We start from the raw sequence: 103,547 nt of genomic DNA, 5'->3' as shown, positions 1-103,547 counted from the left end.
AACTATTATAATATTACTGTTTTTAGACTAAGGAACATTCTCCAAAAATATGATTTTGCACACACTTTTGATTGCCTACCCAAAAGCCATTTCTCTCTCTCTTTCCTTCTGGCAGAGCCTGCTTCCCATAAGAAGGGCTAAAAATGCCAGACACTCTCTTTCAACCTCCTTTGCATATAGGACTGGCCACATGACCCATCTGGTCAAATTAACCTTTCAGCCACACTCTTCTGAAAGGCTTTTAGAAAGATTTTTCATGGTAATGAAAACAAGAGATATTCAAGGAGAGCTTTTTTTCCCCACCTCTTCCTTCCTGACATTTCATAGGCATTTCATTTCATGGGAGCTATGGAAGCTATATTGCAGCCATTAAGCAGTAGACAAAGCAAACGTGCTGAGGATGTCAACAAACAGGGATGGAAAGAACCTGGATCACTGACAACGACACTGTTTAGCTTGGGACCATCCCCTTCTGTATTAGTCAGGGTTCTCTAGAGGGAGAGAACTAATAGGATGGATAGATAGATAGATAGATAGATACATAGATAGATAGATAGATAGATAGATAGATAGATAGATAGATAGATAGATAGAGATATATATAGATATATACACACACATATATGGGAGTTTATTAAGTGTTAACTCACGCAATCAAGAGGTCCCATAATAGGCAGTCTGCAATCTGAGGAGCAAGGAGAGCCAGTCTGAGTCCCAAAACTGAAGAACTTGGAGTCCAATGTTTGAGGGCAGGAAGCATCCAACACCGGAGAAGGATGTAGGCTGGGAGGCTAGGCAAGTCTAGTCTTTTCACATTTTTCTGCCTGCTTTACATTCTACCCATGCTGGCAGCTGATTAGATGGTGCCCACCCAGATGAAGGGTGGATCTGCCTTTCCCAGTCCACTGACTCAAATGTTAATCTCCTTTGGCAACACCCTCACAGACACACTCAGGATCAATACTTGGCATCCTTCAATTCAATCAAGTTGACACTCAGTATTAACCATCACACTTTCTAAACATCTTATTAGGTAAAATGATACAACTTCCTGTTAGATATGTGACTTTCTTCGAAACAGGGTCTCACTGTGTTGCCCAGGCTACAGTGCAATGGCGTGATCACGGCTCACTGCAGCGTCAAACTCCCGGGCTCAAAGTGATCCTCCCACGTCAGCCTCCTGAGTAGCTGGGACCACAGATGTGTGTGTGTGTGTGTGTGTGTGTTTTTTTTTTTAAGAGAGACAGGGTCTTGCTATGTTGCCCAGACTGGTCTCGAACTCCTGGGCTCAAGTGATCCTCCTGCCTCAGCCTCCCAAACTCCTGGGATTATAGGTGTGAGCCATTGTGCCTGGCCAGATGTAACACTTTTAGCTGGATATTGTTATTCACAACTGAAAGCTTCTTAACTTGTTCAATGCGATTTTAAATACAGTCCAGGAGGAACCTATTTTACACCAAATATTGACTAACTTTCTCTCAGATATTGGAAGGGCATGTTCCTAAGCATAAGCATATGAGAAAATCCTTGTAATGATGATATAAAGGGAGTTTGCCAGTTTAAACACCTGCGGGTTGCCCTGGTAAATGTCAGGTATCACAGGGTCAGAAAGATTAGTTCATAATGTACTAGGAAAAACATCCTGCAATATGTATGAAAATATACATTGTAAAAAATATTATTAGGCCGGGCGCGGTGGCTCAAGCCTGTAATCCCAGCACTTTGGGAGGCCGAGACAGGCGGATCACGAGGTCAGGAGATCGAGACCACCCTGGCTAACACGGTGAAACCCCGTCTCTACTAAAAAATACAAAAAACTAGCTGGGCGAGGTGGCGGGCGCCTGTAGTCCCAGCTACTCGGGAGGCTGAGGCAGGAGAATGGCGTAAACCCGGGAGGCGGAGCTTGCAGTGAGCTGAGATCCGGCCACTGCACTCCAGCCCGGGCGACAGAGCAAGACTCCGTCTCAAAAAAAAAAAATATATATATATATATATATATATATATATATATATATATATTTTTTTTTTTTTTTTGGCTAAGTGTATTGGCACAATTATTAGAATACAATCTAGAAACATTTACTTTAAATTTTAAGAGCAATGACAAGACTGCTGATCTTAATTAGTCAAAGTTTTTCTTAAGGATTTCAATTCAAATGTGTCCTTTATTCTGATTGTGATGGGACTTTTGAGTTGTCCTATTTGAAATGCCAAGTAAATTTTCCAGATGGAAAGAATTCACAAAGTAGCTTTGAAATAGTTTCTGTGATGCCTTAGAAAACCCAGACATCTGACCTTATATTTTACCTGATAAATAGAAAAAGCCACTTGCTGATAAAATTTTGTTATTCACAGGTGATTACATGAGTGAATTCATTTTTCTACCTGCTATTTTGCTAGAAAACTATCTTCATTAAAATTTTAGATTCCTATAATTTATATGGAGCTCACACATTCGATTTACAGATTTGGAATACTTATCAATTGATGTCCATTTTATTTTTTCTTTTAGTTGCTGAGATGAGACATCCATTTTTCTCAAAATGTATCAGGTCAAGCTAAAAAAAGAAGTGAAATTAATATGAAAATATCTGTTAAAGGACATCAGTGTCCAAGCTCACCATCCTTTCTATCTGTCATTCATCTGCACATAGTCAGGGCTTATACAATAGAATTAAATATACCATCCCAGAGGACACCTGGCAGTGTCTGGAGACATTTTTGGTTGTCACAACACGGGGACATGGTGCCACTGGCATCCTTGGTAGAGGACAAGGATGCTGCCACACATCCCACAGGGCAATCCCCACAGCAAAGAATGCTCCAGCCCAAAATGTCAATAGTGCCAGGGTTGAGAAACCCTGTTCTACACCAAGCACCTTGACGTCTAAAATACAACACAAACTGGTTCTTTGTTCATTAGAATTCCTACAGAGGAAAGAATAGATTGCTATCATTTTACAGTCATCTCAACAATTGAAGTCAGGAGAAGCCTTGATTCTTATAAACCGTAAAACGTTAGTTTGAAGTCTAGTTTGTGGGTATCATTTGTTTTCTATGAGAAATTCCTTCTTTTGATGTTATATTTTCTTTCACACAAAGACAGGACTTACATGAGCCTTCCTTTCTGCTATTCCTTTTCTTAAAAAAAAATTGTTTTATGGCTGGGCGCAGGGGCTTATGCCTGTAATCCCAGCACTTTGGGAGGCCAAGGCAGGCGGATCCTGAGGTCAGGAGCTCGAGACCAGCCTGCCCAACATGGTGAAACCCTGTCTCTACTAAAAATACAAAAATTAGCTGGATGCAGTGGCAGGTGCCTGTTATCCCAGCTACTCAGGAGGCTGAGGCAAGAGAATCGCTTGAACCCAGGAGGCAGAGGTTGCGGTGAGCCGAGATCACGCCATTGCACTCCAGCCTGGGTGACAAGAGTGAAACTCCATCTCAAAAAAATAAATAAATAAATAGTTTTATATCTAGTGTGTCTTGAAGTGAACCTGAACCTCACTAACATTGCCAAGAGTCTTCCCCAAGACGTGGACCATAGATGTGAGTTCAATATAAATTATATGGCTATAGGAAAGTCACTTAGAGAAACTTTCATTGTGCCTCAGTATCTCCCTGAGATCCCTGCTTTGCTTGTAGACATAATGTGAAAACATTTCACTTGGAAATAAAGTCACCATCCAAATCTAAGATCTGATATAAAACAGATGATAAAGAACACTAAGTTCACATTACCCTTCCTGGTATTTTAAATGTCTTTTCTATCTTTGAAAAGCTGACCTGGAACACAGAGAAGGGAATTTTTTTTTTTTTTTCCTTTTAAAGATCCCTATGGAGGATTGTTCTGGAATCCATCAGAATGTTCTAATATCTAACCTCTAATTTGTCATGATAAGACATGACACATTGCAATGTAGATTGATAAAACTACTTTGGAAAGCAATTTATCAACACTCATCAACCTCAAAAAGGTTCATGCCCAATGCCTGTAATCCCAGCTACTTGGAAGCCTGAGGCAGGAGGATTGCTTGAGCCCAGGAGATTGAGGCTGCAGTGAGCCGTGATTGTGCCACTGCACTCCAGCCTGGGTGACAGAACAAGATCCCATCTCTTAAAAAAAAGAAAAAAAAAAAATTAAAGAGTCCACGCCCTTTGAGGCAGTAATTCTTTTTCTGGAAATTTATTCTACAGTTCTAAAGTAATACTCCTAAATATATACTAGGCTTTCTACAAAGAGATGTTCCTAAAAGTGTGATTTACCACAGTGAATAACTGTAAACTACCTAACCGTCCGAGAACCAAAACAGTTGAATTGATACATTAAATTCACTAACTTAACTCAGCTTTATGTCTACATAAACATAGTAAAAATTATTTTTATAGAACATATGTGATAACATGGGGAAATATTTTTATTAAAAGATAAAACAGGATATGAAACTATACTCACTACATGATTATAATATCATAAGAAATCAAGCAAAATCCTATAAATTGGTGTAATCAAAGCTGTTTACCCAGAAATTCCACATCTAAGATCCTTAATCCTAGGGAAATGATTGGCTACAGGAATTTTTTTTTTTTTTCCTGAGACAGGATCTTACTCTGTCACCCAAGCTAGAGTGCAGTGGCATGATCATAGCTCACTGCAGCCTCGACCTCCCAGTCTCAAGCAATCCTCCTGCCTCAGCCTCCCAAGTAGCTGGGACCACAGGCAGGCACTACCACGCCTGGCTAATTTTTTGTATTTTTCATAGAAATGGGGTCTCCATATGTTGCCCAGGCTGGCCTTGAACTCCTGTGTTCAAGTGATCCTCCTGTCTCAGTCTCCTGAGTAGCTGGGACCATAGGCATGTGCCACCATGCCTGGCTTTTTTTTTTTTTTTAATAGAGATGGGGGTCTCCCTATGTTGCCCAGGCTGGCCTTGAACTCCTGGGCTCAAGTGATCCTCCTCAGTCTTTCAAAGTTCTGGGATTACAGGGGTGAGCCACCACGCCAAGCCTGTTACAGGGAAATTAATCACCGTGCAAAAAAGTAGAAACAATTTTAATTTTTTTTTAGTAAAAAAGTGGAAACAACTCAAATGTCCAACAACTCAAATAATAAAAGATTCATAAAAATCAATTACGGTACAACAATACAGTGGAAAGATGAGCGACCAATACAATGATATTGAAACATGTTTCTTAACAAGACAACATGTTCATAATATATTAAGTGAAAATTCAGGTTTAAAAGGGTAGACACATTAAAAATCCCTTAAAAGAGTAGGAAGAGGTAAGAATGTGTATGTTTAGTATATAACTATAAGTCCAAAAGAATATTTTCTGCAAAAATAGTTGGTTGTCTTTGAGTGGTAAAAGTATAAGGAGATTTTTTTTTCAGTTTCCTTGTATGTATTTTTCCATATTTCTATAGTAAGCATGAACGATCTGCATAAAAAAAGAAATACATCAAATGTTAGCAATGCCTACAGAATAGAACTATGGATCTTTCCTTATTACATTTTGTATCCTGTATTTTCCTAATGGTCTTTACTTTTAGAAGAAAGCACTATCCGGTGTCTTCCTTAGGAGAAATATCTTGGTTCAGTCACTTTACTTCTTTAAAATACCTGTCTCAGATGGGATAGGGTAGGTTATGCTGTTGTAACAAACAAGCCCAAACAACAAAGATGTATTTCCCACTCATGCTACATGTCCAGCACAGGTTGTCTGGCAGCGCTGACTGCCACAGTGACTCAGAACCTTAGTCTGTGGATCAGCTACCATGTCAAACTGTGCCAGCTGCCACACTAGAGCAAAAAAGAGCTCTGGAAAGTCACACATCAGCAACAAGTTGCCCCAGCCTGAAAGTTACTCTTATTACACAGTGGCCACAATGAGTCACATGGCCCTATCCAATTCATAGGAGGCCAGGACATGGGTAGAACAGATTATGTTTGGTGAACGGCACCTAATTCACCAGCTCAGAACACTGTAAGCAAATGTTGAAAGAACTATAAGGAGACATCAACAAATTTGTAATCACAGTGGTCATATTCCTGGCACCTGCTACTTTAGTCTGTGGCCAACTTTATCTTGTTAGATGCAAGCATTGTAGAAAGCACACCAATGTGTCAGATGGAGACCAGATACCACAAGCAAAACAGGACATGCTTTTTGTGAAATCAAAAACTAACAATGCATTTGTTGATTGTGTGGCAAAAAGAGGATAAAGGAGCATGCAATACATACCTAGGTGACAGCGTTTCACATTTACTAGGTATATACTCAGCTGGGCAAAGAAAAGTGTAGCTTTCATCACTTCTCGGCCTTTTGGCTAAGATCAAGTGAAAATTGTAGCTTTCTTCTTTCTCTCTGACTGCTCTGATTTACCTTACAAGCCCCCACCCTCTAGGTAGAAGTAGGGAGGGGAAACAAGATTGAACTCAATTTATTAACCTCAATTCAATCCCTAACTTAAAATGTCTTTGTAGGCAAATAGTCCCTATTTGGATGACTCAGTTAAGTGCTCAACTGGTAAGAGTTCCACCCCTTCCTCTACTCCTCTCCAGGATGGCATCCGGTGTGTGAGGGAGGGGCGTAGCTTTCGAGACCTCTTAATGGCAGAGGGCAGATGTTAATCCTCCCAAAGGAAAGTAAGATCCAGACCTCCCCATTTGCAGTCCTCTGCCTTCTGAGCAACCTAGCTAACATACTTCCTACCCTAGGACTTAACCTAGAAGGAGGCGATCAGAACAATCGTGTCTTGTGACCTGCCCCGCAAACTGGGAAGTGGGAAGGGGTTAGGGAGTGGGGAGTGGGGAGTGTTTTCCTCTCTACTCTTTACAGCCTGACCAGGCCTCCCTTCTATCCTGCACACAGGCCTGTGTATTGAAAAGGAAGCTTTGTGATTTAGAAATCCCTTTCTTTCTCCAAAAAGCCTGGGTTTTATATATATTATTTTACTCAAAAGAGGTCAAGAAAATCAGCTTTGAAATTCAAAACTGATGAATGGACTCTGTTCTAGATAGCACCTGTTCATCCTTTCTTTCCTGGGACAATAACCTTAATGACTCTATCAAAAGGCTAGCAGGAAATGGGATTTAAAGGGGAAAATCAAAATGCATTGGTTTAATTATTATAAAAGGTGTTCCTCAGAGGCGAGATTGGAAGAACTGAAGTAATGAAGTATCTATTTTCTTGGGTGTCTTGTGAGATTTATCTCTTTTCTTCACAGAGACAAAGTAAAATTTTCAAAAATATGACCCTAATGAAAATACAGAATGAACACCTCACTGGTTTTATGCATTAATGAGGGAACCAGTAGGATGGTAAATCTGGCACAAAGGAGAATTCAAAAGATACGTTTAAAAAGAAAAAGCATACCGAAATAAGCTTGCTAAGTTAGAGGCAAAACAAGGCAATAAAACCATAACCTTTGAGGTCACCTCTTCTACTGCAAAGAAATCATTTGCCTCTCTACCGGACAAAAACCTCCAAGTTAACGTGCCTGGGCTTTAATCAAGCAATAGTGCATTCTCATAGAGAACTGAATAATCCTTGGGTGGGCCCATTAAATGGAGGCCTTTTAATAAAGCTTCAGTCTGGAAATTGAAAAGACAAGCAGTCATTCTGTCTCCTTGTTTCCAAGTGTTAGGTAATTTTTCTTAACATACTCAAACATTGCCTACATCCCACCCACCTTAACACACACAAAACCGATCTGCTGAGAGCTGATGGAAGAAAGAGTTATGAATGGATTAAAGAACCTATAGGAATAAAAGATGGGGATTTAAAGCAAGCACAGGTTTTTGCTTCAGAGACACAAGTGAATGGGTATCTTTAAAAGCCTAAATATGTGATTTTGTTCTAAACCTACATATTTTAAAGATGTTTAAATTACGCTTTCCTTTTAAAATTACCTTTTCCTTTTCAAAATCTAGATAGACTTAACTAGGCCTGAATGAGTCCATTACCAAAGCAGATTAATCTGGTTAAATGAAACCATAGGGGCATGTGATAATTATTTTTCAGTTGTCACAGGTTACATAGGTTACCACAGTCCATTAATGTATGCTAGCCCATTAAGTTACTGAAATGACAAACATTATTGCATCGATAAGGCATATTCAGTTCAGTTGAGATAGAAACCATTCTCCAAATGATAGTAGTTTCCAAAATAAACCTATTTTTAAAAATCTCATAACAGCTCATTTGTAATACAGCTTGCTGCTCAGATGGTTTCTGAAAAGTATCTTCTTAGAGAGAAATCAAAACATCTCATGTACTCCATAAATATACACACCTATTATGTATGCATAAAAATTAAAATTTTAAATTTAAAAATTTTTAAAAACAAAACAGACCAAAAAAGTAAACAAATATTATAATAGGACAAAGCCTACTCTGAATAGCAGGTTCCCCATGGAATTTTGTTTTCTGAGTAGAGAGCAAGATCATCTGATTAAAAGGCTCAAATTCTCTGAAACTTTCTATTGAAGGCTATGATGTGTAACATGAGCACATTTCCGTATTAAGGTTATTCAGCTGTGGGAAACACCAGAACCCACACAAAGCTCTTCCTTTAAAAGCTGAATAAAATCTAAGACAGTGCATGTTGGTGCAGAAATGAGAAATCTAAGTTGTTGTTCGCTGACTGCTTGGCTGTGTTTTTTTGTTTTTCCTGCAAGAAAGCAGAGACACACATTTGAGAAAGCGTTGTAACTCAAAAGCGTGACCACAACTAAGAAATTTAAGTAACCATGTCACAGAAACACAGGAACATAGATTCTGTTGGCTAATCCGAATAGATAATTAATCATGTTCCTGGCAGTGTGGAATGCAGATTTGCATGCTATTCACAGAGACTTTGGCAGGCAGGCTGAGAGCTTTCTGGAATATCAGATCTGGAGTGTCTTGAGGAACTATTAAGTCAGTCATTCTGAGATCTACAGATTTCTTGGATCAGTAACATTTAAAAATAATGTTGAAGACCAACATGGTATTAACAACTTCTTATTTTGGCAAATAATAATATTGTAAAAAATACTTACTATTTATAATTGCCATTACTTCATAAAATATATGGTTTCACAGACTCTATATTTTTAGGCTAGTTTGTAATTGGATTCGCTGTTGGATTTGGGGGTCAAGATATCTTTAAGTAATTTAACTTATTTCTCAAACCTTTCATTAGTGACTGAAAGGCATATTGAAGTACCTGCCATGTCCAGTCAAAATGAATGTTACTTCCGAGACAGGTGAATGTGACAGAACTAGACTGGTTCTAGATAGGAGCTTGGTTCTTCAGAGCTCTTCTGTGGGATCAGCTTGTCTTAAGGAGGGTTTTTTCAAATGGTGGGGAGATAGGAGATTGAAACATTGACCAAATTCCAACTGTGGCATGTTTTCAGCTTTCCTCTGCCCTCCCTGACCTGTAAATAAGAATTAAATCAAGTAATACTCCCCAAATGCCTATTACAAAGAGTGCAGGGTTAAGCTTTGGGGCAAAATTTCTCAAACTTAAGTCTTCATAAGAATAGTCTGAGAACCTATCAAAAGGCAGATTCCTGGGTCTTAGTGCCATGGGTTCTGAAGTCTGAGATGGCAACCATGGAATCTCAATTTTTAACAAGCATAACGTGATTTTGGTGGAAATGGTCCATGCGTCCCATCTTTAGAAACATCAGCCTAGGAGCAAAAAAAAAAAAAAAAAAAAAACCCGCTTCCAATTGCTGTAATGACATACTAGGTCACTCAGACCAACTTTTCTGCTGAACATAATATATTAAACATCTTCTTAAAAGCATCAAAAAGCTAACAAAATAGTGATAAATTACTAGGATGTGATTCAGGAAAGAATGGAAATCCACAGAAGTGAGCCTGATATTCTGAACCATTTTTGCCTTCCCATTATTAGCAGATCCTGAAGAGACAACTGAGAGGGTGAGCTGTTTTCTTAGCAAGCTCATGGGAATAGGGATGCAAAAGTCAGAGATCAGGACCTGCCAAGGGTGGACACATGGTAAACCAGTCCTCATCCCATACACATGCACACACAGGTTAGGAGGAAGGATGAACTGGAAGTGGCTTGCTCAGAGAATCTCACATCTTGAATTTGGACTAGGGTGATCAACTTGGGCCTCAAATTACTCTGTCAAATAATTTTTCTGATATAGTGCCCAGCACACAATCAAAGATAACCAAGACTAATTGGGACAGAAAACCTTGAGCAAGAACCACTAGGAAAAATGAACAACAAAATAGATTTAGAATGACTCCAGATGCTGAGTAAATCTAAATGAGTATTAACTATGTGAAACAATTAGTATTCCCCTGTGGAAATACATAGATGATGATAGATAGATAGATAGATAGATAGATAGATAGATAATTTATTTTAAATGCATGACAATCATAGTATAAAGTCTTGAGAGAAAAATAAATGGAGATAAAAATGTTCTAAATTCTTAACATTATCCAAAAGGAAAGGAAAGGTGTCAATTAAACTTAGATATTTGGCTGGGTGTGGTGGCTCATGCTTGTAATCCCAGCACTTTGGGAGGCCAAGGCAGGAGAATTGCTTAAACTCGGAAGTTTGAGACCAGCATAGACAACATAGTGGGACTCTGTCTCTACAAGAAATAAAGAAGTTAGCTGATCTTGGTGATGGGCGCCTATAGTCCCAGCTACTCAGGAGGCTGAAGCAGGAGAATCGCTTGAGCCCAGGAGGTCGAAGCTGCAGTGAGCTATGATTGTACCACTGCACTGCAGCCTCGGTGACAGCAAGAGACCTTGCCTCAAAAAAATAAGATATTTAGGCCAGTCACGGTGGCTCATGCCTGTAATCCCAGCACTTTGGGAGGCCGAGGTGGGCAGATCACCTGAGGTCAGGAGTTCGAGACCAGCCTGGTCAACATGGTGAAACACCATCTCTACTAAAAGTATAAAAATTAACTGGGCGTGGTGGCAAGCGCCTATAATCTCAGCTACTCAGGAGGCTGAGGCAGGAGAATCGCTTGAACCCAGGAGGCGGAGGTTGCAGTGAGCTGAGATTGCGCCACTGTACTCCAGCCTGGGCGACAAGAATGAGACTCCATCTCAAAAAAAAAAAAAAAAAAAGATATTTATAAGTGAAACATACATGCTGTAATTCTAGGGTAACCACCAAAAGAATAAAAGAAGAGTATGTGATATAGAAACTGAAAGAAATTTTTAAAAATTGAATGTAAAAGTCATCAATCCAAAAGAGGGTAAGGACAGAAAGAAAAAGGAACACAAAACACACAAGAAAAGAAAAAGTACATAATAATAAGATTTTAACACAAATATATCACAATTACATTGAATATAAATGGACTACATTTTCCAGTGAGAAAACAAAGGTTATAAAATAGAAAATAGACAAACAAGCAGTACTACTATGTGTTGTTTAAAGAGACGCATTTAAAACATAAAAATAAAGAAGGGCAGAAAGTAAATAAATAACAATAATTTACTCCACAATTGGTAACTAAAAGCAAGTTGATATAGCTATATTAATATCACACAAAATAGACTTCAAGCAAAAAGAGTTCTTAGAAATAAAGCAAGTCACTTCTTAAGAAAAGTTCAATTCACTAGGAAGAGAGAACAATTTTAAATTTGTGCATAACTAATAACCTGGCCTGAAAATATATAAAATAAAAATTGAGGCCGGGCATGGTGGCTCACACCTGTAATCCCAGCACTTTGGGAGGCTAAGGTGGGTGGATCACCTGAGGTCAGGAGTTTGAGACCAGCCTGGCCAACATGGAGAAACCCTGTCTGTACTAAAAATACAAAAATAAGATGGAAGTGGTGGTGCATGCCTGTAGCCCCAGCTACTAGGGAGGCTTAAGCAGGAGGATCACTTGAATGCAGGAGCTGGAGGTTGCAGTGAGCCGAGATCATGACACTGCACTCCAGCCTGGGCAACAGAGTGAGACTACATCTCAAAAAAAAAAAAAAAAAAAGAAAAGAAAAGAAAAAAAGAAAGAAAGAAAAAAAAATTGAGGCTCATACCTGTAATCCTAGCACTTTGGGCAATGGAGAAGTGAGAATCAATTGAGTACAGGAATTTGAGACCAGCCTGGGCAATATAGCAAAACCTTGTTTCTACAAAAAAAATTTTTTACATAGCTGGATGTAGTGGCATATGCCTTTAGTCTCAGCTACTCAGAAGGCTGAGGTGGGAGGATCACTTGAGCCTGGCAGCTAGAGGCTGCAGTGAGCTATAATGGTGCACGGCACTCCAGACTGTGTGACAGAGTGAGACCCTGTTTCTAAATAAATAAATAAAAATAAATAAAAAATAAAAATTGATAAAAATAAAAATTGATAAAATCAAAATTAAAAGTACATCAAAGAGAACGAAGAAAACCCCCAGTCATTGTGAGTGACATTAATACAACTTCCTTAGTTACTGGTAGAACCAATAAACAAACAAACAAACAAAAATCAAAACACATAGGTGTACTCTACACAGCCACTACAGGTATGACCGTGTAAAACAATAGACAAGGCCAAAGTCCCGGGAGGATCATGTATAAGGGAATTCCTCCCAGAGGGCAGGACCAAGGTCTGACAGGAGAACTTCCTTCACTACTAGGGAGTCTTTGCACATCTTGCCAAACATGATTTCATCCCTTCTATGCACCAGTGACTGATGAGTGCTTTCCATTCTACATTTTCCCAAATAGGAGTTTTCTCTGTGTCTATCCTGTTCTTGCTCTATATGATGTGCCAAATGTTGAGTAGTGCTGGGGAAGTAATGTTCTATTATTATATAGATCTCTGGATCCTGAGACAGTAGATCTAGACCTGACAGAAAAGACTGCACGTTACACAGAGGTGTCAGACTTTGTTTTGTACTCAGGAAATGGATTGTACTTTGAGGGATGAGTGTATTCTGTGTGCATGAATATTAGATGCCCAGGGTTTGGAAGTGTCAGAGTTTGCTAATTGTTCCCTGTGTCCATTTTGCCTTTCTACTTTTTGGTAACAGAGCCCACCTGCATGTGAGCTCTTCACATGGCTGCCCAGCAAGACACTACATTTTCCAGTCTCCATGAGGATAGATGTGGTCACGTGACTGAGTCTGGGCCAATGGGATGTGTGTAGCTGTGATGTATATTCATCTCCATAAAGATGAAGCTGCTTACCCTGAATATTCTGTCCATTAGTTGGGAAGTGGCAATGAATGGAACAATGCCTTGGGCCCCAAGAGGGATCCTGAGTATGGCAGAGCTGCCCACCAGCCTAGGTTCCTATATGTCATCATGTGACAGAGCTGCCCTGCAGACCCTGGACTGTTATATTAATATAAAAAAGAAATAAACTTCTATCCTATATAAGCTATTGTGCTTTAGGATTCCTTTGCTACAGTAACATTGCCTGTACCCTAACTAATACATATATGTGTTATGGAGTGACAAAGGTCAGTTGGGAAGGTGAGGGTGAAGAGGAAACACTTGTTGTTAGCCTAATAGTAAGCTCAGGAGTCAAGACTTGACAGGCTTGGTAATGGTGATGGGGTAACTGATGAAATGTCTTCAGCTACCTTTTGTGTGATGTTTATAATTCCATATCTCTGGGCAATTCTCTCCAGAATATCACGTCCGTATCTCTCTTGAAAACAAATAGGCTCCTCAAACTCAACATTTCAAAGCTTAGCTTTCTTCCCCGCAAAGCCTTTCCTTCTTCCTGTATTTTCTATACAGGTTGATGACTGTACCTTTCAATATCACCCTGCACCCACTTGTCAGTAGAAACTAGAATCACCCTTGATTCTTCCTTCATCACCACACAATTTCTCATAAAGGCCATCTACTTCTGTTCTTTTTCCTCTATTCTCATCGCCAGTGCGTTAATTCAAGTCTTCATTATCTCTTACTTCAAATGTTGCAGTAATCTTTCTTTTTTTCTATTTCTTTTTCTTCTTTTTTTCAGCATTCTTCTTTCTAGCTGATCTCTCTGATTTCAATCTCCCCCATGCCTCATACTGCTCTCTCTTTTTCCAAATAACAAATTTGACCATGTCACTTAACCCTGTTTAGACATCTTCTTCAATTTCTCAGTTTTCTTTTTTTGAGATGGAGGAGTCTCATTCTGTCACCCAGGCTAGAATGCAGTGGCGCCATCTCGACTTACTGCAGCCTTGACTTCCCAGGCTCAAGTGATCTTCCCACTTCAGCCTCCCTAGTAGCTGGGACCACAGGCACATGCCACCATGCCAACTAATTTTTTGTATTTTTGATAGAGATGGGGTTTTGCCATGTTGCCCAGGCTGGTCTCAAACTCCTGAGCTCAGGCGATCCGCCCGCCTCAGCCTCCCAAAGTGCTGAGATTACAGGCGTGAACCATCGCACCTGGCCATCTTCTCCAATTTATTTTAAGCTAAGGAGCCTGGACTGGTCCCCTTTGAACCCTTATCAAGCCCCTCAGTACACTGTGGGCCCTGGGCACAATGAGCCTTTATAGACAATGTTCTCTCTGCCTGGAACACTTTTATCCTGTCTTCATTTAACAGACTCCTACTCTGCCTTCAAAACCCAGTTTAAACATGATTCAGTGAAATATCTTCTCAGGCCAGGCACGGTGGCACACTCCTGTGATCCCAGTACTTTGGTAGGCCAAGGCAGAAGGATACTTAAGCCCAGGAGTTTGAGACCATCCTGGGCAACATAGTGGGACCCCATCTCTACAAAAAATTTAAAAATTAGCCAAGCATGGGGGTGCATGCCTGTAGTCCCAGCTACTGGTGAGGCTGAGGCAGGAGGATCACTTGAGCCCAGGAGATCAAAGCCGAGGGGAGCTGTGAGCATGCCACTGTACTCCAGCCTGGGAGACAGAATAAGACTCTGTCTCAAAAAGAAAGAAAAAAAGAAAGATAAGAAAGAAAGAAAGAAAGAAAGAAAGAAAGAAAGAAAGAAAGAAAGAAAGAAAGAGAAGAAGAAGAAGAAGAAGAAGAAGAAGAAGAAGAAGAAGAAAGAAGAAAGAAGAAAGAAAGAAAGAAAGAAAGAAAGAAAGAAAGAAAGAAAGAAAGAAAGAAGGAAAGAAGGAAAGAAGGAAAGAAGGAAAGAAAGAAAGAAAGAAAGAAAGAAAGAAAGAAAGAAAGAAAGAAAGAAAGAAAGAGAGAAAGAGAAAGAAAGAAAAGAAGGAAGGAAGGAAGGAAGGAAGGAAGGAAGGAAGGAAGGAAGGAAGGAAGGAAGGGGAAGGAAAGATCTTCCCAGAATCCCCTGGTTTAGTTGTTTAGCTATTCCCACCTCAATATTTGATACATGAATGAATGAATTAAAGATACAACATTAAGAACCAAATCCCAAAGAACACATCCGGCAGAAAGAAAAAAAATGTAAAAAGTATAGAAATTTACCACTGGAAAGGGAGCTTACAGATTGTAAAGATCATCTAATTGTGTTTACAGATGAGGTTCAGAGATATTACGTGACTATCTCAGGATCAGACAGGGTCTGACTATGCTGCCCAGGCTGAAATGCAGTGGCTATTCACAGGCACACAGCACACTACAGCCTCAAGCTCTTGGGCTCAAGCAATGCTTCTGAGTTGCTGGCACTGCAGGTGCACATCATTGTGCCTGGCTCTTCTTGTACTATTTTTTTCTGTATTTTGCTGTGAATGCATTAGAGAATAATTTTAATAGAAGGATTTATTTGAAAAGTTGAATTTAAAGGTTCAATGATTCAGCTTGCCAACAAAGTTTCACTTCAAATCAAATATGAAAGGATCAAAATGTCAGCGTGATCTTGTCACAAAGATAATTATCTAAGTTACAAGCCATTCTCCCAGAGAGACTAATAGAAACCCTGTGTACACACCAATGTAGACATTGAAAACAAGAGATGATCCAGTTCAAGGATTCTAAACACTTTTTTTTTTTTTTTTTTTTTTTATTACCTAGGAGCCCTTTGGCAGGCTGGCTTCTCAGAATAATGCTTTTGAATGCATAAAACATCACACATAGGAATACAAAGGAAATCAGTTATATTGAAAATATGCCTATCAAAATAGTAAATACTATGAATGTGTGATATAGCATTATATATGTTTCTTCATTTAATCTATTAATTAACAACATCTATCAGGAGTCTAATTTTGAAGTGGTAATAAGTATAAATGATATTTCAAGATATATGCAACAATTGTCATGTGATACAAAAATATTTCTGATTTCTATTAATGACAAATCACAGGTTCTGCTAGCATGACTATGGTTTAATGCTTGTATTTGCAGTTAAATAAAACACATGCTTTTGTTAGAGATTACTGAAAATAAAAAGGAAATGATTTTCTCTTTCAAGTTCACTGATACACTAAACCCCAAGTTAAGAATCCCTGGGTTAGTTCAATCCCTCATTTTAAAAGTAAGGGATCTTTTGTCTGAGATATGTAAAAGTAGGCCAAATAAAAATAATTCAGAGAAAACCATTGATGGGTCTATGAAGTTGGCCTTTTTCAACTCAGCACAGTTCCCTTAAGGAGCTTGGGTTTAAAAACAAACAAAAATTCTTGAAAAGGGAGGTTGTTTTTATATAATTTCTGCTTTCTGCTCAGTGTTCCTGGTCCCTAAGTCCTGCTTGGTACAAAGGCCCTTGAACTAGGGGAAAGGACATGTAAGAACTAAACTGAAATTAGTATCTCAACATATTATCCTGCCACCGTACTAACAACAAGAAAGATGACACAATTAATTTTTGAAGAAATGTCAACAATAAGAAGTGTCCAAAAATGCCCTGTTAAAGAACAGAATGACCAGCCTGGAAATGAACTAATACTGTACAGGGATTTGGGGCAGCTGGATCTTTCAAACCTTTGTGATTGTAGCTCACAGTAAAAAATAGACTTTTCATTGAGACCCATCACTCGCATGCATGTATATACATACATGTGATTCAAACAAAAGTTTCCCCAAACAGACTTGCCTTAATAAGTGATGAGACCCACTGATAGTTTTTGTTTTATTCCTTTCCATTTCATTCAAAAAATGCTAGTCAGTGACTCACTATTCGGGAGCAAGGATTGGGTTACAACCCATAGTTGCATAAATATTGGACTGGATGAACTTCAAGGACTCTCAAATTCTAAGATTCTATGATGTGTGAGTGGATCATATAAATGAGTACAGTATTGCAAGGGGTGGTAAATGTTTTTAAGAAATGCTATTCTTACTTTATTTTTTATTTCCAACTCTTCATTTTGAAACATTTCAAAACTACAGGAAAATCAGAAGCATGGCAAAATAAATGCCCTATCTAGTTCACCAAGATTGACATGTATTTTATTACATTAGCTTTTTCTCTCTCACTGAACACACACACATAGGTATTTAAATATATATATTTATTTATTTATTTATTTATTTATTTTTTTTTTTTTTTTTTTGAGACAGAGTCTCGCTCTGTAACCCAGGCTGCAGTGCAGTGGCACGATCTCGGCTCACTGCAACCTCCACTTCCAGGTTCAAGCGATTCTCCTGCCTCAGCCTCCCGAGTACCTGGGATTACAGCATGCGCCGCCACACCCGGTTAATTTTTGTATTTTTAGTAGAGACAGGGTTTTACTATGTTGGTCAGGCTGGTATCGAACTCCTGACCTCAAGTGATCCACCAGCCTCGGCCTCACAAAGTACTGGGATTACAGGCGTGAGCCACTGTGCCCAGCTGGTATTTAAGTCTATTCTTATTATTTTTGTTAAACCATTTGAAAATAAGTTGCAACATTGTGATACTGAATCTTGAAGTATAATACTTTAGTCTTTACTTCTTGAGAACGGGGATATTTTTCTGCAAAGCCACAATATTATTGTCATATCCAAGAAATTTAGCATTAATGCAACAATATTATCTAGTATACAGATCACATTCACATTTTCCCAATTGCTCCAAATGTCCTTTATAACTGTTTTTCTATCCAATCAAGAACTATGCAGTACACTTGTTATTTCTCATTAGTATCCTTTCATCTTAGTTCTTCATGACACTGAGTTTTTTTTTTTTTTTTTTAATAGGCTTTTGGGGAACAGGTGGTGTTTGGTTAAATGCATAAGTTCTTTAGTGGTGAGTTCTGAGATTTTGGTGCACCCAGCAGTGTACACTGTATGGAATGTGTAATCTTTTATCCCTCACCTCCCTCCCACTTTCCCCCTCCGAGTCCCCAGAGTCCATTGTATCATTCTTACTCCTTTGTGTCCTGGTAACTTACCTCCCATTTATAAGTGAGAGCATGCCATGTTTGCTTTTCCATTCCTGAGTTACTTCACTCAGAATAACACTCTCCAATTCCATCCAGGTTGCTGTGAATGCCATTATTTCATTCCTTTTTATGGCTGAGTAGTATTGCATTATATATATATAAAATATATATAGGTAATATATAATATATATTATATATACATATGTATGTTATAGATATGTTATATATATGATAACATATTATATTATACATATGTTAACATATGATATGATATCATATATGTATATCACATTTTCTTTATCCACCTGTTGGTTCGTGGGCATTTTGGACTGGTTCCATATTTTTGCAATTGCAAATTGTGCTGCCATAAACATGCGTGTGCAAGTATCTTTTTCGTATAATGACTTTCTTTCATCTGGGTAGATACCCAGTAGTGGGATTTCTGGATCAAATGGTAGATCTACTTTTAGTTCTTTAAGGAGTCTCCACACTGTTTTCCATAGTGGTTGTACTAGTTTACATTCCCATCAGCAGTGTAGAAGTGTTCCCTTTTCACCACATCCGTGCCAAAATCTATAATTTTTTGATTTTTGATTATGGCCATTCTTGCAGGAGTAAGGTGGTATCTCATTGTGGTTTTGATTTGCATTTCCCTGATCATTAGAGATGTTGAGCATTTTTTCATATGTTTGTTGGCCATTTGTATATCTTCTTTTGGGAATTGTCTATTCACGTCCTTAGCCCACTTTTTGATGGAATTGTTTGGTTTTTTTCTTGCCGATTTGTTTGAGTTCTTTTAGATTCTGGATATTAGTCCATTATCAGATGTATAGGTTGTAAAGATTTTCTCCCACTCTGTGGGTTGTCTGTTTACTCTGCTGATTATTTCTTTTGCTGTGCAGAAGCTTTTTAGTTTAATTAAGTCTCATCTATTTATCTTTGTTTTTGTTGCATTTGCTTTTGGGTTATTGGTCATGAAGTCTTTGCCTAAACCAATGTCCAGAGTTTTTTTTCCGATGTTGTCTTCTAGAATATTTATGGTTTCAGGTCTTAGATTTAAGTCTTTGATCCATCTTGAGTTTATTTTTATATAAGGTGAGAGATGAGAATCCAGTTTCATTCTTCTACATGTGTCTTGCCAATTATCCCAGCACCATTTTTTGAATATGGTGTCCTTTCCCAACTTTATATTTTTGTTTGCTTTGTCAAAGATCAGTTGGAGGCCAGGCACCATGGCTCATGCCTGTAATCCCAGCACTTTGGGAGGCTGAGGCAGGGGCATCACTTGAGGTCAGGAGTTCATGACCAGCCTGGCCAACATAGTAAAACCCCATCTTTACTAAAAAATACAAAAATTATCCAGGTGTGGTGGCAAGTGCCTGTAATCCCAGCTACCTGGGAGGCTGAGGCAGGATAATAGTTTGCACCCAGGAGGCGGAGGTTGCAGTAAACCGAGTTTGCACCACTGCACTCCAGCCTGGACAGACAGAGTGAGACTGTCTCAAAAAAAAGATCAGTTGGATGCAAGTATTTCACTTGATTTTGGGGTTGTCTATTCTGTCCATTGGTCTATGTGCCTGTTTTTATACCAATACCATGCTGTTTTGGTGACTATGGCTTTATTGTATAGTTTGAAGTCAGGTAACATGATGCCTCCAGATTTGTTCTTTTTGCTTAGTCTTGCTTCGGCTATGTGGGCTCTTTTTTGGTTCTATATGAATTTTAGGATTTTTTTTTCTAGTTCTGTGAAGAATGATCATGGTATTCTGATGGGGATTGCATTGAATTTATAGATTGCTTTTGGCAGTATGGTCATTTTCACAATATTGATCCTACCCATCCATGAGCATGGGATGTATTTCCATTTGTTTGTGTCATCTATGATTTCTTTCAGCAGTGTTTTGTAGTTTTCCTTGTAGAGGTCTTTCACCTCCTTTGTTAGGTATATTACTAAGTATTTTATTTTGTGCAGGGGCAGCTATTGTAAAAGGGGTTGAGTTCTTGATTTGATTTTCAGCTTGGTTGCTGTTGGTGTATAGCAGTGCTACTGATTTGTGTATATTACCTGCATCTCTGGTATGAAACCCACATGATTATGGTGGGTTATCTTTTTAATATGCCACTGGATTCAGTTAGCTAGTATTTTGCTGAAGATTTTTGCATCTATGTTTATCAGAGATATTGGTCTGTAGTTTTCTTTTTTCGTTATGTCCTGGCTTCATAGAATGATTTAGGGAGAATTCCATCTTTCTCTATCTTGAGGAATAGTGTCCATAGGATTGGTACCAATTCTTCTTTGAATGTCTGATAGAATTCAGCTGTGAAACCATCTGGCCCTGGACTTCTTTTTGTTGGAAATTTTTTTATTACCATTTCAGTCTTGCTGCTTGTTACTGGTCTGTTCAGCATTTCAATTTCTTCCTGGTTTAATCTAGGAGGATTGTATATTTCCAGGAATTTTCACATCTCCTCTAAGTTGTCTAGTTTGTGCCCATAAAGGTGTCCCTAGTGGCCTTAAATGATCTTTTGTATTTCTGTGGTGTCGGTTGTAATATCTCCCATTTTTTTCTAATTGAGCTTATTTGGATCTTCTCTCTTCTTTTCTTGGTTAATCTTGCTAATGGTCTATCAATTTTGTTTATCTTTTCAAAGAATCAGCTTCTTGTTTCATTTATCTTATGTATTTTGTTTGTTTGTTTCAATTTCATTTAGTTCTGCTCTGATCTTTACTATTTCTTTTCTTCTATTAGATTTGAGTTTGGTTTGTTCTTGTGTCTCTAGTTCCTTGAGGTGTGACCTTAAACTGTCTATTTGTGCTCTTTCAGACTTTTTGATGTAGGCATTTAATGCTATGAACTTTCCTCTTAGCACTGCTTTTGCTGTATCCCAGAGGTTTTGATAGGTTATGTCACTATTATTGTTCAGTTCAAAGAATTTTTTAATTTCCATCTTGATTTCATTGTTGACCCAATGATCATTAAGGAGCAGGTTATTTAATTTCCATGTATTTGCGTGGTTTTTAGGGTTCCTTTTGGAATTGATTTCCAATTTTATTCTACTGTGGTCTGAGAGGCACTTGATATAATTCTGATTTTCCTAAATGTATTGAGACTTGTTTGTGGCCTATCATATGGTCTATCATGGAGAATGTTCCATGTCATGATGAATAAAATGCATATTCTGCAGTTGTTGGGTAGAATGTTTTGTAAATATCTGTTAAGTCCATTTGTTCTATAGCATAGTTTAAGTCCATTGTTTCTTTTTTAACTGTCTATCTTGATGACCTGTCTAGTGCTGTCAGTGGAGTACTGAAGTCCCCCCGACTATTATTGTGTTGCTGTCTATCTCATTTCTTATGCCTACTAGTAATTGTTTTATAAATTTGGGAGATCCAGTGTTAGGCACATATATATTAGGATTGTGATATTTTCCTGTTGGACTGGTCCTTTTATTATTGTGTAATGTCCCTTTTGTCTTTTTTAACTGTTGTTGCTTTAAAGTTTGTTTTGTCTGATATAAGAATAGCTACTCCTGCTCGCTTTTGGTGTCCATTTGCATGGAATATCTTTTTCCATCTCTTGCACTATCTTGGATGTCCAGTCCAGTTGAGTCCAACTGACTCCAGCCCCGGCTGCCATCTTATTATGCTGGATGAGAGACCCTGCTTAGCTGAACCCAGTCAACTCACAGAACAGTAAGAGATAATAATAATTCAAAAAACATTTATTGACATAATTTCAGACTTACCAAAAATTTGCAAGAATAGTACAATGAATTTTCAGATATCCAGAGTCCCCAATGTTAATCCTTTCCTATATTTGCTTTATTCTTCTCTCTCAATCTCTGTCCACCTATCATCTATCTATCTCTACCCATATTTCACTCTTATCAAAAATAGTTTATTAACATTAATACAATACTATAGTCTGACCTATATACCTGATTAAGTTTCACCAATTGTCCCAATAATATCTTTTATAGCAAAACAAAAAACAAAAACTTCTAAAATATGTGTTGCTTCAGTTATTATGTCTCTTTGGTTTTCTTTCATCTAAAATAATTCCTGAGTCTTTGTTTGTATTTCATGACATTGACATTTTTTGAAACATTCAGGCCAGTTTTTCTGTAGATTGTCCTTCACTTTCAGTTTGTCTGATGTTCCTCGTGACTAGATTTAGATTATTCAGGAATCCCTCAGAATCGATGCAGAGTCCTTCTTAGTGCCTCATATCAGGAGGCACATGCTGTCAATTAGCTCCATTACTGACAATGTTAACTTTGATCATTTGGCTTAGTTGGTAACTGTCGGCAACTGTAAATTTACTGCTTTTCCCTTTGTAATTAGTAAATGCTTTCTGGAGAGATACTTTATGACTCTGTAAATGTCTTCTTACTACTCAAACTTTCACTCGCTGGCTTTAGCATCCATTAATGATTCTTGCCAGAATCAATTATTATTATAATGGCCACCAAATAGTTATTGTCATATTTCCATTATTCTTTCTACATTTATAATTTGGCTTTCTACTGTAAGGAAGATCTTTCCCTTCTTATTTGTTTGTTTGTTTGTTCATTTAAGTGTGGACTGATGGATTCTCACTTTATTCAATAAATTATAACTCTTAATACTAGTATTTGCTTTCATGCTCAAATTGTTTCAGAGTTGACCAGTGGGAGTTCTTCAAGCTGGCTCCTGTGGCCTTTTAACATGTCTCCATTATATCTTGAGTGCTCCTCTACTTTTTAACACAAGATGATTCAGGCTCATCTTGTATTTTCCTTGCCCTAGCTCTGATTCCTTTTAGTGGAGAATGTTATGTAGAAAGCAAGATCTAGGTGCTGGGTATGTTTATCATTACTGAGGTATCATTGCTTCTAAAGCCTGTCAACAGACAGAGCTGGGAAAGAGATGTCTGTATGTACATATTTGCACATACATATATGTGTACACACACATGCATTTACATATGTATTCAATATATATACATATATCTATATTCATTTCTATATCTAGCTATCTATATTGATCTACATATATATACACATAATATATAGTCATGACTTCCCAATGATACCTCCAGCTCCAATCCAACACAGTGACATTCAATCTGTTCTTCCCACTTTCCATAATTGTAACTGCCTTCCCCAATAATGAAAAAACTGGATCCCATTATCCACAATGTATTTACTTATTTGCTTAACCCTAGACCATATTGAAAGTAGTTTCAGAATTGTGAATTTATGCCTATGCCAAAATAAGCTTTCTGACTAGAGTTCATTATTTGTTTAAAGTTCTTTGAGGGCATGTGGTCCGAATTCTAAAAGTTACTTGGATTAATGCCCCCTTTACAGTGTGATTATGTTTTTATTTGAGAAATGCATCAGTTCACTTGTTTCTGTTTGTATTCAATTTTAAGGTCCTCCGATTGTTATTTTAAGCCACTATGGCTTATCATGTGACAATGGATAACTCTGACACCACTGCATCACATCAGGAGGCATATGATGTCAATTATTAGTGATGGAAGTTGGATCATATAGATAAGCTCTTATCTAGCCAGACCTCTCCGTTATAATTAATAAGTAATCTGTGGGGTGTCTTACTCTATTTTTAAAGTAATTCTTGCTATATGAACTTAAACCACCATAACTACCATGATTGAGGGACCCTAAGTCAGATTTACATTTGACTTACAGATTACATCCTATGTATACCATAGGAATACAGACAGAAGGAAGAGCATCTATTGATGGATTACCCAGTGGGTGGGGTCCACAACTGGCAAGAAGGTGGATATCCAGCTTTGATGAAAACATTGGATTCTACTTGTAGTTCAACAGCACTTAAAACAGAATGCTACACACTCTGTGTAGGTTTGCCAAGTTGTGATTTGGATCCCAAGTCATGAGATAAGGAAGGAAGGAAGGAAGGAAGGAAGGAAGGAAGGAAGGAAGGAAGGAAGGAAGGAAGGAAGGAAGGAAGGAGAGAAGAGAAGAGAAGAGAAGAGAAGAGAAGAGAAGAGAAGAGAAGAGAAGAGAAGAGAAAAAGAAAGAAAGAAAGAAAGAAAGAAAGAAAGAAAGAAAGAAAGAAAGAAAGAAAGAAAGAGAAAGAAAGAAAGAAAGAAAGAGAAAGAAAGAGAAAGGAAGAAAGGAAAGGAAAGGAAAGGAAGCAGAGGAAGAAAGAGAGAGAAAGAAAGAAAGAAAGGGAAAGAAAGAAAGAAAGAAAGTCTTTTTATTTTAGGTTTTTCGTATGGAGTTAGAATTGGGTGCCTGCTAAGAAAGAAGTCTGTAAAGAATGCTGCTTCTCTTTTTAACAATAATGCATTGATTTTCTAGCTAGGATAAACATCCTACTGTATAAAACTAGTCGAGTCTATGTTGCCCTCTTGGTTCCATGTCTTTTAATTTCTGTCTTTAAATATATTATTTGATCATATTCAAGTGATTGAATCACAGTCCTCCTATATTCCAAATGCACAGATGTTCGTGGCTATATTCCCAGTGCCTAAGATGGGACACAAAGTATGACTGAGTGGGAATTCCTTTTTTTGTTTGTTTGTTTTTTTGAGATAGGGTCTCACTCTGTAGCCCAGGATGGAGTGCAGTGGCGTGATCACAGCTGACTGCAGCCTCAGACTCCCAGGATCAAGTGAGCCTCCCACCTCAGCCTCCTGAGTAACTGGGACCACAGGAGTACACCACCATGCCTGTCTAATTTTTAAATTTTTCGTAGAGATGGGGGTCTTGCTATGTTGCCCAGGCTGATCTCAAACTCTTGAGCTCAAGCAATCCTCCTGCCTTGGCCTCCCAAAGTGCTGGAATTACAGGCGTGAGCCTCCATTCCAGGTCAAATTCTTATTCTTTCATTCACTCTTCACAGAGTTATAGCACACCCACTCCCCTGTTACATGCCAGGAATTATCCTAGGCATCAAACCACAGTGGTTAATAAAATACAGCCCCTGGGTCAAGAGTTCACAGGGTAGATCTAGAGAAAAAGAAAAATATAAAAATTATTAAAATCTGTGGGGCCTGGGGAGAGGAACAGACACTGACAGAAATATGCACTTGGTTTTTGTTGCTACATTTGTAAGGCGTTCTCAATTTATTCACAATTTAGGCACATGGAAGTATTATTCACAGGAAAATGCTTTAAAAAAAAGCACAACATTTCAGTAAGCAGTTGAAAAAACACAGCATAGTTTTGGAAGAGACGGGTAGAGGACTCCAAAGTCTTGTATACATATTTATCATCATCATCATCATTTTTAAAAAGTAATGTTTGAGTTAGCTGACAAGTACCTAGGATTACCACTGTTGCTAAATGTTTTCAGAGTAAGGCCTGGGTTTTACAGGATCAGAGAAGAGGTGATGAGAAAAAGCCCCCTGTGGTGAACCTGAGTTAAAAGGATGTAACACTCGCATGATATTTTTCTCAGTACAACTGTAGTCTTAAAAATGAAGACAGCCCCCCAAAAATATTTCAATACCATGTATAATCCCATCCACAGGTAATGGTGAGCAATCTTTGTTTATATCCTTCCTATTTTTCCAGAATATAAATATATTTAAAAGCATGTAAAAATATAACCCATCTGTATTTTTTCTTTTGCAATCTGCTTGTCTCACTTAACAATATTTTGTGAATAGCTTTATGCATCCTCAAATATTCTTCTACCATATCAAATGTAAGGGCAGCATTATATGGAAAGAAAGAATGCTGAAATAACATTGCTAAGAGTAAGATATAAAGTTATATACAAATGCAACTATTGTTGTGATCATTTTTATCTGGCAGAAATCATTCGCATTTCTACTGAACCAAATAAAAATTGCTCATAATCTTATCAGTCTTTTCTGCAAGTTAATATGCAAATATGTAGTTTTGCAGAACCTAGGCTCTAATCAATAGCGATTGGTAAGTTAAACAAAGTTACATTTCTCTGGAACTGTGCTTTACAGTATGGTAGCCTCTAGCCACATGTGGCTACAGAGTACTTGAAAGGCTAGTGCACCTGAGGAACTAAATTGTTCGTTTTATTTAATTTTACTTAAGTTTAATTTAGAAACAGTAGTGTCAACTTTATTGTTTAGGCAGGACAATATTTTACTTTAACCGTGGCATCTTGGCCTATGTTAAGATCCGGGCACGGTGGCTCACGCCTGTAATTCCAGCACTTTGGGAGGCCGAGGCGGGCAGATCACTTGAGGTCAGGAGTTCGAGACCAGCCTGGCCAACATGGCAAAACCCCATCTTTACTAAAAATACAAAAATTAGCTGGGCATGGTGGCGGGCAATTGTAATCCCAGCAACTCAGGAGGCTGAGGCAGGAGAATCGCTTGAACCTGGGAGGCAGAGGTTCCAGTGAGCTGAGATCACACCATTGCACTCCAGCCTGGGCAACAGAGCAAGACTCTGTCTCAAAAAAAAAAAAAAAAGATATTGCTGCATTGTACTGTGTGTGTCCAGTGCATGAGTCATTTTCAGTATTACATGTAAACATATTATTACTCTAGTCAGTGTCTGATTGACATTGATTCAATTTAAATGATGTTTTTCTATGCACTGATGTAACACTGAAATGTGTTCATTTGAATATTTTATACAGACAGCACTAATTACAATGATACTTATGTAAATCAAAATTGGCAACTAAATTGAAGTATTTATGCCTTAAATTATGATATAATTAAACTGCTTTTTTTTAAATTAAAAAATGTGTGGACTGTTTTAAATGTAAAACGAAGGCAGCATTGGGTGGAGAGTTAGAGACTATTACTGCTGTGCCTGGAATAGAGAAACAAAAACGGGAAGAAGGTATGTTGCAAATTTGAGGCAATTTGCCAAGGCAAAGCAAAACAAAAAAAAGCTGTTTGTTGTGTAAAAATTGTTCAAAGATAACAAAGCGGACAATATTAAGAGACATTTTCAGCAAATACAGAGTGAATTTGATAACAAAAGTAAAAAAAAATCAGTAAAAGTAGTTGTCAGAATTCAAAATTGAATGTCCAATAAAAACGGTTTAAAAAGTGATAGCAGGCTCTGAGCTTGGAACTTTGGCTAGCTTTATACTGGCTTGGATTCTGCACAAAAAAGAAAAACAGTTTTAGATGGCAATAGTAAAAGAAATTATTTCAGTTATGTAAATTTTGTTTAAAAGTTGTAACGAAAAGACTTTAAAATATATTTTACAAAAAATGAAAGCTTTTCAATTAAACCACAAAATAATTGCCTGTAGAATACAAGACCAGTATCCAAGATTAATTAATTTAAAATTTGAAAAATTGCAACTACTTTAGATGATTCATGTGATCTATGACACTGCCCAATTAATATTTTGGGTATGTTTTGACTCAAAGGACTCCCATATTTACAAAGAAATGCCAACTCATACCTTTAAAAACTTATAGTAAAAATTTTAAAAAATCTTTTACATCTCTCAAGGAAGAACTTCAGTTAGATATGAAAAAAAATTGCAATGAATACTGCTCCAGCCATGTTAGGTCAAAATTCCAGATGTATTGGAATTTTAAAATAGGAGTCTGATGTTTTCCTGATGACTTCATATCACTGTATGACACATATCGAAAATATTTGGGCTCCCTTCTCTGAAACAGACTCTGTGAAAGGAGTCATGAATACTGTTGTTAAAATTGTTCAGCATATACGTGCAAATGCTGTGTGTGACTCATCACCAGTTTAAAGAACCGTTGAAAGAAATTAAAGACAATGAATTTACTCTCGTGTTCATTGCCAGTGCTCACTGGTTAAGCCATAGAGTTTTACCAAGCTGTTAACTCCAATTCAAGATTTTCTTGAAACAAAAGGAGTGCTTGCCAAATATACAGCAATCAAAGAAAAAAAATAGCAATGTGATTTATGTGTTTTCTCATGGATATCACACTGCATAGGAACAAGATAAATTTAAAACTCCAAGAAAAGGAAAAGCTTATTTGTGACTTAGCTAGACAGTTAAAGGATTAATGTTGAAATTGAACTTTTTTGTGATGCAAGTCAATAATAATGATTTCATACCTTTTTCTAACATGAATCAAATATGCATAAGACTTTATTAATAGACAGTTATGTAAATTGGCTGCAAAAACTATAGAAAATTTTAAAGAATGCTTTGTTTATATTGATAAACTTAGAATTACTTCTCAAATCATGCAATACCTCTTTGAATTCGATGTTAATAATATGGAGTTGACACGAATTAGTGTATTTACTTAACTTGGACAGACATGATTTTGAAACTGACATCCTTTTTCTTCAAAGTAAAATCACTACTTCTAAAAAATAAGCTCGTTTTGTCAATGAGGATGCAAATATTAAAGGAAAATAATTTTTGCTACTCGATTCAGTTACACGAAAACTTTCAGGTATGTTAAAACAACTTGGATATGTGAATCTACCTTTCTTCCAAATGCAAATTTTATGAAACCTAAATACAGATGAAGCACTTCCCGTGAAAATCTAGCATCTGAAGATGTGCTGTAAGTGTAAAATACTCATTGTATTTCAAAGGCTTATGATGAAAAAGAGAATCTAAAATATCTCATTAATAATGTTTCTTACATATTGGAAGAATAATGTTTTAAATACTTTAGGTAAAATGTTATGCATTATTAACAGCAATCTATCTGGTTTCTTTTTTTTTTTTTTTTTTTTTGAGATGGAGTCTCACTCTGTCACCCAGGCTGGAGTGCAGTGGCACGATCTCAACTCACTGCAACCTCCACCTCCCGGGTTCAAGCGATCCTCCTGCCTCAGCCTCTTGAGTAGCTGGGATTACAAGCGTGCACCATCACACCCAGATAATTTTTCTGTTTTTAGTAGAGACGGGGTTTCACCATGTTGGTGGGGCTGGTCTCAAACTCCTGACCTCAAGTGATCCACCTACCTCAGCCTTTCAAAGTGCTGGGATTACAGGTGTGAACTACCGTGCCTGGCCTTATCTGGCTTCTTTCTACTTATTTTTTAATGTGGCTACTAGAAAACTTAAAATAGTATTTGTGGCTCAATTGGACAGCACTGCTCTACATTAGGCAACATAGATTTACTTTTTAAATAATACTCCAGTGGACACAGAAAGACCAGAGAGTAATCTTTTATTACTTAATATATAATTTTATTTCCAAATTTTGGGTAACTTTTCTTAACATTATTAGCTCACGAAAGATCATGCTGGCCGGGCGCGGTGGCTCGCGCCTGTAATCCCAGCACTTTGGGAGGCTGAGGGAGGTGGATCACGAGGTCAGGAGTTTGAGACCAGTCTGGCCAACATCGTGAAACCCCATCTCTACTGAAAATACAAAAAATTAGCTGGGCGTGGTGGCAGGCGCCTGTAATCCCAGCTACTCGGGAGGCTGAGGCAGGAGAATCACTTGAACTCGGGAGGCGGAGGTTGCAGTGAGCTGAGACTTTGCCACTGCAATCTAGCCTGGGCAACAGAGCAAGACTCCACCTCAAAAAAAAAAGAAAGACCATGTTATGTCTGAGACTTACAGCAACTTAGCAAGTTTAGAGTCCTGTGTCTTTGGAGGAATAATAGGAATTGAGTGACAAAAGGCAGGCTAAAGCCAGATCATGAGATGTCTTTAAGCCACATGTAGCATTTGATCTTTATTCTGTAGGCAACTGGCAGCCATTGAAGAGTTTTAGCGAGGGAGTTGTTGCATCATTAGATTTGTATTCTGGAAAGGTAACAATTGAAGAAGGCAAGGCATGAATTGCAAGGAGCCAATTATTATTGTACAGGATAGAAAGAATAAAGGCCCAAGATAATTAGAAAGAGGGCATGGGGGAAATGATGAGATGAATTTAAGGAAGATTTGGTGTGGGAAAGGAAGATTTGCTGATACGGTGTAGGAAGTGAAGGGAAGGAATCAAGAATTAGTCCAAAGTGTCTGATGTGATCAGCTCCGTGGGCTGTGGTACAGAGTCTGTTTTCTTCACTATTTATGAGCATGTAAATGTCTCAAGTTTGAGACTGCACAAGAAAGACCAAGTGGGGGAAGAAGGTAAAAAGTTCAGTTTGGTCATTTGACTTTGAAATTGTAGAGGGTGAAGAGGAACAATAAATAGGTCCAAAGCTCAGGGGAAGGAATAGGACCCAGGGATAGAGATTTGGGAATCTGCATACAGGTGGCTAGAACTGTAGGCATAGATGAGATCACCTGGAGAAAGAGGTTCTCCACCTTGCCTGCACCTTAGAATCACTTGGAGGGATTTAAAAAGAACCCAATGCCTGGGACATACCACAGACAAATCAGGGATGAGACCCAAGCATGACAATCTTTTAAAGTTTTCCAGTTGATTCTAATATGCAGCCAGATTTGAGAACCATTGGTACAGGGAAAGGAGAGAAGACATGCCAAGGATGGAAGCTGTAAGAAGCTCAACATTTACAGAAAAACACAGGAAGAAGTTGGTGAAGGCACCGTCAAATTGAAGAAGCAGGGGGAACCAGAAGGTAGTGATGTCATGGAAGCCACAGGAAGAGGAGGTTTCAAAAATCTATTATAAAAACAAAGATCAAGTAATGAACTGAGAAAAGGTCAATAAGGATTGCTGAATGGGATGAAAGCCCAACTGCTTTGAAGAAAACACACACACACACACACACACACACACACACACACAGATAGTATATATGAGTCAGCACCAGTGTGAGGTTTTCCCATTATCCTGAACAACAATCGAGAAGGACAGGAGAAGGCAAAAGGCTGGATTGGTCCGGGGTTGGGAGTTTGCAGTGTCAAAGGATGAGGGATTGAAGAATTGAAGACATAATGTGACTGATGTGACCAACCATGGGGAAAGAACTAAAATGAAAAGGTGAGGGATCAAGTGAGGAGGAAATGAGGTGGTCAGGGGACTGAAGGTCCTGATATGGTCACAGAACGGGTATAGCACACATATTCTGAATAGCCTCATTCCCTTTACACCAGCTGCCTCCTCCTCGTAACTCCTCCGCTTCCTCCCTCCCACCCTCTATCTCCTCACCCACAAGTGTATCCAGAATGATTGGTGCTGAGGAGGTCAAAGAATTGAGATGGGACATTGGCTGTCTCATGCACAGAGAAGCCAAAACTCTACCCAGGATGAGGCAGGCATTGAGGTAACGGCTGCATCAAAGTCATCAGTGAAGGTGGGAGGGTGATCTAGAGGCCTGCTAGAGTGGCTGAATGGGCCATGAATCTCCCAAGGGAGGAATGTGTTAGGTTTTTTGTTTTGTTTAAATTGAGTCTGTGAACAATGGGCTGAAAGTATAAAAAAGGCAACCTTCCTTTTTTCCTCAACCCTGCACTTTAAAATGCAGAATGTTTCTCTTAAATCAAACTTACCCATTAACAAAAGATTTAAACATGGCTTAGACTCCTCCGTGTCATGTACATTTCAGGAGCGTTCCTTTTTTTTTCTTTTTCTTTTGTAATATTCTTTTATCTTCTATACATCTATTGTCTTTTTTGATAACCTTCAATTTTGATATACTTTTAAATGTGTGCACAAAAAGTTGCAGAAATAGTACAAAATTTTTTTTTTTTTTTTTTTTTTGAGACGGAGTCTTGCTCTGTCCCCTAGGCTGGAGTGCAGTGGCCGGATCTCAGCTCACTGCAAGCTCCTTCTCTCGGGTTCACGCCATTCTCCTGCCTCAGCCTCCCGAGTAGCTGGGACTACAGGCACCCGCCACTTCGCCCGGCTAGTTTTTTGTATTTTTTAGTAGAGACGGGGTTTCACCGTGTTAGCCAGGATGGTCTCGATCTCCTGACCTCATGATCCGCCCGTCTCGGCCTCCCAAAGTGCTGGGATTACAGGCTTGAGCCACCGCGCCCAGCCTACAAAAAATTTTTTATATATACCTTTACCCAGTTTTGACAATTGTTGACATTTTGCTCCATTTGCATTATCAGTCTTTTTCTCTCTCTTTATTTGTACATGCATATTTTCCCCCCAAACCATGTGAAAGTAAATTGGAAACATATTGCCCCTTTATACAAAATACTTCGGTGTGTAATTCCTAAGAACAGGGACATTCTCTTACATAACCACAGTACACTGATCAAAGTCAAGAAATTTAACATTGACACAATGCTCTTGTCTAATCCACAGTCCTTGCTCTGCTTTGGTCAACTGTCCCAATAATGGCTTTTATGGCTTTCTTTTTTTTTCCTGGTCTAGGACATTGTGATTTAGTTGTCACATCTCTTTAATCTCTTTTCATCTAGAACAGTTACTTACCCTTTCTTTGTATTTTTTTACCTTGACATTTTGTGAAGAGTATAGGCCATTAATTTTGTGGAAGTTCCCTTGTTCCCTTAGTTTGAATTTGTCTGATGTTTTGCCATGATTAGATTCAGGTTATGCATTTTTGGCAAGAAGATTACAGAAAGAATGTTGAGTTCTCAGTGCATCACAGCAGAAGGCACATGATGTCTGTCTGGCCCAACTGGTGATCATCACACCATTGCTTTGTCATAGCAAAGGAAAGTTCTTTTAGCTTTATTTTTTCAATTTGGCAGGCATCCTGCATTGCAGTAAAATTTTCTTTTTTACACAAGCGTAACTAGAGGCTTTTAAATTATTTTTGATTAATTGCAAATAACCAAAGAGCAATAACCTAGGTTGTTTTCTTTTTTTTTTTTGAAGAAGCAAGTTTAAAATAATATACAGTCATGTTTACTTGTAGAGTTTTACTGTCAACAAGTATACTTACACTGAAACAAAATCTATTACTTTCAGACAAAAATGAGAAAACTATGCATTTGTAAAGAAACTTGATAAAATGCAATTTAAGATTATTAAAGGACAAAGTTCCAGACACAATATACATATATGTGTGTGTGTGTATATATCTGTGTGTGTGTGTATATGTGTGTGTGTGTATATGTGTGTGTGTGTGTGTGTGTATATATATCTTGAGACAGGGTCTCACTCTGTCACCCAGGCTGGAGTGCAGTTGCACAATCATGGCTCACTGGAGCCTCCCGGGCTCAAGCAATCCTCCCACTTCAGCCTCCCAAGTAGCTGGGACTACAGGCATGTGCCACCACGCCTGGCTACTTTTTGTATTTTTTGTAGATGCCTGGTTTTTCTATGTTACCCAGGCTGGTCTCAAACTCACGGGCTCAAGCAGTCCGTCCACCTTAGCCTCCCAAAGTGCTGGGCGTGAGCCACCGTGCCTGGCCAAATGAACATATTTTTAAAATACTGATATGAATATATCCTTAAAGTACAAGATCTTTCTAACTAACACGGTAATATGCCAGGCAATATACAACATAACCAGAAGAGACCTATGGCTTAGTAGAGAGGAGTGAATCCTAGCAGTGATTGCTATGTAATGATTTTAGGCAGATACTCAGAGTCTGACAGAGGGGAGTCATGGGACTGGTTGTGCCACGGGGAAGAAGTTGAAAATGGAGCTTTAAAAGATTTGAAAATAAGAGTTGGGTCAACACGCATAAATTTACTTGCTTTGAAGACGTTGAAATGGGATCCAGGAACGGGAAAAAAGAATATTTATTGTTTTGCCTTTGCATGCCAAAATGTAATCTCTCTTTTTCTTCTAGACTTTCCTTAAAATAACAATTGTCTGCATGTAGAATGAGTGTGTTTTAAAAGAGCCATTCAGGGTTTTTTTCAGTGCTCATTTCCTGTACTGAGTAGCAACACGATGACAGACTAGAAATTCTACTGACTTTGAGTCAGACTGACCCGCAAGCCAAGCCTCACTCTGCCACAGACTGGCATGAGGCCTTGAGCAAGTCACTTGACCTCGGTGTCTCAATACAGTATTTAAATGAGAGAATGAACCTTGCTGGGTTCGGAAGGTTAGAAATAACACATATAAATAACTCATAATACTTTACAAATACCGTGATCTATCCTAGGCATTCAATAACGGAAGTTAGACATGAAGACAATTTCATGAAAAGTTTAGTTTAATGAAAAGAGCTCTGGTCTGGGAACCAGGACACCAGGGTTGTTCCCTTAGTAGTTTATTTAACTAGTAAGCTCCTAACCTTGGCCTCAAACGTTTTGGACTGTAGTCCCATTAAGGAAGGAGTGTTGGCGAGAGAGAAACAGGTCAAGTTCTTGGGGAGCTGGCAGGGAGCTGACATGGTACCATTAATAGAAATTGGGCTGTTTTTCACTGGTGGGCTGAACGCTGTGCTGTGGAAACATGGAGGTAAATGAGTGAGTGCGCAGCTCTGCCTGGGCCAGGGGGCGCCACTTGAACTGGGCCTTGAATGCTCCTGGATGGATTTTTCCACTGGAGAAAGGAGGGTGTTCCAGGCACCCAAGATTTAGCAGGTGAAGAGACAGGGTGCTGCCACCGTGCAACATAGTGCTTCGCATCAAATGCCACTGCAAGCAGCTTCTGAGACTGCCCCTGACTGTTAAGTTGTATCAAATACATGTTAAGATAAGTAGGCCGGTGCGGTGGCTCACGCCTGTAATCCCAGCACTTCAGGAGGCTGAGGCGGGTGGATCACTTGAGGTCAGAAGTTCGAGACCAGCCTGGCCAACATGATGAAAACCCATCTCTACCTAAAATATAAAAATTAGCCAGGCATGGTGGTGTGCGTCTGTAATCCCAGCTACTCTGGGGGCTGAGGCCAGAGAATTGCTTAAACTCGGGAGGCGGAGGTTGCAGTGAGCCAAGATCATGCCACTGCACTCTAGCCTGGGTGACTCTGTCTCAAGAAACAAACAAAAAAATAGGAATAAAAATAAGTAAAAAGCAAGGAGTCCTGAAGGAGTATGACACCTCCATAACAAAATCAACGTCCTCTTCAATGGAGCTGCTATTTATTGAATGCTAGTCATGTGTCAGACACTGCCATCAGTGTTTGCCAGATATCTATTCATTTAATTCTCACAACAACTCTATGAGGTAATTATTAGCTCCATTTTAGTGAGAGGGACGGAAGCAGAGAGGTTGATGAACTTGTATACTGTCACACAGCTAGTAATAGGTAGGGGTAGGAATTGCACCCCAGAAGTTGTTTGGTGGAGTTAGGGAATAGCTTCAGAGAGCAGGGAGAGAGGATAGCCCCTCCAATCGCACACACCCTGATAGGGACAGGGGTGCCTACTGGCGGGAGGTAAGCAGACTCACACACCTGAGGTTTGTGGAGTCCTAAGAAAAGTGGAGACACTTTGGGACAACTAGGCAGGGCGATCAGAGTCAGCAAGGTGAGGGGGTAAACAGCCTGACTCCTGAGCCACCCGCTTGGGTTCAAGTCCTGGCTCTCCCACTTTCTAGCTACCTAACCTCTTTGTGCCTCGGTTAACCCATTTGTTAAATGAGGATAATTTCACCTACATCTTAGAACTATTGTGAGCATGAAATAATTTTGTATTGGAAGCTGAAGAAGCTATCAAAGCAGGTAAGTGTTAGAGGAGGCGGCCTCACCTTCCTAGTGGCCCAAGAAAGATATTTACCCCAGGGCATTCTACAGGCTTCACTGGTGAGATGTCTTTCCTCTTAGGCCATCAAATATTTAGAATTGTTTTACTTGCCCAGTCATGATGGCTCACATCTGCAATCCCAGCATTTTTGGGAGGCAAGGTGGGAAGATCTCGAGTCCAGGAGTTGCAGACCAGCCTGGGCAAGATAGTGAGACTTCGTCTCTACAGAAAATAAACAAAATTAGCCTGGCATGGTGGTGCATGCTTGTAGTCCCAGCTACTTGGGAGGCTGAGGTGGCAGGATCAATTGAGTTCAGGAGTTTGAGGCTGCAGTGAGCCAAGATCGCACCATTGCACTCCAGCCTGGGTGACAGAGCAAGATCCTGTCTCAAGAAAAAAAAAAAAAAAAAAAAAGAGTTTTTTAACTTAAACTTTATGGTGAAATGAGGGAAGACCTGAACTTAGGGGTAGTGGTGGTCTTGGGGCCAAGACAGAGAAAAACGTTTCTTTCAATCTCTACAGGCACTTGTAACACTCGTAAAGTGCTGGGCCTCTGGGTTATAGGATTGTCCCCACCTGTCTGCACATCTCTGGGAAAACCACAACCAGGTAGCTGGTTTCCCAGCAGCCTTCATTTTTGCTTTTTTTTTTTTTTCTTTTTTGGCCAACACCTCACTTCAATTCCCTCCCATTAGGCATTTACTTGAAATTTTTGGGTGATGAAGCCTGCTTATTAAAAATTTCTATACAGCTTTACCTTTCAAACTTGGTGTGGCTATAAGCTGCTTCTTTTTTTTTAAATTGAGGTAAAATGAAATAACATAGAATTAGCCATTTGAAAGTGAACAATTCAGTGGCATTTAGCACATTTACAATGTTGTGCAACCATTACATCTGGTTCTAAGACATTATCGTCACCCCAAAAGGAAACCCTTACCTATGAAGCAGTCACATCCCCCGTCCCCCCACTTCCTGTCTCTATGGATTTACCTATTCTGGACATTTCATATAAATGGAATCATACCACAGATTTTTTTTGTGACTGGCTTTTTTCCCTTGGCATAATGCTTTTGAGATTCATCCATGTTGTAGTATACATCAGGACTTCTTTCTTTTCATGGCTAAATAATATTCCATGGTATGGCTCTACTACATTTTGTTTATCCACTCATCTATTGATGGACATTTGGATTGTTTCCACCTTTGGGTATTGTGAATAACTGAATAATGCTGCTATAAACATTCGTGTTTTTGTTTGAACACCCGTTTTCAATTCTTTTGTGTATATACCCAAGAGTGAAGTTGCTAGATCATAGTTATTCTGTTTAACCTTTCAATAAACCGCCAAACTATTGTCCACAGCAGCTGCACCATTTTATATTCCCGCCAGCAATGTATGAGGGATCCAATTTCTCCGCATCCTTACCAACACTTCTTTTCTGGTTTTTAAAATGTGTTTCCTTATTTACTTACATATAGCCATCCTTGTGGATGTGGAGTGGGCTCTATTGTGATACAGACTGCTGTTTGATTTGGCAGTGGTGCTTTTGGCTTTACTCTGGAATCTCCTGGGTTTGTATTTATTTATTTATTAACAATCCCAATGCCCAGGCTGTACCTGGGGCCAATTTCCTCAGACACTAGGGCTAGGCCCAGGCAGTGGCAGTATGTTTAAAACTCCCAAGGTGATTCCAGTGTGCAGCTGAAATTGAGAATCGCTGTAAAGATCCTAGCCCCCTCTTGCTTATATACTTTTTTTTTTTTTTTTGAGATGGTGTCTCACTCTGTTGCCCAGGCTGGGGTGCAGTGGCCCGATGTTGGCTCACTGCAACCTCTGTCTCCCGGTTCAAGCTATCCTCCCATTTTAGCGTCCCAAGTAGCTGGGATTACAGGCGCCTGCCACCATGCCTGGCTAATTTTTGTATTGTTAGTAGAGATGGGATTTCACCACGTTGGTCAGGCTGGTCTTGAACTCCTGACCTCAGGTGATCGGCCCGCCTTGGCCTCCCAAAGTGCTGGGATTACAGGCGTGAGTCACCATGCCCGGCCTTACATACTCTTTTCAGTCAAAAATTTAAATAGTGTTAAAATAGCTGGGTGAGTCCCACATTCATCTGAAAAAATGGTGGGGAGTGATCCAGATCTGTGTCGCCACTCTAACCCTAATAGCTAATGCCAAGTGTTTAAGAGGGGAACTGACATCACTACAGCGGCACACAGGGGCCGGGGAGGCAGAATGTCTCCAAGGGTCCCAAATGAACTGGTGGGAAAAAAAATTTGTATATATTAAAAAAAAAAAAAGAAACAAAAGGCTACTGGCTTTGATGGCCGGGGCAGCTGTTAAGGACTGCCAGCCCCCATCAGCTCCCTCACCCGCCCCGCAATGAAAGTTTGGGACAGCAGCATGATGGGTGGCCTTACAGTGCAGGCCAACAGTCTATGGATATTTCCAATTAGCACCTCAGCTACCCATCCACTGCCACCACCACCACCTCCTCCTTTTTAACAGAGGGCTCTTTTCTGCTTTTGACTTCCTTCTTCCCAGTACACACTTGCTCACTGTGTAGGACAGTGTGGCTCTTTCTCTAAATTTTTAGAAACTCTGTTGCTGATGTCCAGCTTGGCCTGTCTGCTCAGAAGCAAGTGGGCCCATTTGAAAGGGAGGAGTAATACTCAATACTAGCATTTTGCTAAGTGGGTCACCAAAGCTTTCACCCTAAGCCTGGACTTCATCTTGCTGTCTATATTGTCACTGCACTGTAGCCACACACTCCCAAGAACACACCTAGAGTTGAACAAGCAGTTTTCTTCTCCTTGCAGGCGGAGGAAACACATACCATGGGAATAGAGGCGGTGATGGGGCGGGGGCTCTCAATAAGAGGGTGTGAGAAAGGACGACTTAGAGGATTTGCACCTGGGTATGTTAGAGGCACCCCAGCAGCGATAACCTGTCAGGTGAGAATGACCCCATATGTCAAGTGCACCTGAATGTGTGTTTGGAGTTCCCAGCATGGCCAACCAGAGAGTCATTCCTTATCCATGGGGAACATCTGAGCTTCTGGCCTGGCCAAAGCAGTGTGGGTCCTGAAGGGGATTGAGGCCCTTTGTTTAGGGTAAATGAAGGTTGCCAGGTTGTTAGGGGGAGGGTGTTCTCCTGTTGAACCCACTGCCACTGGATCGTCCCCGTATGTAAGTTACCAGTAAACTCTGTCTCTGAGTCTCTTCTTTGGCCCCTTGAACCTGGTGCCATCCCTACTGAAGTTAATAGGCATCTGACACGACACTGTGTCAGGTGGTTTTGGGGAGCGTTTAGGGAAGCCAGGCGTTGCTCTGGATTGGAAGCTGGTGCGGGGGGTGGGGGTGGGGGGAATTCTATGATTGGATGGTTTAACAAATGTTCTCTAGAAGCAGAGAAAATTAGAGCCAGGCTATAGCTGTGGTTGGTAAAGAAGCAGCAGTCACTCATATTAGCCAGGATTGGGGGCTGAGGTGGTGTTTGGTCACATTTGTGGTTTGGACAAGGCTTATGTTTTCTCCGTGTTCAGACATGATTACAGAGTGGTCTTGTTTGTGTTTTGTACCCTCCTTGTCATAGAGTGGCCTTGCCTGATGTTGGTGTTCTCGGGAGTCGTTTCTGTTCAACAGGACACCCAGGCACAACTGTGAGTGCCTGGCCAGCACCGTGAAGGCAGGACTGCTTTACTCTTTCTCAGTCTTACTTTTCTGGCAAGAGCAGTCAGCGGCAGGCTGCAGGACACGAATACACGATATCCACATTTTCACCATTGGCAAGACTGTCTCAAGAATGCAGGCTCTAGTCGGACTAGGGTAAATCTAGTCTCTGCTGAGTCTTTTGTTGCAGGACGAGTTGCTGACGTGTCTGATAACAGCTGTGCAGTATTTAAGACTCTGCACAGGATCCACTGGTCGACTGTAACACAATTACCACAACAACATGATTATTAGTCCTGAAACAGGCCTGGAAGTCAGGCCTAGATTATAAAACTCAGGTAATGAGAACATGTTCCCAAATCCAAATAGATACTCACAGCTCAATTGGAGTGTTTAAAAGAGGCCTCGAGCAGGATTATGTTACTGGTAAGTAGGACGTGCATTGGGAACATCCTTGCAATAACTCCTAATGTTACCCCAACAATGTTGGTTCCATATCGAGGCCAATTTAACTCTGATGTTGTGCTAACATCATGAAGCATTTGTTGTGGTTTTTTTGTTTGTTTTTTTAGACAGTCTTGCTCTGTTACCCAGTCTGGAGTGCAGTGGCATGATCTCGGCTCACTGCAACCTCCACTTCCTAGGTTCAAGTGATTCTCATGCCTCAGCTTCCCAAGTAGTTGGGATTACAGGTGTGTGCCACCAAGCCCAGTTAATTTTTGTATTTTAGGTGGAGATGGGATTTTACCATGTTGACCAGGCTGGTCTCCAACTCCGGGCCTCAAGCAATCCACCTGCTTCGGCCTCCCAAAATGTCGGGATTACAGGCATGAGCCATGCCCAGCCAATGACGCATTTGTTAAACTCCACTTTTGTTATGGCTGTCTGATAAGTTAAGCAAAGCATCTCAGGATTTTCATCCCTACTTTGTACCTTGCAGGAAACAAGGTGAGGTACAAGTGCTGGGGATGAGATTTCAAGCCTGAGCCCTAGGGCCACCTGTGCTGCCAGACACAAGCTGCAGAGCATAACCAGCTACATAGTTTGCAGGCCAAGTGCAAAATAAAAACATGGGGCCCCTCGTTCAAGAATTAAGAATTTCAAGATGGCAACAGAGAATTAAACCAAATGCAGGGTCCTTTTGACGTGAGGCCCACACTGGTGCTGAGTGGGGAAAGGCATACCTGAGGCCCATGGAGCCCTACTGCCCCTGCAACATGCAGGACAAAGACAACTCTATTGTCAGTGACCTGACTCCAGAGGAATGGCAAGAAGTGGAGAACATCCTAGGAAGAAAGAGGAGCTGCAGACTGACATAGATAACTGAAGGATGAGAATTGCAATAGCTAACAAAATTGAGAACCTAGGACACACAGAAGAAAGGAAGACATGCAGAATAACAAACAGGTGGCCATGGGTAGACAAAAATTAATGCAGGTCCTAGAAAAAGATCCAGTTCTTAAGAGAGAAAGGTCTGTTCAACAGACCCTTGTTGAACACTTGTGAAGGCACTGCCCAGTTTTTGTAGAAGGGTGAAGAACTCAGCAAAACAGCTGTTGCCTGGGGGAGAGATGAATTTAATATCCAGGTTCTTCGTTGCTTTTGTGGAGGCCCATGAGTTCATTGATTTAAATTTTGTCTAACCATTACAGCAATTCCTGTGGCCGTTGAGAGGCACAAAAGCCTGACAGGATGATGGAGGCATTTGCCCAGGGATGTTGTCAGTGCAATAAAGAATAATTTTAGTTCAGACGCTCATGCTCTCTCCCCTTTGCCATTATTTTGTTGAACAGCAGCCATAACCCCAGTGTCAAAAATAAGCCCACCGCAAAGGCTATTGCCATGAATAGAGGCGCCAGTGATGGAGTCCTGCTAGACGAGGAACTCCGGAGTCCGCAGTTTCCTAATTCAATATTAACAGCAATGCTGTCCTCTTACGGGCTTCTCCCTCTTTCTTATTTTGCGTGAAAACGTAGACAACGTAAATGCCCAAGCGCTTTCTATTCAGTCCTCAAATGCAAAGCAGACCCTTGCTAATAATGGTAATAATCCGAATGGGTTTAACTGCAGCATTGTAAGAAAAGCCAAGCAGTACTCTTAGACTACAGGGGTGGATCTCATTTGATTTTCCCGACTCCGCCAGGAAATAAGAGGGGCCTTGGCTTGGGGAGAGGTGTGTGGGGAAGCGTAGGGGGTGGGCCCCCCGGAAGTCCTGCTGCGCTGTTTAAACCTAAGGTGACCTAACGGATGGCGGGAGCGGCCGCGCGAGCCTTGGAGCAGGGCGCGGCCATTGGTGACGCACGCCGGGGAGCACGGCGCCCACGTTTCCACCATTAGCGAGGCCTCACACCCGGCGCTCCAAGTTCGGGGCTGGAGGCGTCCTGGCTTCCTCCCTCCCGGAGGCGGGACCGGCCCCGCCCCCGCGCCCCGGGTCTCTCCCGGCGGCCCCTCCCACCTCCTAGTCCTGGCCTCCCCGGGCGCAGCGCACTCCCCGCCGGCCGCAGCCTGACACGCCGCGCGGCCCCCCAGTCTCCCGCGGCCGCTCCCCCAGGCATGGCACAGGGCCTCGCCTCACTATGGCAGCAGCACGGCACAGCACGCTCGACTTCATGCTCGGCGCCAAAGGTGAGGGCGCCCGCCGCCACCTGCGCGGCCATCCCCGCCGCTCCCGCCGCCTGGCGGGCTGGGGCCGGGGTCGGGCGGGGCGTGCGCCGCGGGCCGAACAATGCGGGCGGCCCGCGCGGCGCCGCAGTCTCCCGGGCTGCCGAGCACAGCGCGCTGCGGGGCCGCGTGCACCGGCGGCCGGGCGGAGGCCGCGCTCCTGCTCGCGCCACGCTCGGTCCCGGCCGCAGCTCGGGGCCTGGAGGGGCAGTCCCGGGTGCCCGCCAGCCGCGCCGCCCTTCCGGGCCCTGGCCGTCCACCCGTGCTCCAAAGCGGGCTCGCCGCCTTCGCACTCCCGCTCGGGGATTCCCCGGGCTGCCGGGCGCGGGCAGACCCCCCATGGGACGAGGGTTGTAGGGATTGCGGCGGAGCGAGGCGTGACCCGCGCGGCGAGCCCGGGCTGGGGGCGTGCGCCGAGCGGGGCTGCCCGCGCGACCTTTTCCTGTTCTTGCAGGCGGGTAAATTTCTCTCTTGGGGGCGGGGGTTTCCCCTCACAGGGAGATGGGGCTGTGGAAAGGTCTGCGGACGCGCAGCGCTTGCAGAATTCTCAGCCGACTGCGTAGGAGACGGATACCCCGGAAAGGAACTGGGGGACGGGAAAAGGAAACGATTATTATTATTGGGGGTGGGGAGGCATGAGGTCTGGGCGCGGGAATCGTTTACACCCCGAATCGGGGAGCTATCAAAAGAGTCCGCCGGGCGCGGTGGCTCACGCCTGTAATCCCAGCATTTTGGGAGACCGAGGCGGGCAGATCACGAGGTCAGGAGTTCGAGACCACCCTGGCCAACATGGTGAAACCCCGTCTCTTCTAAAAATACAAAAATTAGCCGGGCGTGGTGGCGGGCGCCTGTAATCCTAGCTACTCGGGAGGCTGAGGCAGGAGAATCGCTGAAACCCGGGAAGCGGAGATTGCAGTGAGCAAAGATCGCGCCATTGCACTCCAGCCTGGGCGACAGAGCAAGACCTTGTCTCAAAAAAAAAAAAAAAAAAAAAAAAGCCGACCAGAAGAGAGAGGCCTGCTGAAGTCGGAACTGTGTGCAGGAAATTTGAAGGGGAGTGATACTTTGCAGGCTTCTTTTCTCGGTATGCCTCTGTCGTGGGGGTGGGAGTCGCGGGAAAGATAGAACTGCCCTTTCTTTTTCTGGTGGCTTTTAAACCTGTGACTGCCGCAGACTTGAATCTGCACTTCCCATAGGTTCCACTTGGAGTGTCTCGCTCATACCTTGGTTTTCCCACAGTTTTCCTCGAATTGGATAGAGCAGGCTTTTCTCTTACCATTTTTAACACTGACTTTTTCTTTCTGAATTTCTGAGTACTCACTTTGCATTTTCTCCCTCAAATTTAAAGGATCTCCGAACGCGCAAGATTTAGTAAAGGCTGAGGATTTGGAGCAACACCTGGGTTTGAGTCTGGCTTCTTCCTGATGGGCTCTGCGTGTGATCTTGGGTTTATGTTAACCTTTCTGAGTCTTCCCCGTCCATTAAAAAGAAAAAAAAAAAAAAAAAAACAGTGTACACCTGTTCGGGTTTTTACTCTTAAGGGAGTAGCTGTGGAGCACACTGTAGGGTTTTTAAGCAATATCAGTGTATTTAGGTGGTCTGAAGTGACTTGGAGAAAACAAAGCATGTTAATTTTAGTCCCCACATTTCTTAGGTAAGGATGTAGGGCAGGGAGACTGCTAGAGATAAAATGGTGCTTGAGTGGTGGAGCTGAAGAGCCAAGGTTTCATTAATTACCCTGCCAGCCCTAGGGCTGAATGGTTAATGAAAGCTCTGGCATACTGAATTTAGCGGTTAGTGTATTATGGTCACCCAACTAGTAAGGGGTGAGTCTGGGAAGTGTCCCTGTTGTGAGCACCTTGTGAACACTCACCTGTATTTATCGTCCATGGATTTTCTTAACTTTTTTTTTTTCCTCTGAGATGGAGTCTCACTCTGTCGCCCAGGGTGGAGTGCAGTGGCACGATCTCAGCTCACTGCAACCTCCACCTCCTGGGTTCAAATAATTCTTGTGCCTCAGCCTACCAAGTAGCCGGGATTACAGACTTGAGCCACCATGCCCAGCTAATTTTTGTAATTTTTTTTTTTTTTTTTTTTTTTAGTAGAGACGGGGTTTCACCATGTTGGCCAGGCTGGTCTCAAACTCCTGGCATCAAGTGATCCGCCTGCCTCAGCCTTCCAGAGGGCTGGGATTACAGGCATGAGCCACCGTGCCCGGCCTGTTCATGGGTTTTCTTTTACGCTTTGAGGAGGGTGATCTCAGCATGGGGCCCAAAGACTCTGGCACTTCCCTTTGTCCTTAAACCTCCTTGGCCAAATTTAGATTTAGCCTCTTGAAGTGTTGGTTCACAATGGGATGTTTTTGTTGTTTTGTTAAAGTGGGAAAAAAGCGAATGAAGAAAAACTAAGAGATTTTTAACACTTTGGGCTGACACTGTCCAGGAGAACCATGGATCCCTAGTGTGGGAGGCAGGAGGAGAAACTGGCCTTTTCTAAATTGGAAAGGTGTGGAAGTGGCATCTTAATAATTTAGTTGTGCAAAGAGGAAGTAAAAAGATTGATGATAAAGACGTGTGTAGAGCAGAATAGAACCTTAAGAGGGAAAGGTGAAACATAAGCTGTTAATATTTTAATTCCCCATCTGTTCTTAAAGATGAGAAAGCTTTGATGGCAAGGTGAACATTCTAGAAAGAAATATTACATGCGTGGGAGGGTGGGGAATGTGTGTATGTATGCATCTGTCAGACCTTGAGTCATTACAAGTGTTCTGGGCGTAAGAACTCCAATTCATATTGTATTCTCTCCCATCACTTTATTTGGGGTGAAGCACGTTGACCTTACTGTCAGTATCCACATTTGAAAAATAAAGAGATCGTGGCTAGATTGGGATCTAAGTTCGTGTAGTTTTTAGTAAGGGGAGCTTGGTGAAAAATCGACTTGTGAGGTCTCCAAAAACATTTAATTGATAATGAGTCAAAAGGCATTACTCTTGGCATGTGAATATTGGACGTGACTCAAGGGTGAGTCAAATGCCTGTGGAGCCTGGATTCATGTTCTTCTTTTCCCCGTTTGTCAGTAATCCTTTCTAATGTTCCAGTTCCATGATGTGATTTTAGTGGAATTAAACTCGAACCACTTAGTTATTATGTTGTTACTGTGTTGGGAGCGCAGCAGCCACCAGCCCACCAAGAGCAACTGTAGATGGGGCTCGGTGGTGCTGGTTTAGTGTTATGGCTGATGAGGTGTAACCCAGGACATTTTTATTTTTGCTTTTAACAAGACAACTCATCTGTGGTCATCTTGTAAGTGAAGTATTGGACTCTAAGGACTCTTGAGCCCAAAAACCATTTTGTGACTTAGCCTGAGGCTAACAGGAATAAACTTGTCCCATGTTTAGATAGTGTAGGCATATCTGAGCTGGTGGAGGAATCGTGGTCTGTTCCTAGCCCCATGTGCTAGGCAGGATGCCTGGGTATCCAGAGGGTGAGTGAGAGGCCGGGCGCGATGCCGCATGCCTGTAATCCCAGCACTCTGGGAGGCTGAGGTGGGCGAAGTGCTTGAGCCCAAGAGTTCAAGACCAGCCTGGACAACATGGGAAAAACCTGTCTCCAAAAAAAAGCCAGGTGTGGTGGGTTTTCTGTACCTGCAGTCCCAGCTAGTTGGGAGGCTGAGGCGGGAGATCCCCTGAGCCCAGGAAGTCGAGACTGCACTCCAGCCTGGACAATGGCGTGAAACTCTCTCAAAAACAAGGGCCAGGTGTGGTGACTCACGCCTGTAATCCCAGCACTTTGGGAGGCCGAGGTGGACAGATCACCTGAGGACAGGAGTTTGAGACCAACCTGGCCAACATGATGAAACCCCATCTCTACTAAAAATACAAAAATCAGCTGGGAGTTGGTGGCCCTTACCTGTAGTCCCAGCTACTCTGGAGGCTGAGGCAAGAAAATTGCTTGAACCAGGGAGGTGGAGGTTGCACTGAGCCCAGATTGTGCCACTGCACTCCAGCCTGGGCTGCAGAGAGACTCTCAAAAAAACAAAAACTCACACACAAAAACGGTGGTGAGTGAGTGTCTATAGCCTCTTCTCGCCATGTTGGAATGGAATGTCTCTAACAGGCCAGCCAGCTCTGAAAAGGTCTGGCAATCCCACGTCCATTTTTTCCCCTGGGCTGGGCATATCTTTTGAAGGCAGACCTCCACCAGGGTCTGCATCCTGGAGACAGCTCTGGTACATGGTAGATATTTGGTATATGCCGATTAAATAGATCAAATTTATGTTACGGTAAAGGTGGAATGCTGGTTCACGTCAATTAGGGGAAAGTGAGACACTCAATTACCTTGTAGAATTATGAGGATGGTCCTGAATTCAGAAACATGGCAGATACTGTTAGGTCTGTCCTTTGGACCATTGCTATATGATTTGTGCAGGGAAACAAAGTGATTTGTGTCGCTCAAATTCACAAATTTTATAACAAATCTTGTTTAATAATTTAAGAACAGAAGGCTACTTGGGAATTATGGGCTTAGCAGAGAAGGTTTGGGGTAGGGGGTTCTGTTGTACCTTTGACCCTCATCAGGGAAGCCTGTGGGCCTCTTCTCAGAGTATGAATTTTAAATGCATACAATAACCCAATTAAAAATACCGTGTTAAAAATACAAAACCCCCAGATGTGTGGTATGGTAACATGTGCTTCGCTTCTCCCCCACTCCCCACCCCCCAGTCTTGCTCTGTCGCCCAGAGCTGGAGTGTAATAATGGCATAATCTCACTGCAACCTCCGCCTCCCAGGTTCAAGCAATTCTCCTGCCTCAGCCTCTGGAGTAGCTGGGGTTACAGGCACGCACGCACCACCACGCCCGGCAAATTTTTGTATTTTTAGTAGAGACGAGGTTTCACCATGTTGGCCAGGCTGGTCTCGAACTCCTGACCTCGTGATCCACTCGCATTGGCCTCCCAAAGTGCTGGGGTTACAGGTGTGAGCCACCGTGCCCAGCCCATGTGCTTCTTTATTAACACATCAAATAAGATGTAGCAGCAAGGCTAATAACTTTCATAATCTCAAAGTAGACCTGAGCAAAACTGATATTTAACAAATTGTTAGGCAAGGAGAAAAACCTGATTTTTGTGACAATGACCAGGTGTAGTTGACAATGTGTGATTTTTGGCCTCCAAGCATAACTGAAGAAAGTGCTAAATTTCTATTAGTGAAAATAAGTCGGCCGGGCGCAGTGGCTCAAGCCTGTAATCCCAGCACTTTGGGAGGCCGATCACGAGGTCAGGAGATCAAGACCATCCTGGCTAACATGGTGAAACCCCGTCTCTACTAAAAAATACAAAAAACTAGCCAGTCCCAATTACTCAGGCTGAGGCAGGAGAATGGCGTAAACCCGGGAGGCGGAGCTTGCAGTGAGCGCAGATCGCACCACTGCACTCCAGCCTGGGCGACCGAGCGAGACTCCGTCTCAAAAAAAAAAAAAAAAAAAAAAAAAGTCTGTGTGGTTTTTTTTTTCCATTCAAGTTCACAGGTCCCCTGAATTGTATCCATTGACTACTTGAGCATCCATGGACCCCAGGTTCAGACCCCCAGGCTGGGGAGGGGGAGGACTGAGGCAGCCTGTTCTGTAGATTGTGTGTTCCTTTTAGGGGGTGTAGGTTTTCACCCAAGGCCAATGCTGGAGGCACATGTCCCTAGTTCCTCTTCAAAAAACAAAAGCGGCTCTTTGAAATCTTTGAAAACATAAAAGTTGTACTTAGTAATTGCCACAGGGGCTAGGTGTTGCCCTGAGTGCTTTGTGCATTATTTTAGGTAAATCCTCAGAATAACCCGTGGTAAGTCTTGTTCTCCCCATTTTAAAGACAAATAAATAGGCCCACCTGAGGTTTTTTACTTTTTGAGTGGCAGAGCTGGAATTCAAAGCCATGTGTTTGATTGGAAGGCTGGTTCTGCTTCCACGATTCTGAAGCCTCTTAGTTTAAGGCGGTGATTCTCAATGTGGGTGCTTCCCTCTGTGGGTGACATCTGGCAATTTCTGGAGACATTTTTGGTTGTCACAACTGGGGAGATGCTACTAGCATCTAGTACGTCCTGCAGTGCACAGGACAACTCCCCAACAGCATTGACAGCCCAAAATGTCCATAGTGCCCAGAGAAACCCTGGTTTAAATTCATACTAGACCATTTCAGTAATTTGGATGACAGATCATCAGCAAAATTTCCCTGGTCCTTCTTGGAAGTGTCAGTTATGCCCACAAATTGTTAGGCAGGGAAGGAGGATGGGCCCTGTCTTTCTGTTAAGGTTGGCACTGGGGTCTGTTAGGAGCTTGGTCATCGCTTCCTACTCAACTGAGCCTGTGGTTTGAGGTGACCTTCCCTCCCTGATTTCCTGAACCATCGCCCTTTTTAATTAGCTCCCACGCTCCCCTGTATTTGAGCTGCCTTCTGGTGGAAGCATGTCTTCTTTGTGTGTTTTAAATAGCTATAACTGTCTAAATAATAAAACCTAAACAATGTAGTTCAGATTGCATTTAGCTTTCTCAAGAGTAGAGAAAGCTTCCTTCCTCCCCCTCCTTCAGCATTATTATCCCGTCCCACTATACTTTAATCCTCCATTGTGATAACACCGCAGGCGCAGACGCCGTTGCTTTAACCATGAAGCCTTTCGGGGCTGATGACTGGGAGTGGGGAATGCATGCTTGGGCCCTACTCTACACGGACTGAATCACAGTTGGTGGAGGGGGGTGAGTTCCTGGATTTTGCATTTTTAATCATCTTCCTCACAGTAATTCTGTTGCTGATTAAAGTATGAGAACTCCTCTAGTAGGTTCCTCATTTAAAACAACAGCAACGAAAACTTGTCCGAAACCTTTGGCACACCTACCTCACTCAGCCCAACCAGTCAGCCTAGTCAGTCATTAAGTCCTGCGGCTTCTGCCTGCCAGTGTTCTCAAATTTGTTGCTCACCACCTGTTCCTTACTTTAGTTTCCTGGCTACAATCTCCCCATTTGTCTCCATTTGGGGATGGGCTCGATCATTAGGAACACAACAGGATCCCTGTCCTTTTCCCATTTAAAAACCCTTCCGTGGGTCCCTGTTACCCCATGGATGAAGTCTAAACTCTGTATCAACACATACACGGTCAATTTCTACCGGGTTTTTCCTCTTGCCCCAATTTATTCCTTGTGCTTCCCAGTAGCCAGGAAGCACCTGGACTCAGGATTTGACAGCTTTGGGGGAAGACTTTTTGTTGCTTTACATAGGAATTCTCATGCGTTAATTGTGTTTGAAAATATTTTATGGACTGCTTCCGGGAGATCCCTTGTTGGCATTGCCTGCCTTTGGCATGCTCTTTTGCTTTGTGACTTTTTTTTTTTTTAATCCTCTTGTCCCAACTCTGCAAAAGATTCTTAATTGCACAGATTATGCTCCATATGACTCCAGGCTGAATAACCTCACGTTTCGGGGAATTAGTTTTGTGGGCTTGCCATTAAAAAATTGAGTAAACCGTAATGATTCTTTTTAGATTGTAGTTTCCAAGTCATACCGATTTCCTTAAACCTATGGAGGTAGCATATGGTAAGATTTTAGTTTCCACTTTATATCTGTAATCCTCATCTAGTTCTCATTGGGTAGTTCAGTATTGTTTAAAATGCTTTGGAAGGGATGATAGCTGTTTAAGAAATTGACTCCATGATCAAGGCACTAGGAGTGACCCCCATCCTTGCTAACAAGGGAGGAGTACTTTTTCAAGTAATCAGAAGCCCTGCGTGAGACATTCTAATTTAATAACCGGTAGTCAATTTGTCTCTCTCTTTTTTTTTTTTTTTTTTTTTTTTTTTTTTTTTTTTGTAGAAAGTCACTTTTGCATTTGCAGTGGGGGAGTTACCAGTTGGGAATCTTCTCATCCCCTTAGTATGTACTTTACTCCGTTGTATTTGAATTGGCAGTTTCAGGCCTTAGCTACCTTCTCAGGAGATAAAGATTAAAATGCTGTGTTCTCTAATAGCTTTAAAAAGTTAGAGCTTTTGATTTTGGACTTGGTATCCAGAAGGTTTGAAATTATGGGCTTTATCATTTTAATTGTGATCACCATGGTTATACTAATCTTTCACATATAAAGATTAGTTATAAAGTTACTGATATCTGTCTAAAAACATCAATAAAGTTATTACTGAGTTTAGTTTTTGGAGTCTCTGCATATTCCAGGTGTTTTAATTCACTATTTCACTGCAGTTGTAACCTAAGCCTGCTGGTGTGCGCTGTGGCTCCGACCACCATTTCGTGGTAGTTACAGACTCAGTTCTTTTGAAAAGTCAGGAAACCTCCTCAATTGAATCTGCAAACCAAGTATGTAAACCATGCACAAATGCTCTTGAAAACCCTCACAACTAGGCACTTTTCCAGACCCCAGGAAAAACAGCTCTGTGGCCCTGAGGTGTTGTGGGCCTGGATTTCATTAAATTGACACTGTCATCTGTGTTCCGGAAGGAGCCACCGAGCTAGCTAGTGGTGATGCTGTTGATAAATGTGTTTACGTGCTAAGCCACAGATTCAAAAGGAGCTGGTAAGAGCCAGTAACATGTTCTAGATTCCTGAACTGACTTGACTCTGGGTAGTTTTACACACACCTTAATTTTTCCCTCTCCATGGAGGTGCTAATGATGCTAAAATCCCACACACTGTGTCGTTGGGTGGAATGTCCAATAAAATGTTTGGAAGAGTGTCAAATGATACATAAAATACCTAACACTAATTGCGATGCTTAGGGCCGAGTACTTTGAAATTGTGCCAGTGGATAAAGATGCTCAGTTATAAAGAGGTGTGAATTTAACTTACTTGAAGGGTAACGAAAGCTCTGCTGGCAAGAGAAGAGGCAGAAAATAATGGGTTGGCCTGTGTTTTGAAGGTTGGTCTACTTTATTTAAAGGACCTCCTTCCTAAGTTATTAAAGCAGAATTTTAAAAGGACACTTGGATTTAAGATATCAATTACTTGTGTTTCATGACTCCATTTTTTTTCTTAAATGAAAATTTCTCCATTGAGAATCCTGAGCAATTCCTAGAACAATGCTATATTTAATACTGAATTCTCCCTTCTAGAAGGACTGTAGATCACAGTGTTCAAACAAGACTGATGTGCCTGTGGGCATACCAAATTCCTTTGCTGGCCTTAAGAGGTGAATATAGAAATGTTCCTCAATCCTTTTTTTTAAGTGTACAGGTTGAGCATCCCTAATCTGAAATGCTCCACAATCTGAAACTTTGAGCACCGACGTAACACAAAAAAATGCTGATTCGGGATTTTCAGATTAGGGACTTAACAGTCAGTGAGTGCAATGCAGATATTCCAAAATGGAAAAAAAAAAAAATCCAAAACACTTTTGGTCCCAAGCATTTTGGATAAAGGATATGCAACCTATATTTTCAGGGCCAGTGCCTTGGATCATGCTTTGGAAACAGTGGTAGCATGGTTTTTTGTTTTTGTTTTTCAAAGATGGGGTCTTGCTGTGTCGCTCAGACTGATTTTGAGCTCCTGGACTCAAGGGATCCTCCAATCTGAGACTCCTGAGTCACTGGTATTACTGGCGCACACTGCAGTACCTGTCTGAAGTTTCATAAATGGCTTAACATTGAATCTTTTAACTGTATAATGCAATAGCTAAGTGGCCCAGTTGCATGTGGGGTTTTGAGGAAGATGGTCATGGGTTTGTCAGTCCAAATGTTTGTTCCTTCGTGGGGGTTTGTCTGATTTGGAGCTTGAGAGTTGGTGTTGAGAAGAGAGAGGAAAGAGCTTACTATTAACTCCCTTTGGTATGAGATGCAAGAATATGACAGGACTTTTTTTTTTTTTTTTTAATTTGAGTTCTGGGATGCAGTGCAGAACGTGCAGGTTTGTTACATAGGTATATATGTGCCATGGTGGTTTGCTGCACCTGTCAACCTGTCATCTAGGTTTTAGACCCTGCATGCATTTGTCCTAATGCTCTCCCTCCCCTTGCCCCCCACCCCCTGACAGGCCGAGGTATGTGATGTTCCCCTTCCTATGTCCATGTGTTCTCATTGTTCATCTCCCACTTATGAGTGAGAACATATGGTGTTTGGTTTTCTGTTCCTGTGTTAGTTTTCTTAGAATGATGGCTTCCAGCTTCATCCATGTCCCTGCAAAGGACAGGAACTCATTACTTTTTATGGCTGCATGGTATTCTATGGTGTATATATGCCACATTTTCTTTATCCAGTCTATCATAGATGGGCATTTGGGTTGGTTCCAAGTCTTTGTTATTGTAAATAGTACCTCAATAAACATACTTATGCATGTGTCTTTATAGTAGAATGATTTATAATCCTTTGGGTATATACCCAGTAATGGGATTGCTGGCTCAAATGGTATTTCTGGTTCTAGATCCTTGAGGAATCGCCACACTGTCTTCCACAATGGTTGAACTCATTTACGCTCCCACCAACAGTGTAAAAGCATTCCTATTTCTCCACATCCTCTCCAGCATCTGTTGTTTCCTGACTTTTTAATAAGGACCATTCTAACTGGCATGAGATGGTATCTCATTGTGGTTTTGATTTGCATTTCTCTAATGACCAGTGATGATGAGCTTTTTTTCCATATGTTTGTTGGCTGCATAAATGTCTTCTTTTGAGATGTGTCTGTTCATATCCTTCACCCACTTTTTGATGGGGTTGTGTTTTTCTTGTAAATTTAAGTTCTTTGTGGATTCTGGATATTAGCCCTTTGTCAGAAGAGTAGATTGCAAAACTTTGCTCCCATTTTGTAGGTTGCCTGCCTGTTCACTTTGATGATAGTTTCTTTAGCTGTTGCAGAAGCTCTTTAGTTGAATTAGATCCCATTTGTCAATTTTGGCTTTTGTTGCAGTTGCTTTTGGTGTTTTTTTTTGTCATGAAGTCTTTGCCCTTGCCTGTGTCCTGAATGGCATTGCTGCCTAGGTTTTCTTCTAGGGTTTTTATGGTTTTGGGTTTTAAATTTAAGTCCTTAATCCATCTTGAGTTAATTTTTGTATAAGGTGTAAGGAAGGGGTCCAGTTTCTGTTTTCTGATTATGGCTAGCCAGTTTTCCCAGCACCATTTATTAAATAGGGAATCCTTTACCCATTGCTTGTTTTTGTCAGGTTTAGGGACTTTTATTTTTTTTTTAAAAAAAAAAAAAAGAAAGAAAGAATTTTGTGACTGTTAAATTTTTAGTGGAGTTCCTGTAATTTCTTTCTTTGAACAAAGGGTCTGGCTTTGCTTCAGAAGGCTGCAGGAACTGTTCAAGTTGTGGTTTGTGCATTTGTCTTCTTACATCATCTGCTCATTTGACACTATGGGGTTAGGGAAATATAAAGAAAGGGGGGATACAGCTCTGATATTATGGCAAGTAGATAACCACTTTGATGTATGGTACAAACGGCTTGCTTATTCTTGTTGCATATATAACAGTGTTGTGCGTAAAAACACTGAATTTTGTAGCCTAACTGTTGGGGTTTGAATCCCGGTTCCACTACCTACTAGTGTATGTGACCTTGGGCAAGTTGTTAATCTATGTGCCTTACTGAGCTGGCTATATTTCGGTTACCCTTGAATAGCAGCTGTGAGAACAGACATCCTTGCCTTGTTTGGACCTAAGGGGGAGAGCAGTCTTTTACCATTTTGAGTATTATGCTAACTGTAAGTTTTTTGTAGATACCCTTTATCAAGTTGAGAAAGCTCTCTTCTATTCCCATTTTTGTGTGTTTATCTTGAATGAGTGTTGGATTTTGTCAGGTTCTTTTTTGCATAAATTAATATAAAATGTGGGGTTTTTTTCTTTAGCCTATTATGGTGGATCACATTTTTTTTTTTTTGAATGTTGAACTAGCCTTGTATACCTGGAATAAATCTCACTTGGTAGTGGCATGTAATTTTTCTATATTGCTGAGTCCTATTTGCTAATGATTTTGTTAAGGATTTTTGTGTCTATAGACATGAGGGATATTGGTGCATAGAATTTATTTTGGACTGTCTTGGTCTGGTTTTGGTATTAGCATAATACTGGCTTAATAAAATAGGGAGACCTTCCCTTCTGGAAGAGATTGTGTAGAATTGGTGTTAATTCTTTAAATGTTTGGTAGAACTCTCCAGTGAAACCATCTTCGTCTCAACATCTCTTTTCTGGAGTGTTTTTTTGAGAGAGGGTTTTGCTCTGTCACCCAGGCTGAAGTGCAGTGGTGTGACCTCAGCTCACTGCAGCCTTGACCTCCAGGGCTCAGGCAATTTTCCTGCCTCAGCACCCCTCCCCTCCCCTCCAAGTAGCTGGGACTACAGGTATGCACCATCATCCCTGGCTAATTTTTGTATTTTTTGTAGAGACAGGGCTTCCTCATGTTGCCCAAGCTGGTCTCAAGCTCCTGACCTCAAGCAGTCGATGCACCTTGACCTCCCAAAGTGCTGGGATTACAGGCGTGAGCCACCATGCCTGGCCTCTTTCTGGAGTTTTTAAGCTATAAATTCAGTCTCTTTAACAGTTATAGGACTCTTCAGGTTATTTCATATTGGGTGAGTTGTGGTAGTGTAGTGGAATTGATAAGAAATCAGAGAGACTGATGGGGTTCATGAGGATATTTATTATTTAGGTGCACTGGCCCAGTTGGATTAACATCCAAAGGACTGAGCCCTGAACAAAGAGTTAATTACCTTTTAAGCATTTCGTGGGACTGGGGGAGATTTGTGCAGGGGGAAGCATATTACAGAAGCAAGAAACAAAGACAGTTATTCAAGTAATTGAGACATGCATTACATCATTTCTTACTTCTCAAGGAAAAACATGTTTTATGACTTGAGTTTATCTGTCTAGTGACCTTGCAGCTGCACAGCTAGAGAAACAGGGTCTTCACAATGCCTGGGAAAGGAGGAGAGATAAGGCTCACTAGGCACAGAAAAACAGGCAGTTAATTTTTAAAGGACTCCAGCTCTTTCTCTTTCTCAGGGGGAATTGGGTTTTCTTACGTACAACTGAGTTTCTGCTTACACATTCTTTAATTTCTTTTCATTCCTATTTCATTAGTTTGTGTTTTTAGAGGAATTGCCCCATTTCATTCTTAAATTGCCACATTTATGTGTGTAGAGTTGTAGTATTCCCTTATCCTACTGGTGCTTCCAGGGTGTCCGTGGTGATATCTCCTGTTATTCCTAATATTGGCAATCTTTGGTTTTTTCTTTGTAAGTCTTGCTAGAGTTTATCTTAATAATCTTTTCAAAGAAATAGCTCTTTGCTTAATTTTTTTCTCCTCTAGTTTTTACCAATTTTATTGATTTTTTTTTTTTTTTTTTTTTTTTTTTTTTGCTGTTATCCTTTTCTTCTTGCTTTGGGCTTTTCTCTTTTTCTAGGTTCTTGAAGTACTAGTGTGGATTAGGGATTTGAGATTTTAAAGTGGAATTTGGTACTCTTAAGTATTCTCATTCTTTAGTATGCGGTTTCTGTTAATACTAGTTGATAATGTTGCTTCCACGTATTCCTTAAAAAGCAGGAGTCTTAGTTATGTTGGTTGTTAGCTGTTCTTTTTTAAACACAATAAATTGCTAACTTGAGTATAGGAAATATTCCTCAGATTATTCTAGTTTCAAATGCTAAGAATGTTCTGAAGTTCTTGGACCAGATTCTGCTAATCTGGCCTAGTTTTGCGTGACCCTCCAGCTAAGAATGATCTTTACATCTTAAAAGGGTTGTAAAGCACACACACCAAAGAATATGTGACAGAAACCTGAGTTAGCCTGAACGCTTTACCACGTGGCCCTTTACAGAAAAAGCTTGCCCCCCTCCCCTCACCCCGCCTTTAGACCATCTAGGTACAGTGATTTTGGTTGCCTGTTTCAGAGTCATCTGGAAAAATTTTGAGGTACAGATTTCCAAGCCCCTCACATGGCTGCCTTCTCATCTGGAATCCATCATAGCGCACAGCCCTCTCAGTGTTTGAGTAGTTGTGACTTGTGTCTTTTGTCTTTCATCTTTATTCTCCAGTGGCACGCACTTGTCCAGCACCTCCTAGGTGCTGAGTAATCTCCTTGGGGGCCCAGTTGAATGTGGACTTGGCTAATAGTACCCTGGTAAAGCCACAGGAAGGGAAGGCAGAGGGACCTCCTCAGCGACATGTGTATCAAGGACCATCTAATATAAATATGATATATATATATATATTTTTTTAACACCACACAATTCCCAGAGTCCAAACTGTTTTATCTTTGGAAATGCTATTTCATTGTTGATTCACAGCCTGGCATAGATGCTCAGACAGAACCCTCAAAGTATTGTTTTTTTGAGACAGAGTCTTGCTCTGTTGCCCAGGCTGAAGTGCAGTGGCGTGATCTTGGCTCACTGCAATCCCTGCCTCCTGGGTTCAAGGGATTCCCTTGCCTCAGCCTCCCGAATAGCTTGTATTACAGGCACCCGCTACCATGCCTGGCTAATTTTTGTATTTTAGTAGAGACGGAGTTTCACCATGTTTGTCAGTCTGGTCTTGAACTCCTGACCTCAAATGATCCGACCACCTTGACCTCCTAAAGTGCTGGGACTATAGGTGTGAGCCACTGCACCCGGCCTTGAATTATTTTTAAACACAAAAATGGTATGACCCCTAAGGGATTCTGCCCAGTTAAGGTTAGTGAGAAGAAAGCTGGATGTTCGTGATAGTGATGCAGTGCTCAGAAAGCATATTTCATCCTTCCCATATAATGAAACTGGCAGTCCCATGGTTTCTACTTTGGCAAGGAAATTTTGTTTCCCCTTCTGGATGGAGCTAAAGGAAACCATTGTCATTTAACCAGGGCCAGCCTGTGTCCTCTGTTTCAGCCTGCCCCTCTGTCATGAGGGGGTGAAGGTAGGTTGGTGGCTGGGGCCGTCTCCACATGTCACATGCCAATTTTGAACTAAAAGTAAGGGCTGATCACTTTACCTGGTCCAGATGCATTCCTAACTCATCTCCTGTTCCCTGACCTCAAACACTGCAAGTCCCCTTTCAAAACCTTCTTGTTGTTACTTCTCTAACTTTCTGTTGGGTTGTAGCATGATCCCCACCCTCTGCTTTTCTGTGGGTTCTTATCTCTTTTCCTAATCCTCTGCCTTGGTTCTCTTCCACAGCTCTGGGACAGAGTTTATTCCTTCCTCTTCTCAAAAAAACATGGTCCTTAAGCTGACGGGGCCCACTGAAGAGCATCGTAGGATACCTTGTGTTGTTTGCATGATTCCTTCCAGGAGAGGTCAGGTGGCCTGGTTATTCAGTGTCTCACAGCCACAAACTAATAGATAATGTTCCTTCCAGAGGAAAGGCAGGCTTTAGTATACTATCTTGTCTGTGCCTTGTTTTCTAAGTCTTGGCTAGACTCCATATGGGTTAAATCAGAAGGGTGAGGATGGGTGAGTTTGAATCACTTGGCAACCAGCAAGGTGCTGCCCTCCCCAGTCCCAGTATCTGTGGGAAATGCTCTCCCTTGCAGTGGGAATGACAAGGCAGGGCAGTGAAATAATTAGCAGCACATTTAAGCCATTGTGGCTGGTACTCTGTAAACATGCCCATATGGCTTCCCTTAATGCATGTTTGCATGAAAAAAGCTTGGGTGTCATTTCTGTGTTGGTGTTGTGTTTTTCTTCTGTAGTTAATTTTTCTTGTCTGGTTGCTCTTCTCTATGAATATCAGAAACCATGCTATAAAAATTAAAGTCCTGTAAATTTCTCATGCCACTGTCCCTCTTCTGTCACCCAGACAGGAGTGCAATGGCGAGATCTCAGCTCACTGCAACCTCTGCCTCCTGGGCTCAAGCGATTCTCCTGCCTCAGCCTTCTGACTAGCTGGGACTACAGGCATGCACCACGGCATCTGGCTAGTTTTTTATTTTTATTGTTGTTATTTTTTGAGATGAAGTCTTGCTCTTGTCACCCAGGCTGGAGTGCAGTGGTGTGATCTCGGCTCACTGCAACCTCTGCCTCCCGTGTTCAAGCGATTCTTCTGCCTCAGCCTCCTGAGTAGCTGGGATTATAGGCATGCGCCACTACACCCGGCTAATTTTTGTGTTTTTAGTAGAGACAGGGTTTCATCTTGTTGCTCAGGCTGGTCTCGAACTCTTGACCTTGTGATCTGCCCGCCTTGGCCTCTGAAAGTACTAGGATTACAGGCGTGAGCCACCACACCCAGCCTTTTGTATTTTTAGTACAGCCGGCATTTATTTTTAGTACAGCCGGCATTTCGCCATGTTGCCCAGGCTGGTATCCAGTGATCCTCCAGCCTCGGCCTTCCAAAGTGCTGGGAGTACAGGTGTGAACCACCACGCCTGGCCCCGTCTGTATTTTGCAGCCATACTGGCCCCTGTTTGTATTTTGCAGCCATACCTCACCGAGACCTGAGACTGGCTGCAGGCACTTTAGTGTTAGGAAAGCTGTGTGGGAACTGGGCACCAGCCACCTCACTGTGTAGCGACAGTGATTGTGCAGTGACAAAGATTGTTTCTCAATCTTTGTTTCATGTTTGCGCTCCCTACCACCCAGCCCTTGAGGCCAAAGAACCTTTGTTTAGATATGTTTTACTGATTCTCTCCCACAACAGCCACTCAGATACTTGGTAGTCTATGATGGATGGGGACATTTAGAGAAGACCACAGCAGCCCCTTTACCTGATGCATGTTGCATCTGAGCCTGTGCCTAGTGGGCAGCTTGTGGTGGAGGAGAAGGAGAAACCAATTATTATTACTATTTTTTTGTAAGAATGTATGTATGTATTTTCTATTGCTGTACGATAAATTACCACAAATGTAGTCACCTAACACATAATCACATTTTATGTGGATTAATAATCTGAGAATGGCTCAGCTGTGTCCATTTTTATTTTATTTATTTTTTCGAGACGGAATCTCTTTCTGTCACCCAGGCTGGAGTGCAGTGGTGCCATCTTGGCTCACTGCAACCTCCGCCTCGTGAGTTCAAGTGATTCTCCTGCCTCAGCCTCCCAAGTAGCCAGGAATACTGGTGCACACCACCACACCCGACTTTTTTTTTGTATTTAGCAGAGACGGGGTTTTGCCGTGTTGGCCAGGCTGGTCTCGAACTCCTGACCTCAGATGATCTGCCTGCCTCAGCCTCCCAGAGTGCTGGGATTACAGGCGTGAGCCACTGTGCCTGGCCAGTTGGGTCTGCTTCTAAGGATCTCAAAAGGATGTGGCAGAAGCTGGGCTGTGTTTTCATCTGGAAGCTCTGCTGGGGAAGAATCTTTTTCCACATTCATTCAGATTATTAGAATCCACTTTCTTGCAGCTGAAAGACTGAAGAAACCAGATTCTTACCGACTCTTGGTTGTGGGCTTTCCTCAGGTCCTAGAGACTGCCCACGGCCTTTAGCCACCTGGTCTTCCACCTGGTAGTTCACAGTGTGGCTGCTTTTTCAAGGCAAGAGAAAAATCTCTTACTCCACTGTGCTAAACAGAGTCTATCATATCATAACCATGGGGTGAAATCTCATCACCTTGCCATCCTGTATTGATTAGTAGGAAGTCATGAGTCCTACCCACACTCAAGGGGAGGAGATTATTCAAGGACCTGACTCATTGGGACTCACTGTAGGTATGTGTGCCTTAGTTAGTGATTGCATATGAGCATAGACAGAAGTGATATGGCACAATTAAATGTCATCTCAATAAGAGATCAAGATTATATGACTTCTTTGAGTTAAAATTACTACATTTTAGAAAACAGTGAATATAGGCCAGGTTTTTAATATCGTTGCCACCTTAGATGTTTTCCAAAAAGATAGAAAAAATCTGGTTGTATATAGGCTATAATACACCTGTTTGCAGAAGCACCTGGAAAGCACCGACAACCCCAAAATACATCCATTTTTGTCCTATACTTTTGTGTGTGTGTGTGTGACAGAGCCTCGCTGTGTCACCCAGGCAGTGCAGTGGCGCAATCTTGGCTCACTGCAACCTCTACCTCCTGGGTTCAAGCGTTTCTTCTGCCTCAGCCTCTTGAGTAGCTGGGATTACAGGTGCCCACCCCCACGCCTGTCTAATTTTTTTTTTTTTGTATTTTTAGTACAGATGGGGTTTCACTGTATGTTGGCCAAGCTGGTCTCGAGCTCCCGAGCTCCCGAGCTCAAGCGATCCACCTGCCTTGGCCTCCCAAAGGGCTGCGATTACAGGTGTGAGCCACAGCACCTGCCCTGCTATATGCTTTTTTTTTTTTTGGAGATAGAGTATTGTTCTGTCGCCCATGCTGGAGTGTAGTGGCGCAGTCTAGGCTAACTGCAACCTCCGCCTCCCGGGTTCAAGTGGTTCTCCTGCCTCAGCCTCCCAAGTAGCTGGGACAAAAAATTGAAAATATTTATATCAATAGTTTTTGGGGTATAGGTGGTTTTTGGTTACATGGATAAGTTCTTTAATGATGATTTTTGTGCACCTGTCACTCAAGCAGTCTACACTGTACCCAATATGTAGTCTTTTTTCCCACACCCGCTTTCCACTCTTCTCCCGTAGCCCCGAAAGTCCATTATGGCATTCTTATGTCTGCATCCTCATTGCTTAGCACCCCACTTATAGGTGGGGATATATGATATGCTTTTCCATTCTTGAATTACTTCACTTAGCCTAATGGCTTCCAGTTCCATCCAAGTTGCTGCAAAACACATTATATCATTCCTTTTTATGGCTGAGTAGTATTCCATGGTATATATACCACATTTTCTTTTTTTTGAGACGGTGTCTTGCTCTGTCACACAGGCTGGAGTGCAGCAGTGTGATCTCTGCTCACTGCAACCTCCACCTCCTGTGTTTAAGTGATTCTCCCGCCTCAGCCTCCCAAGTAGCTGGGATTATAGGTACGCAGCACCACACCCAGCAAATTTTTGTATTTTCAGTAGAGATGCTGTTTTGCCATGTTGGCCAGGCTGGTCTTGAACTCCTGACCTCAAGTGATCCCCGCACCTTGGCCTCCCAAAGTGCTGGGGTTACAGGCATGAGCCATCACGTCCGGCCAGTATACCACGTTTTCTTTATCCACTCGATCAGTGGGCATTTAGGTTGGTTCCAAATTGTGCTGCAATAAACGTGTATTCATGTCTTTTTCATATAAATTCAATGGTTCCAAATTGAATTGCAAATAAATTCAATGGTTCCAAATTGAATTGCAAATTGTGCTGCTATAAACGTGTATGCATGTCTTTTTCATATAATGGCCTTTTTTTTTTTTTTTTTTTTTTTTTTTTTTTAAAAGACCGAGTCACTCTTTTGCCCACCCTGGAGTGCAGTGGCCTGATCTCTGCTCACTGCAACCTCTGCCTCCTAGGTTCAAGTGATTCTTCTGCCTCAACCTCCCGAGTAGCTGGGATTACAAGCGTGTGCCACCACGCTGGGCTAACTTTTGTATTTTTAGTAGAGATGGGGTTTCACGATTGGGGATTCACGATGGGGATTCACGAATTAGCTGGGCATGGTGTTGCGTACCTATAATCCCAGCTACTTGGGAGGCTGAGGCAGGAGAATCTCTTGAACACAGGAGGCGGAGGTTGCAGTGAGCAGAGATCACACTGCTGCACTCTAGCCTGGGTGACAGAGCATGACACTGTCTCAAAAAAAAAAAAAAAAAAGAAAGAAAATGTGGTATATATACGATGGAATACTACTCAGCCATAAAAAGGAATGAAATAATGTGTTTTGCAGCCTGTTGGCCAGGCTGGTCTCGAACTCCTGACCTCAAACCTTGGCTTCCCAAAGTGCTGGGATTACAGGCGTGAGCCACCGTGCCCAGCTTTGTTTTTCAGATAGTGGCTTTTTTTCCTCTGGGTATATGCCCAGTAATGGGACTGCTGGATGCAATGGTAAGTCTACTTTTAGTTCTTTAAGGAATCTCCATGCTGTTATCCACAGTGGTTGTACTAGTTGATATTCCCACCAGCAGTGTAAAAGTGTTCCCCTTTCACCACATCCACACCAACATCTATTGTTTTTTAACTTTTTAATAATAGTCATTCTTGCAGCAGTAAGGTGGTATCTCATTGTGGTTTTTGCATTTTCCTGATAACAAGTGATGTTGAGCATATTTTTCATGTTTGTTGGCTGTTTATCTTCTTTTGAGAATTGTCTGTTGCCCATGTCCTTTGCCCACTTTTTGATGAGATTATTTGTTTTTTTCCTTGCTGATTTGAGTTCCTTGTAGATTCTGGATATTAGCTCTTTGTCAGATGCATAGTTTGTAAATATTTTCTCACACTCTCTGGGTTATCTGTTTGATGATTATTTCCTTGGCTGTGCAGAAACTTTTTAGTTTAATTGGGTCCTGTTTGTTTTTGGTTTTGTTGCATTTGCTTTTGGGTTCTTTTGTCGTGAATTCTTTGCCTAAGCCAGTGCCTAGAAGAGTTTTTCTGATGTTATCGTTATCTCCTAGAATTTTTATGGTTTCAGGTTTTAGATGTAAGTCTTTGATCCACCTTAAGTTCGTTTTTTGTATAAGGTGAGAGATGAGGATCCATTTTCTTTCTTCTACATGTGGCTTGCCAGTGGAGAAACCAACTTCTGAGACTTCTCCATTGCCTTGGCAACCTTGCAGTAAGTGGGATTCTGAAGGCTCAGCTTGTTAGTTTGGGATTTTTGGGGAACAGCTTTATTGAGATATAATTCATATGCCATATAACTCCTTTATCGAACATGTACAATTCAGTGGCTTTCAGGATATTTGCAGAGTTGTGTGACCATCATGACAATCAACTTTAGAACATTTTCATCACCTCAAAAACAAACCCTGTGCCCCTTAGCCATCACCCTTATTCCTCCCCACCATTCTTCCCAGCCTCTGGCAACCACTAATCTGCTTTACATCTCTATGAATTTGCCTTTTCTGTTTTGTTTTTTGAGGTGGAGTTTCGCTCTTGTTGCCCCAGGCTAGAGTGCAGTGGCACCATCTCGGCTCACCTCAACCTCCGCCTCCCGGGTTCAAGCGATTCTCCTGCCTCAGCCTCCCTAGTAGCTGGGATTATAGGCATGTGCCATCACGCCCAGCTGAGAATTTGCCTTTTCTGGACATAACAAATAGAATTACTTTTTTCAGTTAGCATAGCGAAAGCTGCTTTCACTTAGCATGGTGTTTTTAAGGTCTGACTGTGTTGTATGTAGTGTGTATCAGTACTTCATTCCTTTTATGCCTGAATAGTGTATGGATAACCACAGTTTGCTTATCCATCTATAACTTGATGGAAGTTTGGGTCATTTCTACTTTCTGGCTATTACATATCATGCTACTGTGAACATCTGTGTCGGCTTGGGTTGTGTGTCATGAGCTTCATTTCATCATCATGCAGCTGTTGTAAAAAGGACTAGATATAGGGCTGTAAAGCCAAGCCGTTAAGGAATGCCAAAGGACCACCTGCTTGACCTAGAAATTCATTAAGCTTCTAATATCTGAGAAGTCTAATAGGCAGATCCTTTTTTAAAATTAAAAAGTTAAATTTTTAATTGTAAACTAAAATTTTCTTTTGTGAAATTGAAGGCTTTTTTGCATATCACTTGATTTCTGTAATCTGGACCTGCTGCCTGTCAGTCTTCATGCTTTTGATGGACCTAGCACATTCTGAGTTCAAAAGATGCTCTCAAACCCTTAGGCAGTGCTCAGCCATGGGTTTGGGTGAAAAGGAGACTTGAGGGATGCTGTGCTCTTTGTCATTCTTTCCAGAGGGGTTATGCCAGTGGCGTTGGTGACTCCTCAAGAGATACTTCTTTAACTTGATTCCTGAACAGGTACTTCTTTAACTTGGTGTAATTTATGTAAATTTTAGTGTACCAGTTCTGAGTTTTGACCAATGCATACAGTTGTGTAACCACCACTATTATCAAGATTAGAAACATCTGAACGGGTTTTTAAAGCAGCTACCTGATTTCAAATTGGATTGGAATCCAGTTTCCTTTCCTCTTTTAGGTTTGGGGTCTATCAAGAAAAACCAGAAAGCTGCTTTATGTGCGAAGGGAAATTGTGCACAACCTGAGCCTGGCTCTCAGGTTATCTGACGTTAGGATCTGGGGTTTAGGAGAAAGGATGCCTGCATTTGTGCTTCCCCTTGCAGGGTATTTGCAGACTGGCTCTATTGCCAGCCAGCTCGCACACCGTCTTCCCATGGAGAGAGTGCAGATCTCTGAAAGGAGCAGGCAGGGAGGGGCTGGGTGTAAGCTTGACCAAAGGTGGGGGGGGGCCTTGGACTTAGGTGGCAAAGTGGTAAGCATGGGTGGGGAAGGCGTGAGTGTCTGTGTGTGTGTGTGTGTGTGTGTGTGTGTGTGTAGGAGCACTGAGAATAAAGTGTGAGTGAGGGCATGGAGCTCTAGAAATCTCGGCAGTTCTATGGTGGCTGGGGCTGCAGTTGCTGGAGCAGTAGGTGGGCTGGAGGTTCAGCTTTGGGTCTTATCACTTGGCATGATGCGATGATGGGGATGACTAACCACTCCTTGGAGCCAGTTCTGGGAGAGACCTAGGAGGGAAAGGGGCTTGATAGTGAGGTATGAAATTTTCAGTCTTCATAACTAAAACTATGCTTGGCGAGAATAGAAATTCATCTCCCAGCTTCACAAGCCAGGTGCTCCTTGACCATGAGAGAGCTGAAAGGAGTGTGAATGTAAATCTGTTCCACCCGCCTCATTTTGCAGAGGAGAATGTCAAGGCTTTGGCCTGTCGAGTCTGATGGCTCTGCCTAAGGGGAGGGATGGTGACCACACACAAGACAGTCGGAGTTGTGCAGCCTTCAGAAAGCACCCAGTGTGCTCATGGCCTGAGTTTTCTTAGCTAAAGTTTATGAAGTTGAAAAAACAGTCACAAGCCAAGGTCACAAGTAGAGAGGTTTTTTGTTGTTGTTTTTTGTCTTTCTGGATGTGTGAGAATTGCGTATTTCCTTAGGGCAGCCTCTAATGGAATTTAGTTAAGGAGGATGTTAGATTCTGAAAGCTGAAGGAGGAGCAGGAATATAATATGCATGTCTTTTTTTTTTTTTTTTTTTTTGCCAGGTGTGGTTTTGATTCAGAGTGACTCCCTGGCCTGGTAAGGTTGGCTAGTACAGCTGATCTGCTTTATGCACACAGGGCTGCGTACCATATGGATCGGTGATTAAATAGCAGTACAAAACCATGAGGGAAAGAAGGAACTGACGTTGATTCTGGGTTCTATAGAGGAACCCTACAAAGTAGTGTTTCTATTTTATGAGGAAATTAGGTCTGTAAGTGAAAAGTCCTGGCCAGCAAGTTTGGGTGGGATGGAGAGACTCTGGTGGGAGGCTTGAGAGGGCCTGTTATGGGGACTGTTAAGTGGCTGGTGATGTAACCATTGACGAGAGTAGGGAAGTAACAAGCCTGATTTTAATCCGAGACTTGTGATTGGAACAGTGCTGGGAGCAGTTGCACAGGAGGCAGGTTCCAGCTAGATACACAGATTTGGGCTTCGGGCATCTGGAGCTGATACTCAGGGTGGGAAGAATGAGGTTCTCCAAGACGGGCATATAAATGGTTCCCTGGTAGAAAATGAGGCAGGAGGTGAAGCTTAGGACTTGATTCTTTCCCCTTCCTGTCTTCCCTTCCTTTCCTTTAGTAGTGCTGTATTTAATTTGGACCAGTTTATTCATTTTAAGCTATTGTTGAACAAACACACAAAGTAGGCAGTGGGCTGGAAATGGGGGCATTGCGTTGTTCAGTAGACAAAGGACATGTTTTGCCTTGGGAGAAGTCACCGTGTTTCTGAGCACTTTGGAAGGCTGAGCGATCTACTAGTTACAATATATTGTTCTTGCTTGGCCATTGAAGTGAATTTTCTGAGAACTTCTGCCAAAGAAGAACATTCCATCGGCCTAGTTTGGATGACTATGTCTCCTTGAAAGTAGTGTGATGAGCTCTTTTAGCATTTGAATCTATCTTCACATTTTCTTCTGATTTGTGGACATTTACGACCTTGCTGTCCTGTGTTCTCAAGTTTGGATATATTCTGACCTCAGGCTCGTTTTCACCTGAGTATAGAGCATGTAGTAGTTCTCAAGTGATTGTATTGCCCCTCTCCTGCCCTTGGGGCAGTTGGGGTGGGGGGTCTTTTATTGACAAGCAAAGGCATTCCTGACGTTTACTGGGTATGACGGGTTACCAAAGTCCTGTGAAAGACAAAGACGGGGCAGCCTTTCTTACCACATTGTTAACCTTGCCCCTGATAGCAAGGAACCCTGATAGAGCAAGTCTGATTTGTTTGGTTATTTTACAAGTTCCATGCTAGACAGGCATAAAGGTTGAAATTTGGAATAATTCCAAAGCATGTTCTGGGGCATGTGCCAGGTTACCCTTGGCTTCAGTTAGTAAAGAGTTCTAACTTTTCTCAGCCCTTCTGTTGAGCATTTTCTATAACTTTTTGGTGGCTTAATGAGTATAAGTGGTCTGGAAATGGTAGGGGGTTTCTTTTCCTTTCTTTGTGTTGGGTGATTTAGATTAGTGGTTCTCAACTGTGGCTGGACATTGGAATTTCCCAGGGAGCTGTTGAAAATACGGATGCCTGGGTCCCACCCCCACATTTCTACTTAATTGGCCTAATGTGTGGCATTGGAATTTTTCAAAACTCCCAAGGTGATTATTATTTACTTTTTGAAATAGGATCTCACTGTTGCCCAGGCTGAAGTGAGGTGGCGCAATCATGGGTCACTGCAGCCTTCACCTCCCAGGCTAAGGTGTTCCTCCCATCGCAGCCTCCTGGGTAGCTGGGACTATAGGGACGTGCCTCTATGTCCGGCTAGTTTTTGTATTTTTGGTAGAGACAGATTTTACCACGTTGCCCAGGCTGGTCTCGAATTCCTGGGCCCAAGTGATCCTCCTGCGTTGACCTCCTAAAGTGTTGGGATTACAGGCGTGAAACACCATGCCTGGCCTCCCTGGGTGAATTCTAACGCACAGCTAGGATTGTAAACCACTGGTCTAGATGTTCTTGAACCTCTGCAAAGATATAGTAATAAAGGATGATGAATTCAGCCAAATAAAATAATTTTTTATTTGCCCACAAAACATTTATTGAGCACCTGGGATCAAGATGACTAAGTGAGCCACCTCATGCTTTTGCTTTATTTTGCCTTAAAAAGCCCTGATTTGGAAAGAGATACTACTGCGGAGTTTTCACCTCTAGCTCCCCTCCCTGGAGTGTCTTCCCCAAGGGCTGGGTGACAGGGGAGGCCCCAATCAGGAGGAGGGTGAGGATGAAGGGGAGGTGAATGGTGGGCAAAATGATGGTGTCCCCATAAAGCCCTGCAGACACCTTCCTGGCAGGGCTAGCATACTCAGATGCCCATGGGGACCCGGCGGCCGCACAAATGAACAGGGCTTGTGGGTAAATGAGCTTCCAGAAACACGTTCAGTTTTGGCCTGTTTTTACTGAACTTGGCGGGTAAGCCTATAGTGTGGGAACAAGTAATGCTTCAAATCAGATTTCTTGTGTAGTTTTTCCTTCAGTTTGAAACCTGGCTTGGAGGACTTTCTTTAGTCCACACGGTGCCTTTTTGTTAATTGTGCCAGTTAGAAAAAGGGGATGGCCACTACACTGGGCTTGGCCAGCAGTCAAATCCTTTGCATAGATCAGACAAAGACCCCCCTTTCCTTGGCCTAAGGGATGAGGTTCATCCCAGCTCAGCCACCCAGGCCAGGGTCCTCGTTCACTGCACAACCTGGTCAATTACACGCAGGGTGGCTTTGTCTAGATTGTTCGTTCACCAGCATGGGGGTTTGGGTTCTGTTTTGTAATGTGCCAACAGAACCATCTTGAGGCCATTTCCCAGGAGTGATTATTTGTTTTATATGCTTTCAAAACAGAAAACATCTGTTCTAGCCAAGGAGGGATTGCTTAATTTTAGAATGGCTCTTCAGATTCAGGGAAAGTTCTGCCTGGCTCAGTACACTCAGGCCACCTCCATAGTGGGCTGGCCCACCACACTTCAGTGACAAATGCAAACTGAACAAGGTTAGTTTATCTTACCAAGTTTGAAATCAGATTTATTTTAGTGAAGCAGTCTTAAATGAAGATTTATTTTAGTGAAGCAGTCTTATTTTAGAATTCAGTCTTAAATGCTACAGTTCTGGGGATATAATTCAGACCTTGGCTTTTAATTTCCTGAAACCAATTTCAGAATAGCAAAGCAAGCTAGATTATTTTCTGCCAAATGACTTTCCCAGAGGCACAGTTTTGCTAGGAACAAATGAGAGCTTAAGGATTCATTGGGCCACCACTGCTCGGTGTTTACAGAGGCTTGTGCTGCTGTGGAAGTGTGACGTGGATTCTGCACTGGTAGTCTCTCCCTGATGTGGGACTTTTTCTTGGAGATTCTTTGATTTTGGCCATCTGTAGGGCTTGACCACCCTGACATCCATCCCTACCCAAGTCCTCGCAAGTTTCAGCTGCATCCTCGCTTTGGCTAGCCAGACCCCTGCATTCTGAGGGGGAGGAAACCGCTTCTTTGTGGGTGAACACCTGTTGGTGACTTTTGGAAGGGGTTCCTCTAGTTCTTAGGGCTGTCTGAAGTCCCTTTGTTTTTTCTCTTCTTCCTCTCTCAATTGCTGATACCCCACGGGTCTCAGGGTTGTGGCCCATTTATTTCTACCTATACCCATTTGGGAATTTAGGGTTACACTCTGTCATCTAGTTTTGTTCCAGATGTTGTCCATGAGTTTTGGCTGGGCTATCAACTGCTCTGTTTGGCAATTCTGAATATTAAATTATGTTTTCACTGCCACTTTTAGTATTCTGTTTGCTGTTGTTAAAGTTGAAAACGAATTTTGGGCAGGTGTATTAGCTTCCTAGGGCTGCTGTAACAAAGTACTGCAAACTGGATAGCTTACAATGGCAGAGATGTATTCTCTCACAATTCTGGAGGCCAGAAGTTTCAGATCAAAACGTGACAGGCCCTTGCTTCCCCAGAAGGCTCTAGGGGAGAATCCATCCTTGCCTCTTCAGCTTCTGGTGCGCTTGTAGCTGTCCTGGGCTTGGCGTATGGCTCTTAATCACTCCAACCTCTGCCTCCGTCTTATGTCACCTGCCCCCTTTTCTCCCTGTATCTTTTCTTCTGTCTCTTATAAGGGCACTTGTCATTGGGTTTAGGGTCTGGGTACCTGGATAATCCAGATGCTTTCATCTCAAGATCCTTAACTTAATTACATCTACACAGACCCTTTTCCAAAGAAAGTCACACCCCCAGGTTCTGGAGATTAAGATGCGGATATATCTTTTTGGGGCCACCGTTATACCCACTACAGTGGGAGAGAGTGAAATCTTCTGATTTTTAAATGGCAACTAATTTACACTTTAGTCTGTTCAGGGACTGGGTGCAGTGGCCCATGCCTGTAATCCCAACACTTTGGGAGGCTGAGGCGGGTGGATTGCTTGAGCTCAGGAGTTTGAGACCAGCCTGGGCAACATGGTGGAACCCCATTGCTACCAAAAATGTACAAATTTAGTTGGGCATGGGCTGGGCCTGGTGGCTTATGCCTGTAATCCTAGCACTTTGGGGGCCTGAGGCGGGCAGATCATGAGGTCAGGAGATTGAGACCATCCTGGCTAACATGGTGAAACCCTTTCTCTACTAAAAATAAAAAAAATCAGCTGGGCGAGGTGACAGGCACCTGTAGTCCCAGCTACTTGGGAGGCTGAAGCAAGAGGATCACTTAAGCCCAGGAAGCAGAGGGTATAGTGAGCTGAGATTACGCCAATGCACTTCAGCCTGGGTGACAGAGGGAAATCCGGTCTCAAAAAATAAAAAAAAGTCTGTGCAAGCCAGAGTAAGACATATCTGTCCATTTTGGCCTCCGAACTCCCCGTTTGTAGCCTTCATTCAGTGGCCTTGGGAACACAGTTCTGAGTCACTAGAGATAGACTATGCATAGTGAAAAAATCCTTAACATCCCAGTTCTAGTTTCAGCACTACTTAGTTTATGGCGGAAATTCTAATGTAATTTTCTTGGCAAATCACACTGCAGTCAGCTGTGACTCTATTTTTTTCTTTTACCTCTGTTCAGGTCACAGAGATGCTTCGTTTTGATATTTACCAGGCTGTTTTTCCCCTCACAGGAGCCAGCCTTCAGAGGGCTGGTGGGAAAGTAGAGTAATTCCTCTTGTCATATCTTGGTTCTTTGTTTTACATTTATTAGGGAATGCCTGCTTTGTAGATAGAACTAGAGAACAAATTGCATTTACCCCTTATTCTAAGTATTGTAATGTTGGATGTTCTTGAAGATCCTGGCTTCAAGTGAACCTGCAGAGGTTAATGTACTTTATGTGGGAACACTGATTGCACTTTTGGGAGTAGGACTGTGGGCAGGATGGGAGACAGGAAGATTGGCTTCTGCGACCATGGGGGTGGGGTAGGGAGACCGACAAGCCAGCAGGTTGTCCCATATGGAATCGTTGTCCAGTTTGTACCATTGAGAGCTATGTTACTGAGGATTACTGTTGGATATTTTTTTCCAGTTATAAAAGCAGCACATCGTTTTTGTAAAACATGGGGAAAAAAGCTTGTCATTTATATTACTCATCAGCAGTGGACAGGTATCACCTTTCTAGTACCATGTGTCCTCATGAATTTATTTAACCTGAAGTGGAATCTCATTTGTTGTTCTTGCATTTATTTGCATTTCTTTAATTTCTGCTTAGAGTGAGTATTTTGTTGTGCTGTCTCTAGGCTGAATATGTCTACATCCTTGGCACAGCTATTTGTGGTCGGCTTTTGTGTTCTTACCATCACGTAATCTGGTGGTCTGTGTCGCCTTTCCTTGCAGGGTGGAGAATGTTTAGCACTCATGTCATGACAAGGGATAAGTGACACTGACAACTTTGTTCAGGTTTTTTTTTTTTTTTAAAGGTCAGTCCTCAAACTGTGCCTCATTGGCCTTCCTTCTGAATGTTTCTTTCTGACCATCTTGCCTTCTTCCCTTTGTTCTCCAGCTGATGGTGAGACCATTCTAAAAGGCCTCCAGTCCATTTTCCAGGAGCAAGGAATGGCGGAGTCGGTGCACACCTGGCAGGACCATGGCTATTTAGCAACCTACACAAACAAGAACGGCAGGTGAGCAGTCTCCGGTGCTGTTCTTCATATCTGGTCACTTATGAGCAGAGTGGGTGACAGAGTGGAGGATGGGGGTGGCACCTGGCTTTTGTTTTTCTCCTTTGACATCTTTTAGGATGGGGCTGGAACTTGGTGCCTCTCAAGATTCTGCACATCAGAATCTCCTGGTAGCGTTACTGACCACAGGTTCTTAAGCTCTCATGTATATAGAGATTGACAGGAGGCCAAACGTGTTTCCCAGACAAGTTTTTTGTTAAGACTTATTCCCAGAGTGAGCATAAGGGAGGCAGCCCAGGAAAAGTTTTGTGGCTGACTCCCCCAAGGTGATGTTTTGAAGGGAGTGATGTGAACAGTTCATGAGACAGATGAGTGTAATTACAGGTACGCACCTAGTTAGTGGTGTGCAGATGCAGTGAGACCTCCTGCTTAATGTATGCACCCTGAAGTGGCTGGTGAGCCCGCTCTTGGCGGGGACTTTAGCGTAATAGTACGACAGGGGCAGGATCGCTCATTGGGCTCATGCAAGTGGTAGGTCAACTCCCTGGAGTAAAAAGTTTACGGTGAAACTCAGCCTCTTAAGTCCCTGGAGTAAGATTTACCATAGGATGCTGCTTATCTTAGTGTTTCCCGGTCTCTTGGTCAGCAAGGATGATATCAGAGGGGCTGGGGTCCGGATGGATGGGTTGGTTGGGGTGCCCACCACCTGTGAGGACCCACTAGTTTGCAGCAGAGGCCCGTAGTGGGCATGCCGGGGCCTTCTCACTGCAGGATGCTGAGCTGCAGACACTCTTGCTCAGGTCAGAGTATGGTGGGTGCAGGCTGAGGGTACCTGCTCTAGGCTGGCCAGCAGCAGTGCTGCAGGGCCCCAGGGGCAGCCTGCACAGAGCCTCAAGCAGCGCTTTGCCATCTTCCTGGCTCCTAGAGCCTGGTATTTCTGGAAATAAGTGTGTTATTGGGGTGGGGGGAGCCCAGGTCCCTTCTCTACACTGTTTCTGGAGAGCTTTCACGAAACACTCGTGCCTGGGCATTTCCCCCAGAAATTGAGGTCACAGGGCCTGGACATCTGGATTTCTCCAAAGCCCCAGTGGTTCTATGTGGCCAGGACCAAGAACCCCTGGCGGCATAAGCAGTTTGAAATGGCAGGCAATGATCCCCTGGGCCCCTACCGCAAGAGTTCTTGATGCAATAAGCGGGTCTGCAACCGGGCCCAGATTCAGTTTTCAGGAAGCTCCCGGGGGATGCTGATGCTGCTGGACAGCTGACCACACTTTGAGTAGCACTGTTATGACTGATTATCAGCTACTGCAGACCATGGTGAAATGCAGAAGAAAATCTAAACTAAGAAATGACTGATAACAAGAAACCAGTGCGTTGAGCTCTTGGTATTTCCTTAAATCTTGGTTTGTATTGTATCTGGACTGGCTTACTATGTAAAACTACTAATTAAGATTCTTAGTAATTTGCACTATCAATTTAGAAATGTAATAGGGTGCGGGGTATACTGCTTGGGCGATGAGTGCACCAAAATCTCACAAATCAGTACTAAAGAATTTACTCATGTAACTAAACACCACCCATTCCCCAATAACCTATGGAAATAAACATTAAAATAAATAAAAATGTGAACTCCAGGATGGGGTATTTTCGATGACTTTTATTCTGTTACCTCAATGGGTACCCAGTACTGGAATTCCACGTGGCTTCCTTAATGTCCTACTTTCTCTCCCTTTGTTTCTCTATTAAAGGAAAAAGTAGCCACCTCCATTATATTCCAGAGACCTAGAGATGAGGGAAACCTGTACTTTTTGAGCTCACTGCCCCTTCCATTATTCTCTCTGTAAGTCTCCATGGCCCACTCCTGTGGCATTAATTGGTGGTCTCTATCCTGATACCTCTCAAAGACATCCGAACCTCTTCTTCCCCAAGCCCAGACTTGTATTTCTAACTGTGCAGCAAACCTCCCTGTGTGTTTAGTAGATACCGCAAATGTATCTAAGATGATGATTTCTTCCTTATATGAACGCTACCACCAAACCCTCCTCTCCCCTGTGTCCTTTCCTTCCCTGCTCTGACCCAGATGGTCTCTTGGAAGCAGAGGCTGTAGCTGTCCTAGAGCCCTCTGGCTCCTGCAGGATTACACTCAGCCCCTCCCTGTACCTGCCGCCTCTCACTGTTTTTACTGTGGTCCATCTTTTGGGGACCACAGCAAATCGGAACTCATCATCCACGGCCTCCGGTGGCAGGCTCCTCAGCCAGCACCAGGTGAAAAGTTGCACTTTATCTCCTAAAGGCCTTTGCAGCTGGGCCCTGCCTACCTCTCTGTCACAATTATTGAAGTTTCTGCCATAGCCACCAATTCCAGTTGTACAGAAGACTTGGAATTCCTCCCAGAAGGGGTTTTTGAGTGACAAGAGCCGTTTGGAAACTGCTTTGAAAAGCAATAAACAAAAACAAAAACAAAACCCAAATGAACTGCTTAGGGTTTTGTTGTTGTTGTTTTTGAGACCAAGTCTTGCTCTGTTGCCCAGGCTGGAGTGCAGTAGCGCAATCTTGGCTCACTGCAGCCTCTGCCTCCTGGGTTCAAGCAGTTCTCCCACCTCAGCCTTCCGAGTGGCTGGAATTCCAGGCACTCACCCCCACATCCAGATAAGTTTGTGTTTTTAATAGAGACGGGGTTTCACCATGTTGCCCAGGCTGGTCTCGAACTTCTGGCTCAAGCCATCCACCTACCTCGGCCTCTCAAAGTGTTGGGATTACAGGCGTGAGCCACCGCGCCTGGTCAGCTTAGTTTTTAAGAGTTTTCTACTTGGTCTCCTTCCTCTCTCACTTGGTCAACTGGTACCCACCCCGAGGTGCCTGTCCTGAAACCTCACCTCTCCTACCCATGCATGGGCTTGGGGAAAGGAGCTGAGCCACCTTTATTCAGGTTCTCTATTCCCTTCCCCCCGACCCTGGGCACATTTTTCCCCCTCTTGTTCTGGTTTTATCCCTAGGAGCACCTTAATCCTTGACTCTGCCTTCTAGTATTCTCTGTGTTCATGCTAGAACCACCCAAGTGGATAAAGGGGACATTATTTCTCTGTTGTTCCTTCCCCCCTCCTCTCTGCTGCCAGTGAAGGAGGGAAAGGAAAGATGATCCTCTCATTCCGGTGTAGAAGAGTTTGTGGACTGTGGGCAAGAACTTGATTTTTGAGGTCACTTAAGGGCTGAAGGTGAAAAATTAACTAGTTTTGTTTTATTTTAAACTTTTTTATAGAGACAGGGTCTCACTATGTCGCCCAGGCTGGAGTGCAGTGGTGCGATCATGGCTCACTGCAGCCTCGATCTCCCAGGCATAAGGAATCCTCCTGCCTCATCCTCCCAAGTAGCTGGGACTACAGGCGTGTGCCACCGTGCCTAGCTTATTATTTTTAGTTTTTTTTTTTTTTTAATCCAAGCACACTGTCTGTATTTTCTGAACATAATTCATCTTCTAATTTAGTATTTTTCAAACATTTCTTTACCTATAATTTATAGTAGGAGGTAATCATAACCCTGGAAATACACATCTGTGTAAATGCAGAACAAATGCATGCATAGACCAGGTGCAGTGGCTCACGCCTGTAATCCCAACACTGAGAGGCCAAGGCGGGTGGATCACCTGAGGTCAGGAGTTTGAGACCAGCCTGGCTGACATGGTGAAACCCCGTCTCTACTGAAAATACAAAATTAACCAGGTGTGGTGGGACACGCCTGATGTCCCAGCTACTTGGGATGCTGAGACAGAAGAATTGCTTGAACCCAGGAGGTGGAGGCTGCAGTGAGCCGAGATCATGTCACTGCCCTCCAGCCAGGGCAAGACAGAGTGAGACTCCATCTCAAAAAAAAAAAAAAAAGCGTGTAACTGAAACAAAAGTTTTATCGAGTACATCTTAGTGCATGTGATACACTCAAATATGTTTATTTCATTAAAAAATAAAAAGGACTGGTCAGAAAATTTTCTGTAAAGGTTGCTGTCACATTTTTAAAAAAACTCTTTGAAAATGTAAACCATTCTTACTTAGCCTGCGGGCTTTACAAAAACATACTGTGGGATGGATTAGGTTTGCAGGCACTTGGCCTGGATTTTCCAGAGTGCTTACTTAAATTAATTTACCTACCACCAGCCTGCAGTTAGGAAAAAATGACTCTGGTTTGAACTCTAAAGTTTAATTGGGAGAAACCAGTATACCCTTCTCCACACTCCCTTCATATTAAGGCAGTGGTTACTAAACCTGGCAAAATTACCTAGAGAACCTTTTTAAAAATTAGATTCACAGAACTGCTACTGAATCACTTTCTGGGCCCAAGAACCAGTTTTGAAAACCTTAACTTTTGGTAATGCCCTCTAAACCGTCCACAAATGATTGGTAGTTTCTCCCCGCAAGACGCAGCCCTAGTAAGAAAGCAAAATGGTTAACTGTATAGTTTTAGGGAAATAAAGAGCAGTGGTCTTTTAATTGGGTGACATCTCTGTTTCTTTCTCTCTCTCTGTTTTTTTTTTTTTTTTTTTTGAATGCCCTGATACAATTCTTAAGATTAAAATTATATTTTCCTTTGTAGCTTTGCCAATTTGAGAATTTACCCACATGGATTGGTGTTGCTGGACCTTCAGAGTTATGATGGTGATGCGCAAGGCAAAGAAGAGATCGACAGTGTCGGTTTTTCACTTTCATTTACTTGGTGTTTAAGGATCATAGTATCTGCTTAGCTTAGTGTTAAAATAATTTTCTCTTCATTGCTTGCTTTCCAGTTAATTTTAAACTTTCCTCCCTCCACATAAGTGGTTTTAGACTAGAAGTAGTTGTTTAGTTGTTTTTAGGAACTTGGGTGTCAGCGTTCCCTTTTAACTGCCTGAGTGTGAGTAATCTTATTTTCCACTGGAGGGAATAGAAAACCTTTAACCAGGATTTTATAGCTGCAGTACCCTTTGGCCTTCCTCTTCCATGTTATTTTGTTGCTAACTTACACTAAGGTTAGGTCAGCAACATGAAGGGATAGTTGGGATGGGAGAGTGGAATTGGGCCAGGCCTACAGGCTGCTAGAGGGCAGGAGGAGGGACAGGTCAATCTTGCACAGCTCTGTCAACACGGCCTCAGTTGTTGGGTCTGTAATTTAGCTGTTCCACGCAGCTTATTCTGCAAGCCCATTGATTTTTCTTTTAATTGTAGATTTTGAACAAAGTAGAAGAAAGAATGAAAGAATTGAGTCAGGACAGTACTGGGCGGGTGAAACGGTAAGTCCACTCTTGAATGTCCTTTTATATTTAATCGATTGAAACAATGATAGTTGGCTGGGCGCAGTAGCTCACACCTGTAATCCCAGCAATTTCGGAGGCCGAGGCAGGCAGATCACTTTAAGTCAGGAGTTTGAGACCAGCCTGGCCAACATGACAAAACACCGTCTCTACTAAAAATACAAAAATTAGCTGGGTGTGGTGGTGCATGCCTGTAATTCTAGCTACTTGAAAGACTGGTGCATGCAAATAGCTTGAACCCAGGAGGCAGAGGTTGCAGTGAGCCGAGATCGCACCACTGCACTCCGGCCTGGGTGACACAATGAGACTGTCTCAAAAAAAAAGAAAAAAAAAAATTAGAATGGCGGTGTTGTCCCCAGTAGTGTCTGCTTGAGATATGGAAAACATCAAACTCAGCACCTCCTTCTGGCAACATGGTGAACCAAACTGCTGGGCCCCTCACACCAAAACAAGATAGTGTATGAACATACATGTGCATGGATGCACACACAAAAATGCTAGGTAAAATGAAACTAAGGCAGAAAGGAGATAGGCACCAACTCCAAGGAGTTGGAACTGCATAAAGTGGAGACCCAGGTAGAGCTGCCACCTCATCAAAGGGTGCTAGAAAACACCTGACTTCAGTTCGAGACCAGCCTGACCAACATGGGCGAAACCCTGTCTCTTCTAAAAATACAAAAATTAGCCAGGCTTGGTGGTGCACGCCTGTAATCCTAGCTTCTCAGGAGCCTGAGGCAGGAGAATCGCTTGAACCCGGGAAGTGGAGGTTGCAGTGAGCTGAGATTGCACCACTGCACTCCAACCTGGGCAACAGAGTGAAATTCCATCTCAAAAAAAAAAAACCTGACTTGGACCCTTCCCGGAAAGAGAAAAGGTCACTTTTTCTCCTTCAGGGCCCCAGAGTAAAGTTAAGCAATTTTAAGAGACTCTGACCAGGTGGGGTGATAAGAAAATTTGCCTCAAGGCTTTCAAAGAAGAAAACTTTCCAAGATACTAAGAATTGATAGGCCGCCAACCTTAAGCTGCCATAGGCAGGTTATTTTCAAGTGATCATTTTCAAGGAAAATGAAGCTCTCCCTATCAAGTGGAATGGACACTAGCCCCACATGGCTATTTAAAGTTAGTTGAAATACACAATTCAGTTCCTTAGTCACAATAGCTAGTGGTTAGTGTCTGCCATGTGGGACAATACAACTACGGAACATTTTCATCATCTAAATTTCTGTCGGACACTGCCGAAGTGTTTGCCAGTGGTGTCAGATTTTAAAAGAATGCAGTTTTGACTTCTGTGGGAAGGAACTGGAGGGAATTAAGTAGTGCTTTGGATAGACAGCATGTAAATGCAGGACAATTTACTCTTGCCCTGCCTTGGTGGATCCTCACCAGGCCTTAAGGCATAGAAGTCCTGTCCCTTGCTCATAAAATTAACCTCATAGTTGCAGAGATAAGCGAGGGACTTCCTCATTGCTGAGCAAGGGGTATATAGGTTTCTCCAGTTCATGGCACTTTCCAGAAGAAGGAATCCTTATTGGCAAGCGTTAGGATGTTTAAGTACTTAATTACTCACCATGCTGAGTTTGATCAGCCCATAAGAAAGCTCTAGAGCAGATGTAAGATAACTAGGTAATTGTTTAATCTCCTGTAGTTAAAGAGGAAAGCAGGAAACTGAAAGTGAAAAGAAGAGGCCACAGTATAGAACTGTCTACTTTTTTGAGATCTGTTAGAGCACTCAGGTTCTTTTAGAGCACCCAAGCTCAGTTCAAGGTCCCTAGCCATGTCTCTCACCCTTCATCTTCCTTTAAAAGCACATCCACACCCATATGCCCATATCACTTTTTGGACATGTCATCTTTTCCTGTTTGCAGGGTTTTCCTTATCTACACCCATTTGCAATGAACAGGTTCCCCACTGTCAGAAAGGGTCTTAACTCGATGATAATGAATTGGTCCACATCAAAATGTGGTCTGATTTTTATCAGTTACCTCTATGAGTGGGTAAACAGAATACATTTATGGGCTTCAGCATTCGTGAGAAGTCTGGATCTTTTCTTTTTTTTTTGGTATAAGAGTTTTCTAAGAGTGGAGTTAAGCTTTAGATCTTCAAAATACCTTGCCTATGCTTGTCACAGTTTTTATTTTCATGAAATAAGGTTGATGAGAGCTGGAAATTGGGAATATTTTGTTGTAAGCCCTTTGTTACTGGCCTCAAAAGGACAAGGATTGCTATACTTTTTTTTTTTTAATGTGGAGAATAAAGATCAGAGGTTAAATGTTAGAGATGAAATCATTAACAAATAACCCGTAACATCTGAAATGATTCCCCTTTGTTAAGTTAAATCTGAATTTTTGACTAAGAAGCTATGGGATGTACTTGAATTTATTTTTGTTTTCTGCTTTCAAGTGAAAAGGAACAAGAAAACAAGGTCACATAAATTAACTTTGATTTTAAAAGGTTCTTGCAATTTACACAGTATACCTGAGGCCTGGGCTGTAATCTGCCTGAATTGGTATAGTCCAGTTTCATTTTTCAGCAGTGAAGTTTGAAACGAGTTTGATAGGGGACTCCATAGTACCTCCTGGTAGCCCGTTATAGGGCTACCAGGGAGATGCCCTTTAATGCTAGGTTGAGCACTTCATCAGGGTAACGTCATTTACATCCTGTTAAGATGCTTTTTTCTTTGCCAGTCTTTAAAAACCATAGTGTTACAATCTGGAAAAGAGCTCTTCACCTTAGCCAAGGCACTATTGACACAATTGAGAACAGACACTTTATTTTCAGTGGGTTTGTCTCTAGTGCAGTAATTTCCCATAGCTGGCTGGCTGTCAAGGAGAGGGTAGTCTTCCTCCCCTGGAAGTGAGTGACTTTGTCCTTCTTCCAGTGCCATGGGTGGCTCACTCTCATCTCACTCCCCACCATCAGCCAGGGGTAGAAGAGGCTTCCTCCAAGTCCTGTTTGCCTGCTCTCTAGCGGTTGTCCTGATTGGTGCTTCACATTTTCCAATTTTTTCTAGAGGAAAAACCCTCTAGAATGCCTCACATTCTCAAAGCTGAATTTGTTCACATGGAGTTTGGTAAAGAAGTGGTTAAATCAAGAGTTGTCAGGATTACATGAATTTATGGGAGTTTGCCTTTTCAATCTCAGTGTTCTTTATAGATGTTAGTATTCCCTCATAGAAAGCCTCATTAACTTGTAACAGGTTTAGACTGTACTCTTGGAATCTGGTGAGCAGGGAAGGGAAAGAGACTCATAGGAGTAAGTCAGGCCGCATATCCCAGCATTTTAGATATCTACAACTGTGCATCATGGCGTTTTAATATCGAACACTACTGTGTTTGAGAACACATGACTCACGCGGTTGTGTTATGTATGCAGTGAGCTCTCCTTTTCTTTGTGTTTGACTTGCCAAGCCCCTTTTCCAGGTCTGTTTTTTCCTGTCATTTAGTGTCCTCTGCTGGTACTTTCTAGTACATTCATCCTGTGAAAAATACCGGGTATTTACAAAAGAATGAATGAAAAAGTCATGTTGCAGCCTCTCTAGTAGTAACTGGTTCAGGCCAGAATCTTCTACATGCTAAAACCACTGGTAAAGGTTTGTTGGGGGTGAGGACTTTCACCTAGTTTCAGAGGACCACCCCACAGCCTGCTTAGTAATTTCAAAGGGTGAAAAGGTACCTTTGCAGATGGAGAGATCTCATGAATACCACTTTAACCAAGTGATCACAGACTTAGCATCACCAATAGTAGGACAAATACACATCTTGTGTTCCCAATGTGATGCCTGTGTAATTAATATATGTCAACCTGATTCTAACCATGAAGAGTGAGAGATTATCAGGTAAACCCATATGAGTCGTTTTTCGGCAGAATAGCTGGTCTATACTTTGAGATCTCAATGTCATGAAACATACCAGTAAAAAAAAAAAAATTCTACATTACATGAGTATAAAAAAGAAAAAAATAATAGGGACATGCAGTGTATGAACCTTTATTCAAGAGCAGAACATCTATAAAGGACATAACTGGCATAATTGGGGACACTTGAAGATGGACTCTGTACTAGATAACCATATGATACCCATGTGAACTGGTGTGAATGTGGTAATGTCAATGTAGTTATGTAGATAGTCTTAAGAGACGGATACTGCTGGAGCATTTGAAGTATGAAGTGTGCAGTGGCCATCTTCTTCAGCTTTTTGTTAGAGAAAATCTACAGCATGACAGGAGTTTTTAAAAAGTGAACTGTGTACAATAGTGGTCAACATTTGGTGGTGGCCGTGATTATATAAAACTAAAAGCCCAAGCTTTGGATTTGTTTTGTGCTTGTCAGAAGTCGGCAGTCATGTGGCTTTCTTTTGCATACTCTTCATCCCAGGTCCACTTGTAAGGCAGTGTTCTAGTAAGGTACATTGCTGTTTTTCTCTTTTTCCAGATTACCACCCATAGTGCGAGGAGGAGCCATTGACAGATATTGGCCAACCGCTGATGGGCGCCTGGTTGAATATGACATAGATGAAGTGGTATATGACGAAGATTCACCTTATCAAAATATAAAAATTCTACACTCGAAGCAGTTTGGAAATATTCTCATCCTTAGTGGGGATGTTAGTAAGTATTCCATCCCTGCCCCGATCACATAACAAAGTGGTGATATGTTAGATGATGGTGTTTTCCTGACAGTTATTGCTGTTGTGGATTTGTTTGAGTTTGTTTCTGACACTGCTGGTGTTTGAGATGCACATTTATGTCATATTAACCTGTGGATTGTCTGGGCTTTCACATAAACTTCGTCTTGACATTGCCTCCTTAGTAATGAATATTTAGATTGTGTTTCAAAAGAAAATGCATTTGCGTATTACAAAAAAAAAAAAAACCTTTTTGTTACAGAACAGTTGAAACCTAAGTAGACAAATTAGTGTGATGAACCCGCATGTACTCACCGTTGAGTGTGAACAATTATCAACTCCTAGCCAGTCTTATTTTGCCTAAACCCCAGTCTACTTTGTCCCTCTCATATTATTTTGAAGCGGCTCACAGACATCATATTATTTCATTTGTTAAGATGTAACTGCTTTTAATTATTTGCTATATTGACACATTTTTAAGGCTGGATTTTCTTTCCACTGACTAATGTCCATTTGTATAAGGTGTCAGATGATCAGGGTTGATGAAAAAGTCCTCAATGGAAAAAAAAAGCTTGCATATTGTTCACAGTTTTAAAAAATTGAAAATGAAAAATTTACATTTTGGGCTAGATCCCAGCACTTCAGTGTGGCGGGGCCAGGTGGTTTGTGTGTGAAGGTAGACTCACCATTTGGATTTGTTTCTCCTCTGTAGATTTGGCAGAGAGTGATTTGGCGTATACCCGGGCCATCATGGGCAGTGGCAAAGAAGATTACACTGGCAAGGATGTACTCATTCTGGGAGGTGGAGATGGAGGCATATTGTATGAAATAGTTAAACTAAAACCAAAGATGGTCACTATGGTAGAGATATCCTTTGTTGTATGAGAGAACAAGTTCAGTGGGCTTCTTTTGTTTCCTTCCTTCCTTTGGTGTCTCACAACTCAAATTAATGTTACCACAGACTAGAGGCAAATGTGTTACCCATACCCAGACTGCTTTGAACAGACAAGTTAGTAACAGTACCCTTTTACGTGGCCATCAACAAAGAAATAATCGGCTGGGCACAGTGGCTCATGCCTGTAATCCAAGCACTTTGGGAGGCCGTGGCAGGTGCATCACCTGAGGTCAGGAGTTCAAGACCAGCCTAATCAACATGGCGAAACCCCGTCTCTACTAAAAATACAAAAATTAGCCAGGCATGGTGGCGGGCACCTGTAATCCCAGCTACTTGGGAGGCTGAGACAGGAGAATTGCTTGAACCTGAGGTGGCAGAGGTTGCAGTAAGCCAAGATCGCGCCACTTCACTCTAGCCTGGGCGACAGAGTGAGACTCCGTTTCAAAAACAAACAAATAATCTACCTAGTTGAGGATTAAAGAGCAAATGACTTTGATACTGTGTCTGCTGCCCGGCAGTTTCCAAAATGACTTCCCTAAAGCTATCTCATGAGGAGAAAAGAAGATTCAGTTCCTTTTGCATGTCCTTGGTGGGAAAATAAAGTCACTCACTGCCTCATTCATCATTTTGTCAAATTTGTGATACCCAAGTTAGCATTATAAAATCTTTGTCTTAACCCTTTCTTTAAAGTATTACTATTTAAGAATTCTTTGATATACCCAAATTCTCCTTAACCTGTTTCGGACATTGACCAAATGGTGATCGATGGGTGTAAGAAATACATGCGAAAAACGTGTGGCGATGTCTTAGACAATCTTAAAGGAGACTGCTATCAGGTAATTATGTTTTCTGGATAATATAGTTTTAAGTCAACTGATAATATAATTGATTTAAGTTATTGATCAGAATCGTGCCTTATTAAAACAGCTTTTAGTATAATTGGTTGAGAAGATAAATACGTCATCTGTCTCTTCGTGTGAGTTATATGTATATTTGTATTTAGGGTACACATGTACCAATGATGGGAATGCACCAACTCCAGATTCTCTGAATGGAATAAAATGAATTCTGTTTTTTGTGGGGTTTTCTTTGTTTGTTTGTTTTTTTAATACTTCTAGGGTACCTGTGCAGAACATGCAGGTTTGTTACATAGGTATACACGTGGCATGGTGGTTCGCTGCGCCTGTCAACTCATCATCTAGGTTTTAAGCCCTGCAAGCATTAGGCATTTCTCCTAATGCTATCCCTCCCCTAAGCCCCTATCCCCCGACCGGCCCCAGTGTGTGATGTTCCCCTCACTGTGTCCATGTGTTCTCATTGTTCATCTCACACTTACAAGTGAGAACATGCGGTGTTTGGTTTTCTGTTCTTGTGTTAGTTTGCCGAGAATTATGGTTTGCAGCTTCATCCATGTCCCTGCAAAGGACATGAACTCGTCCTTTTTTATGGCTGCATAGTATTCCATGGTGTATGTGTGCCACATTTTCTTTATCTAGCCTATCCTTGATGGGCATTTGAGTTGGTTCCAAGTCTTTGCTTTTATGAATGGTGCCGCAGTAAACCTACGTGTGCATGTGCCTTTATAGTAGAATGATTTATAATCCTTTGGATATATACCCAGTAATGAGATTGCTAGGTCAAATGGTATTTCTGGTTCTAGATCCTTGAGGAATTGCCACACTGTCTTCCACAATGGTTGAACTAATTTACACTCCCACCAACAGTGTAAAAGCATTCCTATTTCTCCACATCCTCTCCAGCATCCGTTGTTTCCTGACTTTTTAATGATCGCCATTGTAACTCCAGCCTGGGCCGCAGAGCGAGAATGTCTCGAAACGAAAAGAAAATTTTAATTAAAAAAACCTTAATAATAATAATAAAAAAAGAAAACCTTAATAGTAAAATCAAGTAGTACACAAAACTAAAGATTGCTTTTACATATGTGCAAAATTTCCAAGTAAAATAATAAGCTAAATCTGTCATCTTAAAGAAGTCTATATTATGCTCAAGTAGGATTTAGTTAGAAGTGTAAAGATTTGAATTTTAAGAAATCTGTCAACTTAATTCATTATGTGAGTAAAGGAGGAAAATAACAGATGACAAAGAATTTGAGAATATTTAGCAGTCATTTTTAATAAAAACTAATGCAGTATACTTACGTAAAATTAGCCAGGTGTGGTGGCGTGTGCCTGTAATTCCAGCTACATTGGAGGCTGAGGCAGGAGAATTGCTTGAACCCGGAAGGTGGAGGTTGCAGTGAGCCGAGATTGCACCACTGCACTCCAGCCTGTTCAACAGAGGGAGACTCTGTCTCTAAAAAAAAAAAAAAAAAAATATATATATATATATTTTTTTAATTTTATATATATATATTATATATATTTTATATATATAATATATATATAACAAATCTGTACATGTACTCCCTGAATCTAAAATAAAAGTTAAAGTATAAATTACTTGAATAAAATAAAATTGCAATAGAGATGAAACTACCTAAACATTAGTATAAATTAGGTTATAGTAAATAGAAAAATAGAAAATATAATAAATATAATAGATAGCAGAAGCCATTTCCACTGAAAATAGGAAGAAGATGAGGATGCCAATTATCTTTTTCACATTGTTTTTTGAGGCAGCTGAGATAGTAAAGTAGAAAGATGAAAACAGTATAAATCTAATTATTTGCAGATGATATGAATACTAGAAAAGCCAGGAAACTTACATAGAAAATTATTTGAATTCATGAGAATTTGGTAAAGTGATTGGATAAAGCCAGCCTAGATTTTTTTCTCTATACTAAATGCTAAATCATTTAAATAGGATTTCCTTCCCATCCATTTCCTTTCAAAGTAATCAAGTGTTAAATTCCTAGGAATATATATTTAACAAGAATGGTATTGTGAGACTGGTATGAATTATATTAAGATCTTATTGAAAGACATCAAAGTCTGAATATGTGGAGAGGCATGCTTTATTTCTTGTATTGAAATAACAGAACAGGCCGGGCGCGGTGGCTCAAGCCTGTAATCCCAGCACTTAGGGAGGCCGAGACGGGCGGATCACAAGGTCCGGAGATCGAGACAGTCCTGGATAAGACGGTGAAACCCCGTCTCTACTAAAAAATACAAAAAAACTAGCCGGGCGAGGTGGCTGGCGCCTGTAGTCCCAGCTACTCGGGAGGCTGAGGCAGGAGAATGGCGTAAACCAGGGAGGCGGAGCTTGCAGTGAGCTGAGATCCAGCCACTGCACTCCAGCCTGGGTGACAGAGCGAGACTCCGTCTCAAAAAAAAAAAAAAAAAAAAAAAGAAATAACAGAACAGGCCGGGCTTGGTGGCTCACCTGTAATCCCAGCACTTTGGGAGGCTGAGGTGGGCAGATCACTTGAAGTCAGGAGTTGGAGAACAGCCTGGTCAACATGGTGAAATCCCATCTCTACTAAAAATACAAAAATTAGCCAGACGTGGTGGTGGGTGCTTGTAATCCAGCTACTCTGGAGGCTGAGGCAGGAGAGTGGCTTGAACTCGGGAGGTGGAGGTTGCAGTGAGCCGAGATTGCACCACTGCACTCCAGCCTGGGTGACAGAGCAAGACTCTGTCAAAAAGAAAAAAAACAACACAGAACAATGTCTATTTCTTCCCAATTTATTATGTGTAATCCCAAGGAGAGGGGAGGGGTTTAAAAGTAGACCAACTGATTTTAAAGTTTATTTGTAAAAACAAATATCTAAGAATACCCAAGAAAACTCGAAAAAAGAATCACAGTGTGAAGCGAAATATGTCCTATTCGTTGTTAATGTACTATAAGGCACAGTAATCAAATAGGAAGTATGAAAGGAATACACAATACCTAGGAGTGTCAAAGGAACTTGAACAGGTCTGCGTATGTGTTCCTACACACTGCTAATATGGTCTAAGATGCATTTCAGTCGACTTGGGAAAAGGTTTGGTTGAGTTAATGTGTGCGATGCCGGTATAATGAGTTAACCATCTGCATGAGAACCAAGTTAGCCAACCATAGAAATAGGAATTTTGGTGACTTAGGCTCTAAATGTAAACACTAATACATTTAAGACAATTTAGAGTACTTAACCTTGGAGTTGGGAAATCTCTTAAAAGATAGGACACTCAAACTGTTAATGGTATTATGTTGTCCTTACCAAGCCAAAAGTTCAGACTAGAAGAAAGACTGGTAACAAGCGTGACAGGGAATTGATCCCTTGAATAATGCAGAGTCCCTACAGCTTCGAAATGAAGTTAACTAACTTTAAAAAAGTATAAAGGGTATATTTACTGGTACTTCTCAGAATAAGTCAAATAACCTGTAAAAAGTACCACAAGACAGGCCGGGCGCATTGGCTCATGCCTGTAATCCCAGCACTTTGGGAGGCTGAGGTGGGCAGATCACAAGGTCAGGAGATCGAGACCATCCTGGCTAACACAGTGAAACCCCGGCTATACGAAAAAATAGAAAAAATTAGCCGGGCGTGGTGGTGGGCACCTGTAGTCTCAGTTACTCAGGAGGCTGAGGCAGGAGAAAGGCGTGAACCCGGGAGGTGGAGCTTGCAGTGAGCCAAGATTGCCCCACTGCACTCCAGCCTGGGCGACAAAGCAAGACTCCATCTCAAAAAAAAAAAAAAAAAAAGTACCACAAGACGGTCACCCCTGTTGGTGGCCCAGGAAGTTCTTGTGAAAACATTAGCAACAGACTTCACAAAATTTAGTAGAGGAGCAATATTCCACGCTGAGGAGGATGCGAGGAGGAGACAGGTGCTCATATGCATTGCTGTTTGACATGTGAAATGCTATGAAAACCGAAACACATGGCTTCTACCCTGTGTTTGAGCACCCAGCCCACAGTTAAAAAGGTGTCACTACAAGGTTTTATTATAGATGTGCTTGTAGTGGCCAAGGCTTGGCGATGACAACAGAAAGAACGTTTTTAGTGGAATGGCGTATTTTTAAAAATGTGTGTTATTACCTGGAGAGATGTTCGGTGAAAATGTTCAAGTTCCGAATGATGTGCGTGATCCAAATTTTACAAAAGAGCACATATATTTGTATTTGTGTGCAAGTATTTGTAAGAATCTCTGTGAACGTATGGAAAAATTATGAGCATATCAAACAGGATTCATAGTGAATTGAAGGCAACTGTGGTGTTAGTACCTCCACAGGTATGATGCATTAAGTGAGACAAGTTATAAAACAATAGGACAGAAAAGTCCCAGTTTCTTACAACTGTGAGGCTATAAGAAGAATGATGAGAAACAACATGGGCTAGGTTATTTTAGGGAATTGTGGTGAACTCTTTTTGGTTTTTTTTTTGAGACAAGGTCTTGCTCTGTCACTCAGGCTGGAGCGCTGGAGCGCAGTGGTGTCATGATCATGGCTCACTACACCCTCGAACTCCCAGGCTCAAGCGATCCTCCCACCTCAGCTTCCTGAGTAGCTGGGACTACAGGCACATACCACTAGGCCCAGCTGGTTTTTCTATTTTTTCTAGAGACAGGCTTTTACCATGTCGCCCAGGCTGCTCTAGAACTCCTGGTCTCCAGTGTTCCGCCCACCTCAACTTCCCAAAGTACTGGGATTACAGGTGTTGGGCCACTGCTCCTGGCCTGGCAAAGTCTTAAACTCTTGATTTCTGACTATTGTATGTAATTTTTCTTTTACTTAATGTATTTTTTTTTTTGAATTAGAAAACTAAAAGATGACCGTAACTCCTGTTTAGTTTAGGATGTTGCTTAGATCCAGATGTGTCCCCAGCATAGAGCCTCAGTACTTCAAATATACAGCTGACCTCAAACTTCTTTCCTGTATTAACTATGTATGATCTGTATGGGAATTCCAGCTGGACTCTTGATTGACTCTGATGGTGGGAGCTGTTATATATAGCTTTATTAGCAGTAGCCAAGCATTAGAGAAAATTGAGGAACAACATGTTTATAGTTTGAGTAACATGCAAAAATAAATCCATAAACAATGAAGTCATTCAGTGCTTAGTATAAAAGAAAAATTAGGCTGGGTACGGTGGCTCATGCCTCTAATCCCAGCACTATGAGAGTCTAAGGTGGGCAGATTGCTTGAGCCCAGGAGTTCAAGACCAACCTGGGCAACATAGTGAGACCCTGTCTCTAGAAAAACTTTTTAAAAATAGTTTATTAATTTTAAAAAATAAGAAAAATCAAAAGAAGATGATACAAATAGTGGTAGGAGAGGCAGTATAGATTAGAGATGAAATTATGTAGTTGGCTTTCAGATAGTAATAGGTATACTTCGTGGATCTGTGGGCAAGCTGGATAACACCTCAAGTTTGTTTCTACATTGGTAAAATGGATAATAGTGCCTCTAGTATTGTTGCTTTATTGAAATGAGAAGGCATATAAAGCATATATGGTAAGCACTTAATTTTTGCTATTAATAGACATAGATGAAAGTTTTTTGGTTCCTGTAGCAGATGCTGTGGATATAAGCCCCCACTTGGTATTTTTTTCCTCCTTCCTTTACTATTGTTTTTTGTTTAACTACATCCACATGTTGGCTTACTCATCTATTCCTGTTCTTTCTGGAAGGTTCTAATAGAAGACTGTATTCCGGTACTGAAGAGGTACGCCAAAGAAGGGAGAGAATTTGATTATGTGATTAATGATTTGACTGCTGTTCCAATCTCCACGTCTCCAGAAGAAGGTAGATTTTTTTTGTAAACCAGGATACTTATGATGGAAATGTTTCTCTGGGCACCATGTGAGGGTGAAAGGATCTTAGAGATTGTCTAGTTCTCTCACATTTTTAGGGAGTTAAATTGAGGTCCATGGTGGAAAGATGACTGGATTTGGCTTCAATTCCTGTTCTGCCACTAAATGAGTGAACTCATTCAGTCATTTGAAACAAAAATGAAATAAAATGACTCATTACATTATTGAGACGGTAAATCATTTGATAATGTATTTAATGTATGTGATTTTCAACCTGTATTGGTACAAATTGGTCACTTATCTAACAACAGATAATTCCCTTTCTCAAACCATATGTTTGTTCAAAATCACAGCTAGTTCATGTTTTTTCTATAAACTCAAGTTCCTGCTGAGTTTGCAGACTCTGAATTTCTCTCAGGATTTTGCTGCTTGCCCCCTTATTTAAAGCAGTTTTCTTTCACGTTTCGGCCACTGCCTTTGTGTCGAATCTATTGGTATTTTGAGAGCAGTGCTAGGTAGATGTGATTTTGGCATCCAAAATCAATTTCATTATCGTTCATGAACAAGCTCTTTGAATAGTGAGTGGGTCTCACACTTGTGGCTCTTTTTCTTCTTCCCCTTTTGGTATTGAGTATTTGAATATTTTACTTCAGATGTTGTGGATACGTACAAACCCATATTTATGAAACTTGTTCTTTTAAACCTTCAGATTCCACATGGGAGTTTCTCAGACTGATTCTTGACCTCTCAATGAAAGTGTTGAAACAGGATGGGAAATATTTTACACAGGTAGGCTACTTAACAGTTTTTTTCCTCAAAACACTCTTAAGATTTTTATATTTTGAAATCTGAATGCACATTTTTGAAATTTATTAAGGATAGAGCAGCATCATTGGTTTATGTTGTTTCAAACAGTAAGCTTCTAAGTGGACCTGTCCTCTGCTGGGAATTAATGAGTTATCAGCCCTGGTCTTTCGCTGTAGTATGAGCTGCTGCCACCTGATGGAGACACAGACTGATTTTCTTTTTTTCCCCTCCCCTCATCAACATACACTTGAAGTAGCTCTGGCTGTACTGTGAACTCCTGCCACCAGATGGAAGCAGATTGTGGTGTTTTTCTCAATCTCTAGGGGATTCTAAAACTTTAAAGATTTCATTTTTTGGTGTTAAAAATATACATATATATCTTCTATTGAAATCCTTAACAAAATTTTGAAAATGACAGCAAAGACAGCTAATTGATAATCTAGTCTCTTGGTACAAAATTCCTTGATTCATAAACATAAACACTTACATAGCATCATACTCTGGATCTCTGAATTATTCTGAGTTCACAGGAAAATCCCCTCCTCCATTTTTTAAAGTACTGCCAGCCTGGGCAACATAGTAAGACTCCATCTCTACAAAACATTTAAAAGATTAGCTGGGCATGGTGGTGCATGCCTGTAGTCCTAACTCTGGAGGCCGAGGTGGGAGGATTGTTTGAGCCTGGGAGGTTGAAGCTATAGTGAGCTATGATCGTGCCACTGCCCTCCAGCCTGGGTGACAGAGTGAGACCTTGACTCAAAAATAAACACAGTATTAGTTTACTGTATTTAAATGTCAGGAACAGGCCAGGTGTGGTGGCTTACGCCTGTAATCCCAGCACTTTGGGAGGCCGAGGCAGTTAGATTACCTGAGGTCAAGGAGTTTGAGACCAGCCTGGCCAACATGGTGAAACCCCGTCTCTACTAAAAATACAAAAATGAGCCAGGCATGGTAGCAGGAGCCTGTAATCCCAGCTACTCAGGAGCCTGAGGCAGGACATTGCTTGAACCCGGGAGGCGGAGGTTGCAATGAGCCGAGATTGCACCCCTGGGCTCCAGCCTGGGCCACAGAGCAAGACTCCGTCTCCAAAAAAAAAAAAAAAAAAGTCAGGAACAGGTAGAGGTTTTAACTTTATTCTCCTGAGGAGATGTTTGCAAGCAGACCCTATCCTGGACATTTTATGGAATCTGAGATTAATAATGCTGAAAACAACTTAGCAATTCTAAGAGACATCTTGATTCAGGCTCCAGCCTATCCTGTTGTTCCGCTCTTCCCTCTGCATGCAAGACCTGCAGGCACATTGTGCTTAATCTTAGACTTTGCGCTTGGTGAAAATGTTGGGAAACTTTGAGGAGAGCAAAGCCCTATCTGTTAATGGAGTGTCTCTCCCCCACCACCCCAAGGTTTAGAAACGATTTTTACAAACATGTTGTAGATGGATATAACTATTCAAAGCCAGGAGTCTGCAAACATTGGGCCAAATCTGGCCTCCTGCTTGCTTGTTTGTAAAGTTTTCTTGGCACACAGACACGCCCATTTATTACATAGTGTCTGTGGCTGCTTTTGAACTGAGTAGTTGTGGTAGATACTGTATGATCTGCAGAGCCTAAAATAGTTTCTGTCTGACCCTTTACAGAGGAAGTTTGCTGACCCCTGTCTTATAGGAAACCTGCAGTGAAACCTGCTCAAATGAAGCTTTCTTATTGTAAAGAAGCAAGTTGGACTTTCTTATGATGGTTGTTTTTTCTTTTTTTTTTTGAGACGGAGTCTTGCTCTGTCGCCCAGGCTGGAGTGCAGTGGCGTGATCTCAGCTCACTGCAACCTCCACCTCCTGGGTTCAAGCGATTCTCCTGCCTCAGCCTCCTGAGTAGCTGGGATTATAGGCATGTGCCACCATGCCCAGCTGATTTTTTTGTATTTTTAGTAGAGATGGGGTTTCTCCATGTTGGTCAGGCTGGTCTCAAACTCCCAACCTCAGGTGATCCATTCCCCTTGGCCTCCCAAAGTGCTGGGATTACAGGCGTGAGCCACTGCACCCAGCCATGATGGGCATTTTTTAAGCAGAGCATATGGAATCTTTTTCTTTTCATTTTTTTGAGCTAGGTTCTTGGTATGTAGCCTAGGCCGGAGTGCAGTGGCACAGTGGCGCTCATTGCAGCCTCAACCTCCCAGGCTGAAGTGATCGTCTTGCTTTGCCCCTCCCAAAGTGCTGGGATTACAGGCATCCATTGCCAGGCCTGGCTAATTTTTGTAGAGATGAGGTCTCACTATGTTGCCCAGGTTGGCCTTAAACTCCTAGATTCGAGTAATCCTCCTACGTCAGCCTCCTGAATTGTTGAGATTACAGCCATTAGTGACCGTGCCCAGCCAGAATTTTTTCTTTTAGGTTTCTGCAAACACATAGAAGAAAATCTCAAGCAGCTTAAATCAAGGAAAAATGTGAGGCTCTGGGATCTTGAACAAAAAGAGGCTGAAAAAAATTTGGATCCACTACAAACTAGCCAGTCTGTAGTACAAAAGACAGGACAAAAGAGACAGCCACACTAACTCCACCTGTTGTCTACTACAACCGTGTGACTATTGTTCTTTTGTTCTGAATATTGGCATGGCAGGCCACCTCCTATGGAGAGCCGTTATCTTAGTATGAAAGGCTAATAGAATGCTTGCTTAGTGTACTACCACAACCCATTTGTAAATATTAATGACCCAGGCTTTGATATCTTGCCTTTGCCAATAGACTTTTTACCAAAATCAAAAGGATTGTATGCCCAGGGCTGTCTTGGTTTCTAAGAATTGTCCGAAAGACATATGACGTGTTTTCTGTCCCCATGTTCATTACAGTTAGAACCACAAAACAATCTCATTATATAACACCTGGGGTTCATTCAGTACATTTGGTGGTTGACAGTGTCACATGGTAAGATTTATGTGGACAGGCATGTATAGCCCTTTTAAGAAGTAGTAATTAAGTCAAAAAGCAAGTGATTCGACTCAGGATGTATTGATGTAGTTGCCACAGGGCAGTTTTGTTTTTTTTTTTTAACTGCCAGGTGACATACTTAGGAGGTAACCCAGATTCCTGGCATGCCCACCCACCTTGCCCAAGTGTGCAGCTTAGAACTGGAGTCAGGTTAAGGGTGGGATGAAAATGTGTTGTTTGGCTGGGCGCGGTGGCTCAAGCCTGTAATCCCAGCACTTTGGGAGGCCGAGACGGGCGGATCACGAGGTCAGGAGATCGAGACCATCCTGGCTAACACGGTGAAACCTCGTCTCTATTAAGAAATACAAAAAACTAGCCGGGCGAGGTGGCGGGCGCCTGTAGTCCCAGCTACTCGGGAGGCTGAGGCAGGAGAATGGCGTGAACCTGGGAGGCGGAGCTTGCAGTAAGCTGAGATCCGGCCACTGCACTCCAGCCTGGGTGACAGAGCGAGACTCCGTCTCAAAAAAAAAAAAAAAAAAAAACCACAAAATGTGTTGTTTTACAGAAGCTAAATGTTCCCACCTAAAACTGCTAGCATCACAGTGGTGAGTTTGTGATGTCATTGGTATTACTGTGGCTGCCTGAACGCAGCCTTGTCAGCATCCCAGGAAGCTGGGGAATGCATCGTGGAGAGGCGTGGGAATCAAGGTGGGCCAATAGAATTTGAATTGGGGAGGAAGTGTTTTCATGGAACCTAGGAGGCAGATCCTGGGACTTGACCTTCCTCTCTTCTCTCCCTCCAGCCCCATTTAAAAAAAAACCTGTAAGTTATATTTCTCTCTCATTCCTGCTTGCCTTCTAGAAGCAACCCATCCTTGGTCTCACTTTTTTCCGTTTCTGTATCTTCTAGATGGTTCTTACATATATGATTTCCTAAATCATTATACTATGTAATTTTATTTGCTTTTGAACTTGATAAAAGTTGCTAAGGATGTATTCTTCTATACCTGTTACTGAGGTGTCATGTGCCTGTAATCCTAACTACTCAGGAGGATCGCTTGAGCCCAGGAGTTCGAGGACAGCCTGGGCAACATAGTGAAGACCCCACCTCTAAAATAAACAAAAGCAAATGTCACCTGTCCACACCTAACATGGGGAAAAGAACTTTCTAGAACTGAAGCTATAGAATTTGGATTTAATCCCCTAGTGAAGCCTCAAAGGGTTAAATAAACCAATGACTAATAAAATGTGAGTTTGCAGGATTGCAGGTAAAAAAAGAAACAACTTGCTGAAACACTGAAACTCCCCACACTTAAGAAAGAAAATCACTGGCTAAAATCTGTTAAAACCAATATGCCCCATTAGAATTTGCACAGAACAAGCTTGCTGATGTCACAGCCTAAGTTTTCACCACTTGCTTCATACTAACCACTTCCCCGCCCTCAAGATTGCACACAAGACCCACTAGTGGGCAGAAAGAGATAACCATATGTGCCTGAGGATTTTCCAGATCTACCCTTTCCATCCACAAATCAATCACCTGCAAATCTCAGAACCTACCCCTTAAATTTTTTTTTTTTGGAGATGGAGATGGAGATGGAGATGGAGTCTCACTCTGTGGCCCGGGCTGGAGTACAGTGGCTCGATCCCTGCTCACTGCAACCTTTGCCTCCCGGGTTCAAGCACCTCTCCTGCCTCAGCCTCCCAAGTAGCTGGGATTGCAGGTGTGTGCCACCACACCTGGCTAATTTTTGTATTTTTAGAAGAGATGGGATTTCACCATGTTGGCCAGACTGCTCTCGAACTCCTGACCTGAAGTGATCCGCCTGCCTCGGCCTCCAAAGTGTTAGGATTACAGGTGTGAGCCACTGCAGCCAGCCCCTTAAACCTTTTCTAATAAAAGGACTGCCTTTAAGCCCAGCACAGGGAAACATATTTAAGCTGGACTCCTGTCTCCTTGTTAGTTGACTTACAATAAAAAGCTTTTCTTAGGCCAGGCTCGGTGGCTCATGCCTGTAATCCCAGCATTTGGGGAGGCTAAGGTGGGAGGATTGCTTGAGGCCAGGGGTTTGAGGCTGCACTGAGCTGTGATCACAGCACTGTACTTCAGCCTGAGCAACACAGCAAGACCCTGTCTCTGAAAAGAAATTAAAATAAGCTTTGCTTTTCTTAAAACCCCAGTGTCCTAATACTGACTTCTAGAACATTGGGCAGTGAGCCCCTTTTTCTTCGATAATGCCAGGTGTGGCCCCACCCCTTGTTCCATCCCTTTTTCTTATCCTTAATGGGTGCTTAATTCTTTGCTATTAGATTTTTATTCATCTCCCATTTGTTTCTCTTAAAAAGAAAAAATGTCATTCCATTTAAATAGACAGGAAAGTGAAATGTATCATGTTACTTTTTTGGGTAGGTCTCTATTTGTGGTGTGCGTTTTCTTCTTTTTTTGAAACTTCTTGACAATGTTGGGAAAGAACAAATTGAAACTTTCCTATTTTCTTACCACAGTCTATGTAAGGAAGTCTTCCCATATAACCTCTATAAAGAGAGAGTGTGGTGTCAATTTTAACATGGCAAAGCCATTAACTGTGCACCTTGGTGGCATTTTCATTCTATAGCTTCCCCAGTGGCGATGGGTTCTAAAAACAACTGGGCAGTTTTTTATTTGTGAATCTTAAATTACACGTGTGGTGTTTATATGCTCTCATGGTGAACTTGATGTTGAAACCAAATTACATGCTGGCAAAGGGCACTTTGACCATGGCCATATCCCACTGCGGGACCCTAGATGATGGGTTACTAAACAGTCTGGCACTGAAGGATGACGTCATGTTGAGTGAATGTGCTAAGTTAAAACCACCAAGGCCAGCTCTCAGAATAATTCTAACCTCTTGCCCGTGACTAGCTGGCTGGTTGGTTTTGAAAGCCATTCTCAGGAGTTCTTACATCACAGGCTGCCTTTATTTGTAAATAATTTTCATCTTGCATTATACTTAGCTATTTTGAGGCAAATTAAGAGTAACTTTTTTTTTGAATTGGAGTTTCGCTCTTGTTGCCCGGGCTGGAGTGCAATGGCGCAATCTCAGCTCATTGCAACCTCCACCTCCTGGGTTCAAGTGGTTCTTCTGTCTTAGCCTCCTGAGTAGCTGGGAATACAGGTGCATGCCACTACGCCTGGCTAGTTTTTGTATTTTTAGTAGAGATAGGGTTTCACCATGTTGACCAGGCTGGCCTCAAACTCCTGACCTCAAGTGATCCACCTGCCTCAGCCTCCCAAAGTGCTGGGATTACAGGCCTGAGCCAGCACTTCCAGTGAAGAGTAACTTTCTTAAGAAATGGAATCAGCCACCTGGATTCAGTATTACTGTCTTGTGAATACCAACTTCAGAGATTAAAAGGAAATAGTTGGTATTTCCTTTTAATCTCTGTATATAAATACCAGTTTTGTTTTCTAAATTCATAATGAAAATCATTTGGGGAAAATTGTGCTAAAAGGATGATAAAGGCTTCCCCAGACTTAATCCAAATTTACATTTTAACAAGATCCCCTATGATATCATATGTACATTAAGGAGTTAGAAGCATTGCTCTAGAGTTGGGCAAATACTGTATCCATTCAGCAACTCTGCTATACCTTGGCTGGCATCTCTTGAATTCTCTTCACCTTTTTTTCCTTATGGTCACAAGATGGCTGCTGCAGCTCCAAATATCACATCTAGGTTATAGCTTGGAAGAAAGTTGAAGAGGCGGGTGGCTCTCTCTTTGTTCTGAATCAAAAGCTTTTCCAGGAGCTACCAGCAAACTTGCAGTATGTGTCATTGACTACCCCTAGCTGCTGGAGATGCTGAAAATGGGGTGACTGGAAAGGGAGAAATGCTAGAATAATGAAGTTGAGAGAAAGTTTTTGATAAGGTGTGCAACTGGGGGATATCCCTAGCATATATATCCTGAATAGACTTTTGTTCTCTTATACACAGATTCTAGGAAAAAAAATAGGGGTGAATATAGTTCTGTGTCAACATTTTAGACTCTTAGGAGAATTGTAGTTTAAACCATTGTGGAAATCAAGAACACTATCTTTTTGATACTTCGTTTATAACATAATGGTGACCGTTATTGAGAAAATTTCCTTTGAATATGTTATTTGTATGAATCTTTGCAAATTGCATGGTTTTAATTCAGTGACTGTGTCACTAATAAGAAATCGGTTTCACTGCTTTCTATCATTTCATATTCTAATAATTTGAAATGGCTTGGTCAATGAGGTAGAAGGATAACGAGCTCTAATGGGTCTATAAATAGAATGCAGTGTGATTTGTGAAAATACAGAAGCCTTATCTTGTTTTTAAAGATGAACTTTTATCTAAAGCTAGAAATGTTCTTCTTTATTAACGACCTTCAGATGAGTGGGGCCCTTGGAAGGACTCAAGAATCCCATTTGCTTATCTCTCTTTGATTTAGGGGAACTGTGTCAATCTGACAGAAGCGCTGTCGCTCTATGAAGAACAGCTGGGGCACCTGTATTGTCCTGTGGAATTTTCAAAGGAGATCGTCTGTGTCCCTTCATATTTGGAATTGTATCCTTTGACCATGACATTATTTTGCCAGATCAAAGCACCCAAGTAAATCCTATGCCAATTAAAAAATTTAAATCCCAATAATAAACAATTAGCTTAGCCGTAGAGTATATAAAGCCCTGGTTCTCAAGCTTCGGTGCACATTGGAAACCCCCGAGAAGCTTTAAATAAAATCTAACATTCTAGACTCCCATTCTCAAAAGTTTTGGCGGGCGCTTGCCACAGCTTTCCAGGTGCTTTTAATGATCAAGCACTACTGGTGTAAAGCATCGGTTCTCAAAGGTGTTGCCAGACCTGCAGCATCGCTCAAGAACTAGTTAGACATGGACATTCTTAAGTCCCACCCCAACCTGCTGCCCAGTCAGAGGAATTCTGGAGGTGGGGGCCCAGTGACCTGTTCTACCAGCCTTCCCAGGGATTTATGTGCACCTAAAAAGTTTGAGAAGCCCTAGTCTAAAATAACCATCCTACCTGTGGCAGGTAAAATGTCTAAAGACACTCATTCTACTCTTACATTAAAATTACCTGATGTTAATACTAGTTTCTACACTTGATGCTAATTTGCAGTAGAGATCGAGAACTAGAATGATGTTGGGGACTGCACAGTTAGCGTTGGTGTTCTCTGTTCCACTTAGTAAAGTTAGTCTAGAGAAATAAAACATGGAGAAAAAAGGAAATGAGAGCATTATCATTGGAAATTTGTGCCACAACACAGCTGTGGGCTATAGTCTGCAGACAACAGCTTCCTTATCTGCTGTTGCCAAGTCCAGGTTCCTGTGACGGCAGGTTTTTTTGTTTTTTTTTTTTTGCTGTCAAGGTTGCTCTGCGACTGCTGCTGACCTCCAGTGAGGCCTGGTCCCATCAGGCTGGGGCAGAGCCCGGCAGCGCAGACTGCCTGCTGAGACCAGATGGCCAGCAAGAGGCAATAAGAACCCTCTAGATCCTCCACGTGAGGAGGGGGCACTCCGCCTGCTGGGTGGCCGTGTCCCTCCACAGCGTGTACAGAGCTTCAGCATCTCCTCCCAACTGTCCACCTTCGTTTAGGGTTCCCCTCAGCATGTTTGTCAGGCCTGTGTTTGCATGTTTGGAGATTTGAGAAATGAGTTGATAACATTTGAGGCAAAGGCTTCCACCTGCTAGTTCTTCTCTCTCCCTCCTTCCTTCCCTCTCCTTTACTCCTCTGACCTTTTTTCCTCTCCTTCTTCCCTCTCTTCCCTCCCCCTTCTCTCCCTTCCTTGCATTTCCCGCTACCCCAGTTTTCCCTCCCTCCCTCCCTCCTTTCCTCCTTCCTTCCTTTCCTTCTTCCTGCCTTTCCTTCTCATACTAATTCCCTAAAACTTGTGAGACTTTGGATCGGTAGTGTTACCTGAGAGAATATTTGTGTTCCTTTAGCCTTCTGTTGTCCACTCAGTACCTCCTTCAGACATCCCAGGTGGTGGGGATGTCCCCAGGCTGCAGAGTGGCCTTATTCAAAGGCCTTCATTCTCATTCCCACAGTGCTTTAAGCCATGAAGCTTTTCATCCGTCTTTCAATTTGTAGGCCAGCAAACGAATTACAAGTGATGCCTTTTCTTCCTTGAATTACCTGCTTTTATTCCTTGACTCCCTGACCAGGTGGGTATTTTACACTGTTTGGAAGAAAGCTAAACCTTGAAGATCAATAGCCCCTAATCACATGTGCTGCGAATGGCCTTCCTGACCTCCATATGCTGTACATGACATCGAAATGAGTCAGGCAATTGATTGTGAATTCCTTAAAGTTTTCCTTTTTTTAATAATTATTTTTAATTTAAACAAGCAAATGGCAAATGTATATTTTGATGAGCTTAGGGTGTTATTTTTTTTTGAAAGTCAGCTGAAGGATGGTTAGACAGCACAGCGAAGACTGCTAAATGCACTGACCTCCCCTCCCCCCGCCATTAGAATGTGATTTTTGTTCCTTTTTATTTCTCTGTGGGCTTTTGTTTTTGTTTTTGTTTTTGTTTTTGTTTTCGTAGATCTTCAATTTGGATATTTGGAGGAGTAAACATCGTTGTTTTGCTGGAGGGATGATCTTGATGATGTTTCTTTCCCCAAAAATTGACTTAGATATTAAAATTTGGTGCTTATAAGAGAGAGTTAAAAAAATAAATAGGATTGCTTCAATTAAAATTACAAAAGAGACATTTCACGTGTTCTGTCGTTTTATTTCAGCCCAGTCCCTTCTTTCTAACTTGTGATCTCATAGATCAATGGTATCTCCTGGTCTGTTTCTGGTTCTATCACTCCATGTCATTTATCTCTTTATAATAGGATGGCCTTGGGGCCTTTTTTGAACAGTAGTAATGACTTCATTCGCCACTGTGCTAAATGATACACAACCTATTACATTCACCAGTCCTTCATTATACCATTGACCTGAGGCTAGCAAGAGATTTTGTCTGACTGTAAAGTTGAAAGTCAAAAGCTTATTTCTATTCCTACTCTTACCAGTGTATTAGATGTGGAAATAAAAGTCATTTTGGGTAGCTGCTAGGAAACTTGGTGAGCAGATTCTTGGCTGCACCGATGTATGACGGAATTTGTGGAGAGGCCTGCGGCAATATGAGCAACTTAAAAACTCCTAAAGAAGTGCAGGTAGCTAACAGCTTGATTGCGTTTGTGGGTAACGATCCACATCAAAAGTGAGCTTTACACTGACTTGGATTGTTAGATGTCAGTGGGTTATTCTGTTGTTTTTATAAAAGGTTTATACTGTATCAATGGAATGAGTCATTTATGGTGAATTTGCAATAAGCAAAGGATTACAGATGAAAATATTCAGTGTCCATTTTGAGATAGAATTGGTGTCAACAAAGAACATTCTTCTTCCCAAGGTGTAGGAATCAATAGTATGTATGTAAAAAAAAAAAAAAATTTTTTTTTTTTTGAGACAGAGTCTTGGTCTGTCACGCAGGCTAGAGTGCAGTGGTGTGATCACGGCTCACTACAACATCCACCTCCCAGGTTCAAACGATTCTCCTGCTGCAGCCTCCCAAGTAGCTGGGATTACAGGCACATACTATCACACCTGGCTAATTTTTGTATTTTTAGTAGAGATGGGGTTTCACCATGTTGGCCAGGCTGGTCTTGAACGCCTGGTATCTGACCTTGGCCTCCCAAAATGCTGGGAATACAGGCGTGAGCAACCACACTTTTTTTTCCTTGAATGAATGTCTACTTTTCCCTTCTTTCTTTTTCTTTTTCTTTTTTTCTTTTCTTTTCTTTTTTTTTTTTTTTTTTTTTTTTTTTTGAGACAGAGTCTTGCTCTGTTGCCCAAGCTGGAGCACAGTGGCACAATCTTTGTTCACTGCAACCTCTGCCTCCCAGGTTCAAGCAATTCTCCTGCCTCAGGCTCCCGGGTAGCTGGGATTACAGGCGCCCGCCACCATACCTGGCTAATTTTTGTATTTTTTAGTAGAGACGGGGTTTTGCCATATTGGCCAAGCTGGTCTTGAACTCCTGACCTCAGGCGATCCACCTGTGTCGGACTCCCAAAGTGCTAGGATTACAGATGTGAACCACCATGCCTGGCCGCCTACTTTTTCTTTGTATTAGATTGGCATGGAAGAAGACGAAGAAGAAAGGAGTTAGTCATGGTGTAATGATAGACTTAAATTTTTCTTGTGCACATAGGTTAAAAATAGCATTAGTAGACATTTTTCCCATCCCCTCCAACTCTACTATAGTGCTTTGCAAAGCTCTCTGTACTGTGTAAGATACAAAATGATGGTACTATTACTGTAGAACACTGTTTGGGGTCAATAGAGTTGGATTTTTTCTACTTTATAAAAGAAACCAGGTATATGTACTGCTGTCTGGATATCGTGTTTTTAATAACTGGTCATGGCTTTGTACTTGAAGACTAGCTTGAGGCTGGGGCAGCAGATCCACTGATAAAATCTGTTGACACAAGTCCTGCAAAGACCTGAGAGGTGGAAATGAAGTGGATCAGGTTGTGCCATGCCATGGGAGATACATTCAGGAGAGAATAAGGGATGTGGAATGGGAAGGAAAGGCATGGAAATCTCTCTTTTCATTTTGGGTGACAATAGTGAATTTTGACCCAACTCACTTCTTTGTATTGGAGAAAGGATGATGGATGTTTTGAACATCTTTGTTACTGTTTTGAAACAAAAGCATGCAAACTGAACTTTGATAACTGAAAATCCCCTCTGTTTTTGCTGACTTTTAAAGAAATGTTTTAAGATCTAGCATTGTTGTTTCACTTTAATGGCTGTGGTGTTATATAGTATTACAGTCTCCTTTATAACTTAAACTAGAATGTACTGTAATATCCTATAGCTGCTTTTTAATTAGAGACAAGACAAATATGACTGTTTAAAATTCCATTCAGCACATCAGCAGATGTCAGTAATTTATTTTAAAAATGAAATGCTGCTTTCTCTTAGAAGTGTGATTGATTGAATATTTTAGAGACTTGACTCATGATGATCCAGTGGGGCTAGAGGAAGGCTGGGTTGACAGTGTTTTTAATGGGCTGGAGCAGCGCTGATGTTGAAATAAAAATGTGCTAGTACTTCCTGTACAGTCTGCATAGTCACTTCCTTGCTTGCATTAACTATTGCTGACGCAAGACTTTGCATTTCTACCATCTGTCTCAGTAGATTCATCAGTTTCATTCTGGTCCCATGACTTCTGGGATAGGGTGGGGAATTGTGGGGGTGTGGGTTTTGTGTTACATATCATTGGCCTATGTTCAAGACTCTAGAGCAGGACCAGTCAAAAGTGTGGTTTGTCAACCAGCTCTTTGTTTTCTAAGCACTGCACTTCAGCTGACCTGTTTTTCACAGCAAGACTCATTGAAAGAAGCAGTGTGCTGATTTTTCCCTGTGGCACAAACTCCTTACCACATCTTGGAGCAGCGTTTTTTTGAGACTGAATTTCACTCTGTCACCCAGGCTGGAGTGCAGTGGCGCGATCTCGGCTCACTGCAACCTCCACTAGGGTTCAAGCAAATTCTCGTGCCTCAGCCTCCCGAGTAGCTGGGACTACAGGCGTGTGCTACCACACCTGACTAAGTTTTATATTTTTAGTAGAGACGGGGTTTCACTATGTTGGCCAGGCTGGTCTCCGACTCCTGGCCTCAAGTGATCTGCCTACCTCAGCCTCCCAAAGTGCTGGAATTACAGGCGTGAGCCACTGCGTCCGACCCTGGAGCAGCAATTTGAGTGGTGCTCTTCCAGAGGCCAGTTGGGCTGCATTATTAAATACCTAGTTCCTAGATAAGAGCTGTTATGTGACCTTGAAGAAGTACTCTATCTCCTTTAATTACCATCTTGCCGAGTGTCTTTGTACTAAATCTTTAACATTGCTTTTCTTTTGGCTAATAAACCACTTTCATTTACATTATCCTGCTCTGTCTTAAAACAGCTTTGTGAATGAGATGTTAATAACACTAGGCAGGCCGGCAGTCCAAGTTTGAAATGTGCCTGAGGGTCCTATGAATCTGGGTTCCAGCCTTCTTAATTTCTAGTGTGGATGCTTCCATCAGAGGTGCTTAACTGTTTTTGTACCTTGGACTCCTTCAGCAGCTGCCTGGTGAAACCTGTGAACCCCTTCTCAGAAACATTTTAAATACATAAAATAGGATTCCAAGAAACAAGTTATAATTTCCAAAAACTTACGATAGAATATTTGTGCTGCTTTGTTATATAGCTGGATCAAGTGGTGAGTCAGATACCATAATTGTGAAGTAGTAATAAGCATAAGATCCGTAGCAACTGAAATGTGATGAGAACACATTTGATTTCTCTTGTTGACAAAGTTATAGGAACTGATGTCTACTAACATGGTTTGTCACCCGTGTTCATGCTTAAAGGAAATGCTAAATTTCAGTGGGAGTTAGTAAAGATAAAGATAGAAACATTTTCCCATCCAAGTTTATGGGGTCACAGAATTCTGTCCATGGGCCCCAGGTTAAGAACTCCTGACCTACAGTTTTTGCTTCCATTGTTTTCATTGCATTTGAGCGGTGGGGAAGGGTAGGTGGGATCACTTCACCCTTCTGTCAGAACCTGAAATCAACACTGGCAGATCAGTTCTCCTCAGCCAGAACCATTTAAAATCTCAATTACCTCATGTAGTCATTCTGCTGATTTCTGCTTTACTCATTATTTCAAAAATGAGAAATAGAACATGGGCAAGAAATAGCCCAGTGCTTTTGGAAAGCTATTTGAATCCTCTTGGATGTGATTTCCCTGGGAAATTGGATGATAAATGTGACTGGACAGGTAGACTTAGTTCCTGTATCTGGGGGTCCTGGGATGCTCAGGCCAACTAATTAATGCAGACAGTTTTCCCATGCACCAACCAACCATGTGGTGATTATTTCAGTGAGCAATTTTTTTATGATGAAGCACCAGGGAATAGGCCCATCTCTGTGCAACTTTGCACAGGAATGTAACAATAAGTGAATTAGGCAGCCTTTCTAGGAAAGAAGCAGGCCAGGTATATTTTAATGGAAGGCCTCCAGTATCCAGAGAAGGGAGGGTTGGGGGTTGCTCCACCCCATTTCCTGAAAAAGACTGGTAGGGGGTCAGTCTCTGTAGCCCTTGGCTTTGACCATAGAGTTACTTATTAGAGATCATTCCTAGTTCCACCTATTAGAGAATACTTTTTTCTTGACTTTGTTCTAAAATAGTCTTACATCTCGGTAAGTGATTATGATGGTATCTTAGGTTCTTG

At 41.9% G+C, this 103,547-nt stretch overlaps 1 protein-coding gene across 1 annotated transcript; it reads left to right on the top strand.

The window, feature by feature from the left end:
• The first annotated feature begins 41,755 nt into the window (after window positions 1-41,755).
• LOC105478217 (spermine synthase) lies at window positions 41,756-98,986 on the top strand. The gene is made up of 11 exons (XM_011735346.2): window positions 41,756-41,937; window positions 70,914-71,034; window positions 75,616-75,709; window positions 76,224-76,288; window positions 80,739-80,914; window positions 81,644-81,798; window positions 82,573-82,662; window positions 88,398-88,512; window positions 89,230-89,309; window positions 96,706-96,821; window positions 98,436-98,986. Exons 1-11 carry the CDS (start codon window positions 41,889-41,891, stop codon window positions 98,473-98,475), a joined length of 1,101 nt encoding a protein of 366 aa, XP_011733648.1. The 5' UTR covers window positions 41,756-41,888; the 3' UTR covers window positions 98,476-98,986.
• The last annotated feature ends 4,561 nt before the right edge of the window (window positions 98,987-103,547 follow it).

This window comes from Macaca nemestrina, chromosome X (assembly GCF_043159975.1).
Source record: "Macaca nemestrina isolate mMacNem1 chromosome X, mMacNem.hap1, whole genome shotgun sequence".
In the NCBI taxonomy this organism is placed as follows: Eukaryota; Metazoa; Chordata; class Mammalia; order Primates; family Cercopithecidae; genus Macaca; species Macaca nemestrina.
The sequence above is the reverse complement of the archived record's forward strand: the minus strand, read 5'-3'. Positions and strand labels throughout refer to the sequence as shown.

What these genes read in the sequence shown, in the direction of transcription:
- LOC105478217 (XM_011735346.2), top strand. Translation starts at nt 41,889, where the DNA reads ATGGCAGCAGCACGGCACAGCACGCTCGACTTCATGCTCGGCGCCAAA. An exon ending in TACACAAACAAGAACGGCAG is followed by an intron (nt 71,035 to 75,615) that starts GTGAGCAGTCTC and finishes TTTCCTTTGTAG; the next exon opens with CTTTGCCAATTTGAGAATTT. An exon ending in ATGGGAAATATTTTACACAG is followed by an intron (nt 89,310 to 96,705) that starts GTAGGCTACTTA and finishes TCTTTGATTTAG; the next exon opens with GGGAACTGTGTCAATCTGAC.